Source organism: Perca flavescens, chromosome 3 (assembly GCF_004354835.1).
Source record: "Perca flavescens isolate YP-PL-M2 chromosome 3, PFLA_1.0, whole genome shotgun sequence".
Classification (NCBI taxonomy): Eukaryota; Metazoa; Chordata; class Actinopteri; order Perciformes; family Percidae; genus Perca; species Perca flavescens.
The window spans coordinates 33,199,599-33,343,777 of NC_041333.1; the positions used below are offsets into that span (position 1 = coordinate 33,199,599).

At 40.6% G+C, this 144,179-nt stretch overlaps 3 protein-coding genes across 9 annotated transcripts; 2 read left to right on the plus strand and 1 right to left on the minus strand.

The window, feature by feature from the left end:
• Positions 1-7,386: 7,386 nt before the first annotated feature.
• LOC114552443 (rhomboid-related protein 4) lies at positions 7,387-18,210 on the minus strand. 3 transcript variants are annotated; one of them, XM_028573236.1, is made up of 8 exons: positions 17,976-18,210; positions 14,560-14,724; positions 12,949-13,228; positions 11,426-11,558; positions 10,457-10,545; positions 10,002-10,067; positions 8,961-9,104; positions 7,387-8,842 (listed from the first exon to the last, which is right to left on the minus strand). In XM_028573236.1, exons 2-8 carry the CDS (start codon positions 14,710-14,712, stop codon positions 8,736-8,738), a joined length of 972 nt encoding a protein of 323 aa, XP_028429037.1. In that variant the 5' UTR covers positions 14,713-14,724; positions 17,976-18,210; the 3' UTR covers positions 7,387-8,735. The 3 variants fall into 3 exon arrangements, with proteins under 3 accessions (XP_028429037.1, XP_028429034.1, XP_028429035.1); XM_028573233.1 differs by lacking the exon at positions 17,976-18,210 and adding an exon at positions 16,860-17,189; XM_028573234.1 differs by lacking the exon at positions 17,976-18,210 and adding an exon at positions 16,856-17,189.
• Positions 18,211-19,119: 909 nt separating this feature from the next.
• On the plus strand, positions 19,120-59,543 carry eml2 (EMAP like 2). Of its 5 annotated transcripts, none has more exons than XM_028573692.1 (23): positions 19,120-19,387; positions 33,305-33,544; positions 34,144-34,261; positions 35,694-35,795; positions 44,056-44,084; positions 44,818-44,856; positions 45,063-45,192; positions 45,868-46,017; positions 48,020-48,089; positions 48,401-48,511; positions 48,640-48,735; positions 48,903-49,037; positions 50,149-50,248; positions 50,610-50,764; positions 51,829-51,954; positions 52,072-52,203; positions 52,349-52,416; positions 53,636-53,724; positions 53,810-53,907; positions 54,770-54,857; positions 55,018-55,113; positions 56,441-56,571; positions 57,809-59,543. In XM_028573692.1, exons 1-23 carry the CDS (start codon positions 19,315-19,317, stop codon positions 57,929-57,931), a joined length of 2,499 nt encoding a protein of 832 aa, XP_028429493.1. In that variant the 5' UTR covers positions 19,120-19,314; the 3' UTR covers positions 57,932-59,543. The 5 variants fall into 5 exon arrangements, with proteins under 5 accessions (XP_028429493.1, XP_028429494.1, XP_028429495.1 ...); XM_028573693.1 differs by having other exon boundaries at positions 33,305-33,535; XM_028573694.1 differs by lacking the exon at positions 44,818-44,856.
• A 24,596-nt stretch (positions 59,544-84,139) lies between these two features.
• gpr4 (G protein-coupled receptor 4) lies at positions 84,140-142,321 on the plus strand. Its single transcript, XM_028573453.1, has 4 exons — positions 84,140-84,296; positions 133,826-134,609; positions 136,870-137,134; positions 138,574-142,321. Exons 2-4 carry the CDS (start codon positions 134,481-134,483, stop codon positions 139,293-139,295), a joined length of 1,116 nt encoding a protein of 371 aa, XP_028429254.1. The 5' UTR covers positions 84,140-84,296; positions 133,826-134,480; the 3' UTR covers positions 139,296-142,321.
• The last annotated feature ends 1,858 nt before the right edge of the window (positions 142,322-144,179 follow it).

The window sequence follows — 144,179 nt, forward strand, 5'->3', positions numbered from 1 at the left end:
TTATTGATGCAATAAGGTGTAAGTGTTTTATACTTATACTTTATACTGTTGGATAGTTTCAGCTATAGCAATGCATACTATTTTATTATAGGCTGTATAGGGTATAGATATATAACTATGTAGGATGTTTTGCATGCAGGAATGTACTGGTATGTATCTAAGATGTATCGCCTGAATAAAATGTCTGTAATTTTCCCCTGAAGTTGCAAACAAATGGTCAATATGCCTTAAAGGTCCCATGGCATGAAAATTTCACTTTATGAGGTTTTTTAACATTAATATGAGTTCCCCCAGCCTGCCTATGGTCCCCAATTGGCTTGAAATGGTGATAGGTGTAAACCGAGCCCTGGGTATCCTGCTCTGCCTTTGAGAAAATGAAAGCTCAGATGAGCTGTTCTGGAATCTTGCTTGTTATGAGGTCATAACAAGCGAGGTTACCTTCCCTTTCTCTGCTTTGAGAATTTGGCCCACCCATGAGAGAGAGACAGAGACATCATGGCTTTCAAACAAGCAAAGTGGCAGTTGGTCAAGGCCACACCCCCACCCTCCACCTTGCCCCGCCCTCTCTCCTCCTCAATAGCTACAGACACAGAAATGGAATGTTCTGAGGAAAGCTCATTGTGGGACTGGCTCTAGTGGCTGTAATTCTGCACCAAGGCTGAATTTTGGGAAAGAGACTTCAGATACAGTATTAGGGGACCAATAAGGTCTATATAAAAGCATCCAAAGAGCACCATGTCATGGGACCTTTAAAATTATACATGAGTACATCCACTGCTGCATCTTATATACTGTGAAATCAAATATTAGTTATATCATTTAAGCCCTGCCCCTGTATGTCAAATAACTCAATGATCTTAAAATCCATTTTATTAGGACAAATATATGTTCACTCTTTTTTGGCGTGGGATGGTTCAGGTCACTGCAGTAATCTGTGTAGATTTATAGATAGTGGAGCAATAATCACGTTGGTGGTGGTAAAGGTATATTGTTAAACTGATGTGGTAAAACACTTTACAGTACTTTCTTTCACAGCATTAAAATTTGCGAGTTTGTTCAGAAATGGGTGACCCAGATAGCTGGGATGAATCAAGGAACTCTGTAGCTTACTGAGAGACATGCCAACTCTGATCTACAGGCAACCGCAACCCAGGAGGAAAGAGACAGTCTGAAAGTGTGTGTGAGAGAGAAAGACTGAGTGAAAGAGCGGTATAGTGAGATCAAAACCAGTGCTAGATTGTTTGAGACGAATCAAGAGACAAACAGAAAGAAACATCAAGGGAGAAGAAGAGAGAGATGCACACAAGGAGGCAGAGATAGAGAGAGAAATAGAAACAAGAGTTTTAAGAAAGGCAGGAGGACAGTGCAGACACTGGGGAGGAATCAAAATTCAAAGGGCAAAAAAATTCCTAAAGCAGTAGAGAGAGACAGGCTGAGGTGCAGGAGAGAACAAAAGAGAGAAATGTAAGAGGGAGAGATTGTGTGACAGCAGCACAGAAGACAACCGGGTACAGAAGAAGTGTAAGAGTAGACTTGACTTGATTTCTGTTGAAGGGGTGAATGTGATAGTCTCAAGTACTCTTGTCAACCCCTCAACTTGCTGTAGAGGAGCTATAGTAAAGTGGCAGACAGTTCATGATTAAAGTCAGAAAGCTATGCTTTTGAGATGCCAGAAAGATAACTTGGTTTCCGCTTTAATGTGATGACAAACATTTAGGTCTTCATCAATTATTATGCCAAGGTTCTTGACTTTGGTACTCGTTTTTAGTCCTCTAGAGTCAAGGTAAGTACTAGTGCCAGTCTGAATTATTTCAGTATTATCTTCATTTAGTTGGAGGAAATTTTGTTGTATCCACTTTTTTACTTTCTCCAGACAAAGACATAGAGAGTATATAGGAGCATAGTCATTTGATGAGAGTGCAAGCTAAATCTGGGTATCGTCCGCATAGCTATGATAAGAGATCTTATGGTGTTGCAGAGTATGACAAAGAGGAAGCATATAAAGATTGAACAGAAGGGGCCCAAGAACAGATCCTTGTGGATCTCCATATGTCATGGTCGTTTTCTCAGATTCGAGATTGCCCATCCTTACTACATATAAACCATCTAAGTATGGCCGGAACCACCTGAGGAGAGTTCCTGAGAGCCCAACCCAGTTTTCTAATCCATCCAGGAGGATTGTGTGATCGACAGTGTCAAAAGCTGCAGTAAGATCTAATAACACCAGGACTGTCAAACTACCAGCATCATTATTGAAGCAAATGCCGTTTAAAATCTTTATGAGAGCAGTTTCTGTGCTGTTTACAGAAACCACATTGATTGCTATTGAGGATGTCATTTTTTCCAGGAACTAATTGATTTGATTCAAAGCAACTTTCTCAATAATTTTGCTTACGAAGGGTAGATTCAAGATAGGCCTGTAGTTGTGAAGTACGCAGGCATCGAGATTTCTCTATTTCAGAAGGGGTCTAATAATTGCAGTTTTCAGCGATGCAGGGAAACTGCCTGTGAGTAACGAGCCCTTTACAATAAGCAAAAAATCCATTGCAAACAAGCTAAAAACCTTTATAAAGAAACTAGCAGGCATGATGTCTAGAGAGCACTGGGATGGCTTAAGAACCTGCATGATTTCTGCGAGTGTTTTGTCATTAATAGCAAATTCTGACAGAGACCATTCCTTTGAATTGGGGAAACTCCTTACATTGTTTAGTTGAGACAAAGTCAGGGCATGACTGCATGGGGGGGATTAGTTAACCTATCAACAGTGGCAAATAATACACATGCATTATTAATATTATTATTTCTCATTATATTATTATGCGTAGCACAGTGCTGTGCTGACAGAGTTTATCTTTGTAGATCTCATGGTCAATCTGTGTGTTCATTTTTCTCCATCTTCGTTCTGCCTTCCTGCATTCTTTCTTCCGATTAGCTACTGTCAGTGCATTTCTCCATGGGGCTTTCTGTTTACCAGACCTTATTTTAGTCGTAACAGGTGCTATGACATCAAGTACCCCGAGTATTTCGGAATTAAACTGTGAGATGATCTTCTACAGACCCTGCTGCTGTAATCAATTTATTAGATACCAATTCCATGAAAGTAAGACTGGTGTTGTCAGTAATATAGCTTTTTTTGACCGATTTAGATCATGTGTGAATCACAGGAGAAACTACTGCATCAAAGAAAATGCAGTAGTGGTCAGACAGAGATAGATCCCTAACATTAATACCAGCAATGCTAAGACCCTTACTAAGCACCAAATCCAATGTATGGCCTTTCGTGTGAGTAGGGCCATTTACATGCTGTGACAGCTCAAAAGTATCAAACAGGACACAAAGATCTTTAGCAGCATTATCATTAAGATTGTCAATATGAATATTAAAGTCACCAGTTAAGATAAAAGAATTAAAATCAGTACATATAGTCAACAGCATTTCAGAAAAATAATCACTGAAGCTTGTACAGTATTTTGGGGGCCTGTATAAGGTAACTAATAAAACGCTTGGTGAGGTTTTCACCACAGTACACAAATATCATCTGCCGACTCTAGAGACATTTAAAATGTTGAAATTTGGGGGTGATGCTTCAATAAGGACTGTAGCGCTGCAGCTATTATCTAACCACGTCTCCGTAAGAAGCATACAATCTAGGTGGTAAAAAAGTAATAAAGTCATTAATTCAAAATGACTTGTTAGACAAAGAGCGGACCTTCAAAACAGCCAATTTTAAGAGCAAAACCAGAATTGCTTGAAACAATATGAAGTTTGGAAGTAATTGGGTGCAGATTGGATACATTAGCTTTGTTAGGAAGGGAGAGAGGGACTTTGTATGGTCTGTTATTGATTATAACTGGAATGATAGAGCGGCTCTGTGGGCTAGCAGAGTTATTTGAGCAGCAGGGGGAACTGTTGGAACTAACAGGTGGCAAAGAATGGACATCAGCGACCGATGAACAGTTCAAAGCCATTTTATTTCAGGGGTGTTTTCGGTCAGTCACTAGCACATATTTTAGCCCACCTACATTTCTCTTTCTGAAATAAAGCTCCGTCATAGTGCGTTTGTTTTACCAGTGACTTCATTGTCACCATGTTGGAAGGATGACCTTCTAATCAAACATTGTAACCTTAACAGTACAGCTCTCAATACCAAAAATAAATACCTTTTATGCTCTTTAACAGCCGTTTATCATCAAATATGCTCCGTGATCATAGGGGGAGCTCATTAGGTTGGTGATTAAAAAGGAGGGTGACGAGGAAGAGTTGGGTGCATGTGACAAGAGGGGCCTGCAGGGGGAGCTCTTGAGGAAAACAGATAGAGATATAGGTTGATCTGTAGAAGAAGAAGAGCTTGACTGGGGCATGGGCTATGGGCATGGGACGTGTGGATATAGGAGAGTGTGACTGGGAGGTGCTTGTGCATGTGTTTACGAAATGTAAACAGTCAATCATAAGTCTGTGTCTGAAATGAACTCAACGCAAAGTTCAGTTCAATATAGAAAAGTTTCAAAACCACTTCTGCATATTAAATACATATTGTATATAACAAAACGGGGGGGAGGGGGGATAAAATGAAGAGCAAATGATATTACGATAAATGAAAAGACATGGGTAGAAATATGAGTTTATACATTATATCTGATCATTGGCCTAATTTACAGGGGGGATGGGGGATACAACCCCCCCCCAATAATTTCCAAAGTTGTTGTTGCGTTTTCAATGTTTTTGTCGCTTTTCCCGACATTTTTGCTGCTTCTTTTGACGTTTATCATGCTTTTTCCTGACATTTTTCACCTTTTGAAGGTTTTTGTCAATTTTTTTTTTTTTTTTTTTTTTTTTATGTTTTTGTCTCTTTTCTCAATACATGCAGACATGTCCCGGAACCTCCCTACATAGTTGGAGGTCTCACCCCCGGGAGTTAGATGAGATGTATCTGACAGACTGATGGCAGATGAGTTTAGGCTTTCTTGTTTGTTTTCATGTTCACTAACTTCAAGCCACAACAATTGAATTCCCCCTTGGTTCCCTGTTAAGATATGTGATGTTTTGCACATCCTCCGATGACAGATTAGGTTGATAACATTGTTTACGGACCCCCTAAAAACAGCATATCACTGCACAAAAACTTTTTATAAATAGCTGTAAATAACTGCATATTTGTTGCATTGACATCTTAAGCAACCAAATGATGGTTATTGCTACTGTCTGTAATGCAAAATATGGTTTATAGTTATAACCTTGAGGCACCTAGATATTAAGGACACGTAATAAAATATAAAATTAACATTTTACTTGGTCAGCATTTTTTCTCTGGACCTTCATCAAGGACATGAAATGCAAACGTAGGACTCGCAGCAGACTGAATTTAAGAATAGTTCCCATTACGTGAAAACATAAGACACCCAAGAAATAAAAACGACTCTCTACACAGCCGTGATACAAAGTCTCACAGGGTGTATACTTACGGTATTTTGGCAAGTTGTGCTGACGATGGTCCAAAAAGTGAGCGTTTCTGTCACTTTTTGCATGTGGAATAAATTGATTATTTTTGCATCTTAAAGCGTAACTCTTGCCAAAATGCAACCTTGGGTCTTTTTGTGAATATACCAGAGTCAAACTTTCGTTTAAAAGCATATTTAGGACAGAAGAGTGACTTTTAAGATTTACCGTAGTCACGTTTTTCGGTCAAACGGCCTTTTGAATGGGAGTGCTAGGGGCACTTTTATGTTAGCAGTTGTTCTTTACGCTATCCGCCATTTTCCCAGTTAAAAATATGCAATCTCCGAATGTGAATGAACGGACTCCTCCCTCAACTATTTTTGACTGGCTCGATGGACGGCGACCGGAAGAACAACAGCTACAGTGAAATGCTCAAAACCTTTTAATAAACTCTGGGTACACAAAAAATGTTCTCAATGCTTTCGTTAAGGTGTGTAGCCCCTGGTGATACTTCGAGCAAAGTTTCATGTTGTGTCGAGCCTTCTCAATGTTTTAAAAATAGCTATTTTGAGGCTAGCATAAAAGTGCTTCTACCACTCCCATTCAAAAGTTCATTTGACCGAAAAACGAGAATACGGTAAATCTTAAAAGTGACGCTTCCGTCCTAAATATGCTTTTAAACGAGAGCCTTTTAAGAGCCTCTTCCATTTTTTTTGTCAGCGTGCAGACAATGTTAATGGACTGATTAAATTTGGCTATATGACACGGTTAAAAAGCCTGGTCTCTAGAGTGCAAACCCTTTCAAAATTCTTTGACTTCAGACATATTTTGCTTGATTAGACCTTGGCTAAAAACTGTGTTTTTGACCGACAACTCCCGTTGAACAGAGCTCTAATCAACGAGAACGACTGAAGACACTGGCGTGGGTGTGCAGGGCCTTTGATAGCAAAACAGGAAGTTCCATTAAGTTTTACTATGGGGCAGGGAAGAACAGAGAGAGTGGAGAACAAAGTCAGTGGGATAATTATAAGTGAGCGTGAGGGTGGGTTCGGAGTGGTGGGGGATTTCATGAGATTATCCTATAAATAGTGTGGCAAGTTTCTTTAGTCATCAACGCCAGCATGTAACTCTGGCACAAGAGTGATAAAACTGTTCTAAAATGTTGCCCTGGGCTAATACCTCTGCACAAGTTAATACCATTCTCCACGAGACGTTATGAGCTGCTTGGATTTCAGTATGATGAAGTTAATCACTGCACTGTGGGGAGAAAGAAAAAAAAAAAAAAAAAAAAACTCTTGCTCCGTCTTTTACCAAAAGCTTGTTTCATTTATGCAAGGATACATTTATCGGTCCTCTGGGAGCCTATTGTTATCTCGGCTGGCTTTGGCAGATTCAAAGACAAATTGACCGTCACATTGGCTTGAGCGGAGGCTGTTTTTTCCACCAAGGGATCAGAGTGGGTATGCAGCACATGGCAGCGGGTTGGCACGCCTCTAAGCTTAGTCACAGAGCCGAGGGGTGTTTTCGGTCAATCACTAGCACATATTTTAGCCCACCTACATTTCTCTTTCTGAAATAAAGCTCCGTCATAGTGCGTTTGTTTTACCAGTGACTTCATTGTCACCATGTTGGAAGGATGACCTTCTAATCAAACATTGCAACCTTAACAGTACAGCTCTCTATACAAAAAAAATAAATACCTTTTATGCTCTTTAACAGGGGGAAACAATAACTTTCAGTCTTACAGTTTTTATTTTTCTGCAGTGGTTCATGATCACTCACAGATCTCCAGCAGTTCAAAATAGAATTCAGTTTAGACCGTAGCAGTGTGTTTGCCCAGGAAAAGGAAGGCAGAGTAGCCAAAAACTCCACTCCAGTAAAAGTAGTTACTTGATTAAAGGTTAGTACTCAAGTAGAAGTTAGTGAGAGAAAAAAAAATATTGGTACACCTGTCTTTTTCCCCACTTTTATTTCATGTGGCCTTGACTGACATCGTTTCCCTATAGCTGGTCTTCCCATGTAAATATTACATATATGTTTAGTGCAAACAGCACCTTTTACAGAACAATGTGTATATAGTTTAGTTAGTCTGATCAGTGAACTGCTGAACTACCCAAACAAACACAAAGAACCAATCAGTCGACTGCATTAACAGGCGCGGTGTGATGCGAGATGACGAACTGTGACACAACTTTCCTGACATGTACAAGAAAACAGAAAAAAAAAAAAAAGACATAAAACAAACATGACAAGAAACACCTTTAATGTGCACCCATGCTCAGTGGCAGTACCTACCGTGCGGTGTATGTCATCCCTATCCCCATCCTGTCATCCCCTCCATCATTCTTCAGCCTCCCCCATTCATGTTCTTTCAGGGCCCTGTGCTCCACTCAGCTTCCATGCTCCCCTTGGCAGCATGCAAAACTAAACTACGCCAACTGTCAAATCTGTCCGATTCAAAAAACAGTTATACATGTGATATTGGGGTATTTATAAATAAAATTGGCTTGACGTCGAGCCTGGATATTTAACACGCAACCTTTTCACCCCTTTTTCCTACTTGAGATGACACGTCAGTGACTGGGACGTACAGTTCGATCCTATCTACTGCAGCATGATTTCAGACCCACGTGTGCTGATGGCTCGCTGGGTTTCCAGGCTCCAATTTAAGTTGTCCTACTTCCCATCATGCCTCAGGGCTTTAGGGGAATCAAAGCCAGCAATGTACTTCTTCGACGCTGCTTTTGTAACTTTGCTTAAAGCCAGTGTCGCTCTTGAGTGGTGACTTTTTAGAAAGTTTAAAGTAGTATGGTGGTAAGGTTGTTAAAAAAATAAAAATAAAGTCACTTTATGCTTTTCTTAAAAAAATAAATGTATTGAGACATGAGGAAAGTAATACTGCCCATTACATGTTTGGTGGTCATTAATAATTCAGCCATAACAAACAACTTTAAGGCATTTGATATGATGTCCAATATCGGTTTCCTAACTGTAAGTGGTGTAGCAACATGAGAAACATCACATATACCCCTTAACTTTTCTCTAGATTCCCCAATCGGAAGCTCACACATTCACGAGTAATTCACATTAAAGTAGCTTTCTATAGCTAGCATTAACTCTTTGGTAAAGACTCATGTAAAGAGGCACAAAGGACCACACAGGTAAAGAGCTGTTAAAAGTGCCAGTCTGTGTGGTTGGACCTTCTCATTCAGGGTGCTCTTCCTCAGCCTGGGAAGCAGAGTTTGGACCAGGAGTCAGTAGGGAACTCCTCTTCCGTCCTTTCACCTACACCTTTTTCTTCAGCTGTCAAACCTCCTCAGTCTCCTTAACCGGATCTCCTCCGCTCTCGCCTCCTCGGAGAGATGGAAACCATAGGGAGGAGGAGCTCCACTCTGGCTGGTTCGGTCTACAAAACATTATAATTTTATTAACTTTAGTTGACTCTTCTCTAGATTGGCTGTTAAATTGGCAAATGTTATAGAATTTAAACATGTCTATCCACCCCCAATAACTTCTTCCTTTACCTCTGTCATTCAGACTGTTTCTGATGGCCGCCTCTAACTGCTCTTGCTCCGTCAGTCCGCCTGTAGAAGAGGATCCATAACTTGTTGTGTAATCTGGTGGATGCTGATGGTTTCCTGAGTTTCCTCCACTAGTGCCACTGTAGCCTGCAGACACACCCACCCACACATGGCATAACTATTTTAATTTAAAAGGTCCCACATCATGCTCATTTTCATGTTCATACATGTATTTGGGGTTTCAGTACATGTATCCACCTTCTGTCTGAAATGATCCGTTTTAGCGCCTGTCTCTTTAAACCCAACTCCTAAAAAAGCTCAGTCTGCTCTGATTTTCAGCATTTCCGGGTCTTTCGTAACTGTGCTCTGTAAGTCTCTGCGCATAGCAGCCGGGGAATGACTGTAACAGTACAGTAGAGACACTTTCTACCTATACATAGTGTGGTCACAATCTTACAGAAGTCCTAACGGGTCATTTAAAAAAGGCACAGTTTCTGACTACTGTCTGTGTGCATTTCTCAGTGGATTGAGTGTTTTGATACTTTCACAGTATTTATATAGCACCTTTTAATAAAAAAACATGTTAAAAAGGTTAAGGCTGCTGTATTTTAATATTCCTCTTATTGTCAACAGATCAAAATCAACACTGTGTGAGTCAGTCTCACAATAATTTTCGACTTCCCTATCCTGTCTGTGGCACTCTGTTGGTTCATACAGAAGATGTTCATCTTTAAAAACAGGTCACCTATATATAGTTTTTTTTTTTTTTTTTTTTTTTTTAAACTATACATTTCCTAAAAGAGCCAGGCAGTGTATTCGGGCCTCTAAAGGACTCAGCTGGTGTTCCACACTGTGTGTAGTCTGAAGTTTTTCTAGCAATGTCTCTCATCAGGTCACAGACAACACTGTACATTCCCCTGCATTCATCATTCCATTTAAACTAACCCGGTACAATACAATCAAAGTCCTGTGTTGCAGCTAAACAACTTCAAATTCTGTAAAAGCCTATGTATATACAAGAACCTTTCTTGAATGCTTTGGTACCTGAAGTGCCTGAAGAGTTGTAGTACATACTGGGCTGGAAGTTATATCCGTTCGATGTCACTAACCCTGGTGAAAATACAGACAAACAAACAAACATCAAGCATTTGATGGATGGATTAATAGTGAGACACACAGATCTGCACACGGACTCAAAACCATCGCCAGTGAATCGTTTTATCATTTACCCATGCATTATGTCACTAAACCTGTATTGACAGATGCTGAAAATGAGGGCTGCCATAAGGCTATATGACCTAAATCACATCTAAATATCACTTTAGGCTTGAAGAGCAATCATTTTTCAGTGAAACCTGCATCTTTAGACTCTTAAAAATCATACAGTGGGCTTTTTAACAGGTTACAAGGGCCTACGGTTATAGAAACGCAGTCAGCACATACACAAGTATAAACAAGGCCTCAAAAAAAGCAACACACACGCACACATAAATTCAGACCTGCACATTTCTTCATGACGGCCTTCAGTGGTCCAGCAGTGTAGAGCAGACCCACCAGGATACCTGCCAGGTGACCAATCAAAGAAGACCTGAAGAAGCAGAGCACAGGTAAACGCCTAACTAATGAAACGCTGCCATCTGATGGACACTTCCATTCATAGCATCTGGGACATGTAACGGTAACAACTTTACCAAATGACAACTGTGTCTAACAGAGTGCCACATACTTTTGACTTTATTTTACTCTATATAGAGATGTACTTTAACATGTGTGAACTTGTCTTTTAAGCATGGGTCATCCCAATGAAAAACAGAAGCAAACAATGGCAGCTACAAGCACCAAGAGTGTTGCAGCACTGGCATCTCTCCAGTATATCCAGCTAATGAATCCTGGGGCACCTTCAATCTGAAAATGTTGTGCATGGTTTTGCTACGGTTTCTGGGTAGAACGATAAATCTCAGTTCTCTTATTTGATAGTTCCTTGGTCGAACCGGAAGTTGTTCTGGCCCTCCTTCGAGAGGGCCGTCTCAAAGCTCTTATTCCTGCCCAGAGGAGTGAGGGGGGATCTCCGAGGAGCTATGAGCGAGGATACACGACAGCAGCCTTCCCGGAAGCCAACTCCGGCCATACAGCTGACGAATTCAAATTTCGTTTCAGAGGAAAGGACGTCTCATCCATCTAAAAAACACATTTCCTCGTTTCCTCTCTCTCCTCGCATGATTTCCTCCGTCTCTCAAGCAACAGGAGGAACTGGGGATGCAATTTAAAAGAACTGAGATTCTGCCGACATGTTTCCTCGAAACTTTGTGCAACGTGGGTGTGTCAGAGGCGCTACCCAATCAGCAGCGACGTGTATGAACTCCGTCATATTAAGAAGGCAGCGAGCTTGTGTAACAAATAAACGATTTTCTACGTTTTGTCGGGGCTGAGCACGAAATTGGTGTACAGATTTCTGATCGGTAACTCACCCAGGTGATGTAATGTGGATCAGCACTAGCTCCACCCAGCTGACATAGCGATTAGACACAGGGAACCCCATCACATAGGTGACACCTCCAGGGTGGTAATGGTTACTGAGCACCTTCAGAGCGAACAGGACACCTAGAAACACAGTCATGTTAGCAACCAGTGATTAACGCGGGGGGGGGGGATTTGGAAATGTCACCATCGTGGTACTACAGCAGCCGGTCGTATGGTGGGAGGAAATACAACATATTAGTTGATATAATGCAATGTAATATCGCTTTGCTACACCTTCACAGAAGAAAAAGCAGAATAAGCTATACAAATGTTAAAAAACACACGGATGCATAACAAAACGAAAAGTCATTAAACACCACCGTGAAAGAAAACTATTGATAAATAAGTTTTTTTGAGCTTGTTATCCATTATTTTCTATCAATTACCTACACATTTGTCATGTATTTTTTGGAAAATGTTGTCCTGTATTAGTTAGTAGAGTCTTCATGGGTTAAAGTGCTCATATTATGCTTTGGCTTTTCCCAAACTGCTCCAAACAGCTCTATTGTAGTCCAGCCTTTACTTCTGTAACGAACGTGGTCACTTTGTAACACACGTTATAATGCTCGCCTAGCTGCTAGCGTGGCACGCCCTCATACTCTGCTTCTGACTGGTAAGTAGTACTTACTGCGCATGTGCGACTCCCAACGAGGTTTGGGTTGTGTGAGCAAAGTGAGATGTCTCACTCTGTAGCTAAAACAGAGAGCTCAACACACAGGGTAAAAAAGAAGAGCTGCAGCAATGTGTAGTGCAACAAATATATGGCGTTTTCTGAAAATTAAACCATGTAAACCTATTCTGATATAACCTCTAAATACAATTAGGAACCTGAAAATGAGCATAATATGGGCATTTTAACACAGTTCCTAGTAACAGAGACAGGACAGCGTTTTTAAAACCCTAAACCTGAATTTATGTGGCTTTACTTTCAGGAAAAGGGGTATTTTTTCAAAATGTTCCATGTGGTATCAGCAGACAAAAAAAAAAAAAAAAAAAAAAAAGTACATCTTTTATACAAAAGATACTGTAGCTCGTTGGGTTAGCCTGTGCTTAGTCTCACATTGCCAGACCTCCCTCCACAGCACTGCAAAGGAGGGTCTGGTTAGTCCACACAGCATTCTGTGATTGGAGAAAAATGTGCTCTGGTTTATTGGCATTTCTTTAAACCAACCACAATCGTCTTAGCCACGGTGCCTCTGCTAAATAGCCTCGGAAGGAACATGTGTACGTTTAAAGGTTGTTTTAGTCGTGCAACAGAAAACTGAAAATTGAACTGATAGTCTAGCTGGCTTTCTGGATTTACCCTGCAGAGATCTGAGGAGCAGTTAACCGTAGTCCTCACAAATCCAACGGAGTTTAAAATGCCAACACAAAGAAAGTGGAATGTAACGGACATGCGGTGGAATTTCCGGTGCCACCTGAACAATCCTGGAAATGAAACGCTGCCGATATGGACTAGTCTGTACTGTACCTGAGAAGCCAACAGCACAGGCCATGCTGTAGGACTGGTCCTGGGTGAGCTCTGTTAAACCTGCCTCCAACAGCAGATAGACCACTCCGGTGAGCAGAGAGAAGACTGACAGCAGGTAGAGGAACCAGCGGCCGCCCAGCTGGCGCTCCAGCTTGGTACCTTTCCAGAGGAAGGACACCATGTTGAAGTAGAGATGCCAATCATCGACATGGTGCAGCGGCGCCAGCAGAAGGCGGCGCCAGTCTTTTAACCAGTATGCCTGCTGGACGCTCACGCAGGCCTAAGGATGGGATAGATTAGTAGTATTCATGTTAGTACTAATAATATCTACTTTATACAGTACAAGGAAATGGTGTTTGTCATCCCTGCAACTGTGACAGAAAGAAAAACGTTTATAATTTTATTTTGACCGGTAAAAGTATCAGATTTAATATGATATAAACCAAAGATAAGCAGCAAATTGTCATGTTAAATACGTTGAAAGTAGGGCTGCACAATACGAGGAAAATATGCGATAACGTTAAATATCACAAGAACGATACTACTAAAAAAAAAAAACGATATTAAAGTGTACTCAGTTCTGCTGCTTTCACTATTTCTGCTAAAAAAGGAGAGAGAGAGAGAGATGCAGAAAAGGGCCGCAGGTTGGAGTCAAACCCGCGGCTGCTGCATCGAGGACTAAACCGCTATATATATATATATATATATATATATATATATATATATATATATATATATATATATATATATATATATATATATATATATATATATATATATATATATATATATGCCTCTACCAGGTGAGCTACCCAGGTGCCCTTTTCCAACATTGTTTTATTGAACAAATATTTGATAATATTTATTTTATATATTAAAATTGAATTGAAGAAAAAAAGACATCACTAAAAAAAGAATGACTAAATGAATAATATTTTATTTCAACTGACACAAAAAAATCTCTGAGTGCCTTTCGTGTAAGTTTATTTCGCCAGTTGATATTGCGATGACAATTTAAAAAGAAAACTATATATTGTGCAGCCCTTGTTGGAAGTAGGGCTGTAACAATTCCAAAAAGTTACTGTACAATGAATTGTCTCAGAAACAATGGTGATTAACAATATAATGGTGTCTTTCAGTCAAATTCAAAAATATTAATTTATTTATTATTTTCATGTTTCGAATGCATTCCAGGACATATCTTTTGGTTATATGTGACCCAGATAATATTATAACACAAATACACAGCCCATGACGTAAACCACACCTCTTTATTATCATACTTTTTTTTTCTAACTGTACCCCCCTTGTCATTTGTGTTGCTATGAACGTTTACAGGGTCAATAATCACTTATAAAATTACAATTTGGCATATCTAAACAAAATCAAGAACTACCATCAACAGTCATACACCTTAGGACCTTAGCTAATGTTAGCAATTAATTATGGTTAAACAAAGAAGCCGCAATTATAAATAAAAACTGACAATTAGACAATTATGTAATAATTGTTACAGGCCGAGTTGGAAGCTGTGTTTATATTATTATTATTATTATTATTGTGTTAATAATAGACGGTGTCTCTATTATTAGTGCTGTTTTGGTGCATTACCTGCATGAGTGGAGCTGCAGGGAACAGGTAAAGGTACACGTTGAGTCCCAGGACAGCCAGGGTGACTGGGGGGATGTTGTCTAGACCCATCTGGAACAGCTGGGAGGCCAGGAGCATCAAGCCCAGATGGGATCCCCTCGGTCGGTTCCGCATACTGAAGAGAGCCTGGGAAGAGAAAACTGTGAGATTATTGGAGTCATTTCTGCTTCACCAAAAAAAATGTAAGATCAAATCAGGGCAAACCTTTAAAAAAGCATCTTTAAGCCTCTGAACAGCCACACAGGTGTTTTCAGTTATTCTGGCTAGTTACTCTTGTCAGGTTGAAAGTGGGCCGGAGCTTTGATGGGAACTTATTAGGTCACAAATTCTTTCTACCAATAAGGATGACAGAGGTGTCATTTGTCCTGCCCTAACAGGGGCAACACCACTAACAGTGGACTCAGGAATATGTCAATCACTCCCCCACAGTCCTGGAAAAGGTCCAATCAGCCACATTACCTATAAACACCGGTGTGGGTGTTCAGGGCCTTTAAACGCCATTTGTTTTCTTTGAGTTCAAACTGTATTTTGTAGTTTCTTCTTCTTGGCTTTATATTACTTTCTTTTCTGTCCCTCTCTCTTTTCCTTCTTCTGAAAGAAGAATTTCGTGTTTACTTTACCTTTAATTCAATTTTGTTTTCAGATGTGAAATAATTACACTACTGGTCAAAAGTTTGGGTTTACTTACAAATTTCCATTCCACTCCATATATCAGATTATTAAACAGAATGTGCCTTTGCTGATAATGGGCAATGTAGATATTGCATTAAAGATCAGCCACTTCTTTCTACAATAGTCGGAGAACCCTTTTGCAATTATGTAAGCACAAAAATGTAATCTGAAAACTGCTGCCCTAGTTAAAAAAAACAATGCAACTGATCTCAGCTGGTATTCTGTCGGTAACGGAGTGGAATGGAAATTTCTAAGTGACCCCAACCTTTTGACTGGTTGTGTAAGTGTGACAAATGCACAAAAAGATTTAGAAATCAGGAAGGGGGCGGGCAAATCCTTTTTCACAACACTGTATATGGGGCGAGCAGAGCACACAAATTGTCCCCTTACATTGTTCTTTAAAAAGGAACACGCCGACTTATTGGGAATTTAGCTTATTCACCGTAACCCCCAGAGTTAGACAAGTCCATACATACCCTTCTCATCTCAGTGCGTGCTGTAATGCTGTATGACGCTGCCAGCGGCAGCAGCCCATCGCATAAAATGCAGGTAACTGGTTCCAGCAATCCTACTGCTCCGAATTGTGACAAAAGTGACAAAATAACGCCAACATGTTCCTATTTACATGTTGTGATTTATAGAGTTACAGCGTGTACAACAAACAACGTAACATGAGACACAGCCATCTTCTAACCGTATACAAACTGGGAACTATCTCAGACAGGCTTGCTGCAAAGCAAATCCCTCTGCCCAAGTAGCAGAATGAATATAGTTCGTTTACGGTTAGAAGATGGCTGTGTCTCATGTTACATTGTTTTTTGTACACGCTGTGACTCTACAAATCACAACATGTAAATAGGAACATATTGGCGTTATTTTGTCACTTATTCGGAGCAGTAGGATTACTGGAACCATTCACCTGTATGTTCTGTGCTGGGCTGATGCCGCTGGAGCCGTCAGACAGCCTTACAGAACGCACGGAGATGAGAAGGGTATGTATGGACTTGTTTTCATAGACTTTTGCTCCTGGCTAGTAGAACCCAAGAGGATTTTTTTTAAACATAGATTTATTATAAAAGGCAACAAGTAGAGCTTCTGCCTTCCCTTGTTTTACACATGTGCATTTTGACAAATAAAGGCACCGTGGCTGCGCTAAAGTGTCCTAACTGTTGGAATATGTACTGTCTGTGGAGCAGCTTCAGGGTTTCTCTCTAGACTAGATTACATCATTCTGTCTCAGAGCTATGCTGTTCAGATAAAGTCACATATTAACATCGAGCTGTACAACATTTACATGCAGTTTTACAAGGACTTAGCAAAGTATGATTAAACTCGGATATTATGCGACCCCAAACTTCGAGGTGGCTTTTTCTTTATATTTGGGTCTGTCTCAGGAAGGCACGAAGATTAGAAAGTATATCGTGGAGTTTTGACAAACTAAAGATCACTAGCTTCAGAGCAAAATGCTGTAAATTAGATCGACAGTCAATCCAACAAAAAGTGTGTTGTTCTGAGCAAAAACATCAACAGTTGATAATAACGAATCTAATCCCATCACAGACAGATTTATCCGCAGCAAACTTACTTACTGCGAGTTCAGTCGGTTGTCGGGAAGTCTGCACACCTCTTCCTCAGTGAGGCTTTGGCTAATGCTAATGCTAATGCTAAGGCTTACTTTAACATAGGCGTTTTAACCCCGTCAGTAACAGTTATTGCGAGTCCGCTTTAAATGGTTTAACGCTCACATGCGGATTCAACTGGACTTGTACAGCTACATCTTAGTCACACGTCAGTAGAGTGTTTCTTAATATTTCATCATTTCTATACTAGCTAGCTAGTTACTCCCATGGTTAGGCAAAAGTTTACATAGCGTTGGATCAGCTGTCACGTGACAATAACAATTCTACGTGACTGGCGCAGGCGCATTACGGAACTTCCTCTCGCCTTCTTTATTGAGGCTTTTTATTGCCGGATGGTAAACACTGGCTAACTCTTAACCCATAGATATATACACTTAACCATAGACAGTATTTACATATACATATACAGTCTATGCTCTTAACGCATCCATGGGCAAATACCGCCATATACATTATATGTATTATAATAATACAGCCGTGATTACCGCCAACTTGTATGGAGTGTGGTTAGGAAATGTGTTTGTGTTTAGGTTTAGCCACGGTGAAGTGCACCACCATTGAATCGGTGTACGAAGTATAATCATTCACTTTATTTAATAAGTATGCACACATCATTATTAGTGTGATTATTACAAAATAACAGTACCATATATATTATTAAAAACTATTAATACAAGTTTTTTTTAATAATAATTCTTGGTCTGAAGTTCATCATCTATCATGTCTGCTTTGATATAATGGAGATGAATTATGGCCTAATTCCATTAAAAATCGGGACTGTTTACTGCCATCCAGTGGTCACATCGAAGAACTGCATCAAGGTAAAACGTCAAGTTAGACCGTTAGACACGACATCGAAGTAGACACTTCCTGTCATTTCTTTCAAAATAAATGTAAGGGACAGTAGCAGTCAGCAATTAATTAAAAGAAAGGATCATAATATAGACATTTAGTATTATTTATAGCTTACATGTGACCACTCTCGGCTTCTTTTTAGGTATTTAAAGATTGACATTCAGTCAGCTTAAACAAAGTTAAGAGATAATTTGTACTTGTATCACTTACTGTGGGTTTACCAATATAAAAGAAGCGATGGTCTGCCTGAAGGGGTCAACCCTCCCGCTTTGCCTAAATAGTCTTTGGAATCAATTACGAACACGTGTGTTTTACCGCGTTCCCCAATAAATTATTCATGAACACAACTCTGACACGGATCACATTTCTCTTTTCAGAAACTTAAGCTTCAGTCGGACTCGGACGTAACAAATATGTTTACAACCGACTGCAGTAGTTCCGGTTTTATTCACGCCAAACAACAGTTTGTACAGTGCTGTTCATCTCTTCCCGCCTCCAATGATCAGGAGCCGGAGCTGGTGGAGAGGTTGTTGCTATAGTAACAGCAGTACGCAGGGCAGATATACAGGCGATGATGTTTCGTCAAGCCAGCGAGAATCAAATTGATTATTACCGGAAAAGCTGATGGTTTTCTCTTCAAAATAAAAGCAAAACATTGTTACATTAGCAATGAATAGGCCTACGTCATAAATACATGGCTAAATGAATAATAGCCTACATTAATACATAGGCTACCTAAATACATAAATGCACGGATGAATGAATGAATTAATTTATACACATTTTACTAAAATGATTAGCACAATTGTTACGGGAAATAGTAGGCTATAACCATATAGCCATGTAGCTAAAAAATAAAAACTAAACTAAAGTTATTGTGATTTTATTATCAGGCAATGGGAATTACTTTTAACTGGAATGCTGCTGGAAAGCGCACAGCATGGTTTAAAATATTAGTTTTTTTTTAACTCCAAAAAAATCCATCCAATAGAAAGAATTGAGCTGAGAGGCCTGCCGTAGAAAATAATCAGTGTGAACATGTGAGAAAGATTATGTGAATCCATGTGTTATGTGAATCTACAAATTAATGTGCGAGGAGAGAAAAGTGATTTGCCAATGGCAATCCAAATGTTGGCCGCATATATTTTCATGAATGGGGTAGTATATACATGTGACATTTGTCATTAAATTGTTGTTAAAATCACATTTGAGCGCACATTTCTCTTCAAATACACACTCAGAGTCAAGTGGGTGGTATGCCGTTTGGTGCCTGTGTCTCTTACTTTGAAAGTTAGAAGCGGAAGTCTAGTATGTTACATAGAGTGCGGCTTGACGCTGGCAGCCAGGCAAGGAGCGGGAGAGTAGAGGGGGGGGGGTGTGCCAGAGCAGGTAAAGGTGTCTGTGTTCGTGTTGCTTATGAATGTGGGGGAGACAGGAAGAGGCGACGGCGTGAAGAAGAGACGGAGAGGGGGTCGAAGGAGGACAAAGAAGGACCCGGCCGAGAGGAGGAAGAGCTGGAAAGAAAGAAGGAACGCGAGAAGAGGGAAGGATGTCGGAGAGGATGGCTTCGTGTGGGAGCCTGTATGACAGCACCAACCTGCTGCTACAGTACTGCAACAACGGTGAGCTGGTTCTCATTTCACCTCCTCATCATCATCACACACACACACACACACACACACAACAGAGACAATACAGAGACCAAACCGACCCATAAATATTGATTTAAATTTTTTTTCCTTCCAATTTTACAATGTTTTGTGACTGCGCAAATTAGCCTGATTGGATGCATTGTATGTAAATGTCATTACATTTATAGTTCTATTTTATCATCTCAGATATTCATGCAATAGCTTGTTTTATTTGTCTTCATTTTATAGATCTTTTGTGGTTAAATTTTCAGGACGTTTAGGCTTTTTTTCCACCCTGTAGTGTAACAGTAGGCTAGTGTTGTTTTTTATTTATTTATTTATTTTTAGTATTTTTTTATGGTTGAAGAGTGAATATATATCAGGCTGATATCTACCTTTCTATTTGCCCAATCTATCAGCTATCTTTGAGTGTCCTTTACCTCTGATATGACTGGGGTTCCTCTCAGTCCAAAGCTACAAAACACAGTCTCCAAAACACAGCTAACTCGTCAGTCTGAAAGGATGGTGCATGGTCATGTTATGATTACAACATTGCCCGCTTGAACTTTTCAACATGATCCGTTTTTTTTTTTTTCTGAATTTGAATACATGATGGTCATTTGGCAGTTTCATTTCTCTTCTTCCTCCTGCAGACCTTGTGTCTTTGTATTTGTATCTGTCACGTCCTGCTTTACAAATATCATGCAAATACTCTGCTGCTGCTTCCAGGCCAGATCATATCTGAGGTAACAAAGGAGGATTGTGACTGATTATTAAATTGTGTCTCTTTTTAGCTGAACAAGGTATGGCTTCATCCATGGCTGTTTCAGACAAAGTCGATGGCATTTTAGGGTTGCCACAGTCCGGGTGGATGTTATTTAGAAACGTAAATATCACAAATTTGAGTTAAATGCATGTAAACTGAAGCTGTGATCCGAAAGAACAGTCTGTCGTTTGACTCGCCGGCCTTTGCGGTCTAAACTTCACAGACGGCCATATTGAGCGACAGGTGCAGAGACAGCAAGGGGTCATGGGAGTCTGATCAGAGCGGGTTGCGTTTGTTACCCATGAGCCATTCAAAAGCATTTGGTGAGTGTTGTGGTCCAGAGCCTTCCTGCAGCTCCCCGGGTCAAGATTTAACTTTCAACTGAAAGACCAATGCACAAGTCCTGTGCACTGACCTTCACAGGAGCTTAGTGCAGGTGATGGAATCAAGCAACAATAAAAATGAATAAAAAAGTGAACGTCAGTTGCAGGTTACCAGAAGAGCTTGTCGAGTGACAGCTGGTCCTGCAGTGAGGAATCAGCTGGTTAACCCGGGTGTGTCCAGTGTAGGATGCCGTTTTGTTCTGCCCTTCTCCAGTATTTCTTAAATCAGTGTGGCAATTTATTAAATTCCAAATAACCATATCAAAGTCTACCAAGCAATCTGCTTGTACAAGTACATATTTGTTTTATTTCAGTTATTTCTACCTGGTTTTCAGACAATTTATTTCATGGACATTGCTGCTTTAAAGTGGCTATATGTAACTTAGAATAAGTTATTTTCCCTGGAATCGATACCAAAGACCAAAGATTCACCTAAATATTTTCTAAATACGGTACCGCCGACGGATACTATATCCTATCTGTTTCCAAACAGACGGAAAGCAGAAATGGCAGAAAATGCATGTTATGTACTTCTTTACAAATTATATAAATGTCAGACGATGTGATGTGCCTTCTTTTTTAGAAAACCATTAGTTTTTAGACCTGTCTCATGATATATTGTCTCTAGAAGAGTATTATTCAATTTATGTTTTTGTTAATGAAGGAAAAGAAGATCGTAATACTTAATACCGTCGAATCGCAATACTTTGAAAATCGCAGTAAATGAAAATCGCAATGGAAATCGATTCAGCACCCATGTGTCGTTTAAGAATCGAATCGGGACGGAAGCATACGGTCCCAGCCGTGGTGAGTTACTGTATTTCTGAGCACCCGATGTTCTCATAGGGTCAGAAAGATGAGAGAAAGTTGAGGGAAAACCTCCGAGACAAAGCTGTTTTATTTACCCTTATTTCTGTAAGAGTGGAGTTCAGGTTTAGATTAATGTAGGCAAGGCAAGGCAGCTTTATTTGTATAGCACATTTCAGCAACAAGGCCATTCAAAGTGCTTTACATGAAACATGAAAAAACAGTTAGAAAACAATTAAAAACAATTTAAAATCATTAAAAGACAAGAATAAAATGTACAGTGCAGTATAAGAATTTTAAAGAAAGAGCAGTTAAAAATAGGTTATTTAAAGAAAGTAGTATTTAATGTAGGACTAAGGTTAAGTTAAGGAAAGTGGTCAGAAAATACATGTGTATGTCACAGGGAAGGGCCTCAGCAGTGTAGAAAAAGAGTTATTGTGTTTGTATGTGTTTGCTGATATTTGCAGATATTGTGTTGATGCCCAAAAGGAAAGGGGGGGAGTATTTTTGTTTGCCTCCTTTCACTCCGATTTCAGAGGTCCAACTCTCTGGAGCGTGGGAGAGATTCAGCATCTTATCAAGGACACTTGAGCCTGAGCTCTCCCTACTCCGTATGACCACCTCCCTCTGTGTTCCTGTCAAGGCTCCAGAGTCTGCAGCTTCCTCATCCACCCAGTGTTTTGAGACTTGTTTTCCTGCCATTATAAACGACTGTATTTTTGCCTTTTTGGGTCGTGACTTGTTGCTCCTAGTGCTCAAAGAGCTGGAAGACCATGGGAATTATTTGTACACCTAATAGGGCTGCACGATTTATCTTTTTAGAATTTTTTTTTTTATCATCATTGCTATATTAGTCTCGCATTTCCAGACCTTCCTCCATAGCGCTGCAGAGGAGGGTCTGGCTAGTCCACACAGCATTCCGGGATGGGAGAAAAAAACGTGCTCTGGTTAATCGGCATTTCTTTAAACCAATCACAATCGTCTAGGGCGGTGCTAAGCGCCCGACAGAGCCACGGTGCCTCTCCAAAATAGCCTCTGGAAGGAACTTGTTTTGGTGGAACATGTGTACGCTCAAAAGTTGTTTTAGTTGTGCAACCGGAAATTGGACAGATAGAACTGCAGCAGTTAACCATAGTCCTCATAAATCCACCGGAGTTTAAAATGCCAACACTATGAAAGCGGAAGGTAACGGAGCAATCCCCGGAGTGTACCGTCGTGGATATAGACCATAGCAATATCAACTGGTGCAAATACACACCAGGCTGCGACATATCGCGATAGACACACAGAGATTTTCTGTATTAGTTGAGAGAACTAAATGTAAAATGTAACTGTCATTCTTTTTTTAGTTATGCCTTTTATATTAAATTCAATGTCAATTTGTTTAATAAAAGCATGTTGGAAATAATTTCCTTTCATTTGTTTCAAATTCAACAAGCCATTTGTTGTATTCCAGCAGAATACTGAAGCAGCAGAAATGAGAACACTTAAATATCAGTTTGTTTATCTCAAGTAATATCATTATCACAATATTCAACAACGTTATCGTGTATGTTCCTCATATCGTACAGTCCTAACAGCTAAGCCATGAAGATGGCAGCATTAAAGCGGTTCATAAACCGACTTAAGTACAGTATTGGATATTGAATCTTGATGCAAAACCTGTTCACGGTGATGTACTGTAGGTGCTAAAACTGCTGCTGAAAATAGGCCTGTGTGAACCAAACCTGAGAAGTCTAGAAGGAAACGGTGATGAGGGGTCTCTCCCCCCTGCTGTGCCGCAGCAGGCGAGACGCAGGTGGACAGAACCGAGTAGAATAATAACCGAGTGGACTGGAAGGTATCGTCTCGTCTGCCATGATTGGGTTGGGGTCTGGGTGTGCTGCTGTTCTCAGCAGTGCAGCATCTGCCAAATGTGCTTCAATCAACAGTCTTTCTTCCTTTTTGTTGTCCGTCTGTCCTTTCCTTTTCTTTTCTTTCTTTCTTCCTCTGCCATCTGTCCTCTCACTGTAACTAGAGATCCTCTACAGTGCGTTCATCAGATCTGCTCTCCTTTGCCACCTGGTCACATCTTCAGCAAATACATTTTGTGTCCTCCCTTTTATAGTTTTTTAGTCTTATTGTACTCCGGTGCGGAGTAGATGTTGTATGTCGTATAGGGCAATATAAATCAGCCTTTTCCCTAATATTATAAGGCTATATAGGCGAAGCACCCAAGCAGTCTTGGGCACCACCTAAGCCGAATGAATGTTAAATCTATTGTGAGCATTAAAACTAACTAAATTACTTTTCTCTGATTGTAGTTGGTCCCAAACTGAGTGATATTTATTTATTATCTGCTCTAGCTTTTCTAACATTTTAGACACAGACATGGTTATAATAATGGTCCAAAACTCTGCTAAATTGCATTTCTTTTTTTATTGAAAAACCTTAACTTTTCTTGAGGGAGGACCCCAAACCACCAAATACGTGCAGTCTTTAACACACCTAGGGAAAACACTGTAATGTGTCCGTTTAGCTTCTTTGGTCCTGCTGACAACCTTCGTGGCTTCATCTAAATGATCCTACTGAGGTAGACTCCACCCATCTGGGACTCCAGGCAGCATAAAACAAACCCCAAGGATTTGTTCAACACACTTTTTGTTGTTATTAATTGTCACGCTCCTTCCTCAACAAATAGACTGCACCAAATGTATACCGTTGCTCATTTCATTCAGTTTGTATTGTCCCAACATCCGCACAGAGACCTATGAGAAACAATTTAAGAGGCTCTACAGTATGAAACAAAACCCTTAAATGACTTAAATCTGCAATATATGCAAAGTTACACACCAGCAGCCCCACATGGCTGAAAGAAGTAACTGTCGGTGCCCACACGTCTAGAAACCACTGTACACTCCTCAGTGTCTGCAGGAAGTTTGAGCTTTTGTCTCTGTGTAGTTTTGTATTTCACAAATTTAATTTGGTCACCAGCAGGGCGTGGAGAACACTTCTCTCTAGTGCTCACATCTGGAAATAAATTTGTGGCAAAGGGGGGGTGGAATCTTTTTTTTTTTTTTTTTTTAAAACCCCATTTGATGAGTCAGCCTGGTGGTGTATTTAACCCTTGTTTAGACTTTGGGTCAAATTGACCCATTTTCAATTTTTGTTTAATATCAGAAAATATGGGACATAGAAATAAGCGCTGAAAATGTGTAGAAGAAAATAAAAATTTAAAACATTGGAAAAAGCAAAAACAAACTGTGGAAAAACGGGCGTCAAACACGTCGGGGGGTAAAAAAAACGGGAAAACAACACAATAGTGCTGCTGTAGTCTCGCATTGCCAGACCTTCCTCCACAGCACTGTGGAGGAGGGTCTCGCGAGTCCACACAGAATTCCGGGATGGTGGAAAAACGTGCTCTGGTTTATTGGTATTTCTTTAAACCAGTCACAATCGTCTTGAGCGGCGCTAAGCGACGGTGCCGCTGCAAATTAGCCTCGGGAAGGAACTTGTTTTGGTGGAACGTGTACGTTCAAAGGTTGTTTTAGTCGTGCAACAGAAAACTCAGATTGGACAGATACAGTAGTCTAGCTAGCTGTCTGGATTTACCCTGCAGAGATCTGAGGAGCAGTTAACCATAGTCCTCAGAAATCCACCGGAGTTTAAAATGTCAACACAAAGACAGGCCAAGGTAACAGATATCCAGCCTAAATGAGTGAAATCCTGCGGAATTTCTGTCGCAACGGAGAAATCCTGGAAGTGGAACGTTGATATAGACTAGTGCTGCTGTAATCTCTGTGTACGTTGAAAAATACACATTAACACAGCGCATACTAAATCAGGTAACATAGATGCATCCTGGGTGAATGCTGGCAGTGCAGGATACGGTATGTTCTTTCACATGTAGATTGAGATGAAATGACTGAAGCCGCTCAACCAATGCCATGAAAATACCCAAACCAACATTATGTTAGTTTTTCTCTGTCTCTCTGTGGAACTTGACCCTGAATTCATTGGTCCCTACAAAAAAATTTAATCTTTAAAAATGGGTCAGCAATATAGTTTCATTTAAAAAAAAAAAGAAGTGTTTTTAGTTTTCAGTTGTGGATTAACACATATTTAGTGCTCTAGGGAGTGGCAGCAGGACAGCATGTGGGATTGAGTCAAAATAAAATTACAGTGTGTGTTCATCGTAATGAAGGAACATGTCACCCAGCGCAACAGTGTGGCTCACTGACGTGTTTTTAATAGTTTTTGAGCAACAATGGAGCTCTATGAACAGAGGAATAAGCTACAGTATGTCAGACTTTAGATACACAGACAATACTTTGTATCAGTATCAGCCTCATGTCAGCTGGGCTTTAAGTAGCACTTTACAGTAATGTTTGACTGTGCTGGGATGGAGGTGTGTGTGTGTGTGTGTGTGTGTGTGTGTGTGTGTGTGTGTGTGTGTGTGTGTGTGTGTGTGTGTGTGTGTGTGTGTGTGTGTGTGTGTGTGTGTGTGTGTGTGTGTGTGTGTGTGTGTGTGTGTGTGTGTGTGTGTGTGTGTGTCTGTGTCTGTGTGTGTGCGCGACCCCGGAATCTGTCTCTGCAGCATCTCTTCCTGGTGGTGCCTGGCTGTACAGATGCTAGTGCAGCGTGTGTGTGGATCTGAGCCAGGCTCCACCCCTTCTGCCTCTGTCCTCACTGCCTATAGCCGAGGAGGAGGGATGGAAGTGGAGGAGGAGGAGAAGTATGGGAGGGGGGAGGGGATGATAGAAGGAAGAGGGAGTGGTCCTGTTAGCAAGGGTGAGAGGAGGAAGTGGAGGCGGAGGAGGGAGTGGTTCAGCAGGAGAGGATGAGAGTTTGTGAATGTGTGTGTGTAAAAGAGAGAGAGAGAGAGAGATGGAGCACTGGCCCCAGACGGGGAGGGGAGGGCGTCGGAGTCCAAAAAGCCTCTAGGGGAAGAAGAGTGGAGCAAGTGGAAAAGCTGACTGACTGAGTGTTTTGCAGTGGACTGACACTCTGGTTGATTGACAGGAGGAGTGACCAGACACTTAGCGTGGCACAATGGCAGGTAGGCGAGACGAGCTCCACCTTCATCATCACTTTACTGCACCATGAATATTTCAGCAGCCTTCAATTTTCTTATTGCCCTGTGCCGACCTCCCATTGTCCATTTCGCTGTCTCTCTCTGGCAGCATCTTACACACACATACACACACACATACACACACACACCCCTCTGCATTTCATCATCCATCTGTCTTTCCTTTTACTCCCTTCTTTCCAACTCCTGGGCTCCTTGGCTTCTTCCTCCTCTCCATCCACCCTTCTCTTTTATCCACCACGCTTCTTCCTCTCTGTGGTCATTTTTCTGTATCCTGATAGCAGCCATGTGTCTGTATCAGCCTCATGTCAGCTGGGCTTTAAGTAGCACTTTACAGTAATGTTTGACTGTGCTGGGATGGAGGTGTGTGTGTGTGTGTGTGTGTGTGTGTTACTGAATATCAAATAGATGTGGCCTCTGATTTATAAGTAATGGAATACTGCTGAGGTGTAAATGTTGCTGTGTGTGTGTATGGTGTGCGTGTGTATGTGATAATTCAAGGGCAAATTGAAAAGTAGCCAGCTCTGCAGTGTTTTTAAACAGGTGTCCTGACAGAAGTGGGAATGAAGGTGAACCCTGCTGATCTCTCCATCTTTGTTTGCTCTCTCTGTCTCTCTTCTGTCTAGCCTTCTTTTCTCTTGCTCTTTCACTTATAACATGATTAGTTACATGTAAATAATGACACAACTTGTCAACTCAGACTAAACATGCTAAATATTATCATGTTTTACAGGTGTAGATATCACTTTATGCTCCTTATGTTTCACCAGGCTGAAAGACAATTTCCCCTTATATAACATATCTAACTATAAATACAGATGTTAAACATACAACATAGCGTATTAGGATTTCATGTTACTAGAATGTTTACTAGAATATTGAATACTGAACTGTTTTAGACACCGTCTGAACAGTAAAACTGTCTCTTCTAGGTTCTTTCATTTGATCTCTGTAGCTATCTCCCCCGTCTCCACCTCGTTGTTTTTCTTTCTGTCTGTTCAATTCAGCGTAGCTAATGGCAGTTTAGATAAAGAAGATTATTTCCGCATTTAGTTAAAGATTAATCATTCATCTCTCTTTCTCCCGCTATGAGTCCTTTCTGTTCCTTTCACTCTCGATCTCCTCCCACCAACAATCTGTCCTCTCCTACTTATTTGTTTCTCTCTCTTGTGCCCACTGCCTGTGTTTTCACCTCACCTGGCTGTATTCTATCATAAGAAAGTCATTTATTTCTAAAATAAGTAAAGTGCTTCATTTCTCCCAAATGAGAGTTGGATTGCTCTGGAATTACTATGACTGACTGTGTCATCTATGTGATCACTAGATGGAGTATTGTTAGTTTAGATTAGTTTATTAGGATCCCCATTAGCTACAGCAGGGCTGCAGCTATTCTTCCTGGGGCCTGACATGTTAGAGAGTCAGAGTAGCTAACATACAGTAGCAGGACAGTAAGATTTTATCTGTGTAATATCACACTTCAGGAGGTGAGACATCACTTTATTTGTATTGTTTTACAGTACAAAACATACATAGGGATAATACTTTTATGGGAATTAGCTTCCTATAAATCATTTACCAGGTCGGAGTTTTAATGTTCAAATGGTTCATTGACTCAGAAACAGCATTTAGACCACAATGAAGACTAATGAAAGACGTTTAGGAGCTGGCACCTATTTAAAAAGGGAGAGCCGCCGTTTCAATTTTCATGGAAACTATGGGTTACAATACCAGGATTAAATTAATTATTAATATATGAATTATTGTGTATGTGCATTAGCCTAGAAATCTAGACGCACCCTAGCGGCAGCAGCCAGGGTCAGTCTAGCAACTCTCCGTTGGCTTGGGAGCTGGAAAAACCAAATTCTGGTCAGGCCAATCACATCGTGTATAGAGTCCGTGGGTGGGCTTAACATAAGGACAGCAGAGTTACGACATTCCGCGTGAATTCCCTGCTACTTGAAAACAAAGAAGGGCAAATTGAAAGAAGATGGCTGCTGCTGCTGGCGAACAGAGGCCTTTCGAATCGGCAGTCAACAGTTAACCATAGTCCTCATAAATCCACCGGAGTTTAGAATTACAAAATGGACATCCGACGGAATTTACGGCAGAACGAGAGCAATCCCGGAAGTGGAAAGTCGTGGCTGTAGACTATGTTGGGTGTAATGTACTGTATGTTTGGATCAGAGGTGTAGTGGTAAAAAAAGGGGTGGGTAAAATATAACTTCTGTGATCAGGTGGACCATGACGTGGTCACCCGGTAAGGTGGGCCACTGCCTACCGGTGTATGTGTATCCTGATGACATCGCTAGAGGCTATCATTTGACGGTACTACCAAGGGTATCACTGGTTGTTCCCTCATAGGTCACACAATCACTATTCAATTCATACATTAATCTAAGTTCTTGTTAAAGAGACTCAAGAAGGAATAATATGGTTGAAATCTATAAAGTTTACTAAATGACAAAACAGAGAGAACAAAAATATTTAAGATAGATATAGAGGGAGGCTCATACAGTATTCAGGGCTTCCAATGCATAATACGTAATGATTATGGGTTTAGGGATTTGGGATTATTTTCATAGTTGATAAATCTGTTATTTTCTCAATTAATCGATTAGTTGTTTGGTCTATATGTCAGAAAAATGTGGAAAATATGGATCAGTGTTTCTCAAAAGTCCAGGATGACGTCCCTAAAATGTCTCATTTTGTCCACAACTCAAAGATATTCAGTCACAGAGAGAAGACACTAGAACATATTCACATTTAACAAGCTGACATCAGAGAATTTTTTACTTTTGTCTTAAAAATGACTCAAACTGAATAATTGATTATCAAAATAATTGTTGATTACAGTTTTTAACAATTGCTAATGTAGCAGGTGCAGATTGACGACAGAAGGATGAATTTGGTGCCACAAATTTTAATTTAAATCAGTTTCTGTAATTAACAGAAGAAAGACAATTTAAGTTACACTGTACTTTCCACAAGCGTAATGGCTGCCGACATTAAGAGACGCTTTTGCAAAACCTGTTACTTGTAACATGGGCTAATGGGAAAAGGTAGAGGTGACTTGTTGAGTCAGTGGCATGAATCTACGTGAACCAAATGTACCTCAAAAACATGAAGTTTAGTACTGTTTCCCGAGCTCACCCACTTTGGGCTTGTAGCCGAGGCATCAGGAGGAGGGCTGTTGTCTTGACGGTGCTTAAACAATTGCCGGATATCCATATTTACAATTCATTCATCATTACATGAGACATGTAGGCTAGTTTGGGCTAGTGACCATAGACTTAGCTAGTGACTGACGAATCTGGATGCAATCTGCTGCTTCCTGCTGGATACGCTGGAGATGCTCGATGGTGGTATAAGCCCCCAACGTTGACTTGAAGGCAGTGCTGCGACCATTGACTTCATGATTTCAAGGCACCTAACATTGCCTAATCCTAGTGACTTCCAGGCTTAGCTGCCTGGAAGTCGACTTTGCAGCGCAATATGAAATACTTCGTCTTAGGTTTAACAACCTATGAAACTAATAATGAACAATATGAAACTAAAACGACATAATAATAATAATATTTAAGCTTAATTTAAAATGGCTTAGGAACTATAGGCAATTTAGAGGTGGATGAACTCAATTTAGAGGTGGATAAACGCTATTTCCGAATTTTGGGAGGTGCGTAAACGGCATTTACGTGCGTTTAGCCTCCACTACATCCCTGGTTTGGATCTATAATTTAATTGAGTATTTACCGTAGATTTAACTTATTTGTATTAATTGATTTAGTTGTGTTACTGTTTGTGTCTACCTGCCCTGGGACTGCAGACAGAAATTAGCTGGTAGCTCAATCTGGTACAATGCATCTCTTCTTCCCTTTTATGAGATGTTTTTTTGTACATAATCCCTGACAAATGAGTGCAAAAAAACTAAAGTAATCTGTAAAAAACAGAAATGATAAACAAGTTGGCAACAAAAGTCGAATTCATTTGGATAACCCAGTCTAATCCTACAACATCCGATACATTTGAGGAAATTTGAGAAGGTAGACGATGACGAACGCTTCAGATAGACTGACATTATGCTACTGATCCATTCTGCCGTGCAAATCTTCCCTTAGCTTGATTGCTGTATGTAAATATGAAGCTTGACTTCCCTGTGGCCCTGTCTCATTTGACTGTAAGATCTGATACAGTAACGGTATTCTCTGTCTTCCCCTGGCTCAGCTTACTGAATTGATGCATGCTGGGAACGTTGTATTGGCTCATGCTGAAGCAGTGTGGCCTGTACAATCCTCTTTTTGAAGTGCACTTCTCTTTAATAGCAAGTTAAATGTTAATACTTGAAACTGTTGCAGCTTAAATCTCTGAATGGTGTAGTACACATGGTGAGTGTGACATTTGCATTAAAAATAATGAGGACAAGGAAGTTCATGGTAAATGTTTACATTAAGAGTCTGCTGAGTTATTGCCATTTTATTTTGAAATTGTTAGGTAGATTTTATCTTTCAAGCAGCCTGAGACGTAAGCTCTGTCTACTTTAGATGTTATATCATAGTGATATTTGAATATTGTTTAGCTAGTTTGGCTTGATTTTACCGTGTAACTAATTGGACAATCACTAAAGTCTTTACTGAAACTGGCCTCTATACTGAGGCTAATCCTGATATGTTCAGTACTTAACTGATACTGTAGCTATTATATGACAAGATTCAGTACTTTTTTCATAAATAATAGTGAGCATTCAGTATGTACTTCCTCTAAAAACAGCTGATTAACACTTTCTTTGCAGAATCTTTTTATGTCCCACCTCATCTTTGCAACAGATACCTGTGTGATGCACCGGGCTTTTGAATAAAGAACACACTAGCAGGAAAATACAAGTTTATTCATGCCTAAATGTTTAAACAGAAAATTGCACTCTGTCAGTTTTGATTTTCAATGTTCAAGTAGAATAAACTTCTTTCTCAGTTGGTGTAATATTTAAAAAGGTGTGTCTCTTTTTAGAATGAAAATATGCATTAGTGATGACCATCGTGGTTGTTGCAGAGCGGACTTCATGACCGAGAGGGGTTTAGAATTTAGGATGCATGAAGAGAAACTTGTTTTTTTATCAGGCTGTAATCTGTTAATGTGGGCCACAGATTAATAATCCGCACTGGGCAGTTTGCCTTCAGTAATCTAGCCAGCCTCCGGTGATGTCATCATGGTGGGTGTGATGATGGTGAACGATTAAAATGGATAGAGTCCAATATTAGAGGAATAAAGGCAGAGGATGGAGTGATGTGAGGTGGCTGGAATCAACAGCAGCTCATTTGCTTCTACTTACTAGTTGTCATACCATGTTATACTGTGAAACCGGTATACTGCAGCAACCCTATTTATTTCTTCCTAAACACTGCATGGATCCTGGAGGCCAAAGAAAGATTTTGAATGTATTTTCTTCCCCATTAAAACATTTGCAAAAACAAATATTTTTGAATATTTTGACAGCTGCATATTTACATCCATCATCAGATAGCAGTCTTCTTTTTTTCTTCTCACATTTACATTACTGTCCTCGGCAGTTGGCAGGAATGGGAATGCACACAAGATGATATAAACAATACAAACACAATGGGAACCTGCCAGTCAAAACATTTTCCTATAGCACAACTGGGCAAACGGGGCACCTTTTTAAATCTTAATGCATGAGGATGTATTGAAGAGGACAAAGCTTCTCTGGTGCCAACTCTGTCTCCATCCCTTTCTTTCAATTTCTTCTCGCCCATGCTGTCCATTCGAAACAACCACACAACCTCGTATCTGGTGTTGTTTTCCTTCTCCTACACTCTGACTCACACTCACACCCGGAGTCTGAATTATTAAAACCAGTCAAGTTTTCTGTAAGCTTTTATCTCCCTGAGAAACTCTAAACCATTGATTCACAAAGCAGCAGCAGCGGTAGCAGATATCCCTAACCTTAACCATAAAGCAGCTGCTTGTGTTTAAATCCAAATGAATGTTCTCGAATGTTCAAATAACCAGGCAGCAGTTACTCATGGTTCTTATACTTTAATTCTCTCCTCTCTTACTTTCTAACCCTCCCTCTGATGCACACCAACAACTTCATAATGTCTTCTCTCTCACACATACATGCGGTTAAGCTGTTAATCTTCAATTTGTAGCCATTTGTAGAGTGCTCATTGCTGTTTTCTTTCAGCACTGCACGTCTCCCTAAAAAATCAATCAGACAGCTGCAGCTGATTCAAAACGCTGCTGCTCGAGTCCTCACTAAAACCAAGAAAGTGGATCACATCACTCCAGTACTGAAGTCTCTACACTGGCTTCCAGTGCCTCAAAGAATTGATTTCAAAATACTTTTACTGGTTTATAAATCAGTAAAAAGGTTTAGGGCCAAAATACATTTCTGATCTGCTACTACATTATGACCCACCCAGACCTCTCAGGTGGTCTGGGACAGGTCTACTTGTTGTCCCCAGAGTCAGAACTAAACAGGGGGAAGCAGCGTTCAGTTTTTATGCTCCACATATCTGGAACAAACTCCCAGAAACCTGTAGGTCCGCTGCAACTCTCAGTTCTTTTAAATCTAAGCTAAAGACCTATCTTTTTGATGTTGCTTTTCTTTAAATAATCTATTTTATTAACTTTAATTTCTTATACTGCACTGTAACTTTTATTCTTATACGGCACTATCAATTTTATTCTTGTCTTTTAATGTTTTTAATATATTTATTATTTATAGTTATAATTTGGTTTAACCTAAGACCCTGTCTGCGGTCATAATGAACAGAGGTAACCTATCATATCAAAAGGTAACTCGTGTGACCTGCCTATAAGTCGCAGTAACTCGAATCTAAACTAAAATCTTCTGTCCTCCTGTCCAGATGACACGGTGTCGGCTGGCAGTAACATGGACATGGAGGACCGGGTTTCCCACCTGGAGCAGAAGCTGCAGCTGCAGGAGGATGAGATCCAGCTGTTGAAGGCAGCCCTGGCTGATGCCCTGCGCCGTCTGGGTTGCTGTGAGGAGCAGAGCCTGGGGATGCAACCTGGAGGCGTCCATGCTGCTGGGAGGAGATCTCTGGCTACCTCAGCTTCAGCAACACCTAGCAAGGGTAAGAAAGGTAACTGGAGAAAAGAGAGCCCAAGTCCTGCAGCCTTTCCTAATTAGTTTGGCGTTCACCAGTAGGGTTGGGTACCGAAACCTGGTTCTACTATGCAACGGGTAGGAATCGGACCGGATTAGAACGCAAATTTCGGTTCCTCATTTTGGTTCCACTTAATGTGCCGACTGAAATATTTTCCCTCTGTCGCTCCGAAATGGACGTAAAAATATCACCCTTTCTCTGTAGTCTACCGTTAGCTAGCTACCGTAAATGTAGGCTACTTTTAAAATGCCATATTTCCCCTCTGGGCTCACCAAAACGAACGTAAAAGCATATTACGGCTACCGCATCTGTAAAAAGAGTCTTTCTTTGATGTAGTTTTTCAGCTTTTCAAGAATATGCATCGTTTCAAAAGTACCGGTTCGGAATCGTAAAAATCCAAACGATACCCAACCCTACATTTATTTTCGCAGCAAATTGTGCACATACTGTCAAAGAGTACAGGGACAACATTACCTCACAAACTGTACAAAGTGACAGTCTTAGATTTTAGATTTATTATTAACATCTGTCAACTCCTCCTATGCTGAAGCTAATAATAATTTGTCATCTTTCAGTGCGTCAGCTCCTGCAGGCTCTTCCCTCCAGACCTCTGAGTAATGGCTACGTTCAACAGAAACGCCTCCTCTCCTCCCCTTCCTCTCCTAAGAAGGAGGTGCTACAGTCCATTAAGAGGTATAGAAAACCAGGGAAATCAACTAGGGATTTTTTTTTTTAAGCAGTTACTTTAGAACAGGGGTCGGCAACCTTAGGCACGCGTGCCACCATGGGCACGCGGGACCTTAACCAATGGCACGCTGGCAATATTTGTGCAAGAGAGTTATTGATGTGTTGAAATCATGGTTGAAATGCTGAAGCACTTTCTCATCCGCATGCCAAATTCCAAAGTTCACAGTTGCCGACCTCATAGGTGCCGATACCGTGGGTGCTCCGGAGCTTGAGCACCCACGAAAAATACTGAGCGTCTGTCATAGTGTGATTGGTTATGTCGGTGGCATTGATTTATAATTTCCCACAAAGCTGATTAAACTTCTCATCTCCAATCCTATCTGTGAGAAGTGGCGCTGTCCTGAGTTGAAAGCTAGCTTACTTTATGGCGTGTGTGTTCGTGTCGGCCGCTGTCCATTTCCTAAGGTTCTGAAATGCAAACATTGTTGACTACTTTTTTTTTTTTAAACTGTGTGCGCGTCGAGCACCCACGGAGGAAAACCTAAATCGGCACCTGTGCGCGACCTGTTATTTACGGTAGTTTGATTGACTCATATCTCTGACTGGGAGCAATACAAAGAGGATTACCAACGGCCGCTGGGGCAGATGAACTAACGCTGGTCTCGTTACTGTAAGGAGGCTACAATTAAACCTTCGTTAGTTAAAAGTCAAAACGTATCAGTGCACTCACCTGTGTAGACCGTCATCAACATGTAGAAAGCGATATTTCAATCTGCTCTGTCTGCTCAGTCCACTCTTGTCCACCGCACTGTTTTACGCAAACACAGCTCTACTCTAGTCTGCAAATAGCTATTTTTTACAAAACAAGCTAAAAGAAAAGCTGTCGGTTTGTAGTCTATTTTTCTTAGTTTGCAGGGAATCTTAAAATTTGGACAAATTCTTATAAACTTAAGCTGTCTGAAGAAACCATCCTCACCGCTGGAGCGGTATTATGTTATTATTTTGCCACAGCATCGTTTCATTGAAAATGAGGCATACAGGACCTGCTTATCAGTCCATTCATCATTAAAGCTGGGCTTTTCCACAACTTTTCACTTCAGGCTCTTTGACAGTGATATTTTTGTCAGCCCATTTTCCACCAATCAGGACTGCATACTAAAACCATGTTTCCATAATAATAATATACAATAATAATAATAATTACAAGGTCCTGATTATTACAGATTCCCTGGATATTACAATTTGATGTGATGTCATAAAAAAAAATTATGTTAACATGGCACACTAATAAACAAGAAATTTTGAAAAGGGCACTTCATATCAAAAAGGTTGCCGACCCCTGCTTTAGAAAATAGAGGGGAGGAAGGGTAACGTTAAGTTTCAGATGTGAAAACATACAGGTTTCTCCTTAACAACACTTTTGTCTCCTCTCGTTCAGGAAGAGTATGTCCACAGAGCGCCTCACCATGGTGAGGAGAGACATGGGAGCGGAGAGTCGGAGTCGAACCACCTCCTCCAGCAGCTCCTCCGGAGGCAAAGGGTAACAACCTTGTTCAGTTTGATGGTGAATCTTGTATAAATTATACACAGTTTTTCTAAATTAATGAGCACCTCCTACACGTACTCTGTGATACTAGAAAAACAAGCATCGGTTACATTTTACACAAAGGCAGATGTAACAGGGAAAAAACATTTTAAACCCGGTGTTAGAATGAAAACAAACTCCCCTAACAAGCTCAGAGAACATGTTTGTGTATCTTGGGTCAGCAGGGCCGTGGAGGAGTTCAGTGGGTCGCTATAGATTGTTGTAATTAGCTGTCTTACCTCTCTACTCTCCCCTGTCTTTCTGTCTGTAGACAGACTAGAGTGTCATACAGTCCAACCAGAGTGAGTCGGTCTGAAGACATTTTTTGCCGGTCAGAGGCAGAAAGAAGAAGAGTGAAGAAGGAAGGTGTTTGGTTACAGCAAGATATTAGATCTGTAGATATTTAAATATGCAGAATTGAGATCTCAGAGTACTGAACATGTTTAATACACTGGCAACCTGTCCAGGGTGTGACTTGTCTCTTTCCCGATGCATGCTGGGATAGGCTCCATCCCCCCTAATGGCCCTGATAAGCAGGCATAGAAAATGGATGGTTGACTTATTAAAGATACTGGAATGAGGAAAAAGTTCCATTTACAATGGAAATTCTCTCTGTGATCAGACTGTAGTTTATTTGATATGGAACCAGCCCATAAAGTTCAGATGTCAAGAAATGACCTGCAATAACCAGATCAAGTAGACAGTAGACGGGTAACTTGAATACTTGAATACATGCACAGTATTCACTGCCTCTTGATTAGAATGATAGCTACACCAACAAAACTCATGTGTCATGACAGTAGATACTTCATCTTAAACCTTTCATGGATAAAATGAGTACACAATACAGATTATAACTACAGTAATGCACCTTTTTTAGTGACACAGCCAAAAGTAACCCTTATCCTGTGTCTGATATCAATATATTGTTTCAAAGTTATTATTATTTATTATATAATTCCATTGCTCATCAAAATGCTATCTGTAAACTAGACCAAGGGTCTCTGTTTAACCGGGGGAAGAAGACAAAAATATCTATATTCTTTTTTCTAAATTAATTTCAGGCTGTGCTTTTATCAGTAAAAAAATCCAAGGGGACTTATCCGTCATTACATTTTTTTACTTAAAGGGGCTGTATTCGATATTCAGAACATTAATATAGCAACAAACAAATGTGCTATGTAAAGATCTAGTGGAGTAATGGCGATATAGTGGAGAATGAAGTGTGTGTGTGTGTGTGTGTGTGTGTGTGTGTGTGTGTGTGTGTGTGTGTGTGTGTGTGTGTGTGTGTGTGTGTGTGTGTGTGTGTGTGTGTGTGTGTGTGTGTGTGTGTGTGTGTGTGTGTGTGTGTGTGTGTGTGTGTGTGTGTGTGTGTGTGTGTGTGGTAATCTAATTTGATAGCTGGCCCAGCCACGCGTGCATGTGGCCGTGAAGAAATGTAGGTATTTCATGTTTTGAACGGTCTGTGAGAGCTGTGTGGAGGCAATCCCAGGCCGCTGTTATTTTTGTTATTTTGAGTACAGCCCCTTTTTAATATTAAATAAAACAATCTGAGAAATTGGTGCTGCATGGGAAAAAGACAAGAGGAACAACTGCCTCTGCTTCCAAATCTAACCAGCATCTGTATCTGATTCTGAAAAAGATATTTTACATTTACAGCCGTCAGTGTGGGACCTGCTGGGACTCTTGGGAACTGCTGGTTTAGAGTTTCTGAAGTTTAAAGCCCACTCAGGCTTCAATCCTTCAGACTGTGTTTTCGAGAAGAGAGAGAGATGGATTCTGCACAGCATTATCCATCATCATTAGGGACCGTCTGATCTGTCTCATCATCATCATCTGTAACATTTCCACAGTCAGCTCTTCATGTTCGCCTGCAGTAAATCTGGGATGTCACCATGAATTACGTTTAACAACTAACTGGCTACAGGTCTTTGTGAGCCTGATGGACAGGGGAAGTATCCACGTGTCACAGCCAAGTGAACACAACACGTGGATCACTTTGTAATCCGTAAACAAACCCGCAGGAAGTTCATCTTTGATTGCACAGAGTCGCACACACTTTTGTCTGTCTTTCATTACGTGCTGTCTTACTTCTAAATCAATTTTTTCAACCTCTGTTCTAGTGTTTCTTCTCTCTTATGAACAGTTAAACCTCCTTCTTCTTTTCTCCATATTTCTTATCTCTGCTGTTCTTCTAATCCTCATCCACATGTCATTTCTTTCCTTCCTGCTCCTCTTTACTCTTTTACTTTTCCTCTTCCCTTACCTCCTCTCTCCCTCTCTCTCTCCTGTCTTTCTGCTGATGGATCAGATTTCCAACAGTGCTTGGTAAAAGGGGGGTGTGGTTACTGGGCAGAGGGTGTGGGTCTGCGCAGTCAGGAAATGCTTTCTGATTGGATGATGGGGCCTACTAGGCTGAGCTAAAAGTTTGCTCAGTGAAGCAGGAAGTTGTGTGTTGCTGTAGCTGTTGAACAGGACAGGAACCGCTCTGACTGCTCACCACTGTTGACTGTTGACTGTTACTGTAACGGAGCCATGAAGAAATCTTCCAGGTAAATAGCTTCTTTACAATGGATAATCAATGGTTGACAAAGAGAGTGGAAGACTGTGAGCATAGTGAATTTACTGATAAAGCTTTTTGGAACAGAAAGCCCTACGCTCATACTCTCATTATTCTCAACACAAAATGAATTTCAGGAACAAATGGACAATTACCTTTTTTTGGTGTCGCATCCAGCTAGTTCCTCATCTGTTGTTTGACTAGTATTTAGTTAGATTACAGATTGCACAATTAAGCACTGTGTGGATGGTCTGCAAAATAGATTCACGCTTTACGATCTTAAATCTTTGGTTATTTTAAGTCTGAAAAAAAGAAAGTAGTAGTCTGTAGTCACTCGCTGTGGCTTCACAGCCTGAGGAAGTATTTTGGTTGTATGAAACTCTGTTGTCACGCAAACTGTTTGATATATGAAACTCTGTTGTCACGCAAAATGTTTACCCCCGTCTGCAGGGCTGTGGGTGGCTGTAGGGAGGGGCTGCAGCATAGTAACATGATGAATACAACTGAAACAAGAGCCAGCTGTGTTAGTGCACCATTGATTAAGCGGCAAGAGTTAAGAACACAAAAAATACTAAATTATGTAATTTTTAGAAGACTTAGTCATAGGTTAACTGTGTAGTTCAAACAAGTAATGATTATGTGAAATTAAGAAAAGCTCTCCGATGATGTATTAACATTGTTCATCTGCTCAAAGAAACGGAAATTTGACTTTTATGGGAACCATAATAAGGTGTTAATGTTGTGCCTTTTTCTAAAGTTGATCTCTTCCTTAATAAGTCTCTTATTTTTTATCATATGGGCCCTTTTTAATTGTAATTGTTGGCTCTTTATGTCTTTGGGCTTCTAATGATGGTGGAAACAAACAAACATGTCACACTTCTGTCAGGTTATGAAACACGCACACTCTCACACACGGGATGATTAAATGTGAAATGACAGAACACGCCGTGCTCTGCAGTTCTGTCAGTTAAAGGATTGTCCGGTCTGCTGCCAGAATCAATCAGATTTAACAGATAGAAGTTCACAAGGAAATGGAAAAAATGGCATATGTTCATGGACAACAAACCGCTTCACGTGACCCACTGTTTGCATGTGCTGCCTTTGGGTGGTATCATTTTCAGGTTTTCCGAAGGGATTCTAAGTCATTCATTCATTCATTTATTCATTCATTTCTAAAAACCTGTAGAGCAGCTTGCAATTGAAAGTGTGTCCAAAAACACTGCGAAGAAAGTTCTTATAGAACACCCTGCAGCATTGTGTCCACAGACAGGAGGCTGATGCAGCTGTGGGACTGATGTTATACGATTACCAATTCTACTCAGCTTGCAAAAATACTGATAACATTGATTGGACGTCCTGTTTAACATGCATCAAACATATTGACCACATCTCTGCAGCGAAGCATTTTTAACCACTAAAACCAGGTTTTACCCCAACGAACCAGTTTAACATACTATGACTGCCTTTTTTTTTATCCAATATTCCGTAAATTTAAAGTGACGTTAAGGCATTGTACAAAGTTGAGTATTGCCAAATGGGTCTGGATTTATGCAAATACAAGGAGGAATAAGGAAAAGATCTCCATCATGTCCACCCTACCCGTCTTTCATTTTGTCTGTTTAATGGGACAGAAAGCTTTAAGGTATAGCTTTACATTTTCAATTTAAATAAATACTTTTATGTATATAATTGTGGCCTTAACATAGCCTTTGTAAAGTAAACAAGGTTTAACAACTAGAATAAATAACTTGCCCTCTGTCAGATTAAAACCATGCAAATTCTGATGAAGGAAAAGATAAAAAGATTTGCATCATGTTGAAAAGATTGATATCTTTTCCGTTTTTCAAGTCAACTCTTTCTCCCCGTGACTTGCTCTCTATCTCTCTCACCTATCTCTGTTTCTCTCTCTCGCTCTGGTATTTTGTCTGATGCTGCGATAACTTCAAAGTGGTTCAGTCTATGTAAAATGTAACAATGGAGTTCAGTCTCTGTGTATTTTTTTGTTGAGTGAAGATGATCAGATATGTTTGTGTCCATTAACTGAACCACTGCAGTTCTTCAGTCATAATGGACACACAGTTGGGTGTACGATCCATCAGTCAGACCGCAATATCCATCTTCTCTCCGCCTGCGTCACTGTCATAAAAACTGCTTTACTACAACATCCACCACAGTGGATGCAGTATCACCCAGTCTGATGGAGCACTCATAAGATAAAATGTTGAGGAATATCTTGTAATCATGTAATTTAAGACAAATGTATTATTGCAATTAGTGGACAGAATTGTCAGCTAAAGTGCACACTGGAGTGATTATTTCATTGATTGCATTTAGGAATTTTTTTTTTCAGTTGTCACGATACTGTATGATGCAAGAACAAGCACACGGCACTAAAATGATGAATCAACAAGTTAAATACATTAAAAAAAAAAAAAAAAAAAAAAAAACAACAACAAGCGAACACATGAGATTCCATCAAATCTTTATAACATACTTACACTGTGGTCCTTTTTAATCCTTTTGCACTGACCGTGTAAAAGACATAACTTGAAAAAGATCTTTGAGAAACTTTTTAGGTTTTTCAGATGCCATTTTTAAAAAAAATCTTGCCACATCATTTTTAAGTCAAACACCCCTGCCGCTATCAGACTGGTTAGAGAGTGCTTTAGGACAAAGAGCGGCATTGGATATTCATTTTGAATCGCGCACAAACGCCTCAAATTGGGAACGTGCTAAACATGAATTAATCAGCATGTAAAAATTCTCTGGCCTATTTCTGTATGCATACATGATGCAAACCCCATTTACAGCTGAGCTGAAGGAAGGGTTCATGTTGTCGTTTTCAGAGAAGCAGAGCACATTCATTACTGTTTCTGTCTGCTGTGTGAAGTATTTCTCAGAGGAACCCTGGGAAGTCTTTGCTGCTCATTAGTCCCCTCTGGGTCTTACACAAACCAATTGGGTTTTCAGACTGCAGGCAGGCAGAAAATGCCAACAATACACTCAGGGCTGCATGTAAATGAGTGGTCTGTTTGTGCATTCCTTCTCCCTGGAAAGCTTGTGACTGAGACAGCAGCCGCATGGGTTTTAGATCCAGTTATTTGCCCTGTCCGGCTGCCAGTTACCCAGCATGCTCCTGCACTAATTAATGTCTCTGAATCAATCTTGTTCTCTCATTGGCTAGAACGTGACCACGCCTCATCTTCCTGGCAGACCACACACACACACACACACACACACACACACACACACACACACACACACACACACACACACACACACACACACACACACACACACACACACACACACACACACACACAGATCAGACAAACAGGCTTTTATGTGGTTACTTTAAAGAGCCGACATTGTGACTGGCCGCCTTCAGCTGCCCAGAGACCCAACACACACCAGTCAGGTCCTCAGATCATCCGCCTGTAAACTCTGCAGTCTGTCTTTTAATCTTCTTCTGATGCTTTGTGTTCTGTTCAAACACACACATAAGCTCTGATCTTTTATGATTGATAATTATTCTCTGTTCTTTTCACCCGTGTCTCCTATTGATTGTAAAACGCATTGTGGCTTTATGACTAAAGCTTATTAATACATTTGACTTGACGTGACCTGACCTGACAAGCTCTCGTCTCAGGTAACCTTCCCAGATAACTCCCTGTTAAACAAATTTTAGGAAAAGTAGGCACACGTAATTCATCCTGGTGCTTGAAGGTATCCTGTTTCTCAACAAGCAAAAGTTACGTTCAGTAGTACTCTTCTAATTCAATGGATGCATTTCCTTCCTCACGAAACCTTTCCCAAAGCCGATTTTATTTGATATTTGAAATGATCTTCTCCACTTGCTTCGTTTCTTTGCGTGTCACCGCCACCAACTGTCTATATGCTTCCACAGACCCTCAGGAAAGTCAAACACAGATGCTCCTGTTGCCGAGTAGGAAGAGACACGCCCTCAATTTCCCTTATCTCATCAAGCCTTACTTGTACTGCTGTTGCCATGGTGATATCCACCTGTCAGCTGAGGCAGCACTGATCATCTGATTGTTTGACAGCATCCTGACAGGTTAGGTTGAGTGGTGAGAGTGCACTGAAATGCTCAGCTGGCACTTCTGCTTGGTTGACAGACAGCTGATTCAGGAACAGTTGCGGCTGTAGCTCAGCTGCTGTGAACTGATGAGCCAGCTTCAGGTTTTGATTGACAGGTCTTATTATGGATTTTGGCAAAATGGCTGACACACTGGTTGTCACTTTAAATTTAAAGTAGTTATCCCAACATTTTCATATAAATACATTTCAGCTTTTCTGTGACATTTAGTAACACTAGTGCTTCTCTATCTCACTTCTCTCTGTCATCTTTGCTCTGATCCTCCCTGTCATATTGTTGGGCTGAGCACCATGTTCACTGTGCGTTTAACTGGTTATACTCAGTGACACCATCCATGTGTGTGTACACAGATAATAAGGCTTCTCTGTTTACTTTGTGTCAGCTGACTCGACCAAAGACACCCTTTATCAACCTGTGTACACAGTCACATTAAAGAGTTGGTACTTTTATTCATTTTTTTTGTCTATTCTTCAAAGAAAAACCTAGCTGTGTTTCTAGCTTTGTGTCTTGTTCAGTAACAAAGATGTATGCCTTTCTATACAGTAGGAACCTTGACCAAAAAAAGGCCTGTTGGCCTCGGTTAAAAAATGTTTTTCAAACAAAATGACACCACACAGACTTTTAGAAAAATTGACATGCATCAAAATTGTGATCCTAATTTTTTATGGAAGCCTGAACAAATGCTCTTTTAATAACTGATTTACACAGCATTGTAGGATGTGAAAATGTTCTCCTTTTTAACTGAGATGTTTCACACACCTCTTTGCTGGATATGTTACCTGTTGGTTATTGTTATAAAATTGAAGTTTTAATTCCACAAGTTTGGTGCACGCTGATCATCCCAGTTAATATGTAGGCTACTGTACATGAAAACAATATTTCCAAGCCCTGAGGACCTTAATCCTGCCTCCGGAGTCCTCTCATCTCAGACAAGAGATGCAGGAGGATAAGTCTTGATTATATGATGCATGGCCTGCGTGCTGTGCTTTTGCTTACTCTGTGCTCTGCAGCTTTTCCACAGACGTCCCTATTGTCCAGTTAATGTGAAAATGAGCGGAGGTGTGCAGCCTGTCGAGCAAAGAATACATAATTCAGAATCTTTTATGTGCACGCCCGATGTTATGGAACTTAGTCTCAGTAGTTTCGGAAAATAATTTTATATTCTGTGTAATATTTGCTCGATGGTGTATTAATCCCCCAACCAAGCCTTCAATGCAGCGCTGCGACTGTTGTCTTCAAGGCACCTAACCCTAACCATAACCATTTCCTAATCCTAGTGCCTTCCAGGCAGCACAACCGTCAACTTCAAGGCACCTAACCTTAACCATAACCATTTCCTAATGCCTTCCAGGCAGCGCTGCCTGGAAGACGACATTGGGGGGCTTAAAACACCAAGCACCGTAATATTTGATGTACTGGTTTGATGGTACTTCCATTATTTTTTTCCATTCTGGATAACAGCCACACCCTAAATCATCTTACAGGAAACATTTATTTACAGGAAACCTTTCATCCATTTTTCTTTTTTTCTGTTTCAGCAAATCCAAAGAATGCACCCTCAATTCAGGTAAGAGAAGATGCATTTCTATTTGTGTCTGTAAGTCAGAGTCCCCACTTTAAGACGGCATTAGTCTTACCCTCCCATTACTGTCGCTCTTTAATTAGCTATGAAAAGGATGAGCAGCCACTGATGTGTGAAACTCAATAGGCCTTCAGGAGTCCTTGAAGTACTCTTGAAGGATTTGAATAACTAAAGATCCTGAGAATAACAGACTTCTGAAGTCTGTATGAGCATGTATTTTCTAAAGCATCTGTATTGTGTAAATGTCACTGAAGTATTGGCTCTGCAGGCCCATATTCTGTCTGTGTATGGATGGCCTGACCATTCAATTCCTCTGTTTTCTTTTTTCTGGTGGTGTCACTGGGAAATGCTAACAACAAGCAATTTTCCAGAAAACAGCAATGTCAAAAATGAAAAGAAATTAAACCAATGACGTTCATGATGACACAGTGTCCCCTGTAGTCAGTTTAGTAACAAATTACTGGTAGGATTTGAATAGCTCTAATCTGTGACAATTACAATTCTTTTTATATATATTTTTTTGGTGTAGTGACGGTTCCTTAGTTTGCCGTTGTGAAATTTAGTTAGTGATTCTCAAAAGGAGGTCTCTCAAAAGGAGGTTTCTGTTTGGTTTTGGGAGAAGATGAAGTGTTTTACTGTTTTTAGATTTCAAGAAGCAAGAATTCTGCTGTTTTTGATTTTGTGGCGTCATGTCAGGACACTTTGTTTTGTATCTCAGAACTTAACACGAAGCAAGATAACAGAAGATGGAAGTCAGGTCTGTGTGTATGTGTGTGTGTGTGTGTGTGTGTGTGTGTTTGTCTTTGTTTTAATGGAGACTCATGGAACTCTTACAAAAAGAGACCAGTGTACCGTCCACTCCTTGTTCTGTCTCTTCTACTCGTCTCTGCCAGATCTTTGCTTCTTTTGCTTCTTCGTTCATCCATTCTGTCCCCTTAACCTCCCCCCACTCCTTCCCTCCAGAGGACGGCTACGTGAGGATGTTCCTCCGAGGTCGTCCGGTCACCATGCAGATCCCCGATAAGCAGAGGGAGAAATACAGCCTCGACCACAAGGTGGCACTACCTGACCGCAAGCTCAAACTGCAGTGGGTGTATCCTTCAGACGGGGAGAGGGAAACGGAGGAATAGATAGAAATAGTTTATTGACGGATCAGGAGTCTGTGGATGAATGAATGAATTCTTTATCGGTCTTGATCAGAGGCTTTCAAACTGAGTTCTTTATTAGTCTCAGAGGGGTAAACAGTGACAGACTTTGAAAACCTCTGGAACAGATTGATAGAAACATAAATAATTTCCAGACTCCATTTGTTAAACATTGGCAGTGATTATGAAATATAAAACTTTGGGTCATACAAGCTTTACTTTCTCCAGACAATTCCCTGAAGAAGACTGACCTGTTGAAACATTGGTAAATTTTATATAAACAAAAAAATGAATTGTCGTGGCTACGAGTGTGCGACTGTCTTTCCTCTTTCATGTATGATAATAATAATTAATTAATTTATACTGTTTATTGATCCCCAGTGGGGAAATTTCAATTTACACTCTATTTGTTAGAAATCACTACACACACATCACCTGAAGTGAGTAGTACTTTTGGTTTCATATGTATTGTTAATCTAGAACTTGTAATTGTGGCATGAGTTTAAGTCCTTGTGCGTCAGCTTGGTAAAGAGCATCCACTAAATACCTAAAATCAGAATAATAAATGTTCTCTCGCTGGTCCAGCTTCACCCATCTTGTTCCCTAACTTAAGCGTGGACCAGGTACGGCTACCGCGGACGTGACTGCCGCTCCAACCTCTACCTGCTGCCCACGGGAGAGATCGTCTACTTCAACGCCTCTGTGGTGGTGCTGTACAACACCGAGGAGCAGCAGCAGAGACACTACATGGGCCACAACGACGATGTCAAATGGTGAGAAAACGGCACGATGATAAGGGCAGTCTGGTCCTAGGTGTTTAATATTTATCATTAAAGTGCTCATATTATGCTCATCTTCAGGTTCATAATTGTATTTAGAGGTTGTACCAGAATAGGTTTACGTGGTTTAATTTTCCAAAAACACCATATTTATGTCGTACTTCACATTGCTGCAGCTCTTCTTTTTACCATGTGTGTTGAGTTCTCTGTTTTAGCTACAGAGTGAGGCATCTTACTCCTATTGCAGCTTTGTTGGGAGTCGCACATGCGCAGTAGCTAGGTAAGGACTACTAGCCAGTCAGGAGCAGAGTATGAGGGCGTGCCACGCTAGCAGCTAGGCGAGCATTAGAACGTGTGTTACAAAGTGACCACGTTTGTCTCTGAAGTAAAGGCTGGACTACAATAGAGCTGTTTGGAGAAGTTTGTGAACAGAGTTTTCTGTTGGAGATGGTAAGTCCCTTTGGGGGTGGACTTTGGGCTTTTTCACTTTGTAAACCTATAACATGCACAAAAAAGATATTGCAGCGACCCTGCAGGACTAATATGGGAGAGATTCGGGGGGGGGGGGTGTTCATTGGGGGAAGATGTTGCCCTAGTTCAGCTGATTGGTCAGGTTGGTGAGGAGGCGGGAAGGTAGTGGGAGGTTTTAGGAGAGGGAGGAAGCTAACGAGGTAGTCAGGGCCAGCAGCTCTTTTGTTGTTTTTGGGCACTCTTCCAACCCTGTTATTAGCCTGTGTTCGAGGGTAATAAAGCCCGGTCCATCCGGTTAAACTTCGGCCACTGTCATTCTGTCCTCGTCATTCAGCTACCTAGCCAGCCGTGCGGCAGAGCCGTAACACTACAATATATAACACAATAAAGGAAAGGGAAAAAGCATAATATAAGCACTTAAAGTCAGGGTAGAGTCACGTGCTGTCTGATTTCCTGCGTAACCTGGACTTTCCCATTTACCCTTGTTCTTGTGTGCATGTAAAGATATCCCTTTTGACCAAAGTTTGTGCTGAAAGATTAACTACTCAAGTACTATGTGTAGAATAATACATGTAGAATAATACAGTACCAGTCAAAAGTTTGGACATACTTTCCCATTTTAAGTGAATAAGAAAGCATGTCCAAACTTTTGACTGGTACTGTACATAGGGCACAGAAGCACAGCCAGAGTAGTGTTGACAGCAGGATATGGAAAACTGTGTTTAAACAGAGGAGTGACTCTTTTCCCCAAGACATTGGCACTATTAAAAACATGTAAATGCTTCAAGCAATTGTTCTGTATCCATCTAGTGTTAATGCGTCAAACCTGAAACTCAAATATTTCACGCTTGGCTGGTTCTTCAGAAGCTTCCTCATTAAGTTCAACACCTATTAAAGTAAAGTTTCAAACTACTCCCATTTCCTCTTATCTTATGTATATTTATTGTGCATTTTAACATGCCATGGCCAGCTTCATGCAGCTGACTGTGTTTCTCACGAATGGGATTTTTGGTTTGCTTAATGAGCGCTACTTGACATCCTGAATGAGCTGCCTGGCTGAAGCCTCTGGGATGTAAATAAACTGAATCCCCCCCCTGGGGCATGCTGGGAAAGCTGCTCCTCTCTACAGGGAAACAATTGTGTTCTCCTCTCCCACGACGTCATATCGAGTCCTCCTTCCTGCTATGAGCAGGATCCTGTGTTAACTACTGTAGTTTTTGTTTTACTTTAGAAACACGAAATTGTTGTATATGTGTATGTAATATTTCCTTATTTCTAGAAGTCAAAAACCAAAAAGAAAACTGTGTCATGTAAAAAGTAGCAAGTGATGGTAAACGTCTCCAGTTGTGACAACATTTAGGTTTTACATTTTCAAATGGACTTGTTTACTTTCAATGTCTTTGAATCTGAATCGGCTGTTTAAATCTGCAGTGGAACACTCTGAGATTTAACATGTCTTTCTGTCTTTCTAGAAGCAGTGTTAAAAAATTACAACGAAGTAACAATTCATATTTTCTCTTCTTAGCCTGAGTGTGCATCCTGACATGGTTACCGTAGCAACGGGGCAAGTGGCTGGAAACTCTAAGGATGGAAAGGTGCTGTAAAATAAAAAACATCACTCACAGCCTCCTATGGAGTTTCCCTGTTTTTCTCACACCTACATTTTGACAGTTTACTTTAAAGAAGGTATTATAAAAGCTAATGAAAAAGACCAATTACAGAGAAGAATAATTCCACAATATTTAAATTTAACTGGTTCTAAATGGTAAGAAAACTATCTCTGAATTTAGTAGCAGATGTGTTTTATATATATATGCACATTTTGATCTAATCCCACTTTTTTGTTTCTACATATCCAATACGGTTTCTATAAGCCTGACTTCATCTCTGTCCCTTGTCTGTGCAGCTGCTGGCTCCTCACGTTCGTGTTTGGGACTCTGTGAGCCTCAACACGCTTCATGTGATCGGGATGGGAGTGTTCGACAGAGCGGTCACCTGTGTGGCTTTCTCCAAGTCGGTAAGCGGCTTCACGTCCTGTAGGGTTTACTCAGTCTTTGAGATTATGCAACGTTAAATCGGGTACTGACTGACTGGTGACTTCCGTTTTTTGCTTTTGCTTTATCTAACTCCTTGTTTTTCGCTCAGAACGGCGGCACCTTCCTCTGCGCTGTGGACGATGCCAACGATCACATCCTGTCGGTCTGGAACTGGCAGAAGGAAAAGCAACTGGCTGAAGTCAAGGTACTAATGACCTTTTGATCCCATTTATACAGCTGCATCATTATTGATCTCCTAGTGGTAAACTTTAATTAACAAACACTACGGATTTCCAACAGTTTCTTCTCAGAACACTAAATGAGTCTATGTAGAGAAACATGTTTGCATCTTCATGCCTCCTGTCTCTGCAGTGCTCCAATGACTCTGTACTGGGCTCTGTGTTTCATCCCATGGATGCCAACCTGATTGTCACCTGTGGAAAATCTCACATCAACTTCTGGACCATGGAAGGCAACACTCTCACCAAGAAACAGGGCCTGTTCGAGGTACGGCCAAGATAACTGCTCCAAAAATGTATCTTCCAACCCTCTTACCTCGAGTTAACCTTATTAACCCTCTGAGGACACGAGAAGCACCAGAGAGTCCAAGCTATGTTTGACAACACTCCTGCTCCAAAAGCGATATTACAAATTTCATTTTAGACATTTATTTACTATTTCACATATAGTACGCTACGTTTGTGAAGCCAAGACTTTTGTAAACTCCTTTTCAAGCACCAAAACAATTGAGTGTAGATATGTTTTCACAAGAGATTTGAGAAATTTCAAAAAGCGAACATCAACTTTTCAGCTTTCGGTCCAAATGATCTCTTATCACGTTGCTCTGGAACACATTTGGGTCTCACTAAACAGAAAGCTGAGTTTGTTCTGAACATTTTGATATGAAACCCACACATGGGGATCAGTTTAATGCAAATACATTTAACCCTTGTGTTGTCTTCCTGTCGACCATAAACTTGTCCTTTTTGGGTCAAAATTGAAAATTAATTTTTTAGGCACTTTTTCCAAAGTTTTTGTTGCTTTTTTTTGGGTGCTTTTGGTTCTTTTATTAAATGTTTTTGTCACTTCGTGGTCAATCAACCTAATTTAAATTACATTTTATCCTTAATTTTTGAGTTTAAAAAAAGCAGAAATTATGAATTATTTTAACTAATAGTTAAGATCAGAGGATGTTGAGTGGATCTCAAACTGATTAATGTCAAAGTTTAGTCAGGATACTGTTTTAAAACTTTGTTTTTTAATGAATTTTTTTCCAAGTGCTATAAAATTGAATAAAACACCCAAAATTCAATGGAAGTAATCCTTAATGTTAACTGCAAAGAATTTTGTAGGGGTTCCATACAACGTACACCTATGCATCCATGACATTTTTGGGCAATTTGGTTGAAAAAAACAACATATTTCTGATATAAAATACTCAACATAAGGGTTAAAAGGTGAATTTAAGAAGATGTATGTAAAAATGCGGTTTAGAACTCAGAGCGTTAACCACCAAAATACACTTAGTTGTTATTTCGTTAGGTATAGCTAGCTAAAACGAATGCAGCAAATACATTCCTCTCTCTCTCTCTCTCTCTCTCTCTCTCTCTCTCTCTAGAAACATGAGAAGCCAAAGTATGTGTTGTGTGTGGCATTTGCCGAGAATGGAGACGCCATCACAGGAGACTCCAGTGGAAACCTCTACGTCTGGGCCAAAGGTAGAATCTACATGAATCCCAAAGATCCCAACCTTTTGTTCAATGTATTATAAAGAGATTAAGTCTCCAAACAAGCAAAGCTCACTGAAGTATAAAAATGTTAATTCAGCAGTGCTGATAGTGTAAGAACATGATTGAAAAGCAACCCGTAAAGACACATGGAAAAGTAAAAAATGTTGTGCTACCTACCTGAACACAGTTTTAGTTTTAAAAGGGGGTCATTCATTCAATCACAACTTTGAGACTCGGGTATGTTCATCTACAGCATTTGCGTTTCCCATTTAATCAAAAGCCTGAAAATATAAAAGGATTTGGTCCTCCGTTTTGTGTTTTTTGATTTCCTCTTTGTTCTGATTGACAGGTGGTAGCCGCATCAGCCAGGTGGTGTCGGGTGCCCACGAGGGCGGGATTTTCTCGGTTTGTGTCCTGAAGGACGGCACCATGGTGTCTGGAGGAGGGAAGGACCGCAAGGTGGTGCTGTGGGACCACGACTACAGAAAGAAGGCAGAGATGGAGGTGAGGGAGCCAGAATGTACTGTGTACATCTAAGGAACGAAGACCAAATCATTTTGAGGAGAAAATAAGGGCGTTTTCACAACCTATAGTTTGTTTGCTTTGGTCCGATTCGGTAAAATCCAAGCGCACCAAAATGCGTCATTACAAACCACGCAAGAACATTCACTCCTCTTATTGGTGAAATGTGTCTGGGCAGGCGCCTGGGTAGCTCACCTGGTAGAGCGTGTGCCCATATAACAAGGCTTAGTTCTCAAAGCAGCGGCCCTTTGCAGCATGTGATTCCTGCTGTCTCTCCCCTTTCAAGTCTAAGCTGTCCGGTTGGAAATAAAGGCCTAAAATACCCCAAAAATAAATAGAAAATGCGTCTGGGGCGGGAGCAAGAAAGTAAATACAGGAAGAAGGTCCCGTGATTTTGGACTAGTGCATATTTCTTCCATCTCCATTGTCAAACCAGCTTATTTCATTCAAATAATCAGATATAGTTTTCGTGAGCGGACTTTCTGTCTGCTCTGGTCACAGAGACTTTCGCTCTGCACTGCCGGCGTCTGTCTCCAACTTTAGCGGCGGCTGGTTTGATCACGGAAATGCGAGTGACGGCGAGCTTGACTGCTGTCTATTTCTGTGAGCGAAACATTGCAAGCTGCTACAGTTTGCTGCTCTGCCGCATCGCAGATTGCAAAGCACACTTCACTACAGGAGAGATTTAGCTCAGATATGCGCAGTATATAGTTGGTGCGGTTGGAGGTTGGATCACGTTCTCACCACAAACCGCTCCAGGGTTCGATCGAAACCTGAGACCCGTTTGGTCCGCTTTTGGTGAACACAGAGTGCGATTGCCACATTCACACCTGCCCAAACGAACCGCACAAAGAGGGAAAACAAACAAACTCCAGTGCGATTCAACTGAACTAACATTTTTTGGGCCTTTTTTGAAGGTGGGCATGGTAACACATAATGTCACCTTCTTCTTGACATTACCATTATGTTTTTTTCAGTCTCAATGGCTTTGTGGGTCTTGTCTTGTTTTCTTTGAGCCCAATCTTTGTGTGTGTGTCTGTGTCTAGGTGGGCGAGATGCTCGGCCCTGTACGGGCTCTGGCCGAAGGTAAACCTGGAGAGCTCTTTGTAGGAACCACCAAGAATGCCATCATCAGAGCTGCCTTCCCTGATACATTAACTCCTATTGTACAGGTACACATATACATACACACAGTGACCTTTTTTTTTCTATTGGAAGGTGTTAAACATTTCAACTCTGTGCATGTGGCAGTTTCAGGTTTATTAAATGAGACATGTAATGTGTTCCAGGGTCACACAGATGAACTGTGGGGTCTGGACACCCATCCCTCCATGGAGCAGTTTGTCACCTGCGCCCAGGACAAACTGGTTCACCTCTGGGACACTAACTCCCATCAGCCCCTCTGGAGCAAGAACATCGAGGTGACTGGTAGTCAGGATGTCTTTTTTTTTTTTTTTTTTTTTTTTTGTTAGAATATAACAAAGACTTTGAAACAATTAGACAATGCTATCTTCAGTGATAAGGGTCATACATTATTATTAAAATTCCTCCTCTTCTCTGCTCCAGGATCCAGGGAGGTGTGCAGGTTTCCATCCCAGCGGGGCTGTTCTGGCTGTGGGGACCATGACTGGAAGGTCGGCGTCACGGTTACAAACTAAACCCTAACACATCACGTTACATTACTTGTCATTTAGCTGACACTTTTATCCAAAGCGACTTCCAATTAAGTGCTTTCAACCTTGAAGGTGCAAACTCCAGACAACAAGTAGTAAGTGGAAGTACATTAGTTCTAAATAAGCAAAACTACAAAGAGCCATATGAAAGTGCAGCTTTAATTATATGTATATATAAACTAGGGCTGTCCTCGACTAAAGAAATTCTTAGTCGACTAACACTTATACGAGTTTGTCGACTAATCGATTAGTTAATCTAATTGACAGAGCTGTGCGCTTTGAGAGGTGGTTAAAACTAGAAAAGCACAATATAAATGTAGTTAATTAACCATCTGTGAAACTGAGTTTCTCCACAATTAATCCTGCAAAAGCACCACTTTAAATCTTGTGTTTACCATAAATGTGCTCAGAAGTTTATTGGAAATAAGTAATTAAGCATGAATAAGCATAAAAAATGACTAATCGACTAAAGAAATCTTAGTCGACTAAGACCAAAACGACCGATTAGTTGACTAATCGACTAAGAGGTGGCAGCCATAATACAAACCCCCGAGGTGCAGTCGAAGAGGTGTGTTTTTAGCCTTCGGCGGAAGATGTGTACGCTTTTGGCCATCCTTATGTCAATGGGGAGCTCATTCCACCATTTAGGAGCCAGGACAGCTAACAGTCAGGATTTCATAGAGTGATTAGTTGTCCCTCGCTGTGAGGGGGCAGCAAGTAGGTCGGCTGATGCAGAGCAGAGTGGGCGGGTTGGGGTATAGGGTTCGACCATGTTCTGGATGTAAGCTGGGGCTGATCCGTTTGTGGCCCTGTATGTAAGTACTAGTGTCTTGAAGCGGATGCGGGCTCAACTGGTAATCAGTGAAGAGAGCAGAGGAGCGGTGTAGTGGGAGAGAACTTGGGGAGGTAGAAGACAGTAACACAGCATTCACAACAGACAATGGCAACAAAACCCTTTCTTTAAGCAGCAACCACTGGGATTACTGAATTTAGAGTTTAGGTTTATTGGCAAAGCACATTTACAGTCTTTGACTTGGAGGTTTGTTCCTTTTTTTTCTTCAGTTTAAAATTGGGAAAAAACGACTTATTTTTATGTTGAGGTACTATGAAAAGAAACGTATAGGATATCAAAAACAATTTCTGATGTGTGTGTGTCTGTGTGTGCTGTGCTGTGTTGCAGGTGGTTGGTGCTGGACACTGACACCCGGGATCTGGTTTCTATGCACACAGACGGCAACGAGATCATTTCCGACGTCAAGTACTCTCCAGGTAAAACATCAGCTGGTATATCATGGCATGTTTCGGTACTGTATTAACTCCACTAATAGCACTGTAAACTCCTTGTGCCTTTTAGATGGTAACTTCTTGGCTGTTGCTTCCCATGACAACTTTGTTTACATCTATGCTGTGACGGAGAATGGCCGAAAGTACAGCCGTGTGGGGAAATGCACTGTAAGTATACATTCCTAAAATAACCACCCTTACGATTCATATCTCAATTCTCTGAAAGCTTTAAAAAAAAAAAAAAAAAAAAAAAAGCTATAGTTCAAATGAAAATCTAAATTGTATTTATTTAAAGCAGTAGCAGCTGTTTTTGGGCTCTCGTGGGCGCTTTATGTACAACTCTATTACATAAGTGAAGATGTAAGATGAACTTTATTGTTGTTTATTTTGCTTATTTTTATTGGCACTTATAATCGTAATAAAAAAATAATGAACCTCTCCCCTCCGGCAGGAGGCTGCGGTCAATCAGGACCAAAGCCTCACGCCATTACACACACACACACACACACACACACACACACACACACACACACACACACACACACACACACACACACACACACACACACACACACACACACACACACACACACACACACACACACACGCATCTAGTCTGCCCATTGCATATAATTTATATTCTTTGCAATTTTGCGCTCAACCATTCAGCCTCTTTTCTTATGCAGCAGTTACTTTGTATGCATATATTTGTTTTTTTCTGTATTTATTTATTTATTTATTTATTTTATACTAAAGTTTAACATGTTTGTTTGTATGCACCTTTCACCAAGGCAAATTCCACATAAGTGTACTTATTGTGGCAATAAAAGCTTTTCTGATTATACTTGAAATACAGAAAAAATGTTCCCTCCAGAATTAGATAAAGCAAGTCAAATCTGACCCCTTTTCCATTCACAGTTTTAACAAAGCTAGAAGAAATTCCAGGCACATGTTCTCCATAATGGACTGTTTGGAATGATGCCCTGTGTGATCTCTGTTCAAGTACCACAAACTTGTTTCTTATCCCCAGGGCCATTCCAGCTTTGTCACCCATCTGGACTGGTCGGTAGACAGCCAGTACCTCGTCACCAACTCAGGAGACTACGAAATCCTCTTCTGTAGGTCCTCCTCCTGTCTCTGTTCACATACACTTGTAGCTTACCCTTTCATTTTATTGCCAATAAAAGAATTTCTGCTTAAACATATAAATGTTAAAGTGATATTTTGACTCTTTGCTAACATCACAGGGCATGACGAAAAATAATTTTATTCTTTTAGGGGAGGCATCCAGTGGTAAACATGTAACCAACATGGACAGAGTACGCAACCAGGAGTGGGCCACTTCTACCTGCACTCTGAGCTTCACAACCTTTGGTTAGTCGAACTCATGTTTTTTTATAATCCATCTTTGAATTGATAATTTTAAGACTGTGAGTCTAACCTGACATCAACACGCTCACTTTTTCCCATAGTATCAACAAGTTAATTATCAAATTCATAGTTTTATCAGTCTTTATCCACAACGTTTCACTTCCGGGATAGCTCCATTGCTGCCAGAAACTCCGCCGGATTTCATTGTTTTCAGCCGGATGTCCGTTACCTTCCGCTTTCTTTGTGTTGTATTTTTAAACTCCGTTCGATTTATAAAGACCATGGTTAACTGCTCCTCAGATCTCTGCAGGGTAAATCCAGACAGCTAGCTAGACTATCTGTCCAATCTGAGTTTTCTGTTACCCGACTAAAACAACTTTTGAATGTACACACGTTCCACCAAAACAAGTTCCTTCCCAAGGCTATTTTGCAGAGGCACCATGGCTCTGCCCAGTGCTTGGCACCACCCATGACGATTGTGATTTGGTTTAAAGAAATGCCAATAAACCAGAGCACGTTTAGCTTTTCCTAGATGAAGCATCCAGCCACAGCCGTTTGGAAAACAATTTTGTCTTCTCTTTTAAATTTTTGACTTGTCAGTTGTTGGTTAAGAAGTGTCCAGATTGGCCTTTGATCAATAACCTGACTCCGCCAGATGGATTGCTTCGCATTTGCTCGGCATATCTAACTTTCCGTTGGAGAACTTTTGGGAAGGGGCGGAAATACTGGTTAGCTGATTGGATGAACCATCTGTCTATCACCTATGTTGGTGATAGACGGGCCAAATCAACCAATCAGATCCACGAAGCGTATGAAAATACAGCCACAAGCCCGCCCCTGCTGCTGCAGGCAAAGCATAGCTCGTTAGCTCAGCAAGCAAGCAACATGTCGGTAAAGGATATTTGCCGTTTGTGTAACAAGAATTTAGGAATAAAAGACACCATTTCAGGTTCCCGGACCATATTCCAAAAGAAGCATCCAAGAGAAAAAAAGCATTAGCGAGCAGCTAACAGAATTAGGGCTACCGCTGGCTGAAAATACTGGTTAGCTGAGTGGATAAACCATCTGTCTATCACCACCTAACCCACCTCAAAACCAATGCTGATTGGCCCGGTCGTTTGGCTAACGGCTCCAAATTTTCTTTACCTCAAGATGCCAGACTGATCTGCGAGTGGAAAACTGGAGCTCGCGAGATCAGGACGGTCTCACCAGGCTATTTGATCAAAGTACTGCACAGCATTTTACTTCAGCATAGCACAGAATCTCAAGTGAGTCTTGTTTGATTGTTTGTCTTTCTCACCCTTTGACTAATTCTCTCTGTCCCTCTTAGGAATTTGGCCAGATGGAGCAGACGGCACAGACATCAACGCCGTGTGCAGGTCACATGACGGATCCCTATTGGCCTCTGCTGATGACTTTGGCAAAGTGCACTTGTTCTCGTTCCCCTGCTCTCAACCAAGGGTCAGTCGTGTTCACTCACATCAGCGTCTGTGTGTTTGTATGCGCACATTGCTTTTTTTTTTTTTTTTTTTTTTTTTCTTGACATACTGTATTTATGCCCTGAAGCTATTCAACAGTTCATCACTGGACTGTTTTGGAAATCTGTTCTGCTCTGCATAGACATTTTCCTTTTTAACGCTTCCAGAGCCGAGCTGCCACACTGTTCTTCTCTTGTGATTAAGTGTTAATGAACATTGTTAAACACAATGAAAGCTCAGCAGAAATAACAACATACTCAGCCACAAGGCTTTTGGTGGGGGATCACCAACAGACCTATAATGCGCACAATTTCTACCAGGTGTTGATTTTTTTTTTTTTTTTTACAAGTTCAAGTTTTCAGCCAAAGCCATTTAAACTGGAGGTGTAAACGTAATTGTCCGTTCAGACAAGTTGGCCGCCGTTAGCACAGAAACTCAGACGCCGTAAATAGTTACAACAACATGGTACTGTTTAAAACGTTTTTGGATTTTAACTAGTTTTACACACATTTTGTGAGTAAAACTAAAGTGAGCTGGAATTGTGCTCCATGAAAAAGAAGCGCTGATGCAGAAAGGTTTTCTTAAAATTCTGTCGCTGTCAAATCCAAGGTTTCTCATCAAAAATCATAAAGGCCACTTACTACCCCCTCATTTTAAAATATTGAGAAGCTGTTTTAGACATAGTTACAAATTGTTTGTAATTATTTGAAACTATTTGATTAGCGAAAAGATATTAACAGCAGTGAAGTCAAGCGTATTCCTAGATGTAGGAAACAACGTTTCATTTCCGGGATTGGTCCGTTGCTGGCGGTAATCCCGCCGGATGTCTTTCTTTTCTGCCGGATGTCCGTTACCTTCCGCTTTCTTTGTGTTGGAATTCTAAACTCCGGTGGATTTCTGAGGACTATGGTTAACTGCTCCTCAGATCTCCGCAGGGTAAATCCGCGCCGCCCAAGACGATTGTGATTGGTTTAAAGAAATGCCAATGAACCAGAGCACGTTTTTCTCCCATCCCAGAATGCTGTGTGGACTAGCCAGACCCTCCTCCGCAAGCACTGCGGAGGAAGGTCTGGCAAAGCGAGACTACCTAAATGAGACACTTTGCACGGAGTACAGCAGCTGAACAGCTGACCCTGTTGTTGTCGACTTCACCACGTTGCATCTGACTCATTTATTGAACTGTGTTTCACATCCTCCCTCTGCTCCGCTCACATTTACAGGCTCCGAGCCACGAGTACGGTGGCCACAGCAGTCACGTGACCAACGTTGCCTTCCTGCACGACAACAGTCACCTGATCTCCACCGGTGGGAAAGACACCAGCATCCTGCAGTGGGTGGTCTAGGCAATGCGACCCACCCACATCTCTAATCACCCTCATGGGGACCAGCATCCTATCTGACCCCTGCCACCTCTTCACTGTTTTACCCTCATGCCACCAGGGGGGCAGTATCTCCACTGTGCTTACTGGAAATAATAATAAATAAATAAATAAATAAAAACACACCCACACAACTTATCCACATACTGTATGTCACACCAGATGAGATCATGAGTATCATTGTACTAAATTGAATATTATTTAGTGTCCTTCTGTTGGTAATAGAATGTAGAGAAAATGACTTGTTGCCATGCAGGAAGTGAATGCTAACTGTCCCCCCCCCTCCCCTCAAAAAAAAGAAAAGAAAATCAACTACTGCAACACCAACCCAGCTGTGATTTAGCATTAGTACTAACTGTGCCTAAACTGTATTTACCTTATCCCTATTGATTAGGAAATCCACCTACTTTAAAGAACAAGTGTGTTTGCAAGTTTTAGCATCTTAAAATCATGTACACTTTACATTGGTGTTGACCATTTTTGGATGTATGCTACACAGTTATGTTATATGTTAGGGTATTTTTCCTACTCTTCCAAGCAGTTATTAATTAACAAAGAATGAAAATCAGTTAGCAGGCTCCTGAAATTCTCTTCAGGTGGCTGGATTGTTGGCATCACTTACCAACGGGAATGTAAGCTAGACGGAACAAAATGCAGAATCAATGTTCACTTTAAATTAAATAACTTTAGATTGCTAAAATTAAAAGATTTTCATGTCATACTGAATGTAAGGAAACCAATGGATTACGTAGAACTAAGAAAAAAAAATCGAAAAGAGCTTGGTTTGCAAAAAAGTGAGCTGGGATGTAAAGTGTACATTATTTGAAATAACAGGGTTAAAACACCTTTCAGAGTTTGTGTAATTTCAGCTCCCCAGGTGAGCAAAATAGATTTTTGTGAACATGCACCGCTCTTTCCTGAAGCCACGAATCGCAGAGATACAAATTTCAGACTTGCAGAGATGTAGTGAAACAGAATGTAACCTCGCTGAGGTATGATATTCTGAAGTCATTGTGCCTGTCCATAGGTTTATGAAAGAGTGATGCATGTTGGAAAGAGCTAACTCACCTGTCCAGGGGCAAAGGAAGACCGTATTAGAATTCCTAAAATTGTTGGTATTCCCCTTTTAAATGTCTTACTATAACCCCATTGCCTTTTCCATCCCTAAATCTGATTTCCAAACTCTTAAGGTGCAGATTGTATTACAGATTGCTGTTGGAGATTCTTAGTGGCTGTTTTGTCCCAAGCCTCTCATTTCTCCCCCCACCATTTCTGATTGTACTACTGCTGTAACTCACTAGATGGCGCTGCAATGCAAGAGAATGAGCATGACTGAGGCTGTCCATCTGTAGATGCTGTTAATGTCGCAAAGGTCTATAGAGTAAATTTATATATGTTATGCAGTATATCCGAGTGGCTGTGTTCTTTTAATATCTAAATGTAATAATGATGGATGTTATTATTCTTGTGGCACTTGTAGCGATTGACAGAAGGGTAATGTAGGCTACTGTGCTGTGGAAGTGAGCTTGAGCTGTGCTTTGCCTTCTGTTTTGTTGATAAAGTTTTTACCCAAGTACTACTGAGTGGAGGCTCTTTGTCTTCCCGATAATAATATTTCAACTCAGGACAAATACAGATAGGATTGGAGATGAAAAGTTTAACTGACACGTAACCGCAATCAGCCTCGTGGGAAATTGAGAATCAGTGCCACCTGTTTGCACCGGTGGTGGATGTAGATCTGCACTTGCATCATATTTGCTTTTTTAATAACAAATCTGTCCATTTTAGTCTCACTCTGATTACCTAAGGCACATGCGCAGACTGTATAGTGGGGGGATGGATGGGGGTCACTAAAGAGGCGTTTTCATTGAGACGCTGTGATTGGTGGATGTGATATGGAACAGGGGACTGACAGTGACATAACCAATCACACTATGACAGACGCTCCACTTTGCACCAACTGCAATGTTTCATTTTAAATGAATGTAGCCTACTGGCAGTCTGGCACATGTGGGTGCTCAGTATTTTCGGTGGGTGCTGTTAAGACATTTTAACTACTTGTTTCTTTGATTAATGAGAAAGGAGAGGCTTGGGTCGAAATGAAGAATTAACAAAAGGTTTAATAAACAACATGATGAAAATGACATGACAAAACAAAACACAAGAACACTTAAACACTGCCAGCAGCGGACTGAATGACATGCTTCCTCTTTGGGAATTACATTAATCAGTCCTGAATCAAGTCAAGTTTTGGAATTATATTTCTTTGGAATTGTGGGTGTTTCCTTGAATGAAAACTCCCAGGATAAGGACACACCTCTGAATTCAGGTTTACTCCAGGTCCGAGACAAAGGTCATTTATCATGGTAGTGCCAATTCTATTCAAGTTTACAGAGATATGCATTTCCTTTGTTCTAATCAAGCCTGGCCCAGCAGGGAGTGGCTCCCCAAAAGGCAGGAACATGTCAGGTCATGACTTAAACATCTTTTAGAAACTTGGGTTGGTGTGGGCCAGTCAAATGCTGAATGGTTGATTCAGTGTTTTTTTTTCCTAGTTGCAGTGTTCATTTAACTAAAAGTATATTTTTTATCAGACATCACCAATGGTTTAACTTTTTTAACTTCAACAGTGCTCGAGCGGAGCACCCACGGCATCGGCGCCTATGTCATTGGGGTACAACACGTGCAGTAAAATCTGGTCTGAACTTGGCGAAAGGCTCAATAGCTCATTGGTTGGTGCATGCTCCAGTCACATTGCGCATAATGTATGTCATACCCCATGGGGCCAAAGACTGTGTCCCAGCCTCCATTTAATAGCCTTGTAAGTTGGCAGGAAAAAAGGGAAATCTAGAGATCCTGGTAAAGTAAGGTTTAAAAACAACACATGAGTAACGATTTATTCTTTATGTCTTACTGCATACAGTACATCTGTGCTCAATTCTTACTACAGCTAAATTATTATTATTATTATTATTGAGATATTTAAGTGGTAAATCAAAAGTAAAAACAGGGACAGTTTGTGATCAACTAATGGGCATGGTGTTGTGGTGACAGTCCTATGATCTATTGACAGTCAACAGGTGTGATGGTTAGCGGAAAGTCAGTTTGTGGCCAAAGGCTGCTGCTTGAAATACTCCGGTCAGGGTAATCTCTAGGTTCATAGTAAACAAGAACTTCCTGTTGGCTTAGTGACCTTCAACAGTGAGAAAGTGGCTTTATTATGTCACGCTAACAGACGCTGTGTAGAGCTCAGTGCTTTATTTTCGGTAATTTGTGCGCACCAGTTCATTTAAAAGATAATTCTGTACTCTTTGACAGCAGCGTATAGACCAGAATGCAACTCAAACTACTCTCTTTATCACTCTCTGGACCCACACATAGAACTGTAGTTGAATTCAGCAGGTCCAGGCACATTTTCTGGGATGGTTGAAAGGCATTCTGGGAAACGTAGGTTTCACTGACTGAAACAGAAGTAGGTGAGGTTTCTGGGGGGTCTTAAAAAGTCTTAAATTTCAAAATAAAAATTTTAGGCCTTCGTACAGTAATTGTTTTTGCAAATTTGTCATTCAATAAAAAAACCTTTAGACAAAAAAATGTTAGGCCTTAAAAAGGCTTAAATTGTAAATAATACAGTATTGTGTTCTAGGTCTTAAATAATTTGAAATCGGTCTCAATTTTCCTATATCTATGTAGCGCTTTACTCTAATAACCTCTAAAGAGTAACCTCTTATGCTCATTGAAATCCCCCCGGCAGCGCTTTAGAATGGGTTTTTTTCTTATTCCGTGGTGATGTCGTTTTTTCTTTCGCTAGTCCAAATCTAATTCTGCATTGCGACTACAAATGAGACCAACGTGCAACTTATAGTGCAGCCAATCAGCTCGGTCTTCAATTTAATTTACAATGGTCTTAAAAAGTCTCAAATTTGACTTGGTTAAACCTGCAGAAACCCTGGGTTATGGAAGGTGTAAAAGGTGCAAAACTTTGATATGAACAGTGAATGCTTTGTACACAGAGTGGGGAGACTGAGGTCAAGGAGGAAGATTCCATTGTTTATCCAATGAACAGCAGGGAGTGAACAGGGTGAGGTCACGTTGCTATTGTTGCCATGATGGCCTGTTGTCTGTCAACACTACTGCATCTTTAAGGCTACTGTAGATCCATGTTGGTGTGTGCATGTTGTGCCCTTAAACAGGGGGAATAGTAAGGGAGAGAGATGATAAACAACACGCACACAGCTCTCGCCTTCAGATTTCAGTCAGATTTTCAACAATGCAAACAAAACCCATATATTTCCAACACACCACACTCAGTTTCAGGACCACAGTTATGACTAAATTATCTTTTTAACTTTCTCTAAATCATCTGAATTCTACCACAGCATGAAGTCCTACTTAAGAACTACAGTTTTACTTTTCAGCTCACTCTACATACCGATATGAAGAGCCACAGTGATAAATGAAACACTCGCATGCACATAAAATATATGAATGTAACACTGCATAGCTTAAATGCCGCTTAAGGATCTGCTTTGTCCTTTTGTCTCACTGTTGCAAAGTCTCAACAGTGACCACTACTAATACACGTTAACAGCAAAAAAGAAATTACACATCCAGAGATACCCGTTCTGCGACAATATTGAAATTAGCTTTTCTAAAAATTGAACATTTTTGCCTGAAAATTATTATTCTTGTCTGTCACATACAGATTGATGGCAATTGCACACAAAGTCAGTGGAAAGCCAAGTGGACACAAACATATAATAGAATTTGCTCTTGGCAGTCTGAGCTGAGGCAAAGACTTGTCCGCATGAGTTGAAAATGTTTCAACTTGAGCAACAACTAAAAAAACGTCTTGATGTGAAGACATATTGAAGACAAAGTTATTGTGTAACAAAAAATAAAACTAACTCCAATAAATCTTCAACAGAGATGTCATACTAACAAATTATTTAATTCTTCATATCAGTTATTTATTTAAATTATTGGTTCATTTGTATGTTTTGTATAATGTTTCACATTGTTTTATGTCATCTTATCTACTTGATATTATTGACTTCCATGGGTTTAGCTTTTCCAGTTCCGTCTGTATGTTCAACCAAAATAACTTAACTTGCTACTGTATGACAAGAAATAAACAAGAATTTGTCTCGGTAGCTTTCTTGAGCTTTAAAGGACGTAAGCTGATAACATGAACATTACAAGGACAAAAGGGCTTCCCATACAGTGCAAAGGAAGAGCGTGAGACATATGATACCCTAAACTTTAACACAATAAACATCGATCTTTAGGAAGAGGGTGACACAGAGGACACAGAGGAAAAAGAGGCAGCGATAGGGCTCGTTAGGAGGACACTAACCCATCAAAGATGGAAGACAACTATATTTTTTGGAGTTTTGGCTGAGAAGGGAATCAATCAATTTTATTTGTCACATGAAATCGTACGAGGTACAATTCCAGTAAAATTTAATTCCATCAGCTCCTTCAGTGGCCAAGCAGATCGCCACATAGAAAAAGAGTATCCCGGTTGAATGGCACCGGCAAACTGCAAACTTTAATATTGTATTAAGATCTCCGTCATGAGTGAGTAGTTTAATTCATTTTTATTACTGCTTGTTACTGCTTTGCATGGTTGCAGAGGTGTAGGAAGATGGCTCTAGTCTGTGTTGCTTGGCTGTGTTTTGTTGCTTGCATGGCTTCCTGTACTGAATGTGGATACTGTTGATGTGTAACTGTGCTAATGTCTCGTTGCTTCCTGTCGCTCTGCATGGCTTCTTGAGAAAGCTTACAGTATTTGTTGCTCTACCTGTCTTTATGGTGTCTTATTGACTTCTTTCTGTACATTTATCCTGCACGAATGTCTTGCTGTTTCCTGTTGCTCTGGTCTCAAAACATCTTGCCAAAGGACTACAGTTGAAAATTTGCCAGCTGGCTAACACTGGCACATTTACAGAAATGTTAATTAATGTGTGTTGTCCTTTATAAATAAAAAATAAATTAAATTTAATAGACCTTCCTCCGCAGCACTGTGGAAGAATTCTAGCAATGCAGGACTAGGCTAACACCAATCTTTGAGGTACACCAGTTGAAAGGAGTGATGCGTAAATACTTCTCCCTGCCATGCCACTTGGAACGACTGCCCTGTGACCGAGGACTCAAACCAAAGCTCTGCTGTACCCGAGATACAGAGTGCAGTACAATTTGCTGCTTCAGTGGCCAAGGCTTATGATAACATAGGAGGGTCATATTTAAATAATTAAATACATTTACTTCTTGTCATTGAGTGCAACCCCCCACTGTTAATCAACATACAATTTGTTTTCTGAGCGCAGTAGAAACTCTGCATGTAAGTTTATCTTGTGCGTCAAAAGCTGCCATCCGGTCCAGCAAGATGAGATCTGATCATTGGCCATCAGTTTTACACTTAACTCCACTACATTTCGAGACAAATATTTGCGGAAAGCTCACTCAGAGTAGCAGTTTGGGTGAATGTATTGTTAACATACTGTATGGCTGGCAAGCAAAGCAGGGATGAAGTTTTATTTGATTATTTATTATAGCTTTATTGACAGCAAACTGGCAGTTCCACAAACCAACAGATGGAGAAGGAGGTGCATGTGAGTGAGAGCTGTCGAATGTCCAGAGGTAATTTATTGTACTTTTGCAACAATTTTTACATATGGTGGTAAATAGGTAAATAGGTACCACTGGACCCCCTGTTGAAATGGAAAAAGGCCAGCTTCAGAGAAAAGGTCTAGTAAAGAGGTCTAACGGTGGCCTTCCTCCATGACTCACACAGGTGGGCTTGCACAAATGGGGTCTTAGCCTGAGAAAATAATGTGAAGCAAAACCAGAGACTGCAAATTGTCAAAGCATGAACACCTACGCTGGCTCAGTGGTTAGCACTGCTGCCTCACAGCTAGTAGGCACTGCAACGTTTGATCCGCGGTCTGGGCAGAGTTCAAGCAGGGCCTTTCTGAGTGGAGTTTGCTTGTTCTTCCCATGTTTGTGTGGTTTTGCTCCAGTTTCCTCCCACCATAAGTTGCATTCTAGGTAATTACTATAGTTGAAAATTAGCCAGCTGGCTCATGTACAGAAATGTTGATAAATGTGCATTGTCCTAATAAATAAATCTTGAATAGCTAGTAGCAAGCACTGTAGTCGGTTAGAATGGAACCAGAATGGCACAGTTTATGAATCAACTGCTAACTCCAGATCCCTTTGTGCTTCAATAAAATGAGCATGCATTTCCTTAGAGAGCAGGGTTAGTTTATCAGTGCAGAAGCAGGCTGAGCTTTCATTTTTTTGTCCCAATAGGAGTTTTACAGTTCCACCTCACAGCAACATCTGTTTTTTTCTTTAGAGCGCAACCAGTTAACTCTGCACCAGCAGCGCATTCCACAGTCTCCACAGCTTTCATACAAATAATCATCTATGGGAGATTTATTGCAAACAAATCTTAATCCACATTCTCCTCAGACACCAAACAGCTACTGGACACCAACACATCATCGAGATCTGTCTCGCTCATGATGCTCTCGCAAGCAGTCAGATATTACACTGATTATATGTTGTTTTAGGGTAGTTTTCCTTCAGAAAATATACAGCCAAGAGCTTATCAGAATTCATGATCTGGACTATTTCTTTTTCCCAGAAGACGACTCAGAAAAACTGAATTAGTGGCTTCTGCTGACAGTTTGAAACCAAAAACACTGGGCTCTGCTTGTCCATCAACTTGTAGTTCAAAAACACTTTAAAGTAAAAAGGCTACATCTAGATGAAAGAGTGAACATTCAACAACTTTGCTTGATACATGTTTTTAACTATTTAATCATTATCAATATAGTGGATTGATTTTCAGTTAGTCTGGATCAACAGAAGTACATTTTCAGGAGAAAAAGTGTCATCCATACTTCCATTATATTCGAGATAAGGCAGACATCTCTACAGCAGAATATCTCAACACTGGGCAACACACAATACAAAATCAAGATTGATAAATAAAGCACTACAGGTAAGATAGAAAACATATTTTTGATTTTAAGTTAAACTGTGCCTTTAATTAATTAATTGGGAAATTGTTCTAGCACTAGTTTTCCCCCAGTCCCTGGAGCTATGTGATGTCTATTTTCCATTTTAACAGTACCATGAGGCATACCGTAGATCCGTGTTACTTATTGCGCGGCTTGCGAGCCTCCTGCAGATCGCCAAGCATGGCATTAAATAATACAGTGATATGATCATGCAGTCAATACAGATATTTCATAAAAACAAGCAGGGCTATAACATAACCCTAACTCTGCTCTACAACAAATTATTTATATTTAAAAAATACCCCAAACAGCAGCATTACAAGATAGAACCAAACACTACCCAATCGGACTTGTTTCAGCAGTAACGCAACCTGGAATTGGGGAGAATTTAACAACATTGGTAGCCATTGTTTACTGCTGTTAGCCATGTAGCTACTTAAGTTAGCAGTTGACACTAATAGAATATAGCAGCAATTTCTACAGTCAAAAATCGCAATAGGCTTCCGGTTTGGATCATGTAGTGACAAGACGTGCCAACGAGAAGCTCCTGATACTTTGGATTTAACTGCGATAAAAACTCTCTAATATATGTACTGGCGTCGAGTTAACAGTTTCAGTTGGTTTATTTTTTTCTCATTTATTACCGAAATTGCACGTTTGGAACATGCCAAGCTCTCAAAAGACCAGAGGAGATACAGAGCCGAAGAAACCAACGCTGAGTAGCAAAGTGGCTAATATGGCGTCGGCTACAGCTAGTAGCGAACTTGCTGCGATTCTAACAGCAGAAATGGAAAAACAACGCGAAATCGTAAAGAAGACATGGCTACACTCATTCAAGCATCTCTGGCACCTATCCAGTCATCTATAGCTAGCTTTCGGGAAATGGTGGATACCCTGGGACAAAGAGTTACTGAGAGATCTGTGGAGATCACTGCAGGCGAGAACTTTGAAGCCCTCTCTGTCTAATTCAATTCAAAGTTCTTCACCGCCTACACTGGTGTAGAGCTAAGATATCCTCATTCTATCCTAATGTTGATAGCAAATGTGTAAGATGTCATGTTAATGTAGCAGACTTGACACACATGTTTTGGTCATGCCATAAACTAGCACGATACTGGTCAACTATATTTGATGTACTGTCTGAAGTGCTTGGGACAGCTTTAGTACCATGCGCTACAATTGCCATATTTGGTGTACCAGATGAAGGCACAAACTTGACACAAAATCAACTCAACATCATAACATTTGTCTCTTTACTGGCACGTAGACGTATTTTGCTACTTTGGAAATCAAGCTCCCCGCCCATTGCAGCACAATGGCTTAAGGATGTAATGCTGTTTTTACATCTAGAGAAGATTAAATTACAATAAGAGGCTCTAACAAATTCCTCTCAGTGTGGGAATCTATATTATCATACTTTAGCAACCTCCAGGCCCTACCGGTGTAGTGAGTGACCATCCTGGCCGACTCTGAAGGATTGACTGCCCCCCTCCATATTCAAGCTACACTATATATAGACACCTGGCTATAGTATTCCCCTATGGTGTGTCGTCACAGAGTTTTGAAGGCGTGCCGTCCTTAATGGTAATCATATTTGTTTATGTTTCAATTCTAAGTATGTATTTTCTTTATAATTGTCTGCATTGTTAATCATTTCTTATTTGGTCCAGTCGGGGTGGGATGGGGTGGGTTGAGAGGGGATTGTTATGTGCAAGAAAAAGGAAAAAACTCATATCTGTAACGATGTGTCTGTTCATAATCTATATTTCTCAATAAAAAGAGGTTTAAAAAATAAAAAGGCTTTTAAATCAAATACTACTTACAGAAAACATTTATAGGTGATATTTTTTACTGCCGTTAGCCATGTAGTTACATGGGACAATGTTAACACCGCAATGGCTTAAAAAAAACCACTCCAGTCCTGCCTACCTGGAACAGATGACCAATCACAGAAGGCCGGCTTAGAGTTGTGTAACACTTAGCCGAGAGTAGAAAAAACTGTTGAAACCGGAACGTTCAGAATAGTTGGAAATCTCAACGTTTTAGCTCGCAGGGATTTGTCTAAAATACGTTTACCTCATTATTTTGGCCACGTTTAACATGAAAATCCAACATTATAACATTGTAGACATGACAGAAAACACGGAAAAGCATAATATGTGACCTTTAAAGGAGAGCAGTCTGCTCTGGTTGCCATTATCCACACTAAGACAACAGGAAGATGCAGTGGGATACATATTAGAGGAGATTAATGAAGTCATACTCCAAATTTCCCTCTGCTGCACCAACTGAGTGAGAATATATTTGGCATAAATCAGCTCAGTAGAGGGGAGCGGACAGAAACTGAAGATCCCTTTCAAAAGTATTGATTCAAACAAATGTGAGATGAATAAATGTCACTCTTGCCACTTTAAAATGATCAATCGTGTGTCAAATTGTGTTGGTGAAGCGTTCACATTTCCCATTTTGCCTTGAAGTTAAAAAAAACAATGCAGGGGTTACACGTAGAACATGTAAAACAGACAACCGCTTTGTGTGTTTGTTTTTTTTCGGATGGGAAATGAGACGTGAGAACAGAAAACGATCCAAGTTTTTCTCAGAGACACTTAATCAAATAACACAGGATGGAATATTCAGACAGTCTGGGGTCTCAAACACAAAATACAACCCTGAGGCACACACACAGACACACACACACACACACACACACAGACACACACACACACACACACACACACACACACACACACACACACACACACACACACACACACACACACACACACACACACACACACACACACACACACACACAAACTATATTATACTGACACTGCGGCACAGGAGTAATCCCGGAAGTAGAACGTCAAGGATATAGACTAATGGTGATGTAACCATGGGAACAAGTGACCCACCGTTGTGATACACAAAACCCTGGGTTGAACCTGAAGTTACCTTGGTAACCCCGAACCTTGCTATGTATTATACACCTCCGGTATTCCATAGGTCAAAACATTAACACCAACATTAAAGGTGGAGTTTTTTCGACCATTAGTGACGGTGTTTTGATGAATCCCCATACTGTTTTCATGTTTTTCTATCAAAAAAAACAAGAATAGCCATGAGCTCAGAGGTGACCCGATACTGATTTTCACAGAAGAATGACAGAGCGACAAAGCACAGAAAGAAAGCCCCGGATCAATTACCAAGAAAATGGCATTAAGCCTGAATGAGAATGAGGTAGCTATACAGGTTGTAAGTGCATTTACGGAGAAAACATCTCCTTCCATTGTTTTGAAAAACATTAAAGGCTCCAAATAAGCCCCACCACAGCCTTGGTCACCTACTGATTGTTTAGGGAAAAACTTAACCAAATAAGTAAGGAACTACAACAGCTCTGTTTTGTGTGCTCATTCTTGTTTTTTTACAATGATATTTTGTCCAAAAGCTGAACAACAAAAAAAACTGCCTGACAAAGTCTTTGTTTAGGTATACTTCCGTAAGACACGATGAGATAAATACATGTTTGCACATTCATTGTTTTATGTGTATATATTGCTGTTATTCTTTCTTATGAAGATATTACAGCCTCGTCCTGGAGTTAAACTCTGAAATGTACAATTTGTCCATTTAAAGCTTCTGCGTGTTCTAATTTTATCTCTGTTGAGATAATGCAAGCTGCCTGATGGTTTTGCCTGATGAGTGTTTAGTTGACCACTCCAAAAAAGGTGTGTGATCCTTTAAAGGTCGTAATGAGTAATGGGATTTTGTATCAACAACAGTGATACCATTTACTGTAATTCTTCTGATATACAGTTCCCCTTTGTACTAACAATACTTGGGTGTTGTTATTTCAAACTTTCTTTTTTTTGCACAGTTTAAGCTGTGTTTGGCGCAGAGGATTGGGCTTATGAGACGGGCAACGGCAACAAATGACTGATGAAGTTGGTTGATTGTGATTTCATGCAGGGAAATGGCACAGGCACTACTGAGTGAATTACAACAGAAGTTATACGCTCAAGATAATTTGTTGTTGTGCTTTTGATTATATAGTAATTATTATTATTATTATTATTATTATTATTATTATTATTATTATTATTATGGCTTAAGTTCAGGATCTTATTTAACTCAATCTTTTGTTGTAAACCACTTTGTAACTTTGTTTTGCTACGTAAATGAAGCTGTTATTATTATTAAGTCAGCTGATTGCAGGTTATAGTCAGACATTTATGAAATAAATAATATTATATCATCTTTTTACACTTTTTGGGAGGTTTAGTGGCAGCTCACAAACTCCCCCGAAACAAACACACACACACACACACACACACACACACACACACACACACACACACACACACACACACACACACACACACACACACACACACACACACACACACACACACACACACAAACACAGAATGTCGGCTTCACACAACAGTTTATCATCTGCATTTGTTGCAGTTTAGTTAAGACCCCACAGTGTCTGCCAAGATGTTGTGTTTGGAATAATGCAAACATCAATTAATATTCTGGACACAGTTTCACAACAACATCAGGCACAGAATGAGCGAGAGAGAGAGAGAGAGAGAGAGAGAGAGAGAGAGAGAAATCTAAAACACTGTATCAAAAAGATACAGTATCAAAACGTGCTAAAATGTGAAACCATACTTTTAATGCACTTTATGGGTACTTTGGCTATCAACAAAATACATAATTATTTTAAATATACATATATTTGTATAATTCATGGAGCCTGCCAAGAATAATGACAGAATCTGTTGTTTCGGCAAGTGCCCCTAAACAACATCTGATCATGTTCAAGTGACAAAGTCTACAGACAGATGGAGGTCAAAGAAGATGGAAGGGTCAAGAAAACATCAGACTTTAACACAGGCGACTGCTGTTTCCCATTCCCTACTGACTGTCAACTTTGGATGACTTTATTATTGTAACCATGAAGACGAAGGTCCCCCTAACATTAAAAAGGAATGATTTTGAACCAAATCAAGATGTTTCTCTAAACATTACTAAGTTGTTTTGTTCCCATATCTAATCATCACATCGTGTGAAATAAGATAAGTAAAGACTGAGGAAGGGAACTGCAGAAAATACACAATCTTAACCGTAGAATCTCACAGCACTTTCCCCTCATGAGCGATGAGGCGCCTTAAAAAGCTGTGACAGCTCAGTGAGTTAAGAAGTAACGTTGGTAACAGAGAGGCTGTTTCTCTCATCCCACTGTGGATACTTTGGTATAGGATTGTTTTTTTTCGGTAGGCCTACAGTTTAGAGTAAAATCTTTGTGGGGATGCATGGTAACATTTTGAGGTTAAATTGTAGTGTAGAAGCGGTGTTAATGTTTGACAGAAGCAACATTCAGCCTCACCGAACCAGACCTTCATGTTACGTGGGACAGCATACAGATGAGTTACAAATATATGCAGGGTGCGATTTCTGAAGAAAGCAGATGCAAGAATTAAATCCCCCTACCAATACCATGGATATAGTGTCAATCTGCCGGCCATGCCAAAACACTTATGCACTTCAATATCCTATGGAAATTAATCTCAAAATGAAATAGCACAAGGTGCTGTCAACATAAAACACAGTGCTTTCAAGCCAGAGTTCACTATGCGGAGAAAACTAAATACTTTCATCCAGAACGTTTGTACGTTCCTCAAGAGTGTTTTAATCCAAATCCAATCTTCTTCCTAAACTTAACGAGTCCTTTTGGTGCCTAAACTTAACTGCCTCTCTGATTTTATCGTTCTATGGCACTATGTGTTCACGTTACAGCGCTTTACTTAGTTTAAGATGCTTCTATTTTAGGTATATACTGCAACTAATATATGGTCTAGGCTATTGGTGAAATAGATGATCACTTTGAAGGGGGGCTTTTCTGTTTGAAAAGGGCTGAGAAGGAGAACAGAGAAAGATGGAGAAAGCTGAGAGAATGAGATACAAAATCAGAAAGAGGGAGTGTAGGAGAGGAAGAGCTCCGGGAGAAGGTCAAGAATGCAGATAGTGTCTAACAGTTTATTCTCTGTACCTCCAGGGTGTCTAAGCTGCTGCCGACGGCCTGTTGAGCAACCTGTTGATGTATAGGGCGTTGCTGAATAACAGCGGTTTGTCTGCTGGTCGTCCTGCAGAGCGGAAAATACCCACATGAGAATCATTTTTAGTTTTTTTTCCATTGGCTGCTGTTACAAAAGCACATCAGAGTAAAAGAGCACTTGTCCTGCAATGTAAGCATCTGTCCAGCTGTAGAAATAAATGCAGGTGCAGATCACATTTTGGAATATTAAAGCTTTGGCCATTAAAATGTATATAATGTTCGACAAAAATCGCTCGCAAAACACCCTGATTTTTTTATGTGAAAGACAAACAGCAAAAGCACAAGTGCCTTGAATTATTCAAAGGAATACAGCTGCAATACACGTGTTTTTCAACATGATGCAATGTGTTGGTCGAAGCAGCAGTTTGTCTCTAATGACTTCCAGGAGGTCAGACCTCCTGGAAGTCATTAGAGATGATAAGCAGCGTGAACCTAAGCAAACTAAACGCAAAAATACAGCAAAGTAAACTTTTCCAGTAAACTGTTTGCAGAGACACAGCGTCACACAATGTCACATGGAGCGACACTTACGGCTGTGGCACCGATTTAAATGATAGTTATGATAGCGGCTCTGTGTGGCTGTACATAAATACAATTCAATTCAATTTCAATTCAATTTTATTTATAGTATCAAATCATAACATAGTTTATCTCGAGACACTTTACAGATAGAGTAGGTCTAGACCACACTCTATAATTTACAAAGCCCCAACAATTCCAACAATTATTACAGTAGTACAAAGAATTACAGTAATTCCCTCAAGAGCAAGCAGTGCGACAGTGGCGAGGAAAAAAAAAAAGGTCATAAGGAGAGGTAGCTTTTTTGGGCTTAGAACTCTCCCCCTGCCGGATCGGGCTTGGCTGGCCTGCCTCCCTCTACTTTTGTTATATGTTATTAATCTAACAATTATGAAGAGAAGCAGGTGGGCCAGTTAAGTGAACACTGCAACTCCTCACTCCCTAACTATAAGCTTTATCAAATAGAAGAGTTTTAAGTTCATTCTTGAAAGCGATTACAGTTTCTGCCCCCCGAACCCAGATTGGGAGCTGGTTCCAGAGGAGAGGAGCCTGATAACTGAAGGCTCTGGCTCCCATTCTACTTTTAGAGACTCTAGGTACCACCAGTAACTCTGCATTCTGGGAGCGCAGTGCTCTAGTGGGACAATAGGGTATTAGGAGCTCTTCTAAATATGATGGTGCTAGACCATTTAGAGCTTTGTAGGTCAAGAGAAGGATTTTAAACTCAATCCTGGATTCAACAGGAAGCCAGTGCAGAGAAGCTAATACAGGAGAAATATGATCTCTTTTCTTAGTTCTTGTGAGAACACGCGCTGCAGCATTCTGGATCAGCTGGAGAGTCTTAAGGGACTTATTTGAGCAACCTGACAGTAGGGAATTACAATAGTCCAGCCTGGACATAACAAATGCATGGACGACTTTTCAGCGTCGTTTTTAGACAGGATATTCCTAATTTTGGCAACGTTACGAAGATGAAAAAAGGCTGTTCTTGAGGTTTGTTTTAGATTGGCATTAAAGGATATATCCTGATCAAAAATAACTCCTAAATTTCTGACAGTAGTGCTGGAAGCCAGGGCAATACCATCCAGAGCAGCTATGTCTTTAGATAATGAGGTTCTGAGGTGTTTAGGTCCCAGTACAATAAGTTCAGTTTTGTTAGGGTTTAACATCAGAAAATTATAGGTCATCCAGGATTTTACATCTTTAATGCACGCTTGAAATTTAGCTAGCTGGTTGGTTTCGTCTGGTTTGATTGACAAGTATAATTGGGTGTCATCCGCATAACAGTAAAAGTTAATTGAGTGTTTCCTAATAATATTGCCTAGAGGAAGCATATATAAGGAGAATAGAATTGGTCCAAGCACTGAGCCTTGAGGAACCCCATGGCTAACTTTAGCGTACTTGGAGGATTTATCATTAACATTAACAAATTGAGATCGATCAGAGAAATAGGACTTAAAACCAGCTTAGAGCAATTCCTTTAATGCCAACCAAGTGTTCCAATCTCTGTAACAGGATTGAATGGTCAATAGCGTCAAATGCAGCACTAAGATCTAGTAAAACAAGAATGGAGACAAGTCCTTTGTCTGCAGCAGTTAAAAGGTTGTTAGTAATTTTCAGCAGTGCCGTCTCTGTGCTATGATGCTTTCTAAATCCTGATTGAAAGTCATCAAATAAACTATTGCTATGTAGAAAATCACATAGCTGATTAGCAACCACTTTCTCAAGGATCTTGGAGAGAAAGGGAAGGTTAGATATAGGTCTATAGTTTGCGAAGACCTCAGGATCGAGGGTGGGTTTTTTCAGAAGAGATTTTATCACAGCTACTTTAAATGACTGCGGTACATAACCTGTTAATAAGGACATATTGATCATATCTAGTAATGAAGTGTTTACCACGGGTAACGCTTCTTTGAGTAATCTCATTGGGATGGGGTCTAAGAGACAGGTAGATGGCTTAGCTGAGGATATCTTTAACATTAATTGTTGAAGGTTTATAGGATAAAAGCAGTCTAAGTATATGTTGAGACTAGTCGTTATTTCTAGCGACTCTGCGTTTAAAGGTGAACCGTTAGAAGTTGAGGGCAAAAGGTGATGAATTTTATCTCTAATTGTTATAATTTTATCATTAAAGAAGCTCAGGAAGTCATCACTGCTCAGAGCTAGAGGAATAGATGGCTCAGTAGAGCTGTGGCTATCTGTCAGCCTGGCTACAGTGCTGAAAAGAAACCTTGGGTTGTTCTTGTTTTCTTCTATTAGTGATGAGTAATAGTCTGATCTGGCCTTTCTTAGGGCCTTCCTATAGGTTTTGAGACTTTCTTGCCAATCCAAACGGGATTCTTCCACTTTTGTGGAACACCAAATACAAATACAGTGGTAAGTACCATTGAGTAGATGTTGAGATATTTCACTGGATAAAGGAAAACATTGACCTGCTACTTTTACTAGAAGAAAAGGCAGGGGATCACCATGTGATTAGCATCCATCCTAGGGGGACCATGAATGTCTCTACCAAATTTCATGGCAATTCCTTTAATAGTTGTTGAGATTTTTGAGTCTGGAACGAAGTGGTGGACCAGCTGAGCTAACGTCCGACTAGTCTCGCATTGCTAGACCTTCCTCCACAGTGCTGCGGAGGAGGGTCTGTCTAGTCCACACAGCATTCCGGGATGGGGGAAAAACGTGCTCTGGTTTATTGGCATTTCTTTAAACCAATCACAATCGTCTTGGGTGGTGCTTAGCACTGGACTGAGCACCGGTGCCTCTGCAAAATAACCTCAGGAAGGAACTTGTTTTGGTGGAACATGTGTACGTTCAAAAGTTGTTTTAGTCGTGCAACAGAAAACTCAGATTGGACAGATAGTCTAGCTAGCTGTCTGGATTTACCCTGCAGAGATCTGAGGAACAGTTAACAATAGTGCTCATAAATCCATCGGAGTTTAAAATCCAAACACAAAGAAAGACGAAGGAGAAGGACATCCGGCTGAAAAGAAGGACATACGGCAGAATTTCCAGCGGCAAAAGAGCAATCCCGGAAGTGGAAGGTCGTGGATATAAACTACCATCCGAATGACTGTACGGTACATACTGTACATAAAATAGGTTAAAAAAGTGGCCAGATCGACAACTGAATATGCTGCATTTCAAAGTATTTTTCCGGACTAGCCCACCTCACAGACTCTGTCTATTTGGTTGTCCGAAAAATGCTGTGTAAAGCCCAACAATGAAGACGAAGCTTCCTCTTTCATCTCTGCATGGTGTTGATTCTGGATCCACTCAAGTGTTCGGCACTCTCCACCTGTCTCAACAGAGTTTGTACAGGGTTATGGGTGTGGATACATGTTTACAGACGCATGCTAAAGTGAGCTATTTAATACAATGTCACAAATCCTGCACTACAGTGTAGATAGACTGCAGGCCAAAATATTCCACATAAAAGCGCTTGTAAAGAATGGGAACACATTGTTGCAGCTGTCGAGGAAGTACTGATGCTAAGTAACTTGAGTAACATAAAGAGGTTTGTTTAAAGTCCTACATTTTGATAATAAATATCTTTCAAGGAAAAGGTTCAGCGTTTCTATTCCTTTTCTTACTTAATTGAAAAATACAATTTTGTGAGCTAAATCTATTAGTGTCCTACTGCCAACCTAGCTGTTGTTTTGCTTTTGTTTTATATATATATATATATATATTTCCAAGTAGAGCAGCTGCAAGCGGTGTTGGCTTAGTGACAAAGTTTAGTAGGGATACTGAGAGAATGAAGAAAGGATAATGAAAGATGATTTTAGAGAAGTTATTTAATCCCCTATTGACTTGATCTGCCATTGATATTGTATGTCATCAAAACGAGTCCACTGAGAGGCCATTTTATATGATCTGTCACAGTTCAATGATGCTGGCAAGCTTCAGCTATAGCAGGCACACAGCAGATTAGGACAGCAGGGCTTCTTTGAAGCAGTTTAGGTTCAAGGTAGTCTCACATTGCCAGACATATCTCCACAGCGCTGTGGGGTAAGGTCTGGCTACACCACATATACATTCTTTGCATTTCTTTAAACCAATCCCAATCGTCTTGAGCGGCGCTAAGCTGCGACCGTGGCTCGGCAAAAAAAAAAGGTTTTTTGGTGGAACATTTACAACCCACAAAACAAAATGCCACATAAATAAGGTTAACTGTTCACACAATACAGTAACGTGAGCTATTTAAATTAGCTGGATACATGGTTAAATGTAATTTCCTCTTACCAGTGTATCGCCGTGTGTATTTTGTCCATCGCAATCCCCACCAATCGGTCCCAAAACGTCCCAGTTAGATAGTAAATGCCGTACATATTTCTTGAATATCTTTACACTCATTCCCTGAAAGAACCAAGCAGGCCTACCTTGTTGCACGATGCAAATTTTCTTCAGAACTTGCCATTTTCAGTGTGTAGCTTGCTAGCTCAAAGGTTGTTGTTTTTTTCCTGATATGAACGGAGTTTAAGAGAGAGAGCGGAGTTTAAGGGAGAGAGCGGACATGCGGCACATGTTAGGCTTTATCCTGAAAATGTACTTCCATTGATCCAGACTATATGTTCAAGGTTATCTTTATTATCCCCAAGTGGCAATTTCTTTTACAGCCAGCACTAACCACATACAATTCATACAACAATAAATACTAATAGAATTCACATAGAGTTATATAAAAGTCAAATGGCAGCAGGGACAAATGAGTTCTTAAGTCTATTGGGCCTGCATCTTGGCAGATTGTATCTGCAGCCAGATGGAAGCAACTTAAACTCCTTGGAAAGGAGGAAACTGGGATCAGCCCGGCTTGACTGTGCCTTCTTCAGAGCCCTGACATTATGCAAATGATAAAAGAGCATGCAATTTGTTCACACACTTTGACGATACCCTGCGGTCGGTTTCTGTTTTTGAGGGTAAGTGACCCCGTACCAGCTGACAAAGGAGCATGTTTACAAGAATTGTTCACAAAGTTGGGATTACATGGTGGCATACTGGAGCAAACTAGAAGCAGGCAGAAACAGCAGGAGCGCGGCGGCTGTGAAAGCATCATTAATGATCTGGCAAACACAGATGATGAACTGTCTTCTATTTATAGTGGGGAGCTAATGACTGAACTAAGAACAGCTCTGCAGGAGTAATGGCCAGATGACTGGAAAACTGACCTGGTGTGACTAGTGGACAGGTGAGGAATGGACCGCTGGCATTTTCACTTCATGTCATAGTACTGGAGGAAAAGCACTTGTTCTATTCAACTGTCCCAGTAAGCCATGACAGCGTGACATTAGTGAGCCAGCAGGAACAAAACCAGGACCCTGAAACGGAAGATGCTAAATGGAATTCAGCCAACCTTCATTTTATTATTTACATCTGTGCTTTTACTACTGTGACGTGTAAAAGAATAAATACAAAAAAGGCATCTGGCCGAGTCCTGAGGGAGGACGGACGCAGTGCAGTCGTCACCATGAGGTAATTAATATGACTTCATTTTCCATAAGTGTGTTTGTGTGTCTCATCATAAATACCTCTGTAAATACTCACTGGGAGTCTGTGGTGGGTACTTGCAGCACAGTGTATGTGGATCTCACAACGAATGTATACTTATTTGTAGGAGTTACTCGCTACAATATTAAACATTCATTTTACCCTTATGCTATCTAAGATGATTTAACTTAAACTTAACCAAACAGTTTTCACAGCACTGCCACTGACTATACAGACAAGAGCGTAAAGGGCATTGTTCTTGAGTTCTTCAGTATTTAATTAATTATGTATGTTGTAGTTATGTTAGCATGCATGTTTGTAATTGCAGTTGCAATTAAATTAACATGTTTTTGTGATGTTTATTATTGTGTTGGCTTCATTGTGCATTTTATAGTATTTTTTTAAATCCCCTATGATATATTTTGTGTCTGCTGTACTTTGTAAATTTACAGTGTCCACACTAATCACAGTCTTCTGTTTTGTTCCTCTTTCATCATGTCACTCCAATATTCCTCTGATATTAGATAGAGTAATTAATGTGGACATATACCTTGGTGGAAAATGCCTACTCAGTCCTTTATAAAACAAGATTATATGTAAAGGTTTGGAAGCATCTTGAAACACTTATGAGGAAAAGCATTAGGCTCAGCTGTGTGAATAAACAGGAATAGAATGAAGGCTTCAGAGGCAGATCCTCTGCTGCAAGCCTAAATCACTCAGTGGCTCTGCGTTGCTCATTCTCCATAAAAACAGAGTAAATTAACTTGATGGTGTTTTAATGGGATGTAATGAGTTCACTGCTGAGAGATGTTTACACCAGCAAACTTGGCTTTTACTTAAGTGCTGCGCACACACACACACACACACACACACACACACACACACACACACACACACACACACACACACACACACACACACACACACACACTCACTCAACCTGTCTAACCCAAACCCCCTCCTCCAACTGTAAAATCAGTGTATTCTAACCCCAAAGCTGCGCTTATCAATTTTTATATTAACAATGGATAACAATGTACAGTACATTTTGAATTATTGCCCCACTATGCAGTCCACAGCAGGTCTGCAGAGTGGTTTAGCTTCAGACAGACAGAGTTAGAGACTAGTTGTAGAACATAGTGGAACATCTACTGTATCTGCTAAAGAGACATATTTCCCTCAGTAGTTGAGGCACCCATGCAACAACGTCCACCATTTCATTGCACTGCAATTCACAATCACTTTAAGGTCAAATATTTTCCTTTACCTCTGCTGTACAAGCTGATTTCACTAGGACAAGAGGCCAAATAATGCTAAAATCCGAGGCTCAGTCAGTCAACAAAATGGCAGCTCCTGCAGACATCCAGTCAATAGTACATGTCCATATACATGTTGTTTTCAAGGATGGGATCAACCCGCTTTTTAGCATTGCACACTAGTGGGCGGCTTGCCACCAGTTTCTCTTCAATGACCACTGAGAAGCAAAGAAAACAGTCTATACCCTCGTGGGGCTGGCTGCTTTCAAAACAGACCATAATAAAAACAGTTTAAGATTTTCGTCAGCTTTTGAGAGGCGTCAAGCCGAGCCGGCCTCTCCTCATTTGCATAAAGTTGGCTGGATTCAACTTTAGTTAAATGAGCAGTGGGCGACTCAAAGCATACGTGTCTATTGCAGCGTCATTTCCACGCGTCCAAATCATTTCTACGGGAGCAGCCGTGCAATGCATTCTGGTAGCGTCGCGGGGACTTTGGAGAATCAGGGAGTTGAGTCGCCCGCTCCTCATTTGCCAGGTTAGATGTCAACTGTTTTTTCCTACCACCATATCACAGAAAAATATACAGTACCAAGGCAGCACACGGCTCACATTTACAGCTTTACAAGGTAAATCGGACATGAAACCCCCTAAACCTTGTTCCTGCAGGTTGAACCAAACACATAATTTAACTGTAGCAAACCTTAAAGCCATTTAACACAACATAGCAGAAATAGTGAAAACCGCAAACAGACAGCCTCCTCCATGTTTCACACAGGGTGATCATCAAACGCAAAATACATGAAACCCATTCTGTAAAATTAACAAATGCTTTGAGCAGATGTAGGGCTGGACGATTAATCGAACACTTATTAACATTGAAATTCTGAAGCTGTTATCGACATATTTTTCCCATGAAGATAATTTCGATCATTTTTATAAAACTAAAATGTGACTTTTTTCACAAGACATTTTCATTTCAAGCAATGTGTGCTTTCATTTCAATTTGATACATTTTCAATATTTAGCCATAATAGTTCCTGTGTGTGTTTCCTTCAATTATTTTAAAATAACAAAAATATCTCACCTTCAATATTTGAGCCTATTCACAGTACAAACCTTGCCAATAAACTATGGGGACAAAAAAAACAAATCACAAGTTTTTTAAATTATCGTTCATTTATTGTTACCGAGGTAAAATGTGCAATTAATCGTGATTTTGTTTTTAGGTCATATCGTGCAGCCCTAAGTGGACATCAGTTTTTTTATTCTCCACTGACAGGACACCATCGTCTCCTACATCTGGAGTGGTCTGTCCCCATGTTCTGTCCAGATAACACTTGAGCATGGCTGATGTTCTGCCTTCTTCTATCAGGTGAAAAGGTAGATTTGTAGCAAAATGACCCATTTCATACATCTGTAATCCTGACTATGGACATAAGATTTAATACCCTACTGGTAGTTTGCATCTTTTAGCCCACTGACTACAGATGATGTAGGCAAATTTGACCTGAATGCTAACCTTTAACAAAGCAAACACATACTTCCAGGCAGGGATTGTTTGTAATTCCTGTCAATAAAGAAATGTTGCTTTTAATGATTATGAAAATGTCAATAAACTGTATATTACAGGCTCTGAATTTAACACTTGGTCTAAACTAGCAACACATTTAATCAAGTAAGTAAAAAAAAAAACTTATTTATTATGATGCTGAAGAGTGAGAATTTTCTTTTTGTTATTGCATGAACCTCCTATACGTACACACACGTACGCACATACACACACACACACACACACACACACACACACACACACAGACACAAACCCCTCTCTGTTATCTCTGCTTGTTTCCTCTCCTCTCTGAATAATGTGTGTATGAATACACGTCAGCCTTCATGGTTGTAGAGTCATGTAAAGGACATTGATTACTGGATAGAGAGCTGATGCTGCAAAGTTTCCTCTGATGATGAAATAAAGAAGTCATGTTTGTTAAAAAAAGAAAAAGAGAAGCTGCTGATGAGGGTTGGCGTAGAGCGTATAAACTGAGTGGTGTCAGTGTTAGTCGACCTCGGATTAGAATGGCTGCAGTCACACAGCTCTCCTTCCTGCTGTTTGCTCTCATCAACAAAATCCATGCAGAAGAACGGATCATCATCCAAAAGGAGAGGGTTTCTCACACCTTCAATCTCCCCGAGAACACCAAATTCTGCCTGATCTCCAGATCTGTTGGTGAGGAGAAGCTTGTCCTGTGGAACACCTTTGACCTCTGGTCCAACACCTTCTCAGTACCTGAACACTTGAAACAACAACTTGTCAGCACGGTGAATACTTCTTTTTACACCATCCTCAACCTGACCCATTCAGACTCCAGCCCGTACCAAGAGAAGTATTGGGCTGAGGGCAACGTGACGCATGAGAACAACATCACTATTACTGTTTGTACTTCAATAAATCTGGGATATATTAGATCGAGACTTGGAGAAACAGTGGACGTGACATGTAAGCGAGCAGTTGACAATCTGGATATCCAGTGGCTCAAACAGGACTCAAGATATGAGCAAGAAACATGGAGCAGAGTTTTTGGGGACAATACGACATCAATGATCGACAATGTTAGAGGAAAATACCAAGTGGTGACAAGCACATCAGCTCTTCGTGTATCCAACTTCACAGCAACAGAACTTACACGGTACAACTGTCTGGTGATGAACCAACAGCAGTGTGTTAGCAGTCACACTGTACTGTTGAGAGTACGGTATGAGGTAATCTACCACTCAGTGGGAGAGACGGCTGTGTTGCCTCTGTTAGTGTACATGGAGCCCTTTGGGATTTACTCTACCTTCTTCAAAGTGCGATGCTCAGTGCTCAGTGTTCTGCTGCTGATGCTCTGTGGTGCTGTAGTCGCTGTGAACCAGAGGACACGGAGAGGAGCGCAGCTTTCAGCTCACACACGCACTTAATATGCATATGATTATTTCATCATTGGCTTACAGCATGGTATACACTGGCTTTAAAACAAGGGATGGGACACATTCATGCAGAGAAAACATGTAAACAAGAACACAAAAGACAGAGAGAGAGATTACAAAAACAACAAACAGAAATGATGGGAAATAAGACATAAATAGCTAAAGTAATGAATACCCAATGATTATTGTTAGAATAATATAAAATAAGATTTGAATGTTAGAAGTGAACCTTTGATCCTGACAGGGCCTTTATTGTCTGTATTACAGTTTTTTTACAATCACTTTGGCATTAATTTCAGAACCTTGACATCATTTTTTCAAAATTCTAGACACAAAACTCACAACCAATGATTAAAATACAATTTTTTTTCAAAACTCTAACACTTGTTTCAGCTTGGATACATTAACCTAAGATCATTTGTTCATTTAACAAAGATCATCTGTTCAATATGGCACAACTTAACATCAAAGTACTCCTATTTCAAAAAGCAATTCACACATTACATTTCAGATGATTGTCTATTAATTTCATTTTGATCATCTAACTATCAATTGATGCAACTGCTCAAAAGGATAAGTAACTGTTGCATTACTCTTAATGCATAGTTGTATAGAAACAGACAAACAATATTCCATGTTTAGATCATGAAAGTTTCAAGATAACAAGATTCATTGTCACCAATTAGCGTGGAGCATGAACCAATTAGACTACATGATCTATGGATGTAACATTTCATCATCATTCTAATATAATGTATGTAATGTAATGTATTACTGTTTATCAGACACTGTTTCTATGGTCCCATGTACCACCTTTGAGACTATTTACATTATTGACAGTACTGCACTGTATGCATGCAGGCCCTTGGAATTGCTTGTCCAATTCTGCCAACTCGTTACTGATTATTGAGATATATACTTTATATATATACTGTATATATACACATATACACTCGTACCACATTTTTTGCCATGCCCGAAGGTTTTTTCCAAGATGTTTGGCTAATTGCAATGTAGATGAGAACCTGTGGCCAAATCCACAAGACAGAGTTGATGAAGATGTAAAAGTACAGTAATCACTTCTTTGTTTTGCTATTTACAGTACAAGCAAGTTGAGGAACACTGCATTTGATGTTACTGTCTTTTCTTTTCTGTTTTGTAGCTAATTATTTTGCTTTGATTCAAATCAACCTATGTTGTGATCGTACTGTATTGTTTTTCATCAATACATTTCAGGTTTTGTGTTTGTGTCTGTGTGTGTGTGTGTCTGTCTCTGTGTGTGTGTGTTTTATTATAAATTAAACTACCAAACAATATATAAGTCCAGCTGAAATGATTAGCAGATTAAACACGTATTTGACTGACAGAACTGTTTTGATTGTTTCCAGTTTCTAGAAATGTGAGAATTTTTCTGTAACAAGTATTTTTTACTTTACTTTAAGTACATTTTACGGATGATACTTACACATACTTCTACTTAAGTAACAGTTTCAATGCAGGACTTTTACTTGTAACATGGTATTTTTTTCAGTGTTGTAGGCCTATTAGTAAGATAACAATACTTCTTCCACCAATGATCATACTCTTGATTTGTACTTTATGTTAATGTACTTTATGTTCATGTAGGGGAGAGAGAGAGAGAGAGAGAGAGAGAGAGAGAGAGAGAGAGAGAGAGAGAGAGAGAGAGAGAGAGAGAGGGCGAAACAGTCACCAAGTCATGCAGAATGCCGCCTCTCTCCCTCCCTCCCTCCCTCCCTCCCTCCCTGTGTCTCAGTCTGCCGCCGCTCTGCTCACACTGTACTGCGCTGCGGAGGCTGTTTACAAGACCATCGCTACTATTACTGAGCGTTTTTTTTTTCCGCGGAGGTTGAATGAAGAATGACTTTTTCTCTGGATGGATACGCGCTGTTTTTGGGAGGTGATAGCGGTGACTTTAGGAGCTGGACGTGAGTACAGGGTCGCGCCTTTCCTCGGCTGTGACTTTACACTCTTTTCTTTGCTCTTTTCTTCACACCGAGGGGGAGACGTGTTAACTGAAACCAACACCTGCCACAGAAAGCTATAATTCTGCTCCGTACGTTGTGGCAACGAATGAGGTCAAGCGTTAACCTACTTATTTATACACACGTAGGCTAATTGTTAGACTAATTAATTACAAAATGTATTTCATGTCCCTATTTACCTATACCGAAGTAATGACGTTGTAAGTGAAGTTGTAATGAGACATCATAGGAACACCACAGCAGTTTATAAACTATAAGCCTGCGGGAGTTTTTCCTCGCCACTGTCGCACTAAATGCTTGGAATTGTTGGGTCTTTGTAGATTAGAGTGTGCTCTAGACCTACTCTATCTGTAGTGTATTGAGATAACTCTTGTTATGATTTGATGTTATAAATAAAATAAAATAAAATTGAACTGAATTCTTCTGAAATCTAAGGTAGTTTACACAGTGGTTTATCAACCCACCCCAGTGTCTCAGTCATGGTAACCCAACAAATGTAAGTAAACATGAACACTAAATCAAGACTAAAACCCAGGTAACATAAATGCATAACGAAAAAACTAACAGAACATCATTTACACACTTAAACTAGGACAGGAACCGTTGATAGCATTGTTCCATGATCCTTTGCACTGCAGTGCAGAGCTGTCAACACAACGGCATCCTGCTGGCCGTTACAATATATATGAATATATATTTATTTTCTTCTGTATATGTCACTGCTGGAATATGAAAGTGATGAAATAAGTAGCCAGTCAATCTACACATTTTCTGTAGTTTTTTTTCTTCTTTTTTTTCTGTAGTTGTTAGGATTATTCCTGGCACTTGGATCATTAGGTCAGTATGTCAGCGTATTCACATCCCATAGCACTCAGTTGCCAATGCTTCAGTGTTTATGATCTGGATGAAACACTCCACAGTAAGTGGACATAATGCTCTTACTGTACATAATAAACTGTTGGGGGGTGGGGGGTCAAGCCATCAGAGAATAAAAGAAATGAAGTCAGAACATGCTTTCTACATCTGACCTGGCTTCCACTCTTCACACAGCAGGCTGCTTTTTTTTTTTTTTGCACCCATTAACTTGTTGGAAAAGCATGTCAAATTGCATTAGTAACTTGATTATGGGATGAGCTGGAAGCATTGACGTTACAGTACAGTAGGCACTTGTGTGTCTGCCACAGCTCCAGGGGTTCTGACTGCTGACGATTAATAAATCATGAGACTGAACAAATAAATAAGCCGCTTGTGTAACTGAACCTCTCCGACTGTATCTCGCTCTGTGCAGGGACCAGAAAATAATTCTTTCAGATGAGATGTGGAGCCTAATTTAGGAATTATCGAAGGATTCTACTATGATCTCTTTACACGTTGGAACAATTTCTGGCGTCACTATACAGTAGGCTGAGTTTGTTATGAACATTTGATATGAAACACATGGGAATCAGATTATATGCAAAAACCCTTAAAAGGAGAATTCAAGAAGATATGTAAAAATGCTGTTAGACCTCAGAGGGTTAAAGGGATACCACCTGTGTGGTTGTAGCTCATTTACAGCCCACATAGTTGAAATTTTGCCATTTCGTCATTTTGAAAAGCTGTCTGTAGATTTTAGATCTTTACCTCTGCCGGTGAAGTATAAGAAAGGGCTGAGTTTTCTGTTTGCCATTAGGATATCTAAAAAAACAAACAGACATGGCTGAAAGTTGGAGAACACATGGCCTTTGTTCTTTAGCTGAGAAATGACTTGATTAGAGTTTGGTGGTGATCCAGATTTCTTTTGCCATATCAGCCGCATTGCATTCACTTTCCCAGGGAGCAGTCAGATAAAAGTCCGGCTCTCAGTTCTGCTGCTCGACAGCGGTGCGTTCATGTTTCTCTGTGAGAAACCGATGATCAACAAACATAAACCGACGCAACAAGGAGGCAGCAGGTTTGCATGTTGATCAAGTGTTAAGCTGAGCACGCAGCAGTTTCACCTTTAATCATGCTGTGTCACAGTCGTGAATCCACCGCTCTTTGGGCTGGCACTTAAAAGATGAGGATGTGAAAATAAAGTTTATAAAGTGACTTTGAAGTCTTTGAAGGATTATTTCCTGGCAAGAGTCTTCCGTTTCTTAATGCAAATGTCAGAAAGGAACAGAGGGAAACAAAGTGCAACACGGATGAGAAATCATACAACTTTAAAGCAACACTATGTAACTTTTCCCGCTTCAGTCCCCCTACAGGTTCAATTCAATTTCAATTAAATTTATTTATAGTATCAAATCATAACAAAAGTTATCTCGAGACACTTTACAGATACAGTAGGTCTAGACCACACTCTATAAATTCCAAAACCCCAACAATTACAGTAATTCCCTCAAGAGCAAGCATTAGCAGTGGCTATTGCGACAGTGGCAAGAAAAAACTCCCTTTTAGGAAGAAACCTCGGCAGACCCAGACTCTTGGTAGGCGGTGTCTGACGGGCCGGTTGGGGGCGTGATGAACAGTGGTGATAACAGTCACATTAGAAGTCACAGTGACTTCGAAGGTTATCGTGGAAGTTCATGTCATAGCAGGGCACATCGTGTCATACTGAGTAGTGCAGTCTCCTATACCGGATCCTGACTACTCTGTGCATAGGAACATCACAGCAGGGTGTTGCGGGATGTAATGTGGCGCTGCAGAGCATGGGTGGATGCTGTGGATGCAGCAGGACGCAGCAGGATGCGGCCGGGTAATGCAGAGAATCGCAGAGCTATGCTCTGCGATTCTCTAAGTAGAAACATAAGGACTCCGGGGAGTAAACTCCCCAGAGCTAGATTAGTAACAAGCATTTCTGGGACAGGATGCATACAAAAGTAACAAGTAGAGATGAGAGAGCAGCTCAGTGTGTCTTAGGGAGGAACAGCCTCCCCGGCAGTCTAGAGTTGTAATAGCATAACTTAAGAGAGGCAGGTTAAAGAGAGGTGCCTGGTCGGGCTAGAACTCTCCCCAACCGGATCGGGCTGTACTGGCCTGCCTCCCTCTACTCTCGCTAGATTATTAATTATACAGTATATAAAACTGATGACTACGAGGAGAAGCAGTGGGCCGGGTTAGGTGGACGCTTCAACTCCTCGTTCCCTAACTATAAGCTTTATCAAAGAGGAGGGTTTTCAGTTTATTTATTTTTAATAATATTACCTAGAGGAAGCATATATAAGGAAAATAGAATTGGTCCAAGCACTGAGCCTTGAGGAACGCCATGGCTAACTTTAGCGTGCTTGGAGGGTTTATCATTAACATTAACAAATTGGGATCGTTCAGAGAAATAGGACTTAAACCAGGTTGTCTCATTGGAACTACAGCTGCAGCTAAAAGTTACATAGTGTTGCTTTAAGGAGGATAAATGGAGTTTGACCAAATGCTTCTTCTTCTTAGAGAAATGCTAAGAAGGCTTAGGAACAAGATTCAGTTTTCATTATGATTAGACTATTTCGAGGGTTGGGATGCATATTAGGCCTGCACGATTCCCGGGAAAAATATGAATCACGATTTTTTTAGCTTAAAATTGATATCACGATTCTCTGCCACGATGTTTTTCTCATAAAGTGTAAGTGGCAGTACCGAACATAGATTCTTTTGGCACCTATAGCACATTGCGCATCACCACAAGCCTGTAAACATAGAGGCTTCAATGAATAAAGAAAATAAAGTAAATACTGGCCATTTAAGTACAGTAGGCTACCAAAAATAGTGACATATAACACATTGAACTAAATATGGCCCTAATACAGGCTCTATCTGAACTCCTTGAACATGTTTTTACATAACTAAAACATGTTAATGTCAATGTCAAATGCTTTCAATAAATTAATTGAAGGAAAAAAAAAGTCAAAGTCATTTAAAATTTCAATCGTGAACGGGGTGAATCGAGATCGCAATTTTATAACGATTTATCGTGCAGGCCTAATGCATATATTACAAGGAGTAAGGAGTACATTTGCCGTTAAGCAGTTGAACAGATGAGCCACCTCAGGCAGGGAGAGAGATAGAGACATGATTTCCCAGAAAGCACCGTGCTTCATTGAGCTGCAGGGAAATGCTTCAACAGATCTTAATAGGTTTTTTAGTAACGAGTCGGCACAATGAATCCTCTGTTCCTCCTACAGAATTCCTGCTTTCATCTCCAGTTATAATATTAAAATCAGTAGAATCTCCTTTTCTCCTCTTCTCTGTCTGCACTCTTTCCTCTTCGTCGCTCCCTCCCTCCCTACTGTGAAGATCTTCAAGTCACTTTTCTCTCTTTTCTATTTTTTCTATTATTATTATTTATCATATTATGGCATTCTCTCTCTTTTTCTGTCCACCTCTCTCTTCCCACCCTTGTTTTGTCTCTCGTCTGATTGCAATTTTATTCTCAGCTTTTAACTTGCTTCGTTGGCTGCAATATATATATATATATATATATATATATATATATATATATATATATATATATATATATTAGGGCTGTCAAAATTAACGCATTAATTTGTGCATTAATTTTTTAATATTTAACTCGTTAAAAAAAATTAACGAAATTAACGCAGCTGTTTGTTTACTTCATGTGGCGGCTGAGAAACATAATACGCCTCCATAACAGCAGGTGGCGCAACTCTGTATTGTTTCCCAAGTAATGAAAACCGGCAGCTGATTGGACAAACGCGTCACATGGGTTTGTTTTCTCCGGAAATCCAAAGCCAGACTGTCATGGCGGCCGTTCAGAATACGATCTCATATTGTACTAAAATAGTTCACTGAAACATGTTTCTGAAAACATTTTAAGCGAGAAATAGGCCGTGCAGTTGCTGAATCTGTCTTCATTTCAGCTCAACAAAGAGTTTCGTCAGATTTTGAGACTAGTCACCTCATCCTGCTCGACATTTCCGGGTGAGTCCCGACTGCCCTGCCGCCGACTGAACTCTCGGCTCGTTGGAGATGAACTGCTCCTCGCCTGTAAAGTAGACGAGAGCAGGCGACAGCAGCCGGGGATGGTGACAAAAATCTGCTCTCAAGTCAGACAGTTTCTAGCTGTTTCAGCAGCCTTCAGCAGGACTAAATAAGCCAAATTGTTGCTGCTGTTGTTCTGAAATATATTAAACATTCTGAACTTAGCAGAACCTTTCCTTGTTTGGTTTTTTCTTCATATTTGCAAAGTTAAGTGATTTAGCATTTAAATATCCATTATTATAAGCTTCAGTCTCAATTTAAAAAAAGCGATTAATCGCGATTAATTACAGCAAATTGTGCAATTAATTAGTTAATTTTTTTTAATTGATTGACAGCCCTAATATATTTCATATATATATATGTATATATATATATATATAAATGTAAAAATAAATGGACATGCAGTACTGACTTTCTTTCTGTATTTCATTGCATCATTTAAAATAACAGAAGTAAATCATCCTCTCCTCTTCCTCTCCTCCTCCATCCCTTGTACTGAACTATTTCTGACCTCTTTGGAAAGAGAATCTGGGCTTTTTTTTTTTGCTTCAACCTTGACGGCAGAAGGATGACTGTGGTTAGCTAAGAGCCCTAGCTTTACTTACCTACCGGTTCCTTTCACCACTCCCGACCCAATCACACATAGGCTACACCCCCACAACCCAAACCTCGTCCCCTTCAACCCCCGGCCAAGACAGATCTCTCTCCTCTCTCCTCCTTGCTCGTTCACCGTCTCCATCACAAGTCAGAGAGGGGTGTGACATTTAAAAGAATGCGTTCACCCTTGGGTAAAGTTCGGGAGACAAACACACATTTGACTCCTTTTCAACACGGCCCACTGTATCATCAGTCTCCCAGAACAACATGCAGTGCTGGACTGTGTATTGAAACAGAATGTGATAGTACGTTTTGTTGAAAAAGTGAGTGTGGACTAAAGCAGGCATTTAAGAAACAACTTGTCTCTTTTCGTAGTTTAAAAACAAAAAAGTTAATAGTTCTATTTTATTGAATTTTTTGAGCCAGCTGGCTCCGGGGGATGGCTATGCTGGTCAGTTCATCACTTTGTTTCAGACTGAAATATCTCAACAACAGGAGACTTTTTTTTCCGATTGCTTAAGCACTATTTTGAAAACACTACACCCAATTAGCAGAAGACCTCAGACCCTTTGCAAAATGAAACGCTCTTGCAAAAACTATACCAGACTGATCTCATAAAGTGGCGTATGTATGACACGCCAATCTGTATGCCATTTTGGCGTGTTATCAAGACGCATAATCGCTTTTTAGCGTGTTTATCAACGCTGTACGGCCGCCATTGACCTACATTACGTGTGAATTTTCACAGTAGCGAGTAGTATGAAAAGACGTAAGTCCGCGAATGGATAAAACACAGGACTTTCACCCAGGAGAGCCGGGATCGCGTCCCATGTGTGGCGTTTTTCAACATTTTTTAAGTGTGTCAAGTTGGTCACCGTCATGTTTTTGTCATTTCTTTTTGTCATTTTTTGTGTGTTTTTATCATTTTTTTGTGTTACTAAAGCCTTTCCCAATGTTCTTTTCCTAAACCCAACCTTTTTTTTTCTTCTTTTTTTTACATGCACGTGACACTGTTCTCGCGATAGTACTTGCGTTCTCGCGTTATGCTGTATACAGCGTAGAGATACACGTGGATAGCTCAAAATGCGTACAGATAACACGCCATTTGGCTATAGGAAAGTGGCGTATATGTTTACGCAAAGTCATGATGCCATGTTGACTATACACTAATTTATAAAAAACATATTTTGTTACCATATCAAACACACACGTTCCATATGACTTAATTCAGTTTGAACCAGTTACACACTGCTGTTGCTAACCTAAAACACTTTTAGCAATTCTACTTCTCAGTGATTAGAGTACTGTAAATGAAGTACACAGAGCAAGTGTGCAAATACACAATAAGTTCACCAAACACTAACCAAAGCCAATGCTGCAGACTGAGGAAAAGATAATTTCCTCATATATAAACTTCTCTCCACATACCCAAATCAGTCAACATGTCAACATGGAGAATCACAACAAAACATGTCCCAGTTTTCATGCTGCAATACTACAGTAGTGTGCATAACGCTGTTAGCTCAGCAAACAACAGCCAAACATAAAATACTGTATCCAGTACAGGTTACAATTACAGTAAAAAACAAATAAATAAAAAGATCTGAAAATACAGTACAGAAAATACTAGACTTACCTGCTGCATTTTATAAAGTGCCTAAACATGATTGGTGTGTCTACAATTAAGCAATCATTCTGTTTGCGTACCTGATGGCTGTGTGTTTCAAAGATTGGCTCATAGTTGTGGAAATTTGACAGTCAGTGTTTTGGAATAGGAAGGAAGTGACATCATGATATACTTCTGTGTGTAATGTATACAAGTATGTTTAGTGTTTTGCATCTGGCACTGTGCTTATAGTGGTGCACATCTGGGTCAAGGTTTTTGCTTTGTGAGTGTATGGTTTTGATAATTGTGGAATACTTTTGATTTCAGTGTGGAAGCAATCGGCTTCTGAAAACTGTAAGTTGGTACAGATGCCTACGGTGCTTAGATGATGAACATTAAGGACTTTGAGTGATCCCATGACTTTTCATTTAGCGCAAAAGCAAGTCAAAGTTTTCAGTTATCCTGTGAAATATCTCAAAATCTATAAGATGGATTCGAAAAATTGGATTAGGAAAGGAAATCCATGGACAGAAAACTGGAAAGAGGAGACAAAAGACTGAGTCTTTTAAAGGACAGTAGAGAACATGTGAGCTGAGCATAAACTTGGGTAGCAGAGGAGAAAGGAGAGGGAGAGAAAGAGAGGAGGGCAGTAGGAGACAGTCTAGAGATGAGAGAAGCATGGAGGTGAGAGGACAGGAGGATAAAAAAAGCATCTTCAGAGGAGGGTGAATGTGAAAGAGAGAGCAGTGATGGTGTAATTGCTCTCCAGAGGTTGTTCTGATAAGCAGCACTTAAGAGCCTCTGTGGTTAAGTAATCACTGTGATTAAAGGTCAAAAAGGCTACAGTGGTAGAGAATGACACCAACAGCTAGCCTGGCTGACTGAAGGATCGACACCCGCTGCACTACATTATCACATTATACTGTATAACACAACATGATATAGCAGCACACATCGCATAACATAACACCGATGGCGTGCGAAAACCCACAGGATCTAATGATCTGTGAAATGTTGTGAAAAGACTTTGAAGTCATGCACTTTGCTTCAAATCCTATGTTGGGATTTCCACCAGGCGCATCAGATTTCAGGCATCAGATTTCATTCACACATACAGATACAAAGCAGTAGGCGGTCTCTGGACTCTACTGAAGCCGTTGTTTTTTCTCTCTTTTTGGTGTGTGTGTTGAGCATGACATTTACATACATTACAGTACGCCACTGGAACTGGACAGTTCTTTTCTGATGTGGCCGCTACAGTTTTTTTTTTTTACCATGCAGTATTCTTTGTTAAAACTGTTTTACAATGACACCCAATTGGGCAAGGCTGATTAGTATGGCGGTCCTGTGTCTGTGCTCAAAAGGATCCCCATCTCCACTAGTGGAGCAGAACAGTAAACAACTCCGAGCTTCTGTTTCTGCGGGAGTCACAATTGTGCACGAATGGTTCTCGCCGGCTTGTTGCTCGGGTTGCGTCAGAGGACATGTGCATGAAGTTTCTTAACTTTCCCCTTCAACGACACTGGGTGCCTTTTAAATCTCTGTAGCTAAATAATGATGGGCCTCAGATGGAACTGGCTTCAGGATTCTCTCAAATTAGAACAGCTTGTTTCCATTGGGACGTTCAAGATGATGCTTGAAAATGTGTCACGCTTGGACTGCTCTTGTTTTTAATAGCCCTCTTATTCAATTACACCAGTGATTCTCGCTTGTTTTGTGTTTTACCTCATATTGTAATGTGGGTATTGTTTTATGATCAGATAATGTTTTTGATTATATTACATAGATTAAATATATTTCAACTGTGATTTTTGAGATTATTTTTATTTCTTTTTTTAATCAGGCTGAAATCAGGGTGTCACTGGAAAAGAGCGCTTGCTCTCAATGGCCCTCCCTGAATACATAAAGGTTATATATATATATATATATTTTTTTTTTCTTGAAGGGGCTATTTGATTGACTTAATTGTGTGCAATTTGGTTGACACTTACACTTTGCCCAGACACCTCAAGGTTATTTTGGTAGTTGTAAAAAAAGAAGCCAATTTAGACACTAAACAATAATACAATCCGACAAAGTAAGTTGTACAATAGTGAATGTTACCTTGTTAGCGTGGAGTGCTGGGGTAAATAATTTACCAGGGAAGTTTAATTGAATGCTTAATTGAATAACACATTGCAGGTGATGGATGGCCAAATAGATTGTTTTTGTTCAGTTTGAAATGAGAAACGTCATCCTGCAGGCCCTCAAACTCGCCTAATTGGATAATTGTTCCCGGAGGCACTGAGAGATGCCACCATTCTGGTCTCTTAAATGGAGGGATGACTCATAAGCGAGTGAAGGTGACAGCGGTGATAGGTTGGCTATTTCAGCATTCAGGTTTTCAAATGTATTTCATATCTTGTATGTAGGGTACTACACAAGAAGGTTAGTCTGGGGACAACCTTCACCCACGGGAATAGATTGGAATGTGGGAATCTATTAGGAGCATCGGCCATAAAAGGTGTGGTTTGGAAGTAAACTGTTGCACTGAAATAGATAGCTTGGATTGTGTGAGGACCAAAAGTATAAAGGAGAAGTTATTTTGATGTTCGTAGAGACACTATGGGTACATGCTCTTAGGAGTGTGTACACATGGTTATCTCGCTTTTCTGTGGGCAACATGGGTTCCCTCCATCACACACTCGCATCACAAACAGCGGGTGCTGCAGAACAAGCTGAGCGAGAGGGGCCGCAGATTTTCAACTGCCAATGGTTGAAATGGACGCCCAGATAGTTTTCAGGATGAACTTAAGTTGAAGTTCAGTAACGAGACTGCAATGCAAGAATGCGACAATGCAAGAGGCCAGGGTGGGGGTGAAGGCCTCAGAGGGGTTAACCAGATGACCCTGTGGTCTCCATCATCTATCAATAGGCTCTGTCAGAAGGGACAGTTGATGAACGGTCAGCAGGCGGATCAGAGAAGGAGGGGGAGAGTGAGAGAGGACGGGTTTTGCTCTGACGCATCGATGTAGGAGAAGAAGATGTGTGAATGGAAATCAGTTCATTACAGCCCAATGATTCAATTCAATTCAATTCAATTTTATTTATAGTATCAAATCATAACAGAGTTATCTTGAGACACTTTACAGATAGAGTAGGTCTAGACCACACTCTATAATTTACAAAGCCCCAACAATTACAGTAATTCCCTCAAGAGCAAGCATTAGCAGTGACTATTGCGACAGTGGCGAGGAAAAACTCCCTTTTAGGAAGAAACCTCGGCAGACCCAGACTCTTGGTAGGCGGTGTCTGACGGGGCCGGTTTGGGGTGTGATGGCGATAAGAGTCGCATTAAAGATAGTGGAACAGTGACTTTGAAGGTAGTCGTTGTAGTTCATGTCACAGCAGGACGTTGCAGGATGAATCGTGGAGCTGCAGAGCATGGGTGGGTGCAGCAGACCCAGCATATACATTTAGTGCATGTCCACTGTTCTCCCTTTTAGGACATTTTTTGTTTGTTTGTTGTGTGAATAAAGCTGCATTAGTCTGAACTCATTGTACTCAGCATTTGTTAAAGTCTTCATCTCATTTCCGGATACTTCCCCATATATCAAGTGGTTTGAGTCACACCCACCCATTCACACATCACACACACACACACACACACACACACACACACACACACACACACACACACACACACACACAGACAGACAGAAAACAGTCCTGTGGTGAGCGTAGCTACATGCTTAATTGGAGGTCTCTGAGCAGAGTGGTGTTTTTGTGCCGGTGTGTTTAATCGTGGGCGACTCTGCTTCTGTTTCCGAGCGTCGAGAGCTCATTTGCATCAGCAACAATGCTTCCTGCCAACCTGTGATTTTGTTTGTTGTCATGGCTATAGAGACTGCAATATGTTTTTCCAGCAAAATCTGTTTCTTTACAGTACATTAGAAATACCAGTAAACTATGAACTTATCTCACTGTACTCGTTCTACTGTACCCTCTGTTCTATTCTTGAAAGTGGTTTTAATAAGTTAACTGACCTGACATCAGTGAGTTGACATTTTACTCGTTCATTAACTGACTCATGATAAGAAAAGGATTAGCTGCTTCGAATTCATAAAAGTGAAAGGGTCAAGAATTATAAGTATTTAATAGGCATCATTAGATCATTAGCTTTTCAGGTCAGAAACTAGCGGAGCGGATGAGCCGGAGATTGAAATTTGTGATTAAAAAGGGGCCACAGCCTTTATTTTCCTCTGATGTCACAAGTGATACAAACTGAAGCTTGTTTCCCTGGTGTGTAGATGGGACCAGCATTTCATGACTTTAAAAAATGTTGTCCTATAACAGTGTCCTATGTGGGTTGTTTAAACGGAGCCCGCTCATTCATTGGAATAGAGCCAGTCCATGAACGCAGCGGGGGTGCCAACGCAGGGGAAAAGTTAAACCAGGGTAAACCTTTGCTGCAACGTTGGCGGCAAGGTGTTGTGCTGGCCAATCAAACACATGCGAGCGCACATTGCTGGTAGATTAGTTTGTAACGTGCAACAGAGTATTTCTATGGATCACCTGGAGTCCGTCACACAGAGTCGTAAAATCATGTCTGTGAGTATTACAAACTGTTTGACATCTGAAAAGCTTTCAAACGCTTTCATCGGTTACTCAAACTGGGCTTCCGGGTCACATTTCATGGTCATACCGGTACCTTATACAAGCCGGTTACCGGTATGTACCAGCGCAGCCTCCTGTGCTGTTTTAATGCATTATTTTGTGTATGTCAGATATAATGAGCAGACATATGGATGAATAATGTGCAAAATGTCTTGTCTTGTTTGATTACGGTTGTGTGCAAAGAGCAGCAGTGTAATTATTATCAGCAGAATTTAGTTTGGATTGTTAGCAAACAATGTACACATCCAGCGACCTAATGAATGTAAGTCCAATATTCACTCTACTTTTAGTCTATATCTACGACGTTCCACTTCATGGGATTGCTCCGGTGCTGCCAGAACTTCCGCTGGATGTCTTTCTTTTCAGCTGGACGTCCGTTACCTTCCGCTTTCTTTAAGTTGACATTTTAAACTCCGGTGGATTTCTGAGGACTATGGTTAACTGCTCCTCAGATCTCTGCAGGGCAGGCATGGCGTTATGGGTGGGCCTGACGGGCCTAGGCCCACCCACTTTTCAACAGGCCCACCCAAAACATTTCCTCAAAAAACATTAATTAATTAATATATTATAATTTGGTGAAGAATTATAAAAAATTGGCAAATAATCTCATAATTTGTGTTAAAATTGTCTAAATGTTTAGTTTTCAAAAACAATTTATAAAAACGTCTATTTTTATGTTTCTGCGCAAGTTCAGCAGACAGTGAGGTTCGGATCGGATGTAGCTTGTCGGTATGCTAGGCTAGCTCCCAGTGATCTGAGAGTGAAAATCATTTCCAGTAAAGGACAAGGTTGCAACAGCCGTTGTTTAGGTACCTTAAACATGCATGAGCGGTCTCAGAGTCATCGCTGCAACCAGGAGATGAAGGAGAGCTGAGATCCTCAACACCGAGCACATCTTTGTCTCGGACACCGCAGGATGCTAACGCGACCAGCGCCGGCGCTAGTGCCTTTGCCTCTGCCTCGCGAGTGGATGATATAGCCCCTATGGATATAGCCCGCAACTCAACCAGTGCTAAAGTCACTTCTTCTGCTTTAGGGAGTTTAATTGTGTAGGACCGCCAGAGGATAACAGTAAGGTATGTGAAGGCTACTCTGCCTGTATTGTATTATGTCGTTATGAGATATATGGATTAAAATAATCAATTCATAACCTGCTACAGAGCTGCAGGCGCAGTTCTTTTTCTATAACAGCTTGTTACTGTTGTCAGTAACAAGCTGACAACAGCCTCATGGTTTTCTCTTGTTATGGTCAATGATGCTTTAGGGCTTGTTAATGCAATTTATTTATTTTTGTTAAACATGTTTATAACATGAATCATCTCACTAAAGTAAGGAAATAACTTGAGTCTTGTTTTACATGACAGATGACGTCAATGAACAAGTTCTGTGGCCGAATATTGATTGAAACTGTCGGGCAGTGTTTGTGATTTGTATATTGTTGAAAACTTAAAACAATTGAAAAGAATTGTGAAATATTCGGCCTAATGTTATACGAGCAGAACTAAACTATGTTTTGGGGAAATATTAGATTCCTGACCACTTTTACAGTCTATAGGCTTTAGGAGAGATGTACTACAGCCAGGTATGGTGCGTAATGGAGATTCCAAAGCGCTCTTCTTTTGGGCAGAACCAAGGAGAGCGATCGCGGATAGGTCCGTCCTTTGCACCAAAACTTTTTACAATGCAACAACATATAAATAGCATCAAGCTATTACAATCTTTATTATGTAAGCACATATAATATATATAATATAACAGTATATTAGCCAGTCATTTGTATTAGGTTAAACAGGGATTTGATAACGTTTTTAATTTAAGGCCCACCCACAATTGGTCTGGCCCATCCAAAACTGGAATCCTGGCGCCGTGCCTGCTGCAGGGTAAATCCAGACAGCTAGCTAGACTATCTGTCCAATCTGAGTTTTCTGTTGCACGACTAAAACAACCTTTGAACGTACACATGTTCCACCAAAACAAGTTCCTTCCCGAGATTATTTTGCAGAGGCACCGAGGCTCCGTCCGGCGCTTAGCACCGCCCAAGACAATTGTGATTGGTTTAAAGAAATGCCAATAAACCAGAGCACGTTTTCCTCCCATCCCAGAATGCTGTGTGGACTAGCCAGACCATCCTACGCAGCGCTGTGGAGGAAGGTCTGGCAATGCGAGACTAATGCAAGACTGATCCTCCGTTTAGTCGTTCTCTAAAGCAAACTGCAACCAGACTTGTTGTCACACAGTTTGAAGTAAATCATGGTTTGTTGGTGCATTTCTTCAAATGGAACAAGGGATCCTGGTATCACCAGACTTTGAAAGCCGTCCTAGAACATTGTGTCTCTGTAATGTAATGCAACGGAGCACATCTCTGTGTGTTGATGAAATGATACGGCTGATGGCCTGCAGACCGAGAGGGAGATTCAAACAAAAGGGGGGGGGAAATGAAAGAGAGGGGGGTCAGAAGTGTGCATTAGACTTTCTGTATGTGTGTTTGTGTAACTCCTGACAGTCTGACGCCGCGTCTAAATGTACCCAGGACCTGATGAGTTCACTACTGTCTGTCTGTAAACACTGTTAGCCATGTTAGAGAGAAACACACACAAACACGCACACACACACACACACACACGCGCGCGCGCACGCACACACACGCGCGCAGATGTCTCCAGTGTGGAGACAGCAGCACCTGTGGCCAGCATTAGAACAGTTTCAAATGGTCGATTACATCTCACTCTCTGTGTTTGCCTTTCTTCTTTCTCTCCCATTAAACCTCTATCTGTCCATCCACTTTCCTTCTTTTCTGTCTCTTCTTTTCCCTAGCCCTTTCTTTCCCCTCTCTGCCCTTATTTTCCCCAAGATCACGCTCTCTCTTCTTCTCTGTTGTTTTTGTGTCTCATTGTTCCCTCTCACATTTTCCACCTCTTCTTCTCTTTTATGCTCTCTCTCTCTCTCTGATCTAAAATTACACTATATATCGATTTGGCTTTCCCCTTTTTCCATCTCTCACATTAACTCCCTATCTCGTTCCATTTCTCTCATTTTAAATCTCTTTCACCCCCTCTCCTCTCTTTACTTTTTCTTGATCAATATTTTCCTCCTCATTGTTCCCTTTCTTATTTCTCCCTCCCATGACTCGCTCATTTTTTGGTTGCTCACGCTGCCCAGATAATCTGCCACTCTGTATTGTGTTCAGTGCTAAAACGACTTTACTTTGAGAATTTGTTTACAGAAGTTGATGACTTATTTGATGTGCTTTTTACTTTCTCTTGTACCCGTTACACGTACATGTTTTTTTTTTTAAATGTATACATTTCCCTTTGTTTTTGCGAACGGAGAATTTGCCTCTGAAAACAATTCTTTCTAAAAACCCCAGCCAGAGCGGAGATTTTGGAGAACTTTGTTTGCATGTAAACTGAGACAAACGGAGGTTTAGGCAGCGAGGAAGTGAGGAAGAGAAGAGAGAGGAAGTGATTCGTTGCTGTTGTTGCTATTTTCGGGATTCTGATTGGCTAACGTGGGCTTGAGCTTCTCGTTACACTGCCACCCACAGATTTGGCGTGCTCTTGATGGCATATATACACGGGTACGTGTAAACGAACACTGTGTACAATGTTATTTTTGAAAACGGAGAGGTTGAAATGTCCATTTATGACTATAGCCGGCAACGTAGCACTAGGCTATAATCTGGTTGATCCAGAGTGTATGAGGACTGTGCTAAGGTTTTTCCATTTTCTGATTTGTTCTCTTACTTTTTTCTCTATTCCTCTTACTGGTTGCTAGTTGGGATCCAAAAAACAAAACACCTTCAGCAGAAGTTGAGCCAGGTTCAGCTGGTTTGCCGGTGCACCTCTGCGTCAACACCCTATTGAGATGAATTAGGGAGCTAGAATAGAGTTATTCTTTCTCTTCTTACTCCGATTTTTTCACTGGGCGCATCTTTGCTGCATTCCGACTACGTTCCGGCGTCTCAGAAGCGGAGAGTCTTGCTGCCTGACTCACAGATTTTATTGTCTCTACAAGTACTTTACAGAACAATTACGTGTTTATTAAACTACCTTGCAACTTTAAAAAAGATCTGTGATGTCGTATTATGTTTTTCCATCTCCATGATGAAGCTCTGTCCGTCTGTGGTGAGACATATACAATACTGTATTGGGGGGGCGGTGTCTTTAAATTACCTGGATAGTCTCGCTGTTTCACTTCCATGTCTGTTCGAACGCACTACAGCTCGCGTCAAAATAGGCTTTATGCACGCTTCTCGGTTAGGCCTAGTCCACACGTACACAGGTATTTTTAAAAACTGGGTTTTTCCTTCGTTCCTTCTCAAAAACATCCCGTCCACACATGCACTGTTTCGAAAAATGCAGGTGTTCCTGTAGAATCAGGATGATTAAATGAAAGCTAGTTGAGGAAGAGGTTAAACGGTGCTCAAAGTGAATCTGGATACACTCTGAAACGGACATTCTGATGATGTAACGACATTCAAAGTGTCGGTTGAAGGAGAAGGTATCCCTCTCTCTTTTCACTCTCTTTCTGTCTCGCTCCCATCTTCCTCTCTCTGCCCTCAGTCTCTCATCAGGTCTGCATCTATCGACTGTTTTAGTAATGGAGTATTGAACATGATTAGATGAAACTTTAATGATCTCAGAGGAAAAATGGTCTTGCTGCAGCGGCAAGAAGAAACACGATACATTGAATAAAAATCAGGCTATATTTGTGCGTGTGTGCATCTCTGCACCTCTGTGCATTATTTTGTGTATGTCAGATATATTGAGCAGACATATGGATGAATAATGTGCAAAATGTTTTACATGATTACGGTCATATGCAAAGAAAAGTAGTGTAATTATTATCAGCAGAGTTTAGTTTGGATTGTTAGCAAACAATGTACACATCCAGCGACCTAATGAATGTAAGTCCAATATTCTCTCTACTTTTAGTCTATATCTATGACGTTCCACTTCATGGGATTGCTCCGGTGCTGCCAGAACTTCCGCTGGATGTCCATCACCTTCCGCTTTCTTTGTGTTGTAAATTTAAACTCTGGTGGATTTCTGAGGACTATGGTTAACTGCTCCTCAGATCTCTGCAGGGTAAATCCAGACAGCTAGCTAGACTATCTGTCCAATCTGAGTTTTCTGTTGCAGAACTTAAACAACTTTTGAACGTTCACGTTCCACCAAAACAATTTCCTTCCCGAGGCGATTTCACAGAGGCACCGTGGCTCTGTCCGGCTCTTAGCGCCACGCATGGCGATTGTGATTGGTTTAAATGCAGATAAACCAGAGCACGTTTTTCTCCCATCCCAGAATGCTGTGTGGACTAGCCAGACCCTCCTCCGCAGCGCTGTGGAGGAAGGCCTGGCAAAGCAAGACTACTCTGATTTTAGCTCTTGTTTTGTCTCCACCAACATCTGAGAGAAGTATCTGGTTCTTTAGCTACAAAATGCTCCACTGTGTTCACCAGCTAGTTGCTAACTTTGTTCTGTCTGTCATAAGGTGCAGAGCAGGTAGCGTTCAGTGTGTTTATCAGAGCTTGTTGTGGCTAAAACGAGGTTGAAGAGAGCGAGCGTGACAGTGAACCAAAACGATATAGTTGAGGGCCGGAAAACCAAAATGAGTTTAAAGAGACTAAAACGCTCCGTGATCAAGAGCAGTGACAATGGTTTTAGGTTTTTATTTTTTTAAGTATTGGTAAAAGAGTGATTTTGATTGTTAAAGTTTTTTTCACAATTCACAATTCTATTGTGAAGTAAAGACAGACAGTCCCAGAGAGAGGCGTCTTCTACTAAAGACCGTCAGCTACCAAACACCATAGGGAGATGCTGGAGGGCTGGTGTTCCTTTGAAAACCACATTGGAGTTGAAATTTATATTAACTTTTAACACCTGAGGCTCTGTATCCTGCATGCTCAGCTCCAAACAAGACAAGAGAAACATCAACCCACACAGACATATAATATATAAAACAACATCCTAAATGAACAAAAGAGAAATCTAATGGAGTGAAATTGAAATCAAAGATTTTTCTGTTTTGAGCGGCACCAGTACTCGGAGGGGATCATATCTGTTACATCTCAGATTCTCTTGTTAACCGTCTCTGGGGAAATGGATATGAGTAAACACTGACGTAAAATGTCCTGAATTGGAATCTGAATCCAGACCTATTGTACTTTATCCTGCAGTGTGTTGTTGTTGTTGGCCCAAAGGGATCATTTAAAAAAAGATTTAAAAAAAAAAGCCTCTTTTATTTATATTTATGGGGGATTTAAAGTACCCAAGGGCTGTTGAACTCAAGACAAACTCTAAGTAGTGTTTTGGTGACCACTGGAGCTGATGGACATTTTGGAGGAGTATTGACATAAGGAACATTTGTTGCGTTATTACTTATTTGATATTCAAAACAATTTTCTTTTAATTTATTTTTAGCATTAGACCTTTGCAATTAATGTTCACCTCAAGTTTTCAAAAAATGAATTATATTGTTGGGCTGCCAGACTGCTTTGAAGGCAAGAGACTACATATTTTTAGGTTTTAATTATTATAGGTCTTAATTATTTTTTATGATTCATGTACAGTTAGTGTATGGCAGCATTACCAGATTAGCCTGCTCTGCGGAAAATAAAATGCACTGATCCCACATTTCTCATGTGGCAATTTGATGAAATACACATTAAAATAGACAGTGTTTCCCAAACGTTTTCATGTGAAGGACCCCTAAACTGACACAAATTAGACCATTGACCCCCATTTGATTGATTTGATAGGATTTCATGCCAGGGTCCCCAATCTGATCTGATGAGTTTTGCTTTTAGATGTATTATTACAGAGCGTGTATGTAACCCATGAACAAAATAGTCATACATTCTGTCGTTGTGTTACTTATGGATGGAATTAAAACTTTAGTGAAAAAAATGACTCCCCTTTTTGCTGACCACTGATATAAGCTACATCATGCAAGCACAACAATTGCATGACTAGGGTTGCACTATATCGACAAAATGTGATATTGCGATATCGATTATGAATATTGCGATATCAATATTCATTTCAATATTTTTTACATATAACATATGTAAAATTACAAAAGTTACGGGAAAACGCATCAAAATAGATTCATAACAAATACAACACAAGATTTATTTCAACTGACAGTCATATTGGACTGGTACAACATGAATGAATAAATAACCATCTACAGAACAGGACATGTTTCACTGGTTGTACAGTATAAAATATATAAATAAAGAGAACAGGACACAACTTTTCTTTCACTTCTCTGATTTGTTCCGTTTTGTTGCACTCTAAAATCTTGTTATTTCTTCAACCCAGTTTCTGGGTTATTTGTGTTAGGTTAAATAATGGGTTATTTTTTCAGAAAGTAACCATTTTCTGGGTTATAGGGCTAATATTTTGACCCAATTCCTGGATTGTTTGGGTTGCTGGGTTATTTTTCAAAAAAAACCCATGTTCTGGGTTATAGGGCTCTCTCTCTATCTCTCTCTCTCTCTCTCTCTCTCTCTCTCTCTCTCTCTCTCTATATATATATATATATATATATATATATATATATATATATATATAATGTAATATGTATTTTATGGAGTTATTATATTATCATGTCAATTTAGTTTATAATATGAACAATCACACTTGTGTGTTGTGTACATTATGATAAAACAGTATCACCAGTATTTGTAGGAGATATAAAGTGACACACCCTCTAAACATGGATATATTAACTAATGTCTTTGCCAAATGCAAAAAAACAGTACAATAAACTGTTGGGCAGGGTCAACCCTTTTTTTCCATATCATTTTGGAGGAGTTAGTTAGGTTATTTGTGACCCAACTCCTGGGTTAAAAAGGGCCCAGGACTAACTAATTTCTGGGTTATTTCAACCCAGAAAATGAGGTTGTTCTTTTGACCCAGAAGTTGGGTTATATTAACTACACTGTTGGGTTATTTTAACCAAAATAACCCAACAAGTATTTAACCCAGAAGTTGGGTCAAAAAGAGTAACCCAATTTTCTGGGTTGAAATAACCCAGAAATTAGTTGGTCCCTTTTTAACCCAGGAGTTTTTAACGTTTTTAGAGTGTGTCTCTATCTATTTCTTCACTTACACTGTCACTCTGTTGAAATATGCACACACGTGGTATGCTCCACAGGGTTTGTCACGTAGTGGACCTTTGCGCTGACGTGTACCAACATGTGCAAGTGGCACAGTAACTGGCCAATGAAATATGATCATTACAGCGTTTCAAGCGGGCTCTAAATCAAGCACAACTAAGCCACACAGCTAACGGACGGGACGCAGCGCTCCACAAAGTAAACAAAATATTGCATATTGCAACGTGATATCGTGATAACGATATTGAGTGAATATATCATGCATGACCCACCTTGAAGTTATAGGCCTTTAATGTTCATGAATCAAATAGGCATGTGCCGGTATGAGATTCTGACGGGATGATAACCTTCAGCAAAAATATCACAGTATTACGGTATTGCAATGACAGTTATAAATGTATTATTTTTTAAATGTCTGAGTAAAACAACAACTTTTTTTTCTCCATTGAACACAATGTATTTTATTTTGAAACACTGCACACTGGCAGGGAGACGGATTACTAAACTGCACTTTCTGTCCTTGTAGACTCATAAAAAACAGCTCTTACCTTAGGAACGGTATACAGTACCTTGAACCCGGTAACCGACCCGTGCCTAGAATCAAACCCTATTTTTGTTAAAAAGTCCGCCATTCCTGCACTGGATTCAGATTCTTTCTTAAACATGAGGGATACACAGGAAAACAATACCTGTAATACAGTGTAATTTTGAATAATTGATAACAGCCTCACTGTTTTCGGTTAGCTCTCTTTACATTGTATCAGAGTTGTAACTGCTATTGCAAACATTTCTTACTGTTTCACATTAAACATGTTAAACCAGTGAAACATGGGTTGAAGTAGCCTCAGAAAATACAAGCGCAATCATTCATCAAAAATCCAAAGAAATCCAAAACAAGAGAACGGTCATTTTGGGCATTTTTTGCCTGCCGGATGATTTTGAATTTTTTCCCGTGAGAAATGGAACAAGAAGGAGCTGCCACAGTGAGCTGTGAACAGTACACCTCCAACTCCTCAGCAAGGTAACCAACTTCCCTGTGTCCTGCTGTAGTGTGGAAAACTATGCGCAGATCAGATGCCGGCCCCCCAAAGAGGTTTTAACCAGCACCAAACAGTTCCTCCAGAATTTCGTGGCCTTTTTTTGAGATTGTTGCGGCCCAAAATGGCTGATTTCACGGGAGCTTTTGTAAAAAATTGCAATTAAAGTTGCGATGACTTTTGTTGCAATGAAGTTGCGGGAGATAGTAAAAGTTGCAAACAAATTTAAAATAAAATGAAAACTTGTTTCAGGGAGAATAGGGAGAATCAAACCATCCTGATCTGAGTTTTCCTAGTAACCTTACCAAAAACGCTCAGGATGCTGCAAATCTTGGTATAATATGAAAATGGCTGGTGGATTTAAGACAAAAATTATAATTTATTGAAAGAATCAAATTTGAACATATGTGTCAGTGGCTTGTTGATCTTTACATTGTTAGTTCATTTCCTATCCTGGCCTGGGACACACATTCATACGGTTTGATAAAGTACTGACTTTAAAACCCTTGTGTTGTCTTCCGTCGTCAACGTTTTTGACACCTTTTTTTCACAGTTTGTTTTTGCTTTTTCCAATGTTTTAAATTGTTAAATTTTTCTTCCACACATTTTCAGCGCTTATTTCTACGTCCCATATTTTTCCCAAAAATTGAAAACGGGTCAATGTGACCCAAAGTCAACACAACGGTTTAACTTATCATTGCACTTACATTAACGAGCGTAGTTGTCCTCAATTTAGGTCATCATGTCGTCTCATCTCCGTTTTTTCCTGCATCCACCGTGTGTGTTGTTTGTGTGTGTGTGTGTGTGTGTGTGTGTGTGTGTGTGTGTGTGTGTGTGTGTGTGTGTGTGTGTGTGTGTGTGTGTGTGTGTGTGTGCGCAGCAGCCCCACCCGCTGCAGAGAGCCGACAGCCAGGATTGAAACGGCAGCGACTTACAATATGAAGACGTAAGTCTAATAGGCAAACACATTAACAGTGCATTAAGTGTAACGATTGAGCTAGAGCTTAACTTAACGGCTGTATTTCAAGACTTTGACATTTGATGATATATGCCCAGTATGAAAGACAGATATTTAGTTACAGTATTTAGGCTACACTGTATTCTGCAGTTATCTAATTGTAGGGTATTTGATGCTATCCTGTATTCCATGCGTCGAGCCATCTCCTACTGCTGCGCTCCGTAGTGGACTCTGACGGCGAGACAGTGCCGATTAAAATTAAGAACAAATTTTTATTTAAGATTTGAGTGGGATTTTACAAGGTGTTTATGGAACAATTATCACTCAGTACAAACGCAAATAGCACTGCTGGATTTAATCTTCATGATAACATGGATGATATGGAGTGAAATTTTTTTAGTGAAGCATCAATACTAGAAAATATTACGACTAATCGTTATTCCCACATGTACTTTCTGCAGTCTGACTTCAGTTTACCACCTCACCATCTGCGTCGCCAATTCCCATTGTCTCCAAAATGTGCGTACGCATGAGTCAGAGTTTGCGTGGAGGACCGCACATTCTCCAGTCAAGTTTGTTTTTTATAAATCACAACCTTTGCGTGGGAAGTGGCGTACGCACATTTTCAGCCCCGTTTTGTGCGTACGCCACGTTTATAAATGTGTGTGATTTTAACAGTAGTATTTTAAATTTGAATATAATTTTTTATAGCAGTTTTGTTAATTGGGGTTTTATGTACTCAAGCAAAATAGGCATTTTTTTGTTTATCAAATTGTCAGAAATAAGAGGCAAAATTCCTGTCGTGCATAGTCACCCCCCCCCTCCCTCAAAGGCCGATTCTGAGTCAGTAAAAACCCTGAGAGTGTAGTATTAAACCGCACTTGCTATTACCAAGGTAAACACCGGTGTTGATAAATCAACCAGGACTAAAATCTTAAGGATTACAACTTTAAGGCTCTTATCATGTCAGTTGATATGTTTGCTTGAGTGACCTGTATTTCCAAACACATTTTCAATTAAATCAGCATGGAGCAGTTTACACACAACAAGCTTTGAGCCTTCAGGCCACTGGAGGATCATTTTCCCACTGGTTGGTTTTCTTTCTTGAGTAGCAGTAAGCTAAAGTTATACATAGTGCTATCCAACATGGCACCATGTCCCCTCTTAACGTACACTCTAAAACATAATCCATGCTCTGCAAGAATGTCTCACAAAGTCAGTTTTAATTTACTGTTACTTATTTTTTCAACGACGGCAGCTGGCAGATTTGTGAGCACTCATGATTTAACCTCACTGCTCGGAGCCCGACTGACCGCCAGCTATTGCCCTCAACCAAGCTGACAGAGAAGCCTGTTTGTTTTTTAATGAAATTCAAAATATTCTGAATAATACTGAGAGGCATTTTGGTTTACAAAAGCCTTCTTTTTTTTAAGATTATTTTTTCCCTTTGTGTGATAGTGACAGTGGATAGACAGGAAAGGAGGGAGAAAAATGGGGGACGACACGCAGCAAAGGGCTGCAGGTCGGACTTTTCTATTCTGCGGAGAAGAGAGTTTGAGTTTTCCTCTTTTTGGCGCACGTTTTCTTTTTCTTGACTGAATTAATTTTAGTGCCCTTGATCCTGAGACCAACTGCATGAACGAGATGCAAATAGCTTGCATCATATTATATTTGTTGTCTGTACCATGTCTGGCATGTACATATAACATTATGGTACCATGAGACAAATGTATGCACATTTATAGCAAATGACATGATCATTTAGATTTCAGTTCTGGCACTAAAACATGTTAACCTTAATTGTGTTTTCTTTTTTATCATAGCTTTAATTATCAAATAGTGTTTTTAAACCACAACTCAAATTGTAATATTCTTTGAAATTCCAATGTAATAAATATACAGTACCGGTCAAAAGTTTGGGGTCACTTAGAAATTTCTATTCCACTCTATTACACACAGAATACCAGCTGAGATCAGTTGCATTGTTTTTGTTTTTTTTAACCAGGGCAGCAGTTTTCAGATTACATTATGTTCTCCAATGTTTTTTCAGTTAGCCTTTTAAAATGATAAAAGATTATTAAACAGAATGTGCCTTTGGAACATTGGATGAATGGTTGCTGATAATGGGCAATGTAGATATTGCATTAAAGATCAGCCACTTCTTTCTACAACAGTCGAGAACCCTTTTGTTCTGTGTGTAATGGAGTGGAATGGAAATTTCTACCTGACCCCAAACGTTTGACCGGTAGTGTGTATCTACAGTGACATGTATTTTACAGCCAGTGGGTTATTTGATTTATGTCAGATATGTGTAACTCAGAAGAGTTCAAAGAGTTAATATTTCGACCCTGTGTTCCCTTATGTCACTCGACACTACTAACCAGAATAGAACAGACCAATCAGATGAGAAAAGACAAAACAGGAAGTGGCACAGGAAGCAGCCACATCCTGGCAGCAGACCGGAGCTGACAAACATGCGCTCCCACACGCACACCTACATGAAACTAATGAGGACCCTCATTGACATAAAAGCTTCCACAGCCACAAACTCTAAATGTATTAAACTTAACCCAACTGTTACTAATTCTAACCTTAACCCCAGAACCACAGACAGATAGATGTACAAGAGCACATACAGTACATACACTCAGAGAAAAAGTGGCATTCTGGTTATACTATTATTATTAATTCAAAACGTTCTCGGTCCCAACTTGTCAAATACATCGGCATGGTCAGTGGAACTCAGTGTTTGATACCGAAGCACAAGGCAACCTACGGCGTCTGTATGAGACGCACCGGGCTTTCAACTGCTCGACTGCATGGAGAGGATAATAATAAAAAGCGAATAAGTCCGCGTAGGGAGGGATGGGTCAAACAAGCAAAGGAATTTCACCCAGGAGGCCGCTGTTCCCGTGTGAAGCAAAAATTCAACGTTATTTTTTAAAGATTTTTTTGGGGGCTTTTATTGCCTTTATTTGATAGGACAAATTAAGGCAGGAAAGTGGGAGAGAGAGGGGGCGATGACATGCAGCAAAGGGCTACGGGTTGGAATTGAACCCCTGGCTGCTGCGGTAAGGACTGAGCCTCGGTACAAGCTTTAGCAGGTGAGCTACCAGGGGCCCCAATTCAACGTCATTTTAACTGTGTGTGTGTGTGTGTGTGTGTGTGTGTGTGTGTGCATGCGTGCCTGTTGTCTGTGCATATCGGTGGGCGGACACTCTAGTTACCAGCTATCTGTCAACGGACATAGTCTCACACACTCACCAATCTACACACCCACACATACCCTCGACCCAGACATTCAGACAACCATATACATACTCCCTCTGTGTGCCTCTGACACACACACACACACACACACACACACACACACACACACACACACACACACACACACACACACACTCACACACACACAGCTCTGGTGGGATTAGTCTGGCAGGCAGCGCCTCAGAAATGAGTGGAGGTTTTCTGCAGCCCATCATTAAAACTGCTGACACCTCCACATCCAAACCTCCACTGGAATATCATTTGTCTGAGGTGCAGTCAGCAGCCAAGGACAAACCCCCATGTACCACCGACACGGTGCAAAACACTTCAGACATTTACTGCACAAGACAGCAAGCAAATAAAGGCATCGCTGGTTATGATCTGTGACTTATTGGTGGGAATCAATGACCAGCTGTTTTTGATTAGATGATGGCAATTTATGCAATTTGAAAAAAAGAAGAAGAAAATGCCTACCCCACATGAACCACTGGATCCCAAACAAAAGACAAATACACCCATAACAACATATGGTCAGAATTTAGTGGTTGAAGATGGACTGTTTAGGGACACTGAGTGACAAAATGAAACAATACTCTTTGTCCTAGCTGTGGGAAATAAGTTCAAACAAAACTTAGTGGTACAAATTGAGTTTGCTTTTGCCAATGTGCTTTGCTTTGAAGGTCAGGGGAAAAGAAGGGACAAAAACAAAATCCCAAATGCTGACATTAAAAATGTGATCAAGTGGACAAAAATCACCCAGAGGAAAAAACAACAACAAAAACGTGTCCTGTCACCACTGCCCTTTCAGGTAGACTACAAAAACACAGGTGCTCAGCTAAAAGAACATAGTATCATACATCATGTCTTGTATATTGGCTGCTGCAGAGAGGAAAGAAGTTAGTCATCCACACACACAAAACACATACACACACACACACACACACACACACACACACACACACACACACAAACACACACACACACACACACACACACACACAGTGCCTCATTCATTTCCCTCCAGACGTACAGTAACAAGCTCTGGCGATCTGATCAGAGCCAAATTAAGATTTGTCCAATAAAGTGCGATGCGGGAAACGTGGCGGGAAAACGTGGCACTTTTATTGAAGTCATTAATTTTCCCTGCAGGGCGTCAGGTCGAGCCTACAAGGGCTTTGAAACATGGACGGCTGCACGACCACCCGAGCATGAAATGAACAGCCAAGATTAACTACCTGCAGCCTTTGACTTTCCCTCTGTCTCTCTACCTCAGGCCCTGGTCTTTCCTGTTCAGATTCTCGGTTTTCTCTGACTCCCTTTTTTACCTTCCACTACACTCTGGTCTTCACGTCTTTTCCTCTATTATGCTGATCGCTAACTTTCTCAGTGTACCTGATGGTGATGGGGTGTCAAGTACAGACAAGCTGGACGCATTAGGAGGTTGAGTTGTAGCAAATGAACCTCTACGCAGGGCTTTTGTAGCTGCATCGTAAGGTTTGTCAGAGCTGACTCTGCAACTCTTCAACTACTTGATGTGTTGGGGCTGCAGCAGCTGCGATGGAGACATTCCGGTTTAGGTTGGCGTCTTAGGGGCTTTTGGAGAAATGCAACCCCAAGTCGCGCTACGGTGGCCAATCATGTAACCCGCGATCAGACTTGTCAGTGTGGTTCGAGGCGGTGTGAGAATCCCGTACAGGAAACAGGAAACATCACTGCCTCTATCGCTGCCACAAGAGAGTTTTAAAACACTATGAGGATAAAAAAACACAAGCACTGAACTGAAGGTTGTTTAATAGCTGAATGTTTCCTGCAACAACTATTTCTTGCTCGTCTCTTTTCTTTCTCTCTCCCCCTGTGAAATAAGCTGCCTTCAAATGCGGTCAGAAACATCAACATCTATAAACGATCCGTCCGAAAACAGTAATTGTGAAATATAAAGTCTACTTTTGCATTGATGGGCGGTTTAAGAACACAACAGGACGTCACACACATGGGCTGTTTGATTAACACCCCCCCTTCACTTTTCTCGGTGTGAACACCCACTTACCCCTAAGCTAGTAAAGATTGTTGATAGTAAAGACAATGTAGAGAAGTGGTTTGTTGTTTCAATAGAACCACGCATATATTGTGACCCCGGAAAAGCCGTGTAAGAGCCAATTAGTGCCCTTGGTATAAATAGGAACCAATCTTTGGTTCCTCCGGTGCAACCCGGAAGCACATACAGTTTTTTACCACGCACGCACACACCACTACACAGGCACACATACACGCTATGGTTTGTCTGTGGAAAACAATGAAGATTTCATGGAAATAAATCAAACTAATGGTTTTAACTGCAAATACGACTTGAACTTTCATTGATCAAAAAGGTTAAAAAGTGCATAAATTATTCTACCCATGGTACAGCACCTCAGGGGCTTAGAGCTTGGGCTTAGCCTCTACAAGCAGAATGTAGCTGAAATTATTAGATGATAATGAGTAGGAAAGTGAATACGCAGGTTACAAGAAAATCAAGAACTTTTGTCTTCAACTCTTGTTTAGCTCACTAACTTAGTGCTGCAATGGTTATAGTTTTGGTTGACAGTGTGTATGTGTGTTTATGTATGAAAACCATGGACCTATTCTGCCCATAAAGTCTGTGTGGGTTGGAAAATAGAGACATTCATCCGGCAAACCCAGCCAACTTTGCATTTGTGATCCACCAACATTTGCATCACATTCACTCTTTAATGATGATGTAAAGCAAACTGGCACGTGCTTGTCATGTTGGTACTTTAAGCTTTTAATTTCTGTATTTGCATAATTTGCATAAGCAGTAAAAGTGGGTGGGCTCCAGTCTGTGGAGTTTTGCATTTGTCGTGGAAAATTAAAGCGCTCATATTATGCTCATTTTCAGGTCCATAATTGTAATAATTGTATTTAGAGGTTATATCAGAATAGGTTTACATGGTTTAATTTTCAAAAAATACCATATTTTTGTTGTACTGCACATTGCTGCAGCTCCCTTTTTCACCCTGTGTGTTGAGCTCTCTGTTTTAACTACAGAGTGAGGCATCACACATCTATTGCATCTTTGTTGGGAGTCGCACATGTGCAGTAGCTAGGTAAGGCCAATGCACTTTGTTAACCTATACCGTGCACAAAAAAAGATATATAACACAACAAAGGAAAGGGAAAAGCCAAGAAGCATAATATGAGCACTAAGGGTGGTACGGTTCATGAAAAAACATCCAAACCGTTCGGTTCGCTTGTCTCGGTTTGGAGCGTGTGTGCGTCGCACGGTGCACTAACCACTTACTGCCGTAGTGCCCACTTTCGACACCTATATTAAAACACTTACCGGAAATGACGAGCGGGATGAGCGTGACGAACGTAATACATGGCAGCTGATTGGATGAATGCGTCACGTGGGTCTTGCTGCTCCCGAATTTCAAAACAGACTCTAATGGCGTCTCGTTCTGAATATGATCTCGTATTTTACGACAATAGTTCACCGAAACGTGTTTCTGAAAACATTTTAAGCGAGAAATAGGCCATACAGTTGCTGAATCCGTCAGATTTTGCTCCTCAAGCGGAGTGTGGAGTGCTACAGGTCACGTCACGTGTAGAAATAGCATGTGGGCAAGATAAGGAAGGCTGCGCGGAGTTGGAGGATGCGCCAGTGTCGTATAAGTCTGGTGTGTGGGAACATTTTGGATTTCATGTTACCTATGATGACAGCGGAAATAAAACAAAAGATAGAACTGCCACTGTGTGCAAGCATAGTGCAACATGCATTCAATATGCTAATTTTAGCTATATATCATATGCTGAAGTATATTTCTGGAGTGTTAAAGATTAAAAGAAAAAAATAACAAGAACCGTACAAAACTGAAAACAGTGACCCTAAAATCATGATACGAACTGAACCGTGGGTTTTGTGAACCGTGCCACCCCTAATGAGCACTTTAAGCTTTTATGGTTTTTTAGTTTTCTCAACTTTGTTATGAAGACCGAGTGAAGACATTATTTAAAGACAAGAAAACATGAAGACTGAAGCTTTACTTTACTACTAACCACCAGTATTGATTTCCATTACAGTATTTCTTTTCAAAAACATAAAATCCTCGTAAATAAGAGAGGAGAACAACAATCAGAAGAAACATGGAAAAGGAAAAGATGTTCTGGTAATATTGATTGTAGTGAATTGTTGGCCGATTCTTTGTCCAGTTACACAAAGGATCAAAGCTTCTGTTATTGTGTCTCCGACCTTCGATGAATATCCTATTCCTTATCAGGCTCTCTTTGTTTCATTTATGACTTTGTGTTGCTGTAAACAGGCTGCTGGTCAGCAGAGGGTTTGTGGATGTAAATGCTGGTTGATTGAGTTTAGGCTTCCTGGAGCCTGATATAGAACCAGGAAGTGAGACTCATGAAAGAGGGGATAACCTCCGTTTACTGTAGAGTGATACGATCCTTGCAGTACGTTGCCCAGTCTGGCACAGCACCTTAAATTCCTGAAATATTTCTCACAGTTATTCATGTGACAAAGCAGGAAGGAAGAACAAGTTCAAGCTGTGGGCAGCAACAAGGGCAGGTATAAATCTGAAAAAGTCATGAACTGGTTTGGGAAATTCAAATCAGTTTACAAAGAATGTTACAGAGGGAACTGGAATTGTGTTTTTCATACCCGCTTATTTTCAGCCTTAACGGTTCTGCTGGCGGAGAGGTCTGGAAGTTCAAAGTTGGCTGCTTTGCATTCATTTGCTACAATCTGTTGCAGACGATGCCACCTGGAGAGCTGTGTGTGTGTGTGTTGAGGCTAAGCCTCTGACTGATGTCAAAACGTAGCAGGGACTCAAACAGCACTCACGTTGTAACACATCGCATAAAAAGTTTTTCCAGCTAATCTGTTGAATTTCATCAGATTTTTTGTCTGTTTTACAGTGGGTTGTTAAGTCAATACACTAAATTTAGCTCTGTCTCTTTATCTCACACACGCACGCACACACACACACACAGGTGAGACAGCCATGATGATAGCACTCATGTTGTAACACATAGCATAAAGTCTTTCCAGCTAATCTGTTTAATTTCATCAGATTTTTTGTCCGTTTTACAGTGGGTTGTTTAGTCAATACACTAAATTCGCTTTGTCTCTGTCACTCTATCTCTCCCACACACACACAGACACACACAGACAGACACACACACACACACACACAGGTGAGACAGCCACATGATGACAGCGTGGGTCCTCAGGCTTCAGTCTCATGACTCAGCTCAGCAGCTGATGAGGGACTGGAAGCTGTTATCAAGCAGCCGCTCTCTGTTGTCGTGCTCTGCTGCTTTCGGCATCACCGTCACCTTCTCGAACATGTGTTGTGGTGACAGACGGCGTGTTCGCGCTGCGCCATAAGAGCCACACATCCTGTCCTGATGATTATTTACATTGATACTGGCGTCGCGTGACTGCGTACATGTAGTCTTTCCCACTATTGACCCATTGTGGAAAAACTGACACACTAAGAGAGGTTATTTTGTTGTTCCTCGCAGATTACGGTAAGCACTATACGTAGGAGTATTATTTTATCTCCAACCTTGGCACAAAGCATCCTGGTGTGGTATTTTACATAGATCGCGAAATGATTGCATCAAGTCTTTAAATAATTATTTTATTGCTGGAAGGAGGGTCTTTTCATAAAACTGAGCTAGTCTGAGTCTATACAGTAGAATGGCACAAACATTTTTTTACTTGTGCTACATGACAAGCTAAAACAAAGAAAAGAAGCTGGCATATTGCCATTCGCTCAAAAGGTAGAACGCCTACAACTACCAGAATGCACTGCGCCACATCAGACCAATAAACTCTCCCGCTGGTGGGTGACGTGGGTGAACTTGTCAAGCTCGTCCATATTGACACAGAATGGCGGCCGGCTGGTAACAAACAACGTATAACAGTTAAACAGTAGGCTAAAATGTTTTCAGAAACATTTTAGGTGAGAAATAGGCAATGCAGTAACAGAATCTTTTTTTTCAGAGGGTATATGGGTGTCCAGCATATCATTACAAAACCATGTTTCCGTAAAAAAACAAAAAAAACATGCAAGACATGAGATACTCGTGACAGACTCCACTGTCCACACTTTATCTAATTTGTTTTTTAAGGAGCAAGGATTACAGAGTAGCATAGACAGCAGTGGTAGTTCAGTGGCTTTGTGTACACGATGCCTGATGCCGTACCCTCTTAGTCATGCTTTATATGGGTTATTTTTCACTGAATCCTATATGAAACACTTATACGAAGAAGTCTCACTGAAAAAAAAAGCAAGTGAGGTTTAGGATGTTCTCAAAATGTTCTTGCACAAGTCCCATTGTTCTGTGTGCAAGTGCATTGAGCACAATTGAGTCAAATTCCTTTTGATTCTGTTTATTTGATAAATTTGATCAAAGACACACACACACACACATACACACACACACACCTTAGAGCCTTGAAATGTTCCAGTCACCTTGCTTGGACCAGTGCAGGTCAATATGACACACGGTGTGTAACAATTTCCTGCTGAGCTTAACAAATATGAGACTGTACGACAGACATGTTTTGGTCTCAGCGGATGACATATACTGACTGCTGCACTCTGCTGACTCACACCCTGCAGGGATATTAAAGTCAGATGCCATAGTAGGGCATTTTACTCCAAAGATATTACAAAAACTGATTACCATGCTGGAGACTGAGCCTTTCTAATAATACAGTCTGGTTGTTTGGTCCAGATATACCCAATCATCATCACTGTAATCTAATCCAAAGTCACTGTCTGTTGTGACTCACCTGTAAAAGGGTTAGGCCTTTGATGGATCGCTGTAATAACTGGGACCGCACTGCTGGTGGCAATGGTCTGTCAGCACTTCCTGACAGAAAATTTAAACGAGGTGCTGGAGAGATCATGGAAACTGTAGCAAATTATATCATCAGCAAACTGTGACGTAAGTGAACTTTATTTTGACAATTGCGTGGGTTCTTAAACTTCTCTGACCTCATTTTTAGATCCCAAAATTATCATTACTACAGCAAACAGAAACCTCCAACGTCTTCTTCAGGAAAACTTCACTCTTTCACAAACTGCTAAAAGTAACATGATAATCAACATGTAATCCATGGATATCGTGGTGGTAAGCTCCGGTCGCAAAGATAGTGCCTCTGCAAAATAGTCTTGGGAAGGAACTTGTTTTGGTGGAACCCGCAAAAGAAAGCGCCACATAAAATATTAAATGAAGTTAACTGTTCACACAATACAGTAATGTGAGCTATTTAAATTAGCTGGATACATGGTTAAACATCATTTGCTTTTACAAGTGTATTGTTGTGTCTATTTTGTACGTAGCAAATCCACCAATCGGTCCCAAAACGCTCCAGTTAGAGACTAAATGCTGTAACCATATTCTTTGTAAATCTTTACAATCATTTCCCGATAGAACCAAGCAGGCCTGCCTTGTAGCAAAACTTGCCATTTTCAGCGAATAGCTTGCTAGCCGGGTCACATGCCTATTTTCACAAAAAAATTGATTCAGTGGTTCAATGGTGGTTTGCAGTTTTACAGTAGCCTGGGAAAACCCTGACGAACTTCCAGCAAATTTGAGAGCTGCTCTGCAAGTCAGTCTGGCCAAGAGCCCATTCAAGCCCATTTCCAATTTTTCCAAATCGAGGCACCAATCACAACCGTTGAGGCTTTACACGGTGACGATAGCGCAGTGACGGCGAGCAGCTTTTTGTTTACATTCAACATGACGGCAACCGAAACGCAACAACCCGGTCGCTGCTACGTCACCCGGATCGTTGGTCTGATTGGTTGAAGGACTATCCAATTGCGCCCAGAGGCATTTGAGCGGCGTCCGTTGGTGACGCCCCCTTTGGAAATGGGCTGTGAATGAACCTTCCCCAGACGTTCCCCCTGAGAGGAAGCGATGATTGGATTTGAAACCTCCGCTAATCCTCTATAGGATTCCAAATGATTCCATTAAAGAAACGATTCTACTGGAATCGTAATTTTTGAAACGATTCCAAGTAGGAATCGGTTCTCAATGCCCAATCCTAACTATGATGCGTGAAATCTTGTTTGGACAAAGAGGCCACAGGGTGCAGTTTGGTGCTGACGATGTGTTCGAGCGAAACATGCCCCTTTTCAATGATTTAGCTTCATCAGCTGAAGTAAAGAAGAAATGAAATGTACGCGTTCTTTGCTTAGCTTGCCTGACTTTTTGGGGTCTTCTTTTGGAGAAACTATTACTATAAGAACCAAATAACAGTTTGGTTTCACAACTTAACACCTTTAAATGTATGACTTTCCCCATTTTAAGCTAAAAATAACACCCATTATGAGCTGGAATAATAAGTCAACTCATATTACAGATACACCTGCTGCCAATCTGCAGTAGCATCGCTGGAACACAGTCAGATGGCTTCTCTTTCAAAGCACAATTTCTTTTATATTTTCAATATGATTAATGTGACAACGCATTACAGTTACAGTCACACCTCTGGATGGTGTGATTGTAGGGTGTTTGGGTGGAGCATCTCTACTTGAGCTCATCTGTGGGTGTTTATTGACGTGTTCATTTTCTTTTTTTCTTTTTTTTGCAGTTACAGTGCTCAGCGGAATTACAGTAAGAACTGTTAACATAGCGCAGACTCCCAAGAGCCCCGCAAGAGGAAAATAAAATACAAACAAGCATCAGCCATCTGGAGGCGGCTGTGCATGAACGAACACTTTCTCTTTTGCTTCACCGACTGCAATGTGACATATGTGACATTATTTATTATTTATTATAAGTACAAGAGCACACATACATCGTCATGGTGAATGTAGTTCAGCCTGACCCAGTCACTGTGTCTGCACTTTCTGTCATAGAGATGATAAGTTAACTTTCTCCCAACTCCACTCTTCTCCTCTCCTCTTCTCTCCTCTCCTCCTCTCCTCTCCTCTCCTCTCCTCTCCTCTCCTCTCCTCATGTGTTTATTGTTGCGGGCTTTCGACAGGATGATGCTGGGGCTTTTCCCACACTTATGGGAGCTGACACCGAGCCGTCCTCCCTCCTGTTTACAACTCGTTATGACAGTCGGGGCCCTCTGGGACGTCTGGCTGAAACTTAGAGACATGAGGACAGGAGATGGAGCCCAACTGTCGTCGACTGTTTTACATTGTAGCGTCTCTAATTTCATGAAACTCAGCACAAATAAGAACCTGAGCTGCACAAAGGAGGAGCAAGTGCAATCCTGCAGCATGGCACTTGGCAGAAAAGTGTCCTTAATTGTATAAGTGGGGTGAACTAAATATTAGAAACACCTCTCAGTAGAACACAATACAATTCAACAGCATCACAAACAGCAGACAATGTCCATAAAGTTGGACCCACACCTATCTAAAAACAAAAAAAGCTCGGTTTTCCCACAGGAATCATAAACATTTGATTTTATCTAATCTCATCTCTTATCTTTACTGCCGTATTGGACGTAGCAACACGGGAAAGTCTGTTGTAAACCTATTAAACTATTTGTTTTTTTCCCTATAAAAGGATGTCGGTAAAAGTAAATAGTTAGGATCATACAATAGAGAGAGACCAGAGCTGTGTTTTACATGCTCAATGACTGATGTGGGTGGTTAATTACATGTTTTTAACCAGCCACATCAGTCATTGAGCACGTAAAACACAGCTCTGGTCTCTCTCTTTGTATGATCCCAGCTATTTTACTTTTACTATTCCCCATGAACTGCAGCTACTGTAGCTGCGTTTTGTTGGTTTACTGCTCTGTAGTTGTTGCACAGATCTCGTAACAAACACGTCTGGCGCCATCAGTGAGGTCCATTGAGGAACTGACTGTGTGGAATTAATGGTTTAATATACAGTACAACCACTGGGTTAGAAGAACAGATCTACCTGATGGAGGACCTGTTTGATGTGAGTTGATGAAGAGTTGGAGCCTAGTTTTAATGATAATGCACAGAGGATGGGAGGGCTTTTTTCTGACAAAGCTGGTGAGATACACAGAGGTTTTTTACCTCTTCTGCACCTGTTCGATAGTATCCAGATCTGCGGGTGGGCTGAACCATGGGTCAAGGCCTCTCCCCACTGTGCTTGAGGCGGTCCCATGTGAAAGTTACGGTTGCTGTGAAATCTTCATTCATCTAAAATGGTGGTCCTAGGCAATAGAGCCCTGCACGGGCTTGAAATGTTGGTATTTTTAAATTTTGGTATTTTGTTTCAAGCTAGAGACACATTCAATCATAACGGTCAACTTGGTACACATATGTTATTAACCCCTAGGTTCATTTTGTGCCAAAATTGTCCTTTAAGTCAACACTTAGTGTAAGATCCATAAATATAAAACACTGTAGGCATATAAAAATGTTGGTTTAAACGTTTATTAGCAGTAAAAAGTCCAGAAGTTTGACATCACATGTGTGTCTGTCTTTGTGTCAGTGTGATAAGTTATGAAACCTCTTTCTATCTTTGTTTTTGAAAACACCAACTTCATAGTTTATTTAAATTACATACCATTTAGTTTATTTAGTGTATTTAATTAATTAAAACATAAAAACATAAAACTTAAAGGAGGAGCCTAATGCAGGCCCGATCCCTGGCCCGGGTGGGAACTTTGATGTGAAAATTGGTCCGAAACCCGTCCCAAGGAGCATATATTAGTTGGGCCCCGTCGGGCTCTGGCTGAAATGCAGGGCTTTACTCGGCAATATCGTGAGACACGTCCATGAACAGCTGATTCAGAGCTTTGGCAGCACATTACAAGTTGCAGTGAGTTGGCAAGCACACATGCTTGCTTAAAAGTCACATATGTTTTCCTTCAGGCAGAATCTCACTCTCTATTTCCCCCCGTCAAAAAGAAAAGCATGTGCACGATTCTTATCTTTGTGAGATGGGAACATTGTTTAGAAAAGTGTGAGAGAAAGAAAGAGATAAAGAAATAGATCATACATAACAGAAAGTGTAAAAGCAAGACTAGATGTAAGATGAAACTTAACATCAGTCATCTATTTTTACTTAATTGAGGTTATTATTCGAGTAAAGATAGCAGCAGATTAAACTCTAAGGAACATTAGGTACTGTTGACAGACACTGCTCAAATTTCATTGGTGTCACTGTTGGTAAGATATCCTATCAGCAAATATCATATCAGATATCAAACGGGCCAGCTCCTTATCTACTTGGCCTGTGTAGTCAAAGCAACAGCACTCAGTCACATGTTTAAAGCAAAAGTAGAGCATGATTCAATTTGAAGCTGCTTCATCTTTATATCTTATTTTATGGCTAAAAAAATCCTCCACTGTCACCAGGGTGTTACTTCAAATGCACGTGCTTTGTCCACAAAAATGTGCACACAGCCAAACATGCTATGTTCGTCCTATGCAAAGGCTGAACTATGTTGGTGAGATGAGTATTTCCATTCTATGTATACAGTACACGTGGCTGTTGTGGAAATAGGGAACAGAGAACAAACACTGAAGGGAATCAAACCATCCATGCTTTCAGTGAGAACTGTGGAGGCGGATGCATTCTTCTGTAGCTGTCAGTGGCTGGCTGCACATCCACCCCTTTCCTCCATCAGCCAAACTGTGCCTGTTGTTTTGCAACATACAATATATGGTCCATGAGGAACAGAACAACACATTGTGGGCCCTATCTTGCACCCAGCGCAATTGCCTTTGTACACCGACGCATGTATCATTCCTATTTTGCACCCGACGCACAGCGGACTTTTCCCTCCACAGACGCACGTCGGTAAAATAGGGAATGTATTTGCGCTCCCGGGGGCGGTTCAGCGAAAAGAGGAGGGTTGTTCCGGCGCAAACGTTACTTGGTGCTATTTTGCAGTTTCAGAAAACAATTCCGCCACTGACCAGGAAAAACCTGGTCTAAAGTCAGTAGCGCGTTATTCAGATGCTATTTTAGGGGCGCATGCTTGGCCATAATGTAGCGTGTGCACAACGCGCATACACTTCTCTCATCTAAACGGACACAGCAGTTCCCATTTTTGCAAACCATACATAATTACAAGGAAAAATATTACTGAAAATGCGCTTCAGGTGTTTGGATAGATCAGGAGGCACTTTACAGTACAGTCCTCAAAAAGTCGCAGCATTCTTTGTGGCTTGTTGTGATTTATACAACATATCCATGAAACATGGATTTGTTGATGACATAAATGAGGAAATATTAGAGGACTTAAGGAGCCGTGATGTTGAACTACGGCGGGATCTGGTCCGGGAGTAATGAGCGATGTGCTCCTGGTGGAGCGGGTGGACGGAGATGGAGTGGGGGGAGGAGGAAGGGGCACAACAGGAGCAGGTGGTGCGTTTGGAGGCCCACGCTCCATGGCTGCTGCAATCCTCTCCAGACTTGAGGAGATGCGCCCGAGAGGCCGCAGCAACATCGCCACCCAGCCAAGACGGGCATTTATTACTTTGCCGCATCCCGGACAGCTCCCGCTGGCGTGCGCCAGGCAAATCCACTGTCATAATAGCAATCCGCCATGGAACAAGCGCGCCTGCTCTTAAAGGGAATGTGAGATGACGCTCTGATTGGTTTATTGCACGTTACGCCCAAACCACACCTAGCTACTTCAGACCAACCCATTTTAGATTTGCGTCGGGCACAAGAGTCATTTATCCCGCCGGTATAATAGCAACAGCGCTCAAGATCCGCCCACAAAGCTACTTGCGTTTTGCGTTTCATACTTGTGTTTCAGATTGTTAAAATAGGGCCCTATCTCCTCAAAAGCTAATTTAATATCATTGCTGTGCTATTCTGGTAGTTCTGCACAATCTCAGTTTTCTTCTCTGAGAAGCTTTTCTGTACAAACTGCTCCAAATGGCTCAATTCCATTACAACGTTGTCAGAAGTGAATGCTCTGGTTTTACACGAAGATAAACAAGTGATGTGAGGGGTGAACATGTGCCTTTGATTTCTGCGAATCAAACCCTGTATGTTCAAACGTAAGTTAGTGCACAATCAAAAACAGAGGTACAGGAGAAGACATTTTTGTACAGAAAAGTACATTTTTTCGCAGATGTACCATGTCAGAGATTAGATGCTTCTAGTCATATATACACACAATTAAACGTGTACATACACGTGCACATACGTGTGTCAGGTTTCAGTTTTTTCAGGCTAAGAGTTGGAGTAAGCACTAACAAAGACCGGGGTAATCAACGTTTTCAAATTGCAAGATGCAAAGAATAAAAGGGTAGTGTACAGTGTTTTTTTCAGTCTTGCCTAATGATTACATGCATTTGCTTTACCTTATCTTACAAATGATATGGGTACAGAAATTGACTGACACAAAAGGGTACCATGATGTATGGGTACTACCCATGTGAGAGGGTGAACCTCCAGCAACACTAGTAGTATAAAGAACAACTTTATTGGTTAATGGCTAGCAGCCATTCACACAAACACACACACACACACACACACACACACACACACACACACACACACACACACACACACAAACACACAGAGAAACACACACGCATGCATGCAAGCACGCTTGCTCACTCGCTCGCTCGCTCACTCACTCAGACACTCACTCACACATTGATGGAAGCAATCAGTTAAGCAGGCACAATTTGTTTAAATAATACAGAACTGCACTTTTCTTATAGATGTTCCCTTCAATGATATCATGGACTGAGAATGAGATGGACGAGGGTGAGAGTAGGCCGGACTGTATTTATTGTCACTGTCAGTGTACACCACTAAATATGCCAATTTTATGGAAAAATGTTTCTGCTCTGGATGCAATTGTGACCCAGATGTGAAATATGCACCCAGGGTTGCATAAAAAGTAATAATCAGTGACACACAGCCAGATGAACATGACAAACTACAGCTCTCAGTCTGGAATTACTAATATATGTTTGATGGTAACAGAACAAGCTCCTTTTGAATCTTTTTTATGTATGTGTTTTATGTGAAAACGGAGACCTGTACACTGGAAATATCTGTGGCCTCTACTCTGAGATTTTAGTCCCCACCGCCATCATTGTGTACCAATATTAGTGACTGTCAGACTTAAGGTTTCTGAGTAGGATGGAAATATGAAGCTTTGGGAGTGGCCCTCACCCTGAGGTATTTTGTTTCTGTACAAAACCCTGTCTTAATTTCCTTCTATTCCCACTGGACCTTTAAGTTCCTCCTTAAATATTCCTCCAGCGGAACAGATTCTCTTATTCTTTGATTGAGTCTCAGAAGCTTGATCCCAAGGGAAGCATGCTTGTGACGAGAGGGTTGCTAGTTTGAGTCCTCAGACGAGTTGGTGAAATCACCCTCCCCTCTGAGCATTAACAAAAACAAAGACTGACCTTACTTTCACAATAATAGAATGCCATTCATGCCCTCTTAGGAATACTGCAATCATAGGCAATCATAGGTTCCTGGAAGGGACGTACCAGACCCAACTCGGTATATATAACATAGCACTAAATTATTTGATGTGACAGGATCCAAAACATTATATAATATTAACTATGTGAAGCCTATTTGCATTATTTGGGAAAAACTATAGCACTGCAGATTTTTCCCACTCAGTCAGATTTACATGCTTATATGTGCATTGAGAGGTTCATGTGTGACATCCAGACAGAAATACAAAGGGACCATAAATAATTAAAAGAGAAAATGGTAACTAAAATCATATTTTACTCCTTTTAAAATAAGGCCGCAATTACATACAAGGACATCCTGAAAGGTAAAGATGTTCAGGTTCTTACCAAAGTAAATGTACAGCATTCATATATAATTCTTTATTTGGCTGGAAGAAGGGCACTTAGTTGATATAATAGACAGAAAATTGCATGCTAACAGTGGTCGGAATGTATATTAGCAGCGTCTGGATCTCTGGTGTACAGTATATATTTTATTAGCTGGTGCGGATCGGATGAACTGGAAAAAAAACTACTGTGAATTAATTTTTATTAGTCCCCAGAACAGTTTAAAGCAGTTTCATTTGGTGCTGACTGAATTAAAGTGTATTCATCTCAGCTATTACAGAGCACTCAAATCCATTATCTCATCGTTTGTGGGCAATTACATTACACAAAAAAAAACAGGAGTGCTGCAAGAAAGAGGTTTGCTTTTTCTAAATGACGCCCCTCAAATTAAAAAACGAATACTCTCAAGGTGATGCAGGGAGTGCTTGGAACAGATGTACTGTAAGATGTACTCAGTCACAGTCACTCCTCAGTGTTTACTTAATTAATTTGTTTAGTTGTTCAGATAAGAACACTACACGACGGGTGAGTCTTCTGGCCGGAAAGTTGAGCAGACGAACACAATCCACACAGGGATTGAACAGTGCTGGAGAAAGGTCAGACGGGACCCACCATCATTCAGGACAAAGTCAAACAAAAGCATTTTGGGTTGTCTGAATTGAGTAAACCAATCAGAATCGCCAAGGATGAGCTTAGACTGCACAAAACCCATTGGTATTCCTAATAAACAACCCTGCAGAGAAAGTATGGTTGCCAAACATTTTGACACGTCTAATGGCAGAGGCTCATAGAGAAAGTTTGACGTCATCTGGTTTGATTCAAATCCCCAGAGCCGTCCCACAGTGCAGTGACCCATCATCAGCAGACTGCCTACACTACAGTATTGTTGACAGACAGCAGGTTACATTGGGGTGACAGTCAACGAGTGTCTTTTTCTGACGTTCAAGACTGAGCCCTCAGTGCACTCTGAAAGTAAACAGGATGATAAACTTGAATGAACCTCAGCACACGCTAGGGCTGGGCAAAAGAGAAAATCAGATATCACGATATTCTTGACCAAATACCTCAATATCGATATTGCAGCGATACTCTAGGGTTGACAATTGGTGCTTTACACCTAGATTTTAGATAAATACACATCAGTAATGTGGACATAATGTCTAAGTGGGGAAAAGGCAAATAATAGAACAGCTAGAACAGTCTGGTGAGTTCAGAAAAGTACATCTCTTTACTGTAATGCAGCCTTTAAAACCAGGAAAAGACAGCACTTCTAAGACGATATCTCGTCTCATATCACGATATCGCTATAATATCAATATATTGCCCACTCTTAGCACATGATAGAAGACTAATGATGAAAATATCAAAGGTATCAAAAGTGTTATAAGTGTTGGGAGGAAAGTCAGGAACATTGGTGGTCTGACCCATAGAGGGGTCGACAAGGCTCCATTGTGACACCAGTTGTAGCCCGGGCTCTTGTCCTTATTGTTTCTCCGAGAGAGCAAGAGGTACTTTGAAAAGGGCAACAAAGGCTTGAAGGGAGAGTGAAAGAGAGTTTTATCACTAGACAAAGAAAGTTAAAAACAGCACAGACTCGCCCAACATGTTTAGTACAGTTGCAGTGACCGAAATCAAATTAGTTTTCTCTCTTGGCTGCCAATCTCCAACCTGTCACCTAAAAGGTTACCGAACAGCCTAACAGCTAACAGCTTCCCTAAACACAACAAGTCTTCCAAACCATAAGACAATATAGGTTGTTTATTCCTGCCCTCTAATACGACCTACATAGGAGCGTTTAATAAATGAGTGCCTCTAGTGGTGGAAGGAAATATGATGCACAGGAGTGTTTTCCCTGAAATCTAAACCCGAGAAGGTAACGTCGCGGTTTTAAACATTATGTTAACGTTGTATAACAACGAAAAAGATCGTGGTTAGAGTTCAAATCAGTACATCTTTTACGTTACTTCATTTACGGTTTCGCACGTTACACACGTTACACACCGTTGTTTCTGTAAAAGTTAATAAAAACTTGCTGTTTACTTTTAACGGGACACAAACCTCTGTCTCCTGGGTGTAAGTCCTGTCTGTTTGGACATTGACCGTCCCAACATGCCTCCTCCTTACTCAAAATGTTTAGGTCTGATACTTTATCCCCTTAGTTCCTGCTTTGGTCCCGTTATAATTGCGACAACCACTAGAGGGCACCGCCACTATAAATGGGAATATGAGTCGTAATTGCTATTTCAACAAATGACTTATGGGGGTGTTTTATGGGGAAGGACAGTTTCCCTTAACAAGTTAGTTGTAGTCTCGCATTGCTAGACCTTCCTCCACAGCGCTGGCTAGTCCTCATAGCATTCCGGGATGGGAGAGAAACATGTTCCGGTTTATTGGCATTTGTTTAAACAAATCACAATCATCTTGGGCGGTGCTACGTGTCGCATGGAGACATGGTGCCTCTGCAAAATAGCCTTGTAGCCTAGAACTTATTTTGTGTACGTTCAAAGGTTGTTTTTGTCGTGCAACAGAAAACTCAGATTGGACAGATAGTCTAGCTAGCTGTCTGGATTTACCCTGCAGAGATCTGAGGCGCAGTCCTCATAAGTCCTCATAAATCGACCGGAGTTTAAAGTTCTAACACAAAGAAAGTGTAAGGTAACGGCCGAAAAGAAGAACATACGGCGGAATTTACAGCGGGCGGCAATGGAGCAATCCCAGTAGTGGAAGGTTGTGGATATAGACTAAGTTAGTCATAGTAACTCTATGGGACTTGTGTTTAGTTCATCTATAAACACAGTGTAGATGTAAACAAACCAAATACAAAAATGCAGTAAAGGAAATGTTTCCACTGTGGTTTGTGCCAAATTAAATGAAGAGTAGGCGTGATGACAGGGAGTCAAGTCTTTGGATGTCAATGACGTTTTTAATGGGGGTAGGTCACAAGGGTAGTAACCACCAACTTTCAAATATCAAGGATCCCCTGAACTGAAATGTCCTTGGTCACTAATGATGGTAGCACTTGTAATGGAAACGCAGATGTGCTGCCTTTTAATGAGTGTAACATCTCTTTAAATTCCCCTGTGTCTAGAGTGCCAGTATGTGTCATTAAAATCTGCCTGTAATGCTGCCTGTGCCTGCTGGAGATATCTATTGTTTTGTTGTGAATCATCTTTACAAGTTTTGCGATTTGAATGAGGGTACCGGGTTTTGTGCGGGTGTGTTTGTGTGTCCTGGAAGTGACCAAGTTGTAAGAACATTACTGGCATCCTGCATCCACTGTTTGACTGTCAACAGGAATGTTTGGCAAATAGTCATGCAGTTACTGCCAAAACACAGGTTTGGACATCTATACTGTATTTTTGACAACCCTCATTGACAATTTACATTCCCATGCCCCTAATCTTGAGCTAAACCTAATTTTGACTTTAACCACTACACACAAATACTTTGCACTAAAACGTGAGCACATCTTTGCGACTTTAACCAAACAAAATCTTAAAGAATAATTCCAGTTCATTAAAAAAATTGGTCTTATTTTGTAGTTTTGCTGATCATTCCTCTTGGTTATGGAAACACCATGCTATGATTTGAGATGTGGAAACATGGCCATATCACTATAAAGAAGTCAGACTGGGGGAAAGAATAATGCATATAAAAGTAGACTTTAACAATAAAGTGTGTTACCATAACTGATAAAATGATGGCCGAAATGATGAAAATAAGACCATAGTTGCAATAAACAGAAATAAACTGTTAACCCTCAAAAACCCCAATCAAGAAGTGAGAGCCAGACCTCACATTCCAAAAATGTCTTTGCTCTTAAAGTTGGAAATTCAGTTTGGAACACACACACACACACACACACACACACACACACACACACACACACACACACACACAGAGTCTACTTTTATATCTTTCTAAGTTTTCTAAGATTCCAGTCAGGCTCTTTGTTTATGTCGTCTTCCCGTTCAAATCTGAAGTGTTTGAACACCGATACAGAACAATTTACAAAACCAAACAATTAAAGGGGGCATTCTGCCAAACAACAAACCCATTAACATATTAGTTTGCTTATACATATTACAAAACGTGAAGATCCCACTTAAAAAGGTCCCGGGGTTTGTTTTCTTGCCAATAGAAATTTAACACAACACATTTTAAATCAACTAAACAAACAACCACAAAAACCTCTATACAGTTATTTTAACACTGTATAAAGTAAAAAACAATTGTGCATACATACCAATTTGACTTATAAGTGAGAATTACTAATGGATCGGATTACCACTGAAATTAATTTAAAACACCGGAACATGTTATGTAAAATGAGGAACCTGTCCTGTTTCACTTGCTGTTTCAGTAGATTTTGAAGACTGCAGACTTTTAATATTTTTCACAATGTGCCTCTCCTTTACTGGCAATAAAAAAGATCAATTTGTGAAGTCTGGATGACATCTCTCAAGTTACAGAACCTAACCATAGTCAATACTTTACTTACTCACTAAGGGTCACAATTTTGAATAAAAAAATTGAATCGTCGATGCTGCCACGCTCCCATATGCATGTAAAAGACGTAGAAAAACACACGTGTAGCCTGCTCGAGGTAGCCCATTTCCTGATTGATTCCACATTAATACACACACAGTAGCAGACAAAGATTTGGGGATTTTAATATCAATATCAGATCACAAAAAAAAAGATTTATTTTATTTGGAGAATCGATTATTTTAACCCAGCATAGTTAACTGGATCAAGACCATTAGAGCCAAAAGTCTGAACAATGGGGGGAGTGTAGCAGGGAAGCGAAGGGAAGAAAAATACATAGTAGGTGAAGGACGGAGATGTGTGTGTGTGTGTGTGTGTGTGTGGTATGTTAATGTGTGTAAATGTGTGTATGTATATACTGTATATGAGTGTGTGCTGACAACCAGCTTGACGTCGGCATGGCTGCCTTGACCTAATCTCCTCTGGCAGCAGATCAGACGCTGCTGTGTTGCACCGGACGGTACAGAACAGGTTGATATAGGCCTCCATTGTACACACACATACACACACTCATGCACTTCCTTAATTCCTAATCACTAATAAACCTCTTGAACCTCTTTCCAGCTGTGAACTGTGGCCTCAAACCTTCAGTAACAGTACGTTGCTGCACAAGTGTACTTTTGCACGTTTTTCCCAGAGAAATACAGAACGTTTTGGCAAATAAGCTCATTAAAACACAGATTGCACAGGGAGAGTTGTGAAAAGAAATGATGCAAGAAAGAAAAAAAGCTGCGTGAAAAACAGCAGAATTGGCCCACAGTCTTGGGCCAGAAATGGGTTAATCAAAGTGAAAACAACACGGACCAGGAGTCACTCACAACTGTAGACCATCTGGCTTTATTTCATGCAGAAGGTCTCCTCAGTTAAAGAGTACAAAGCAGCGTGTCTGAACCATAGACTGCTAATATATACAGTCTATGGTCTGAACAGTCGCCACACTCTGCAGGTGTGTATAACTATGGCTGGCTACCAAATTCAATACTTTTCAGGCACCGACCAGCTTTCCTTCTTAGTATTGAGTATCGAAAAATGCCTCCTCATTCAAAAGCGAATTTCTATACCTAAGGAGTAAATCTCATCAGCATCAGTAAGCCAGTAAACATGGGTCATGCTTCTAGCAAGATCTAGTAATGTTTGTGATTAGCTGTCAAACGTTACATGTTGTAGAGACACATGGATTTAATGAATTTGGTATTGAAAAAAGGTATCGTTCAGGAACCGGTATCCAAGTCTGGGTATTGGTATCAGTACCGGTACTGGAAAGGTTTTAACGATACCCACCACTATGTGTAACATAACAGTCCTCTGTGACTGTGAGCGTCATGACTCTGTTCAACTGTGTCAGAAACAGGCTGAATGTTTGATGAGCCTGTCAGCTGCTGCTTACTGACCTCTCAGGAAGTCAAACGCATATTCTCACTCACATCTACAGACACACATGAACACGAACCACAACACCAACAGAGAGAGTTGGGTGTGTGTTGCCATCACATGCAAACGCTGTGTGATAAACATCTGTAACTGACAGAACAAACCCCATTTTTAGTGACAGGTGGACAAGGATAACACAAGTGATTTTTTGCTACGCTAGGAAAAAAACCTATATCCCTCTGTGTTTGTCATATTGCTTAGGTAAATGAGGACTGACAGCGAGCCCTTTAGCAATTCACGCATGAACTGGGGTAGACGCTCCATAATGATGCACCATCTTCAAATACGTTAGCCGGTAAGGAACATACAGGACATACTGCTCCGCCTTTCACGTTTTTGCTGTCACATGATAAACTCACAGGTGCTGCTAATGCTGCTAATGGGTATCATAGCTTCCCGGCCCCAGCGACTTTGAAGAAGGAAACATGGAGGACCACACGTATTCAAAATCCAAATTTCAGGAACAAGAGTCTTCTTCTTCGCCCAGAAAAAGAAAAAGGATATTGAAAAGAGCAAGAGACCGGCTTTTTGAAGCGTGAAGGCTACCGTAGCTGTAATACGTACTTTGAACTGCGTGGTGCGAGAGAGTTGATATAGATATGATATGATCTCAACACTAGATGGGAGAAATTCTTACATTGGACCTTTAAGTGATAAGGTTACTTGGCAGTGGTTTTGTCACTGGCATGTGTATCTAAAAAGGAAGTGAGGTCACTCTGTGGTGCTCGGTGGTGACAGATGCGATCTCAGTGTGTGTGCTGTGACTGCAGGGTGAGAACTTCACACTTTGACTCGTGTTCTAAATTCTCAGAAAGTTACTTTGGTTCAAAACATAGAATTGGAGTTAAAAAGTGTCTTATTACATTTACTCAAGTACTGTACTTAAGTACAATTTAAAAAAGATACTGGTATTTTATTTCTATATTTATTTTATCAACTCAAGTTAATTAAACTACTTGCAACAGGAATGCTAGAGGGAGCATTTCTGTTATGGAATTAGAATCACAATCACGAAAAACCTCCAATAATGGTCCTTAAAACCTTTAGAGAAAGAATGAAGTTTCCCTAAAATGGTAAAAACAAAGACTAGCTAGCGTTCCACTGTGAGACAGCTGAGGAACATGGGATGTGGAACAGTACAAACAAACCTTTCTAGGGAATTTGAAGGAAAATCAAGACACTTTACCTCAAGCTTGTTATGCGCTGACAGTGAAACCATCGACACAACTGGAACATGTGGAATGCTTACAAAGCAAACCAGTTTTTGTGAAAATTGTAGGTTGATGGTACTTCCAATGTTAGACCTTTTTGGTAAAAACAATTAACCAAATAAACCTCTTAACAGTCAAATACCTCTGTTCTGTGGTGCTGATGGGTGAGATAACAGATTACCGCAGAGTTAGGAGCCAGTTGTGGTTCAGCTTATCAACATGGGTGTTTCCCCAAACAAAACTTATTTGACAAGGCCACTTTAGAAATGACCTAACTTAATGTGTGCGGTTACTGCCATTTGTTTATTTGCCTATTATGCACGTGGTCAGCTCTGTCCAAAGTAACTGTTCCACACCAGCGACTGTCACATTATCACAACCTGAAGCTGTTTCCTTCACAGATCTTTAAACTGTTTTGATGTGTGGTGACAGACATCTCTGAAGGCTCTTGCTGGGACTTTTAGCCAGGAAGTGAACACTGACTCAGTGTGCCTGCCATTTTCTTTGGAAAAGGGCTACCTTGCTTCATAGTGTGTTCACATGCAGTTTAAAAAAACGATTAACGAACGGTTAAGGCAATACCCTAACTTCTCAAACGCCATGTAAACACCTTACCCCGGTTAAAATCAGAGTTCTAATAACCCGGTAAACAGAGGGAGAGAACTCCTTTAGTAACCAGGGTATCCCTCCATGTATAAACCTTAACCGGGCTATGATCGGTTTAAGCTGCCCTCCCCACTCCCCCTTCTGAACCTGACATACTCCGTCAGCACGCGTGTCGTTGCTATGACACCATACAACAAAACAGCGTTACCCTAATCAGTGGGCCATCGGCAGCAAAGGGCCTGCGGTCCATCTATTTAACTTGATGGTTTAGCCAATCATTACTATTGTAATCTGATATCTACTGATCTAAGAGGAATGAAAAGAAGCTGAAACATACATAAACTCTGAAGGAAGGCACTTCCCAGTGCTTACAACATGTTACGGTAAAGTGATTGAAAGCATATGTGGACTCGTATCAGCCGTTATGCAAAAATATTGAAGCAGCCCAAGATGTATAAACAGAAGTTGACCTCGGATTGTAAAGTGAGAAGTCGAGAAGTGAAACAGGAACTGAGCTGCCATCCTGCTCTGTCTCTCTCTCTCTCTCTCTACCTACCTACTGTACATGCATATTCATGTTTATATGAATACTTTCATAATGCTTATCATATGCCCTGGACTCTGTTGGCACTCTAAGCAAGGTATTTTAGAGCCTGTACGGCGGGTCAGCATTTTCTGTGTTATCATACCAGATGTTAGAAAGTCACTGGACAAATGTCACCCAGGTAAACTGTTGCTGCATCACTGTACCTGTTACATAAAGTCTTCCCCTCTGTGCCTCTTTCTTACATTTCTACTGTATCTCAGTCCATCGGCGCAAAATAATCCAATATATCCGAGAGAAAAGGGTCTGACTGTATGTGTTGAGGGTGTGTTCATTCCAGGCAGTTTGGAGTGGTTTGTTTTCACCGCGAGAGGGATTCCACTCACTTCAAATAACCAAACGCTTAACTGCAGGTCTGAGTCTTGTGACAAGAAATCCTAGTGCGTTTAAAGTGTATGTAAACTAAATGTAGAGCACAGCAAATAAATACAGGAAATGTAACACAAAGTTTAATGGTTGGGGTGTAAGGAGAGCTTGGCATCTGACAAGGCAAGCAGGCAAAATGAAGGACAAACTGCAGTCTTGACAGATTTTCTGTTTATATCTCCATTCCTGAATGGTATAAGCACTGGAGGATGTAAATTGCTGCACAAAGAGCATCGTGTTCAGTTAACTTTATTACTTAAGTTACTGTTGTTCAGCCACACATTGTCCAAATCCAAAGAACTTTTAATTAAAATTCCAGTTTCCAAAGATACTCAAAACTGTCAGCGTGTAGAAAATGATGTACAAGACATCTACAATACTGTAGTTCCATTTGTTTGTATGGTCTTGGGTTTGAATAATTCAGCTTTGATAAGGAGCTGAGACCAGCTCATACAGATATATGATGCTGTCAGACAAGACACAATAGTTAAACTTGCATTTATACATTAAATAGCTAGGAATGGCCTGTTATCTCAGTCCTATTTATCTTATTCATGTCACTTTTTTTTAGTTCTATTATTTTAGGTAGATCATGTCATATGCAATAAATACATTTAGTCTTTGTTTTGTTTTGTAGTACGTTTAATTATAAAGCAACATCATTTAACAGTCTGTCTTTCTCTCTCTTTCTTTCTCTGTGTCTGTCTGTCTGTCTCTCTTTCTTTCTCTTGCAGATGATGTTCTGCAGTCCACAGTAAACGGATGGCCTCTTGGCTCCATAGTGGTGAAGCTCTGTAAAGCCATTCTTGTGTTTTAGCGCAAGCATCCCTGAGGAGTTTTGTGTGTCATCGGGACCTTGAGACACACCCACACACACACACACACACACACACACACATTGATGTTCAGCCTCTCCTTTTTAGAGTAAAACCTGGCAGACCTCTAATCTCTAAAAGATTGATGAGGCTCTGTACAGGCGCAGGAGGCCTGGCATAGCGTCGATAAGGCAGATTTTATTTCGCTACATTTTATCCCTCGCTCCTTCCGTTCTTCTCTTTTCCTCCATGTTGAGGGACACAGGGGCTGGCTATGAAGCGTGAATGAGGATTACAACATGGCAAGGCCCCTGGGCGAGAAGGATAGTGATTTTAGAAAACATGAAGCATGAAATGCCCCGGACATGACAGTTCTCTTGTCTTCTGTTGCTCACGTCAGACAGCCGTGTGGTAGCCGAGCAGAACACCAGAGTCAGCATGTCACTGTCAAACTGCTGGAGCTGGAATATAGTGAAACTACAGAGGGACACTCAGAGCTGAGAGGAGCTGAACACACACACATCCCACACCTGCACACACTCACAAACACACTCGGAGCATTTCACACGTGACAATGTGCAACATCACCTTCTGTGATGTGGACAGTAAGGTGGACCAGTTCTTCCAGCCCACGCTCTACATCATAGTCATCGTTCTGGGGCTGCCCACCAACTGCATGGCCTTGTGGGCAGCCTACATGCAGGTGAGGAGGACACACACTCACACACACACACACACACACACACACACACACACACACACACACACACGCAGCTAATATAGTGGCATCTACTGTATCTACTAAAGCGAGACGTATCTGTATGTATGCGTGTGTGTGTCTGTCTTTGGGGGGAACCTGCACGTCACACGCAGACCCCACACACAGAACGCTTAATAGCAGGGGGGACTCCAATACAGTTTTTCCTGCTTCCAACGTTACATCCAACATTACATGATTGCTGGATATTACTGCCAACACTAAGTATCAAACAAAAGCCAGAAACTCTATCGTATTAAGTTGCTGTGAGCTGTAGCCTACATTCACCACTTCTAACCAGAGGCACAACATGACGTAATCTCGGAGATTATTCCTTCACGGCGCTGTGCAATGCAAGAAAAATCTCAGAGTTGAACTGGGCAGAAACAGCACTTTTCATCAGACTCAACCCGGGTCGGGCTATTTATTAAATAAAACTTACAACACTAATAACATTACCGTTGCCAAAATGCCCCCGCGAATCAAATCCCCTACTTCCCCGTTGACCGTCAAGCCACTAAACCTGTATGGAAATTAACACTTCTGCTGAAGTGTTAAATTCGTTAACGATCATACGACACGAGACAACACCGCCCCTCTCTCTCTCTCTCTCTCTCTCTCTCTCTCTAGTAGCCTAGACTGTAAGTAAGCAGAAGGCTATACAGTGGAGTTGCATATTAAGTGGTCTGGGGTCCTTCTGTAAGTAATTCTACAAGCATCAATGCCACAGGCCAAGCAATCGGCCCGTTCCAAACAGGCACATTTTCAACGGGCACTGTACTAGTTTTAGATAAATAACAAGTAATGTAATGAGTTCTAGCTCAGATGATTTTGTACTTTTTTATACACTACTTTATAACCTAAATATTAATTATTAAAATCAGTCCCTGCTTTCATGTGTGAAGCAAGGGCAACACTTAGTAGTAGTAGTAGTAGCAGCTTTAATGTGTGGGCTGGCTGCTCATTAAACAATGTTTGATTTTCTGTAAATGACAGAAGAAGGGAAGTCATGTAATGAGTTTTGTAACTAATTACTGTTACTATAAAGTAATAGGTAACATAAATTTCACTGTGTAATGACAGCCTTTCCATGTAACATGTCTGACATGGTTAGCTACATACAGTCAACAGAGCACTGGTGATATTTTCTCATACAGCATAAAACATTTCCAGTGTTTCCCACAGACTGTCAGTTTACTTTGGCAGCAGCAGACATAATTGTTATTGACTTTTCATTCGAGAAAGTTCACCAACTCATAAAAGTGAGTGACATTTCAACATATTTTTTTGCTTCCATCTCAGCATCAAGGCCACTTCTCCAACTTCTAAACACCCACTTTCTACATTCAGTTTGAGCCCTGGCCCAAGCACAGCACAACTTGAAGCACAGGTGCACTGTGTCATAGGTGCATTGTGGTTATTATAGTTCCTACACACCCTTCATTGCTCGGCAGCATTAACTGCATTGCTGAGAGCTACCAGCTTTGTAAATCACAACACCTGAACTGAATCCAAAACCTGAGCCATACTTGGCGTGCCGTTTATTTACCAGGGCAGTTTAAACATGCTGCTTAAATAATAACATTGTAATATGAATACTGCATGGGAAACAGAACTGTCTCCTAGTAGCTGGATGTGAATCCAAGTGCTGACAAAAAAACGCTGAAAAACTTAATGGAAGCTATGAAATGGACAAGTTTAACTGCTGCTGGCGAAATATCTGTCCATCTCTCTCTCATTTACAAGCCCAAGTGGTGGTTGTACGCTCATGAGTGGCAGTATATTACTAAGTGCACTTCTTTGTTTTTAAAGGCATTGGATATATTCATCTGTATGAGACACTATACAACAATAGTACATTCAGACATAATCAGTCATTTAAAGACTTTGCATTTCTTCCATGTTTTGACATTCACAAGGCTAAATGATTTACAGCTCATGGAAATACACACATCATTTTCTGTCACGTTTTAAAAATGTGCAAAAAAAGCAGACACAGACACTGCATGAGTCCTCATCTTTTCCTGACGGTTTAACTTAACTAAAAGCACAGAAGTTGAACAAAACACTCTAAACCCTCTCTATTGTTGCACATTGTTGCTATTTTCATCCATTTGTCTTCTTCACCCAACTCTTACTCCTGCCTCCCTATCCTTTCCTCCCTTCATCTTTCCCCTCCTTCCCTTCATCACATTCGTCCCTCCAGGTACGGCAACGCAATGAGCTTGGCATCTACCTGATCAACCTGTCAGTGGCTGACCTCCTGTACATCATTACTCTTCCTCTGTGGATCGACTACTTTCTGCAGCACGATGACTGGATCCACGGTCAGGAGAGCTGCAAGCTATTTGGCTTCATCTTCTACACCAACATCTACGTCAGTATCGCCTTCCTCTGCTGTATATCACTGGACAGGTACCTGGCCGTGGCATATCCACTGCGCTTCGGCAAGGTTCGACGAATCAAAACAGGTATGTTGGGTTAAGGATTGGCTTTTCCTTTTTACGTAATAAAACAAATGCTAAAACTAATCAAAATGAATTATGCTTTAGTTAAGCTTGGTTAAAGAGATGTAATTACGTCATTAGCACTTCTGGTGGATGAATCTAAAATGAAACATTTATTGGAAGGAAAAGCTCCAGTAAAATGAGTCAGTGCTTTCAAATCTGACAAATGGGGTACTGCATCTCATCCTGTTTTTGCAGGATAAAGAAGCATTTGATGATTATTTCCTCAAATTGTGCTGCTGCTGAGCCCGCTGAGTGGATGTGTGTTTTCAAATCTGCCATTCCCTGACATAGCAGGAAATTAAGTTTGTGTAGAGATAAGATCATTTCCATGTCAAAAGAAATTTCTATAAATAACTAATTAAAAGGATGTCTGCTGAAGTCATTACTTTTAATAATATGTAATGATACGTACCTTAAGCCCATTTCAAAAAACAGCTTTTCTAGAAAAACAATTATGAAATTGGGACTTTTTTTTTTTTACCCCAATTGGAAAAATAATTTGAATGGAAACTCTTTATATGGGTCACAATGAGGCTCTCAAATACCATTTCATAAAGTATTGTATCCTGTAGATAAAAATTGTCTTTAAAACAGATGGTATTCAGCCTACTGTTTGGTGAAATGAAGTATTACTTAGATACACTGGCCCAATCCCAAAGTGAGCCCTGAGGACTAAGGACTAAAGACTCACAGACTTAATTGATCTCAGGTGCTAAGTGAGTGAGTGTGTGAGGCCACATGGGCTCAAATAGGTATAAATGGGATTGGGACAGCACTTCACACGAGATCACATGTTACCTTGGTGACGTTTAATAAAAAAGATGTTGCTGACACTTGCCGGTTTGGGAATTTTCATTTTAAGTTTGTGGCTTTGCACACGGCCAAGGCACAGGAGACGGCTGCGTGATTCCACATTATTTCAAGCTCTTGTTTTACAAGCTGGAAAACAGGTTGGTCTGTTCCGTGGCCGCGTGTCGTGCTGTTGTTTACCTTTGTAATTTCCTGATTTCCATACGGTCTCCGCGGTAAACGTCACAACGCTTTGAACTGTGGGTAATTCCCTTTGGTGAAGTCTGCATCGATGCAGACTCACGGAAAGGGCTCGGTAAGTGTGTACTCAAACCCTCACGCCCTTTGAAATTCGACATTGGGACAACCCTAAGCCCTTACGAATTTCGCGAGAATGCGCACCAAAGTCTGTGAGTCTGTGAGTCCGGACTTTGGGATTGGGCAACTGTGTCACTCAATCAATTGAAAGTTGAGGACTCTTTTAGCTGCGTTTATGTGTCTCATTTCAGAGCAACCAGTTTTCTTTCAATACAATAATCACACAGAAGTTGCTGCAAAGTTGAACATTTCTCACTCCTCTTCTTTCCTCTCCTCTGCTGAACATCCTGCAGCTATCCTGGTCAGCATCATGGTGTGGACAATTGAGATTGTAGCCAACTCTGCTCCTCTCTTCCACGATGAGCTCTTCCAGGATCGATTCAACCACACTTTCTGCTTTGAGAAGTATCCCATGCAGGACTGGGTGGCAGGGATGAACCTCTACAGGACATTTCTGGGCTTTCTCGCTCCATGGACAGCCATGCTTGTCGCCTACCGTGGGATCCTGGTAGCAGTGCGCTGCAACGTCTCAACAGAGCGTCAGGAAAAGGCCAAAATTCAGCGTCTGGCGTTGAGTCTAATCCTGATCGTTTTGCTCTGCTTTGGACCGTACCACATCCTCCTGCTGGTGCGGAGTGTCATGTTTCTAAAGAAGCCATGTGACTGCAGCTCAGAGGAGAGCTTGTTTGCAGCGTACCATGTATCATTGGCGCTGACCAGCCTCAACTGCGTTGCCGACCCCATTTTGTACTGTTTTGTCAACGAGGGGGCGAGGCACGACGTTGGCCGAGCTCTCTCAGCTTTACTTTCTGCAGCTTGCAAACGGCGCTCCTCTTCCTCACCGTCAAACGCCGACATGCTCAATGCTGGTTCAGTGACTTTCGACACGCCGCTGGCAGCCAAGAAGCAGCCTTGTGTGTACGCTGATGGAGACAAGACAAACAGCTACAAGACAGAACTGGTGGCTCTGAAGGAGGAGTGTCTACAGATGACCATCCTCAGTGTTAGGAAGTGACTTCAATATACAGTACTGTAGGAAGTCCAAACTGCTCCGCACAGTGGATGGAGGAAGCTCTTAACACTGACAGGGTCTGATGTCTTCTGGCCTGACAGGCTGGAATCACATGCATTTATGAGGCTGTAGAATTTTTAGGTGAAAGCTTCCACTAAATGGCGCATTTACTAGCCAGATTCATGAAAGACATATTGCCTCTATCCACGTAAGCAGCCCCTGAGATTGAAATGCTTACACACCAGAAAACAAAATAGTTGGGTGACTGAACATTTGAGAGTCTATTTTTGCTATGTTAAAGATCCTTACCATTAGTGGGACAATGAGGGTGGCACTGAGGACAAGTCATGTTGAAAATCAAAAGGGTTTATCCTTAGTTCGGCGACCACTGACAGCTTATCAGGCTCAGTCCTTTGTTGCTGATTTGTTACAACGTCCATTACTTCAAGCTGTAGTTTGTCAGACCTCTGCACAGCTGCACTGCATGCTAATGTTAACATGCTATATTATCATCAATCAGGATTCAGCAATAAGCTTCAGAGGTATTCTCATGAAGCGTTCGACCGGAAGAAATGTTGACCTGCAGCTGGCGCTGTATGAAATGTCAGGGGATCACAAAAGTCCTCAGGATTCAGCCACGGTGGACCACCAATGTCTGTACCAAATTTAATTCCAATCCATCCAGTAGATTTTGAGATATTTCAGTCTGGACCAAAACAGATCAACAGACCAGCTGACATCCCTGCAGCCATCTCACTGGTGCAGCTAACAAGGATCTAATCAATCACCCACTGTGCCAGGAGTCATTGACAATGCCTCGGAAGACATTCTTGAATATTTAAGTGGAATAATTTAAACACACTACATTCTGCATGGCTGAATATTGTTAATGGTCTGAGAGGAGGCACCTTTGAATTCAGACTGCATGAATGCACCACTTTGGAATATGGAAGAAGAGCAGGAGGGTAATAAAAAAGATTGTAGGTTAATGGTCAATAAAGTTATTTGAATGCTTGTTGGAAATGTCTTAACTGTTTATTAGTTTTATTGAAGAAAATAATGAAGCCATATAAAGTACCTCAGCTCGTTAATTGTGATAGCAAGAAGGCTGAAAGTAGAAGTGTCATGCAAGCAATGTTTTTTCTCTTTCATTTTTACCACAGACAGGACGATAATTAAGAACTCCTAAACCAAAGCCTGCATTCAGCTCAGAAGAAAGTCAAATAAATCAGTTATACTTAAACTACATTATGTTCAGCCTGTTCTCATGAACCATACGTTCGAAAATCTATGAAAAAATTAAGCACTGTAATTTGTATGACTTCCATGTTTTTCTTTTTTGCTGTATAAGAACGCGGCTGGCGTTATAAGACTTTCAAGCCAGGAAGCGGAGTTCGCTTCCCAGGGAAAACAAAAGACTTTCACCCAGGAAATACGTGTTCCTTGGGAGTGTTTTAATTCAAACCACAATCGTTTTCCTAAACTTAACTAGTCGTTTCGGTACCTAAACTTAACTTTCATCGTCGCGTAACACTTACTTTTTGTTGCCTAAACTTAACCGCAATCTCTGCCAAAACGACCGGCAGCTCCCGGTGCTCTGTACCCGGCACACAGTCACCTATTCTCGGGTAACTGAACCACCAACTACCGCTGACCTGACGAAGAACTAGCTATGACCAGTAGCTCCCGGTGCTCTGTACCCGGCACACAGTCACCTATTCTCGGGTAACTGAACCACCAACTACCGCTGACCTGACGGAGAACTAGCTACGACCAGTAGCTCCCGGTGCTCTGTACCCGGCACGCAGTCACCTATTCTCGGTTAACTGAACCACCAACAATGATCGGCAGCTTGCAGTGCTCTGTACCCGGCACACAGTCACCTATTCGTATGTAACTGAACCACTAACTTCCGCTGACCTGACGGAGCCAGTGTCGCAGAGCTCTGTAGCGGATAAACACATCTACCAACTGCTGCTGATACGACAAGCTGTGACGGAGGTCTGTAGCCGCGTCACAAAGCTCTGTATCGGCCTAAACAATTCACAACTGTAGCCGATGTCACGTGACCAGCCGGCGGTCTCCTAGTTTTCGTATAATATCATACGTTTTAGTGTGCATAACTTTTCGTGCGATACTATACAAACATTCCTATTTCAGACAGATGCCTTTTAACGTGAACTGTCCCCAAATAATCCTAATAATATACAGAACACTGTTTCATTTTTGAGTCATTTTTCTCATCACACAAAATGTTTCTCAGATCTTCGTTTTCCCTAAAGGAAAGATTTATACATTCGTTCTTGATTCAAGTGACATGCCAGGCTGCTAAAAGCTTGTCATATTAGGGAAACAAATTAAGAGACATTTTCTCTGTAATGTCAAAAGTCTGATAAGAAAATTAAGTAATACTTTACTGGATATTCATTTAAAAAAAAACATCTCCAGTGGTCAGCAGAACTGTGGCAGCAGCCATTGAAGGTCTGTGGCAGCATTCCAAACAGCAGTGTACCACTCATTCTTTTTTATGATTTATTTAAAAATCAACATTTAAATAAAAGGTACAATAAGCATGTCCCTCCTTTTGTGCGTGAAGCTGATTGTTGTTAAGTAATACTGACAATTTGAGGTCCGCCAACACTGGATTAGCTGCCATATTTTTCCATAATATATTGACTACTTTCTGAAGTTCCTATATCCAGTGAGCACTGTAAGGGCCAGAAAAAAAGAAATCCTAAAAAAATGTTCATGTGCAGTGCATATTTACAACGATTTGACATTAAACTGATGTTCCTTTTCCTATAGTAGACAGCTTATTTTTACAGTAAATCCAACACAAAGTGCCCAAACATAGCATTTTAGAACAATTGCCAAAACTTAATGGCTGTCTCTACAACAGAGCGTTGAATACTGTACATAAAGAAAGTATAGGTGTCATTGAAGAGTCAGACTGGTGCTACCTTTACACGTGGCCGGCTATTTTCATAAACGGATATTTCAACCTCTCCGTTTTCAAAAATAACATTGTGCACAGCTGTCAGTTTTCAGAAAAGTGTTCGTTTACACGTACCCGTGTATATATGCCATCAAGAGCACGCCAAACCTGTAAGTGGCAGTGTAACGAGATGCTCAAGCCCACGTTAGCCAATCAGAATCCCAAAAATAGCAACAACAGCAACGAATCACTTCCTCTCTCTTCACTTCCTCGGCTGCCTAAACCTCCGTTTATCTCAGTTTACATGCAAACGTGCAAACAAAGTTCTCCAAAATCTCCTCTCTGGCTGGAGTTTTTAGAAAGAATCCTGTTAAGAGGCAAATTCTCCGTTTGCGTGTAAACGAAGGGCACAAACAAAGGGAAATCTCATAGTTTTTAAAAATAACCATGTACGTGTAAACAGGGCATGGCTCTCAGAGCAGACACATCTTCAACTTCTAAAATCAGGTTATAGCGGTCAGTTTGAATTTTACACTTTTTCTGTTTGCTCCTATGTCCAAATTCTCTCTTTTTCCCCATTTTTGCAAATCAGTGGTAATAACATTTCAACAAATTGTCTGTTTCCAGAGTGTCCTGCTCTGTGTTCAGATACATATCGATGGCATACTAACTTTCCTTGTGTGAAGTATTATGGCTACTCAGTAATTTCGTGGTGATAGACAGCCAGTGTCCATGGTTCAGTTCTAGGGGCCAACAGTTACATTTCGAGGGTGAGAAAAGTATTGGAAAGTGCCTAAGTGATCCCAGCAACACATTTCTATTTTTTTTTATATTGTCTTGGCATGAAGAAATTCGACTACCCAGCTCCTCAGTGTTGACTTCAAATGCTGCTGTGTACCATTGCTTTTGTTGTGCATCTGCATGTCAGTCTGAGAGAGGAGGTACCAGGCTTCAAAATGTGTATTTGTTCATCAACAATGTCAGTGAGAAATAAATTAAGCATACAAAACCTTGCATCCTTCTGTGTTTGTTTCTATGTTTGGCACGTACATGCTGAAAAAGCTGCATGGGGGTGCTATTTAAATGGATATTAATTAAAGGAGGTGGACTGTTTATCATCATATTCTGTCTTCCTTTTCTTTTTTTATCTATTGGATTTTATTTCCCCCCTCCCCTATCATTTCCTTTAGTTATAATTAGGCTACATTGTACTGTTGCTGAACTTGCTGAGATCTGGGAATGCTGTGAATCTGTAAAAATAAGTCCGATAGGATGGTCAGATGATCAAAGAAAGTTTAGCCAAACTTATTTAGAAGAGAAAACAAAGGCAAACTGTAAAGTTATTACCCAAACTGTGAATATCCATGCCAGTTATGGACTGACATCCTGGTCACACAGAGGGATTATTTATAAAACAAACTCTTTCCAAAACAGACAATTCAACAATCACACACAATTCATGCAGCGATTGGTTAGGGGTGTGGAGGTGTAAAAGGCAGGATTTGAGCTTCTCTTTTCAAGGGTAACTACCATTTTGTTCAACCTGTTTTCCTGTGTTTTTGCGTCTAAGTGACTGATGGGAACAACAATCTTTGACACTGATCCAGTATTAAGCGAGATTGCTGTATTTACCTTCACAAAAGTGCTTGTTTTGCCGCTGACGGGCTCAGATTAATATTCTAAGTGTCCGACAACATTAGGGAAAGGATTTCTAAGGAGGTCGGCCTTTTGTTAAAGAGTAAGATGCTTTTTTTAAACATAAAAACATCCGCGAAATTGCATTCGCTAAAGCCACCAGACATGTCATTTTAGCATCGTAAAATACACTTCATTCAAAGTCGACAGAAACAAAATAAAACTATAATATTTGAAATGTGCAATATAAAGGAAGAGTTCCTGATAGGGCTGCACTATATGAGGAAAATATCTAATTGTGATTATTTTGACTGATA

Coding starts and splice junctions, on each gene's coding strand:
- eml2 (XM_028573692.1), top strand. CDS start 19,315: ATGTCGGAGAGGATGGCTTCGTGTGGGAGCCTGTATGACAGCACCAAC. Junction 53,725..53,809: donor CGACGTCAAGTACTCTCCAG/GTAAAACATCAG, acceptor TGTGCCTTTTAG/ATGGTAACTTCTTGGCTGTT. Junction 56,572..57,808: donor TCCCCTGCTCTCAACCAAGG/GTCAGTCGTGTT, acceptor TCACATTTACAG/GCTCCGAGCCACGAGTACGG.
- gpr4 (XM_028573453.1), top strand. CDS start 134,481: ATGTGCAACATCACCTTCTGTGATGTGGACAGTAAGGTGGACCAGTTC. Junction 134,610..136,869: donor TGTGGGCAGCCTACATGCAG/GTGAGGAGGACA, acceptor TCGTCCCTCCAG/GTACGGCAACGCAATGAGCT. Junction 137,135..138,573: donor GGTTCGACGAATCAAAACAG/GTATGTTGGGTT, acceptor AACATCCTGCAG/CTATCCTGGTCAGCATCATG.
- LOC114552443 (XM_028573236.1), bottom strand. CDS start 14,712: ATGCGGAACCGACCGAGGGGATCCCATCTGGGCTTGATGCTCCTGGCC. Junction 9,105..10,001: donor CAACTCTTCAGGCACTTCAG/GTACCAAAGCAT, acceptor GTGTGTCTGCAG/GCTACAGTGGCACTAGTGGA. Junction 8,843..8,960: donor AAACAGTCTGAATGACAGAG/GTAAAGGAAGAA, acceptor AATGTTTTGTAG/ACCGAACCAGCCAGAGTGGA.